Source organism: Podarcis gaigeae (assembly GCF_964106915.1).
Source record: "Podarcis gaigeae genome assembly, chromosome: 15".
NCBI classification, from domain to species: domain Eukaryota; kingdom Metazoa; phylum Chordata; class Lepidosauria; order Squamata; family Lacertidae; genus Podarcis; species Podarcis gaigeae.
Window position 1 is genome coordinate 29,614,715 of NC_139692.1, and position 114,056 is coordinate 29,728,770.

General features: G+C 47.7%; 4 protein-coding genes and 1 long non-coding RNA gene across 7 annotated transcripts; 4 read left to right on the forward strand and 1 right to left on the reverse strand.

Moving 5' to 3' along the window:
- The first annotated feature begins 409 nt into the window (after positions 1 to 409).
- LOC310832988 (C-C motif chemokine 4-like) lies at positions 410 to 3,229 on the forward strand. The gene is made up of 3 exons (XM_083715340.1): positions 410 to 578; positions 2,299 to 2,413; positions 2,796 to 3,229. Exons 1-3 carry the CDS (start codon positions 494 to 496, stop codon positions 2,881 to 2,883), a joined length of 288 nt encoding a protein of 95 aa, XP_083571466.1. The 5' UTR covers positions 410 to 493; the 3' UTR covers positions 2,884 to 3,229.
- Positions 3,230 to 7,693: 4,464 nt separating this feature from the next.
- On the forward strand, positions 7,694 to 11,465 carry LOC310832719 (C-C motif chemokine 4-like). Its single transcript, XM_083714908.1, has 4 exons — positions 7,694 to 7,848; positions 8,857 to 8,913; positions 10,071 to 10,185; positions 11,106 to 11,465. The coding sequence occupies exons 1-4, from the start codon at positions 7,788 to 7,790 to the stop codon at positions 11,239 to 11,241; spliced, it is 369 nt and encodes a 122-aa protein (XP_083571034.1). The 5' UTR covers positions 7,694 to 7,787; the 3' UTR covers positions 11,242 to 11,465.
- An 11,890-nt stretch (positions 11,466 to 23,355) lies between these two features.
- Positions 23,356 to 31,909, forward strand: LOC310832718 (C-C motif chemokine 4-like). The gene is made up of 4 exons (XM_083714907.1): positions 23,356 to 23,478; positions 24,501 to 24,557; positions 30,466 to 30,580; positions 31,189 to 31,909. The coding sequence occupies exons 1-4, from the start codon at positions 23,418 to 23,420 to the stop codon at positions 31,322 to 31,324; spliced, it is 369 nt and encodes a 122-aa protein (XP_083571033.1). The 5' UTR covers positions 23,356 to 23,417; the 3' UTR covers positions 31,325 to 31,909.
- On the reverse strand, positions 26,141 to 31,857 carry LOC310832737. The gene is made up of 3 exons (XR_014558386.1): positions 31,717 to 31,857; positions 30,448 to 30,617; positions 26,141 to 26,230 (listed from the first exon to the last, which is right to left on the reverse strand). It is a non-coding gene; the product is annotated as an uncharacterized lncRNA (long non-coding RNA).
- Positions 31,910 to 47,237: 15,328 nt separating the features above from the next.
- On the forward strand, positions 47,238 to 112,869 carry HIP1 (huntingtin interacting protein 1). Of its 3 annotated transcripts, none has more exons than XM_083714390.1 (31): positions 47,238 to 47,446; positions 85,706 to 85,769; positions 86,019 to 86,161; positions 87,668 to 87,724; positions 89,352 to 89,432; positions 91,458 to 91,534; positions 91,848 to 91,909; positions 92,975 to 93,115; positions 94,138 to 94,195; positions 94,517 to 94,592; positions 94,797 to 94,931; positions 98,143 to 98,240; positions 98,514 to 98,586; positions 99,439 to 99,622; positions 101,028 to 101,116; positions 101,728 to 101,844; positions 101,963 to 102,064; positions 102,482 to 102,676; positions 102,838 to 102,985; positions 103,746 to 103,832; positions 104,101 to 104,208; positions 104,311 to 104,447; positions 105,179 to 105,289; positions 105,522 to 105,580; positions 106,014 to 106,107; positions 107,433 to 107,533; positions 107,687 to 107,792; positions 108,606 to 108,729; positions 109,527 to 109,588; positions 109,701 to 109,812; positions 110,449 to 112,869. In XM_083714390.1, exons 1-31 carry the CDS (start codon positions 47,396 to 47,398, stop codon positions 110,466 to 110,468), a joined length of 3,072 nt encoding a protein of 1,023 aa, XP_083570516.1. In that variant the 5' UTR covers positions 47,238 to 47,395; the 3' UTR covers positions 110,469 to 112,869. The 3 variants fall into 3 exon arrangements, with proteins under 3 accessions (XP_083570516.1, XP_083570518.1, XP_083570517.1); XM_083714392.1 differs by having other exon boundaries at positions 47,266 to 47,442; XM_083714391.1 differs by lacking the exon at positions 47,238 to 47,446 and adding an exon at positions 73,486 to 73,840.
- Positions 112,870 to 114,056: the final 1,187 nt, after the last annotated feature.

The window sequence follows — 114,056 nt, forward strand, 5'->3', positions numbered from 1 at the left end:
TTGGGGGGCGCTTGCTCAGGGTGGGGCCGCTTCTCCCCCCGGATTGCACAAGTTTTTCTTTTCCCTTTGCATCTGGTGCCCGAAAGAGCTGACGCGGCACATTCTCCAGCAAAGGGAGAGTGGAGTGGGGTGTCCATCTTCCCTTCTTTCTATCCACCGCCCTACCCACCCACCCCACTCCGGTTTCACCAGCTCTTCTTCCTTCCTCTCGTGACCCCATGTGGGTGAAGCAATTTTTAAGTCACTTGAGCGGGGCGGCGCAGATGTAATACATCTTCTTCAGAAACTTCCCCTGCTTTTTTGGCCTCCGCGATGGAGGTTCCCGCACCGCTTCGGGGTGACATCACCGCCGACGGGAAATTCCGCCGGCGATTCTCCCCCCCCCCCCCCCAGATCTATAAAAGGAGGCAGGCTTCATGGAGGGAGCACCAGAGACGGCAAGACCTTCCAGGAGAACCTCAACCAAGATCAGCCACTCCAGCCTCTCAGCAAAATGAATGCTTCTCAATCTCCACGTGCCTGGGCTGTGGCCGCCCTCCTGGTACTGGCCCTCTGCCTCTCGGCCAGCGCTGCTCCAGGTCAGTCTCAAGGCTCAGCATGGGGAGCGGAGGGGCATTTGCGGGCAAAGTGGGGGTCCTTCCCCCGGGGTGGGGTTTTGGGGGCCCGGGAGAAATGCACGCTCATCACTGTGGCCGCTGCTTAGGAAGCCTTCTCTGCTCTGGCTGGCGGTGGCTCTCTAGGGCAGGTATCCCCAAACTCAGCCCTCCAGCCTTTTGCGAATTACAGTTCCCATCATCCCTGACCACTGGTCCTGTTAGCTAGGGATGATGGGAGTTGTAGTCCCAAAACAACTGGAGGGTCGAGTTTGGGGGTGCCTGCTTTAGGGTTTCTGGGAGAGAGAGCCCTACCTGGAGATACCAAGGGGGGTGAACTGGGAGCCAAGCAGCTGCTCTGCACCTCAGCTACAGCCCTTTCCAAATAGGAAGCTGCCCTATCAGACCACTGGTCCATCAAGCTCAGTGTTGTCTACACTGACTGGCAGCAGCTCTCCGGGGTTTCGGGCAGGGGGCAGCATGCACAGGATTGCAGCCTCAGTCCAGGATTCTTGTCCTCTCCGCTTCCCAATCCTGCACCACATGAGCTCCTTCCAAAGGCAGGCTTCAGTTGCTTGGATTTCCATCCATGCAGGGAGGGTGGTGTGGCAGGGGAGATGTCCTCTCTGCGCCCTTTGAACTCGCCCCTCTTGTTTTTATAAGGAATTTTATCCGATTCCACATGGGCTGTTGGAGCTCAGCCACCATGTGCACAGCAGGGCGGACGGGGGCTTAACCCCACGACCCCATGACAGGGGGAGGGATAGGTTAGAATAGCCTGTCGGCTTTGGGGGACATGTGCAGAGCTCATCCTCCTCATCACCACTGGATAACCTCCGCTTAAGGTGCTTCTTTAGGGACGCAGGTGGCACTGTAGGTTAAACCACAGAGCCTAGGACTTGCCGATTAGAAGGTCAGCGGTTCAAATCCCCACGATGGGGTGAGCTCCCGTTGTTCGGTTCCTGCTCCTGCAAACCTAGCAGTTAAAAAGCACGTCAAAGTGCAAGTAGATAAATAGGTACCGCTCCGGCGGGAAGGTAAACGGTGTTTCCGTGCGCTGCTCTGGTTCGCCAGAAGTGGCTTAGTCATGCTGGCCACATGACCTGGAAGCTGTATGCTGGCTCCCTCGGCCAATAAAGCGAGATGAGCGCTGCAACCCCAGAGTCGGCCACAACTGGACCTAATGGTCAGGGGTCCCTTTACCTTTACCTTTAAGGTGCTTCTGCTTTGCATGCAGAAGGTCCCAGGTTCTATCCCCAAGGGCATTTCCGGGTACGGAGCTGGGGAGAAGACACGCCGTCTGAAATCCTGGAAAGCTGCTGCCAGCTAGTCTAAGCAGACTTGAGCTAAAGGGAGACAGAACATAAGAAGAGCCTGCTGGATCAGGACAGTAGACCATCTAGTCCAGCATCCTTTATTAACAGCGGCCAATCAGATGTATCTTCTGAGAATCCAGCAAGCAGGACCTGAGGACAAAAGCCTTCTCCTCCTCCATGAATTGGTCCAGTCCTCTCTTAAAGCCACCCTACTTAGTAGCCATCACCGCCTCCTAAGGGTGCACGTTCCCTAGTTCCACCTGATGCTTGCACCTTCCTATGTACATGCTGGACTCAAGAGGATAGAGGCAGGAAACGGAATTCCTGGCCAACGACTTTGCAGCAGAGTTTTGCTGGTTGCACTCAACGCCTTTTCCTTTCTCTTCCAGTGGGGTCCGACCCTCCAACTTCCTGCTGCTTCACCTACACGGCGAAGAAGATCCCCCGGAACTACATAGCTGACTATTATGAAACAAACAGCAGGTGCTCTCAGCCAGGTGTTGTGTAAGTATAAAAATAATTCTGCTCTGTTTGCAGCCTCCAGGCATGGGAAAGGGTTGGGGTGTCCAGCTGTCATAATAATAATAATAATAATAATAATAATAATAATAATAAAAAATTTTATTTATTAATAAATATACCAACCCCGCTCACTTTCTGCCATCCATCAGGAGTCTAGCTGAGCCATCCAAGCCCACCCAAAAAATCATAGAATTGTACAGTTGGAAGGGGCCGCCAGGGGTCCCGCCTGCAATGCAGAAATCACAACTAAAGAATCCCTGACTATGATTTTATGATCCTACCTCAAAGGCAAGAGAGGGCTTGACAGGAAGGCAGAGAAAGCCAGATGGGAGGCTGATTGTGTCTCTCCTTTGATTCCCTCCAGGTTCATCACAAAGAAGGGCCGGGAGATCTGTGCCAACCCAACAGAGAAATGGGTCCAAGAATACATGGACCACTTCGAGCTGAACTGAGCATCAGTCCTGGAGCAACAGAAGCCGGCATCCTTGGCTGGGTCGATGGGCATCCCAGGCCTGGCACCATTTCCTGCCAAGGGCATCTCAAGAACACCACACGGCTGGTGGCTTTTGTCGTCGCCTTGAAGTCAAAACCTCAGGGACTTTCTATGATAATTTAAATTTATTTAAGGCTATTTTATTTTCCCCAAAACCTAAGGGTCCGCCCCTGCTAATTATTTTATTTATGTAACTTTGGAGGGAACACAAAGCAATCAACCTCTTTGCTATTTTTATACGTATGACTGTTTTAATATTACCACAGAATAAGAATTTCCCCAATAAATGTTTTTTTTTTCTACAAGTTCTGTTGTAAGCTGAGTGTTTCTTCCTACCCACCTGTTTGCAATCTGTGGTGTAAAAGAGGGTCCTGAGATGGGGAACCAAATACATACGGCCCTCAATACCTCCCTCTTTGGCCCTCAGAACTCCCCACAGGCTGCCCCCACCTTCCACTAGCCCAGTTTCAAGTTCTCATTGGGTGTTTTTGCCTGGCCTGCAAATGTTTCCTTGAACGCTGATGATGCTTAGTTGTACATCTGTGCAAAAAAAAAAGAAAGATTGCAGATAAATAGCAAAGGTAACATTGTTGGTTCATAAGGGGGCGGGGACTGATCCACAGATGGGAATCCCTTTAATATCACCAAGGGTGATCTTTTGGATCAGCAACTGGTTACATAACAGGAAGCAAAGAGAAGGAATAAATGGACAGCTTTCTGAATGCAAAGAGGCAGAAAGTGGAGTCCTCCAAGGAGCAGTATTGGGACCTGTCCTTTTTAACCTTAGGGGTGAGCAGTGAGGGGACCAGGTTTCCTGTTGATGCCAAATTGTTCAAGGGGGTTGAAACAAAAAACTGGTGGGTCCTTCTTCTGCCACTTGGACAGCATCGCCTGATGCTCCTCCCTCCGCTTCCATTGCCCTCACAGCAAGAAGCTCTTTCACCAAAGGGTCGTCTAGCACAAGCTCCTGCATCCTTTTCAGAACAGGTGGGGGGTTGTGCAGTCCTGGCACCCAGTGAAATGTGGGCGTGTTCAGTGTAAGTGAGGCTGAGCCAGTGCAATGAGAAACTGAACCAGAAGAGCAAACGGTCTCTTGTGGAGTACGGATTCCTGAGGGGTTATTTCCATTGTTAAGGGAGAGGTTTTTCCCTTAGGCTCAGTCTGCTATTGGGTACTGTTGTGATCCTCCAGAAGATTTCTGAGATAATAATGGCACACTCCCTGGCACACCCCTGCCATGTCCAAACATGACCCCTTCACAGAGTTGGGCAAAACAGAAATCTCCCTGGGACCTTGGTGACTCTAGATAAGCCTGCTCCTAAGAAGGACATAAGAAAAGCCTCCTGGATCAGGCCAATGGTCCATGTAGCCTAGCAGGCTGTTCCCACAGTGGGTGCTTTTCTTCAAAGCATGGAGCTGCAGCAGTCTTGGCACAAATGGTCTCTTATCGACAAAGAAGATGCCACAGATTGCCTGCGTGTTTAGATGTGCCCATATCCTGCCTCGGTATCTTGGGCATCTGGTCCTCCTTATCAGAAGATTGCAAACTGCTTTCCCTCTTGCAATCTCCTGAAGTTTCATTACGTCCCCTCTGCATTCTGGAGGCTGCAGACACAAGACAGACCCATGTCTTTGTTGACCCTGCGCAAAACCACCCCCTGCGTGATTCCAAAAGGCATATTTAGTTGGTGTCAAACCAGGCTTGGTTCTGTGCATGAATCTAAACCCATGGAGATTGGTATTTTGCTTTTTAACTTATTCATAAACAATCTGGATTCACAGGAGAGCAGTGAGGTGGCCAAATTTGTTGTTGATGTGGAATTGTTCAGGGAGGTTGAAACTGTTCCAAGCCACCTCATTCTCCAAGGAGAGAGAGACTGCAGGGGTCCCAGGAACTTCCCCAGGTTTAGATTCCTTGGAATGAGGGTCAGCAGAGACTGTGGTATCTTTGGGGCATATGGTTTTATTTACACATAGATACAAGCCAAGTATAAGATGTGGGGGGCTCACAGCATCAGCACCCCAACAGATCTTGCTTCTCCACCAGTTACAGCTTCAGATCCAGCACAAAGCTACCTGTCTCTGCGGCCTCCAGCTTCCAGCCTGCTTCCAGCCCAGCTCACTTTGTTCTCCTATCCAGCAGCTAGATTGGAGAAGGTGGATGGGGCATTTGGTCCTCTCTGGTCTTCTCCACACATCTTCTTGTCCTGCTGCTTTTCCCTGGAGAAACCTGGTATTTAGTCTTCAATTGATGCAAATTGTAGGGATGTGTATAGAAACTGAGATAGGATATATTAGCTTCAGTAGATATTATCCTTCCTGACACATGTTTGTGAGTGTAGCAAAGTATACCCCTTTTGCGTCAAAATTAAGAAGCTGTTGATTGAGCTGGTTACAGTCTTTTTGATGAAGCATTCCAGGATGCCTTGGTGCAGACAGGATTTCCCTGGTATTTCCTCCTTTTATCACCCTTAAAACAATATATATGGATGATGGAGTCTGAGTCTTTTGACCTCAGACTCAACAAGTTGCTACGTCTCTGTAGAGATGCAGATGTAGAAGATTCATGACAATGGCAAGTTAGCAAGACGGAAGGGAGTGAAAGAGAGAGATGAGGACGTGACCAGCCTTTTTATATAAATTGCACCCATCTCTCCCTGGCCACACCCAAGGGGAAGTGGCTCCCACAGCATTGACAGGAAGTCCTCCGTATTGGATCCACATTCTTCTGAGTGCCCATTTTAGTAAACAGAAATGTTGGACTTAGCTGCCCTTTCTGGATACCCCACACAAATGGCAATTTGGGTTTTCTCCAGATGGACATTTGCCCTGATTTAGAGCTAAAGAGCAGGTTTTTGCATATTCCACATGAGAAACACCTACCCAAACCCTCCCAGCTGCATCCTGGACCAGCTGATGTTTCTGCAGCCCCTTCAAAGGTAGCCTCACATGGATCACATTGCAACAGCACAAACAAGGGCCTCATCTGGACCAAGTCTGGCTTGCCCAGGACCTGGTGCTGTTAGCAAACCAGAAAATACTGAGCAAAGCCCCTTGACCCCAGGCAGACCTGCTGAGTCCTGAACTATGAACCACTAAGAAAGTTCCACCACTCCCTTGGACATGTATAGAGTTCCTCTTCAGGTCCTGCAACATGGAATGGGATCACCACCACAGGGCCAGTTCACTATTCTCTCCAAGGAGGCTTCTTGTCCACTCTGCTTGAAGCTGCTTCATTTTATCAAACTTCTGGTTCTGCAGTTGCCCCAGTTTGTCAGGCAGCTGGCCTCACTGCCACTCCACTTTCTCCAGTTCTGCCGGTCTACCTGTTGCTGGATTTGCTTCTGGAGCATCAACTTGAACTGCTCAAGGAGGGCTGCTGCTTCTCCCACCATCTTGGCCCAGCCGCACCTCGCTCACAGGTCCTCCTCCAGGAAACCCAAATCCCACTTCTGACACCACCAGTCTCTAGGGATTCCAGATGCAGACCCTCCAAGTGTCCCTATTTCCCAGGGCAGTCCTGGATGTACAGAAGCCATCCCAGTTTCTGATTTAATCCCAGAATGTCCTGCTTTTCCTTAGGACATTCCCATTTGCATTGGTGAAATGTAGGAGGGTATGGAGTTATGTGACCCCAGAGCCCAGGAGATAACTACACAACCTTTAGAAGACTTCTATTTGGAAGTTTTTAATGTTCAATGTTTTATTTTATTTTATATATGTTGGAAGCCACCTAGAGTGGCTGGGGCAACCCAGTCAGATTGGCGGGGTATAAATATTATTATTATTATTATTATTATTATTATTATTATTATTATTTAGTACACCCCTATTTTCATTACAGAAATGTTGGAAGGAATACAGGTGCTTACCACCAGAGCCAGTTCACAATAGGGTGCTACTCTAATCCTTCAGAGAAAAGTGATGGGGGTCATGGCATGCACTCAGGTATTTCCTCAGCTGGTGGGAACTTCATAGGATCAGTTCCACTTCGGCAGGGAGAGTGCAAAGCCAGGCGTGGAAAACAAAGCGGCAAAAATGTAGGTGCAGGTGGGCCTTTGGTGGATCTAGAAGACAGGAGCCTGCCTGGAGTCCCTCTGAAAGCAGTGACGGTTGGGTATCTCCACATTGGATATGGAGTACTATTAGAAAGCTCCCCCCAAAAAACCCAGCCCCTGGGGTCATGTCACTCTCCCTTATGTGTAGCCAGGTTGCCACACTTCCATGTCCCTAACATGGCCTGATCCTTCTCTGGACCTTGTTCCAACTGTCCTATTTTTGCCCTCACAGGGCCTCAGCCCTCCCCTGATGCTTTGGAAGCATCTGAGCTGTTTACCTAAAAATGGGCTTGGCCCAATAAAGGCGTCTTATTGCCCCCCCTTATCAATCAAAAGATCCCATGGATGATGGGCATTGTGATACGTCCACATCCTGCCTTGGTATCTTGGGCGTCAACCACTCACTATCTCCCTTGCTTTTGGGTGGAGCGGAAACTGTCTAGAAACATCTCCTATAGACAAGAGACCAGGAGGAGCGTCAGCGGCCAAGGAAGGAGTCTGAAAGGGCAATGAGTCCTCTATCCATCTTATCAATCGAAAGATGCCACAGATGATGGGCCTCAGACATGTTCACATCCTGCCTCTGTATCTTGGACATCAGCCTCTTGCTATCTCTATCGCTTTCAGGGGTGGGGGAACTTTTCTGAAGCTATCTGTCCTGTGACATCCTCTCCAGATGTTGTAATTGCAATTGTTTTGTGGCTAGAATCACCTATAAGAAGAGACCAGGGGAGCTTCAGGGTACTGAGCGTCAAGGCATCCAAGGAAGGACAGACCCCAGACCGTCTCTCCATCTCCACCTGCCATGAAGCTGTCTCTGGTTGCCCTCCCCTTTCTCCTTCTGGCTCTGGCTGCTGCTAGCCCACGTGAGTCTGCCCTTCTCATATGTGGGTTTTTTTTATTTAGGAGATTTATACCCACTTTTGTCTGATTTTCACAACAATGATGTAATGACTATTATTATTATTATTATTATTATTACAGGTGGCACTGTGGTCTAAACCACTGAGCCTCTTGGGCTTGCCGATCGGAAGGTCGGCGGTTCTAATCCCTGCGACAGGGTGAGCTCCCGTTGCTCTGTCCCAGCTCCTGCCAACCTAGCGGCTCGAAAGCACTCCACTGCAAGTACAGTGGTACCTTGGGTTACGAACTTAATTCATTCTGGAGGTCCGTTCTTAACCAGAAACTGTTCTTAACCTGAGGCGCACTTTTGCTCATGGGGCCTCCTGCTGCCAGCGTGACGCCGGCACATGATTTCCGTTCTCATCCTGGGGCAAAGTTCTCAACCTGAGGTACTACTTCCAGGTTAGCAGAGTTTGTAACCGAAGTGTTTGTAACCCAAGGTACTACTGTAGATAAATAGGTACTGCTGCAGCGGGAAGGTAAACAGTGTTTCCTTGCGCTCTGGCACTCGTCACGGTGTCCCGTTATGCCAAAAGTGGTTTAGTCATGCCAACCACATGATTCGGAAAGCTGTCTGTGGAGAAATGCAGGCTCCCTCAGCCTGAAAGCGGGATGAGTGCCGCAACCCCATAGTTGCCTTTGACTGGACTTAACCGTCCAGGGGTCCTTTACCATTGTTGTTGTTGTTGTTGCTGCTGCTGCTGTTTTCTTACATTTCTTAGTCGCTTTATACAAAAAAAAAAAGTCTTACAGCAACTTAACAATATAAAATGAAGCCCGATAAGATCAGATGAAACCAGTTAAAAATTAGGGTGGGGGACCATAGAAAAGTATAATATTTGGAAATTGCATAGTCATTTATTTAAAACACAGCATGGAGAACCTTCCGTCTTCTGGTGGATGGAGACAGAGGGGGCTTCCTTTTGGCTCTGCAGACAAGCCAATACTCTCCATTCCTTTCTCCCTTTCAGGTGAATATGATGAGGAGTTTGGGATCCGTGATAAGTCTATTCCCAGTGCTGGTCTTGGTAAGTCCTCCTTTCAGGGTGTCCACAATAGTCAAGCAAGCCAAGTGGTACCAGCCTCATGTGGGTGGTTGCTTTGGTGCCTAATCCAAAAGGCAGCAGAGGTTATCCCATGAGGACTACAGTGGCACAGCTCTCTCAAGCAGATTGTCAGGCAACTTGCAAATCTACACCTACAAAAGAAATCTGAAATCCACACCATCTTGCCTCTTTGCCCAAACCTGGAAGATATTCTCCCTAATCTCAGATGCAAGAGGCTGATTGTGATTGCTCCCTGGTGTGAGGTACTCTACACATGATCAGAGGTTGTTACTTCACACTTGCAGGATTGAACCATCCATTGAAAATATGTTCTGATGTGCCCTGGCTCAAATGAAACAATCATTTTTTTATCTATCCATTGGAATCATGGGTTTAAATCTAGAGGGGAAAGGTGTTGCAGATAACGAAAAGCTGCTTTTTGTTGAGGGGGGACTGCATGCAGATGGAAGCAAATATTCCATGGTGGGGGTTTTTCCCCCTTGTATTTTTGAAGCGTTGTGTGTTTGTTTAATTGTTCTCTCTGTTTTATACACAAAATGGGGGGGAAAAACATTTTCCTGGTAAGTCTTCCTTGTCTCCCTCTCCTCAACCATTTTTTATCTATCAGTTGGAAATATTGGTTTTCATTTAGAGGGGAAAGGTGTTGCAGATAATGAAAAGCTGGTTTTCATTGGTGGGGGCATGGTGGGGGGGTTTCCTTGTATTTTTTAAGCATTGTGTGTTTGTTTCATTTTTGGGCAAGGGGTGTGGAGGCACAATCAGGACTTGACTAGGTTTCTAAACACACTTGCATGTACATACACATACGCACACACAGGTTCTCTCTACCCAGAAATGAAGGTGCACGTTACAGACAGGTTCCTCCACTTGAGCAGCAGGGAGGGGACACAGAGTGGTCTTGGTGAAGCGGGGGGATCTTGGCTGCCCTGGGGGGAATCTTGAGGGCTAGATCAAAAGCCCTGGGGACCACATTCAGAGTTCCTCCATGCTTGCTTCTAAACGCAAGGGCCTCCACACAGAGACAAGGATGCGTATGTTTGATGTGAAAAATTTAAAAAAATCATTGCTAATAAATTGAGTCAATTAACAACAGTACTTACTTATAGCACTTCTTACAATTGGGCTGGATCCCTCGTCTCCCTGCTGTGAAAACTATTCCAAGAAGGAATTCCCAAAGAATGTCGTGAAGGACTATTTCTACACCAGCGGCAACTGTCGTCTGTTTTCTGTAGTGTAAGTTTCCACATCAGGGCAAAAACCAAGAGGCCAGCTGGGTAACATGTTTCAAAGGGTAGAAGGTGAAGTGAGGCTTAAGCACTTGAGGGACAGATAGAGAAAATCATGAGAGTAGATCACAGAAAAATGGAGAAATTGTCACCCAGGAGCAAAGATTGGGTGTGACTATTTTCCAGTCTTAAATTAAGTTCAGCATTTCAGCAGAGGCTTGCAAAAATAATAATAATTAACATTGCATAAAAATTTGTAGACATTGTTGTGCATTTTGCTCCTAATCTATGCATTTTTGAAAGCAAATCCCACCACCAACACCACCGCCAACAGGTTGCAGTTTTGGACTCCAAAATGCAGAGAAGGGTAGGTTTTGAGGGCGAGCTGTGTTTCAGTGGGCATCAGAGGCACCAAGTTACTTCCGAAGAGTGAGGGAGCCTGTTGCATACTTGGGACATCATGTGCTTGACATGTCACATTGCATCGTCGGGAGTAGGCTTAACACAGAGCCCAGCATGGCGCAGTTTCAATGGCTGGCAGTTCCTCCTCTCTTGCACTCAGAAGGAGCCAGCCACTGAAGCCGTGCCACGCTCAGTCCCGTGCTCAGCCTCCTCCTCAGCCCCCTGCCAACAGATATTGAACAGGGCAAAGACAGCTCGGCCCCACAGAACCAGCACCCCAGTGGGCCTATTCATTTGGGAAGCATGGATTTGATGGGATCACATTAAGACTGCGCTCAGAAGCTATTTTTTTTCCATCTCTATACCCTTCTGAGGGCACAAGGTCCAAACCAAGGTTGAACCTGGTGCCCTTTGACATGGAAGGTGGGCTGCCTGCCTTTTTCTCCAGACGCAAGAGAAGTGGGGTCCTCAGGCTAGTGGAGAATTCAGTGACACATGGTGAATGTCTGTTTCTTTCTTTAACAGGTTTGTATTCAAGAATGGAGATTTAGGCTGTGCTGACCCAAATGCCCAGTGGGCCAAGGATCTTATGGAATACATTGACAGCATTAAGCATTCCCCCAGCTCAAGACCCACAACTGTGCCTATCCCCAGCGCCTAGCCCACATTAGGAAAAGGCACTGGAAACCACAGCAACCGCCTCACCTCCTCGCTGAACCTCGTCCCTCTCTCCCTCCCTTTCTCCCCGCTCATATTCAGGCCCCTTCATGGCTGAAGAGAGTCTTCAGTCAAGGGACTCTGTGGTTATCAAGGCATCAATCTAGGAGCAGCCGGCCGGCCTTGTGGGAAAGGGTCTACCAGAAAGTAGTTCCTGAAGTCAGCAGCACACAGGTTTCTGCTTCTGCTGTTCTTAAGTGTTGCTTATCGGAGTATGTTTGCAAATGGGCCAGTCTGCAGTTCTGCTGTTGGCTTCTGAAAATAAAGATGCAGTTTGAGTTCCTCTCTGTCTTTTGCGAGTCCTTCTTCTCTCCAGGGGGGGAGGGGGGTGAAGCAGATCCAGGCAGTATGAGAACAGCTTCAGAAGGCGATGGAGATGACAGGCATTTGTGCAACCTCAGCCCGCAGGGAACAAGGTGGTCACGATTCCCAAGGCTGTCCCTGCTGCCTCCCTTGGCTCAGCTGGTTGGGTGGCCATATCCGGGATTTAGCCTTGATTCAAGGAGATGGCAAGGGAGGAAGACCCGCTCCAGTTCCCCTTTTTGTAGAGTCATCATCAAGAATGATGGGGTCTCAAATTTCAGCAGTCCTCTGTGCAACACCAAAAATTCAGCACCCCACCCCACCTCTCACCTTCCATTCTACATCATAGTTATGGCGCCCTCTTCTCTGCACCCAGTGTGACCAAACCAGTTGCATTCCCCTAAATCCGCCTCTGCTCCACCATCTCTTTGGATTCCCACCAAGAGCCAGCCAAGCCTTATCTGGGATTTAGCCTTGATTCAAGTAAATGACAAGGGAGGAAAATCTGCTCCAGTTCTCCTTTTTGTCACGTCATCATCAAGAATGATGGGGGCATCTGTGCTGTCCCCAATGCACAATGGGTCCAGGATCACATCCACCTTCTCCCCGTACCCAGTGGCGAACCTTGGGGTCTCAAATTTCAGCAGACCTTGTGCAACACCAAATTTTCAGTTCCCCACCTCTCACCTTCCATTCTACATCATAGTTACGGCGCCCTCTGCTCTGCACCCAGTGTGACCAAACCAGTTGCATTCCCCTAAATCCGCCTCTGCTCCACCATCTCTTTGGATTCCCACCAAGAGCCAGCCACGCCTCTGCCTCTCTCTCAGCCTCAATTCCAGACAAGCCCACTCTAAACAATACTTTGGAGCTCCTTGACAGTATCAAGGAGAATGTGGGCAGGGGGGTAAACTAGACAGTATCTATTAAGTCATTCATAAAGCCTTTCATAGCCCCTCCACAAGTAAGTAAGCCCAGAGAATCATGGGATAAGAAGGCAGGTCCTCTTGCGGATCGGTAACAGGTGAAGAATCAGGAAGGAGAAAGTGGGAAGGAATGAAGAGTCCTCCCAGTGAAGGGATGGAGAAAGTGGGCTACCCAGAGGACCAGGATTGGGCCCTGTGCTTAACTCAAATGAACATGGATCCCTGTTGATAAGGAAAACATCTTGGGGTGTGGATTTACTCTGCTGCCCAGCTCATTGGGGTGCCACTCCCTGCAGGTCTCTCCAGTCAGCAAAAGAAGGAGTCTCCAGCAAAGTTAAAGAAGCAAAGCAGCGGTCAGTGGACCTGATCTTTATTTGTTGCAACAAGGTTCAAGCACATAAAGAGTAGGAACCCCCGAGCATGAGGTCGCGTGAACTTTTAAGACATCTCCCCATTTCCCATAATACATTTTTCAACAGCTTCATCGATGCATCACAGATATGACACAAAGTAGGAGAGTTTCGGATGTAGAAACATGAGCCCATCACTCACCTTGGTCAATAACCAGGTTTTTAATATTAATTATGCACTTCTCCAAAGAACAATAAAAGTATTTGCACATCCCCCAAGCTACAAGGCTTTCCTGAGCTTCTCCTTTGAAAGTATCAGGATTCAACCACCATCCCAATGGATTTCTGTCTGGGTTATGTGCTGCCTTTGATCGCCTCCTGCCTCCTATTGTGAGGCTAAGTTCTCATCTTATGGAGGGGCAAGGAGTACGTGGCCTTATGCTCAAGGGATTATGGAGGCAGGGTGGGCTCTAGATTCCCATCGTCCAGAGGAGTCATTACCATTGGAACCAAGGAAATCGGTCAAACCCTTGACGTTTGGTGATTATTTGTGAAGTGTCTACAGTTTTCTCTATGGGATAGTCAGAGGAAACAGTGCAATACATGGTATCTGCTTATTGCTCCAAGTTTATAGACGGCTTTTCTGAGCCTCTTTTTTGTTGCGTATGTATGGTGCTTGTGTAAATGGTCCCGGTCCTGGCCTTAGTTCGAGGCTGTGGTGGGGACTTGGGATTTTTTGGGGGGGGGTCATTTAACTGCCCCCATCCCTGGTTTTAACACTGTGCACAGCTTCTATGCACTAAGCTAGTCAAGCAGCAAAATTCCTTAACAGACTTCCTCACACAACTTGCCCAGGGTGGGCAAAATGGAGATCCAGGTGGGCCTTGGGTGGATCCAGAAGACAAGAGCTTGCCTGGAGTCCCTATGGGGGTGGGTAGGTAGGTGGGAGTCTCCGCAAGGGACACAGAGGGCTCTTGGGTGCTATCAGAACCCATCCAAGAAAAGGAGTCCTTAAGTCATGGCACCCTCCACTGCACCCACAGCCCAGCTGCTACCCATCCTTCACCCTAAAATGGCCTGATCCTTCCCTGGACCTCATTCCAGCTGCTTTACATTTGTGCTCACAAGGCCTCAACCCTCCCCTGAGACCGTGGAAGCACCCAGGCTGTTTACACAGAAATGGACGTGTCGCACGAAAGGCTCTTATCAACCCCCTTATCAATCAAATATGCCACAGGTGATGGGCCTCCTGAGACGTCCACATCCTGCCTCCGTATCTTGGGCATCAACCCCTCACTATCTCCCTTGATTGGGGTGGAGTGGAAACTTTTCAGAAGTCAATCTAGAAACATCATCTATAAAGAAGAGACTAGGGCGTACTGAGTGCCAAAGCAGTCAAGGAAAGAGACTGGAAGGGCCCAATCCTCTCTTCATCTCTGCCTGTCATGAATCTCTCTCCCGCTGCCCTCGTCTTCCTCCTCTTCATGGCCACTTTTGCCCTGGTCACTGCTTGCCCACGTGAGTTTATTATCCTTCTTTTCTCCGATCTATCTTTTTATTTGGGATATATAGAGGCTTTCAATTGATTTTTAAGACAGCAATAGGACCGGCTGACCCATGAAGCAGGGTGAAGCAACCACCTTGGGTTGCAGGATCGACTGGGGCAGCAGATCTGCCCTCCAAGGAATGCATTGTCCTCTAGCTCTGCTGCTGCCACCACCGAAGTGGCAGCAAAAGCTGCGGCTTGCTCTTTAGAGGCCAGATTTGCCACGTCGTTGCCACGTCTCTCTGCCCTGTGCCACTGCTGCTGCAGCCTCTTGGAGGGGACCAGAGGCAAGATCACAGAGATTCCCAGGTGTAGAGCGGCAGCTGCAGTCGTGGCCCATGAAGAGGCACTTGGCTTACCCATGAAACGGTGCCACAGATGAGCCTCACGTGGAAACCAGACCTTTGTCTTGCTCAGTGAAAAATCCACCCCAAAGGATGCCTCCCCCAAACCATAGGCTAGCAACACAGGTTTCATGGGTCAAGATTCCCATATCCATGGCTGTGGGAGGCGGACAGTTCACAGGGATGCAAACCCATAATGGCCCTCCATTCCTTTCTCCCTTTCAGGTGTAGAATCCAAGAAGACACAAGGTGAGAAAACATATCCTCGTAAGTCTTCCTTGTCTCCCTCTCCTCTACCTTACTCAAAGAGGTCAATAATCTGTACTCATTCTATGTGCATTTTTATAATTTTGCTTTTCAGCCATTATTTTTCACCTGTTACTATAATTGTTCTCTCTGTTTTATGCACAAAATGGAAAAAAACATTCTCCTGGTATGTCTTCCTTGTCTCCCTTTCCTCAACCATTTCTTATCTATCAGTTGGAAATATTGGTTTTCATTTAGAGGGGAAAGGTGTTGCAGATAATGAAAAGCTGGTTTTCCTTGGGGGGGCATGGTGGGGGGTTTCCTTGTATTTTTAAAGCATTGTGTGTTTGTTTAATTTTTGGGCAAGGGGTGTGGAGGCGCAATCAGGACTTGACTACATCCTAGTCATGCAAAATTCAGAGGTTTCTAAACACCCTTGCATGTACATACACATAGGCACACACAGGCTCTCTCTACCCAGAAATGAAGGTGCACATTCCAGGCAGCTTAAGCCACTTGAGCAGCGGGGAGGGGGCACAGAGTGGCCTTGGGGGCAGGAGGATCTTGGCAGCCCTGAGGGGAATCTTGAGGGCTAGATCAAAAGCCCTGGGGACCACATTGAGAGTTCCTCCATTCTTGCTTTTAAATGCAAGGGCCTCCACACAGAGACAGGGATGTGTATGTTTGGATGTTTGATGTGAAAATTTTAAAACCACCATTGCTAATAAATTGAGTCAATTAACAACAGTACTTACTTATACCACTTCTTACAGTTTGGCTGGATCCCTCGTCTCCCTCCAAAAAGACAAAAGATGAGGGAAAAGGTCCTCGTAAGTCTTCTTTGTCTCTCTCTCCTCTACCTTACTCAAAGAGGTCAATAATCTGATAATAGTGAAATGCTTTACTTGGGATTCTTTATTTTAACCCACTTGCAACTGTACTCATGCTATGTGCCTTTTCATCGTTTTGCTTTTCAGCCATTGTTTTTCACCTGTTGCTATAATTGTTCTCTCTGTTTTATAAGCAAAATGGAAAAAAGCTTTACCAAAATTGTAACAAGCCTTACCTAAAGGGGGAGCTGGTGCCAGACTCACATGGATGCTTCCTTCCCTACTCTCTGTCCTGAAGACGCTGTTCACACAAGCCTTTCAGCAAAGGTGGCCACAGTTCTCAAGGTCTTGTGTGAAAACCAGTCCTTTGTGTTGTTAACCAAATTGAGTCCGTCTGCCCAGACTGGTTAGTGGATCTCCGCAAACAGGAGAAGAAGGGGACTGGAGGCAAACCTATTGGCATTTCCTCTTCTTATTTTTTGTAATAAGATTTTTGTAATGCTGCCCCAGGAGCTGGACCAAGCAGGAGAGGGCTATCAATGGCCACAAGCCCAGCCAATTGGTGCAAAGGGAGGATAGAACTTTTTTTATGTATGCCACAACAGCAGCAAGAATACTCATCGCAAGGTATTGGAAGACACAAGAATTACCCACCCGAGAAGAATGGCAGACGAAAGTGATGGACTATATGGAATTGGCTGAGATGACTGGCAGAATCCGGGACCAAGGGGAAGAGTCGGTGGAAGAAGATTGGAAAAAATTTAAAGTATATCTTCAAAAATATTGTAAAATTAAGGAATGTTAGAAAGATGTTGGAAAAAGAAAGTTAGGTGGTTTTGGTAGAAATGATATAAAGGATTAAGTAAAAATGATTTGATGAAATTGACGAAAGAGAAGACGTTAAAACATAATATATTAAATTAAATTACTTAAAGGAAAATTAGGTTGGAAGAACTTGCTGAAACAACGATTTGAACTAGAATTCAAAACTGGGAGGTGTGAGGAGGTCAAGGAAAGAAGTAAAGGAAGAAAGTCATATAAAGGTTTAAAATTGTTTTTTTTTTTAAGAGAATGTATGTTTATCTTTTATTTTTTCTTTGTTGTTGCTGTTGTACTCTTTTTTGTATTTGGTATTGTTTTTCCTTCTTTTTGTAACTTTTAAACTTTGAATAAATATTATTTAAAAAAAAAATCAATGGCCACAAGCCATGGTGGCAACACTCTGCCTCCGTGCTTGGAGACAGAAGCACTTCTGAAGACAAGTTGGAACCCACAAGAAGGGAGTGTGCTCAGGTCCTGTTTGTGGGCTTCCCATTGGGAGCATCTGCTTGGCCATTGTGAGAAGAGGATGCTGGACTAGATGGGCGACTAGCCTGAAGCAGCAAGGCACTTCTGATGTTCTTATGGAACTCCTTCCCACTGGAGGCAATGATGGCCACCAAAACGGAGGACATTAAAAGAGCATTAGATAGGATAGTATGGCTCCTCTTATATTCTTTAGGGGGAGCACAGTGAAGGAGGGATGGTCCCCTCCTAAAGGGTTTGCTTGGGAGGAGAGCAGGGCCGCACTGCAACTCTCCCCAAGGCACCTCTGTTGGCCAGAGAGAGAGTCCCAGGTTCACTCCCCAGCATCTCCAGGTAGGGCTGGGAATGCCCCACATCTGACACCACACTGAGCCACTGCCAGTCATAGCAAACCATAGTAAACTAGATGGGCTGACTTGCTGAAAGGTAGCTTCTTATGTGCCTATGAAATTAGCCCTCTAAGATTTCAGCACTCATCACTGTGGATAGTTTTAGGGAAAGGGCAGTAACTCAATGACAGAGCATCCGCTTTGAATGCAGGTCTTGTGTTCAATCGCCAGCCGCATCTCTAGGTGAGAAACCAACAGGCAGGACCTGAGCACAAAAAAAGCCCTCTCCCCTCCAGTGGTTTGCAGCAACTGCTGTTCAAAAGCATTGCTGCCTCCAGCTGTGGAGGCAGAGCATAGCCATCCTGGCTAGTAGCCATCAATAGCCCTCTCCTCCTCCATGAATTGGTCCAGTCCTCTCTTAAAGCCACCCTACTTAGTAGCCATCACCGCCTCCTAAGGGTGCACGTTCACGAGTTCCACCTGATGCTTGCACCTTCCTATGTACATGCTGGACTCAAGAGGATAGAGGCAGGAAACGGAATTCCTGGCCAACGACTTTGCAGCAGAGTTTTGCTGGTTGCACTCAACCCATTTTGCTTTCTCTTCCAGGGGGGTCCGACCCTCCAACTTCCTGCTGCTTCACCTACATGGCGAAGAAGATCCCCCGGAACTACATAGCTGACTTTTACAAAACAAACAGCAGGTGCTTTCAGCCAGGTGTTGTGTAAGTATAAAAATAATTCTGCTCTGTTTGCAGCCTCCAGGCATGGGAAAGGGTTGGGGTGTCCAGATGTCCCAAAAATAATTATTATTATTGTTATAATAATAATAAATTTGATTTATTAATAAATATACCAACCCCGCTCGCTTCTGCCATCCGTCAGGAGTCTAGCTGAGCCATCCAAGCCCCCCCCCAAAAAAAATCATAGAATTGTACAGTTGGAAGGGGCTGCCAGGGGTTCCCCCTGCAATGCAGAAATCACAACTAAAGAATCCCTGACAGACTATGATTTTATGACCCTACCTCAAGGGCAAGAGAGGGCTTGACAGGAAGGCAGAGAAAGCCAGATGGGAGGCTGATTGTGTCTCTCCTTTGATTCCCTCCAGGTTCATCACAAAGAAGGGCCGGGAGATCTGTGCCAACCCCACAGAGAAATGGGTCCAAGAATACATGGACCACTTCGAGCTGAACTGAGCATCAGTCCTGGAGCAACAGAAGCCGTCATCCTTGACTGGGTCGATGGGCATCCCAGGCCTGGCACCATTTCCTGCCAAGGGCATCTCAAGAACACCACTCGGCTGGTATGGTTTATACATATGACTGTTTTAATATTACCACAGAATAAGAATTTCCCCAATAAATGTTTTTTTTCCTACAAGTTCTGTTGTAAGCTGAGTGTTTCTTCCTACCCACCTGTTTGCAATCTGTGGTGTAAAAGAGGGTCCTGAGATGGGGAACCAAATACATACGGCCCTCAATACCTCCCTCTTTGGCCCTCAGAACTCCCCACAGGCTGCCCCCACCTTCCACTAGCCCAGTTTCAAGTTCTCATTGGGTGTTTTTGCCTGGCCTGCAAATGTTTCCTTGAACGCTGATGATGCTTAGTTGTGCATCTGTACAAAAAGAAAAAGAAAAAGAAGGATTAGATTGCAGATAAATAGCAAAGGTAACATTGTTGGTCCATAAGGGGGGGACGGATCCACAGATGGGAATCCTTTTATTATCACCAAGGGTGATCTTTTGGATCAGCAACTGGTTACATAACAGGAAGCAAAGAGAAGGAATAAATGGACAGCTTTCTGAATGCAAAGAGGCAGAAAGTGGAGTCCTCCAAGGAGCAGTATTGGGACCTGTCCTTTTTAACCTTAGGGGTGAGCAGTGAGGGGACCAGGTTTCCTGTTGATGCCAAATTGTTCAAGGGGGTTGAAACAAAAAACTGGTGGGTCCTTCTTCTGCCACTTGGACAGCATCGCCTGATGCTCCTCCCTCCGCTTCCATTGCCCTCACAGCATGAAGCTCTTTCACCAAAGGGTCGTCTAGCACAAGCTCCTGCATCCTTTTCAGAACAGGTGGGGGGTTGTGCAGTCCTGGCACCCAGTGAAATGTGGGCGTGTTCAGTGTAAGTGAGGCTGAGCCAGTGCAATGAGAAACTGAACCAGAAGAGCAAACGGTCTCTTGTGGAGTACGGATTCCTGAGGGGTTATTTCCATTGTTAAGGGAGAGGTTTTTCCCTTGGGCTCAGTCTGCTCTTGGGTACTGTTGTGATCCTCCAGAAGATTTCTGAGATAATAAGGGCACACTCCCTGGCACACTCCCTGCCATGTCCAAACATGACCCCTTCACAGAGTTGGGCAAAACAGAAATCTCCCTGGGACCTTGGTGACTCTAGATAAGCCTGCTCCTAAGAAGGACATAAGAAAAGCCTCCTGGATCAGGCCAATGGTCCATGTAGCCTAGCAGGCTGTTCCCACAGTGGGTGCTTTTCTTCAAAGCATGGAGCTGCAGCAGTCTTGGCACAAATGGTCTCTTATCGACAAAGAAGATGCCACAGATTGCCTGCGTGTTTAGATGTGCCCATATCCTGCCTCGGTATCTTGGGCATCTGGTCCTCCTTATCAGAAGATTGCAAACTGCTTTCCCTCTTGCAATCTCCTGAAGTTTCATTACGTCCCCTCTGCATTCTGGAGGCTGCAGACACAAGACAGACCCATGTCTTTGTTGACCCTGCGCAAAACCACCCCCTGCGTGATTCCAAAAGGCATATTTAGTTGGTGTCAAACCAGGCTTGGTTCTGTGCATGAATCTAAACCCATGGAGATTGGTATTTTGCTTTTTAACTTATTCATAAACAATCTGGATTCACAGGAGAGCAGTGAGGTGGCCAAATTTGTTGTTGATGTGGAATTGTTCAGGGAGGTTGAAACTGTTCCAAGCCACCTCATTCTCCAAGGAGAGAGAGACTGCAGGGGTCCCAGGAACTTCCCCAGGTTTAGATTCCTTGGAATGAGGGTCAGCAGAGACTGTGGTATCTTTGGGGCATATGGTTTTATTTACACATAGATACAAGCCAAGTATAAGATGTGGGGGGCTCACAGCATCAGCACCCCAACAGATCTTGCTTCTCCACCAGTCACAGCTTCAGATCCAGCACAGAGCTACCTGTCTCTGCGGCCTCCAGCTTCCAGCCTGCTTCCAGCCCAGCTCACTTTGTTCTCCTATGCAGCAGCTAGATTGGAGAAGGTGGATGGGGCATTTGGTCCTCTCTGGTCTTCTCCACACATCTTCTTGTCCTGCTGCTTTTCCCTGGAGAAACCTGGTATTTAGTCTTCAATTGATGCAAATTGTAGGGATGTGTATAGAAACTGAGATAGGATATATTAGCTTCAGTAGATATTATCCTTCCTGACACATGTTTGTGAGTGTAGCAAAGTATACCCCTTTTGCGTCAAAATTAAGAAGCTGTTGATTGAGCTGGTTACAGTCTTTTTGATGAAGCATTCCAGGATGCCTTGGTGCAGACAGGATTTCCCTGGTATTTCCTCCTTTTATCACCCTTAAAACAATATATATGGATGATGGAGTCTGAGTCTTTTGACCTCAGACTCAACAAGTTGCTACGTCTCTGTAGAGATGCAGATGTAGAAGATTCATGACAATGGCAAGTTAGCAAGACGGAAGGGAGTGAAAGAGAGAGATGAGGACGTGACCAGCCTTTTTATATAAATTGCACCCATCTCTCCCTGGCCACACCCAAGGGGAAGTGGCTCCCACAGCATTGACAGGAAGTCCTCCGTATTGGATCCACATTCTTCTGAGTGCCCATTTTAGTAAACAGAAATGTTGGACTCAGCTGCTCTTTCTGGATACCCCACACAAATGACAATTTGGGTTTTCTCCAGATGGACATTTGCCCTGATTTAGAGCTAAAGAGCAGGTTTTTGCATATTCCACATGAGAAACACCTACCCAAACCCTCCCAGCTGCATCCTGGACCAGGTGATGTTTCTGCAGCCCCTTCAAAGGTAGCCTCACATGGATCACATTGCAACAGCACAAACAAGGGCCTCATCTGGGCCAAGTCTGGCTTGCCCAGGACCTGGTGCTGTTAGCAAACCAGAAAATACTGAGCAAAGCCCCTTGACCCCAGGCAGACCTGCTGAGTCCTGAACTATGAACCACTAAGAAAGTTCCACCACTCCCTTGGACATGTATAGAGTTCCTCTTCAGGTCCTGCAACATGGAATGGGATCACCACCACAGGGCCAGTTCACTATTCTCTCCAAGGAGGCTTCTTGTCCACTCTGCTTGAAGCTGCTTCATTTTATCAAACTTCTGGTTCTGCAGTTGCCCCAGTTTGTCAGGCAGCTGGCCTCACTGCCACTCCACTTTCTCCAGTTCTGCCGGTCTACCTGTTGCTGGATTTGCTTCTGGAGCATCAACTTGAACTGCTCAAGGAGGGCTGCTGCTTCTCCCACCATCTTGGCCCAGCCGCACCTCGCTCACAGGTCCTCCTCCAGGAAACCCAAATCCCACTTCTGACACCACCAGTCTCTAGGGATTCCAGATGCAGACCCTCCAAGTGTCCCTATTTCCCAGGGCAGTCCTGGATGTACAGAAGCCATCCCAGTTTCTGATTTAATCCCAGAATGTCCTGCTTTTCCTTAGGACATTCCCATTTGCATTGGTGAAATGTAGGAGGGTATGGAGTTATGTGACCCCAGAGCCCAGGAGATAACTACACAACCTTTAGAAGACTTCTATTTGGAAGTTTTTAATGTTCAATGTTTTATTTTATTTTATATATGTTGGAAGCCACCTAGAGTGGCTGGGTCAACCCAGTCAGATTGGCGGGGTATAAATATTATTATTATTATTATTATTATTATTATTATTATTATTATTTAGTACACCCCTATTTTCATTACAGAAATGTTGGAAGGAATACAGGTGCTTACCACCAGAGCCAGTTCACAATAGGGTGCTACTCTAATCCTTCAGAGAAAAGTGATGGGGGTCATGGCATGCACTCAGGTATTTCCTCAGCTGGTGGGGACTTCATAGGATCAGTTCCACTTCGGCAGGGAGAGTGCAAAGCCAGGCGTGGAAAACAAAGCGGCAGAAATGTAGGTGCAGGTGGGCCTTTGGTGGATCTAGAAGACAGGAGCCTGCCTGGAGTCCCTCTGAAAGCAGTGACGGTTGGGTATCTCCACATCGGATATGGAGTACTATTAGAAAGCTCCCCCCAAAAAACCCAGCCCCTGGGGTCATGTCACTCTCCCTTGTGTGTAGCCAGGTTGCCACACTTCCATGTCCCTAACATGGCCTGATCCTTCTCTGGACCTTGTTCCAACTGTCCTATTTTTGCCCTCACAGGGCCTCAGCTCTCCCCTGATGCTTTGGAAGCATCTGAGCTGTTTACCTAGAAATGGGCTTGGCCCAATAAAGGCGTCTTATTGCCCCCCCCCCTTATCAATCAAAAGATCCCATGGATGATGGGCCTTGTGATACGTCCACATCCTGCCTTGGTATCTTGGGCGTCAACCACTCACTATCTCCCTTGCTTTTGGGTGGAGCGGAAACTGTCTAGAAACATCTCCTATAGACAAGAGACCAGGAGGAGCATCAGCGGCCAAGGAAGAAGTCTGAAAGGGCAATGAGTCCTCTTTCCATCTTATCAATCGAAAGATGCCACAGATGATGGGCCTCAGACATGTTCACATCCTGCCTCTGTATCTTGGACATCAGCCTCTTGCTATCTCTATCGCTTTCAGGGGTGGGGGAACTTTTCTGAAGCTATCTGTCCTGTGACGTCCTCTCCAGATGTTGTAATCGCAATTGTTTTGTGGCTAGAATCACCTATAAGAAGAGACCAGGGGAGCTTCAGGATACTGAGCGTCAAGGCATCCAAGACCCCAGACCGTCTCTCCATCTCCACCTGCCATGAAGCTGTCTCTGGTTGCCCTCCCCTTTCTCCTTCTGGCTCTGGCTGCTGCTAGCCCACGTGAGTCTGCCCTTCTCATATGTGGGTTTTTTTTATTTAGGAGATTTATACCCACTTTTGTCTGATTTTCACAACAATGATGTAATGACTATTATTATTATTATTATTATTATTATTATTATTATTATTACAGGTGGCACTGTGGTCTAAACCACTGAGCCTCTTGGGCTTGCCGATCGGAAGGTCGGCGGTTCTAATCCCTGCGACAGGGTGAGCTCCCGTTGCTCTGTCCCAGCTCCTGCCAACCTAGCGGCTCGAAAGCACTCCACTGCAAGTACAGTGGTACCTTGGGTTACGAACTTAATTCATTCTGGAGGTCCGTTCTTAACCAGAAACTGTTCTTAACCTGAGGCGCACTTTTGCTCATGGGGCCTCCTGCTGCCAGCGTGACGCCGGCACATGATTTCCGTTCTCATCCTGGGGCAAAGTTCTCAACCTGAGGTACTACTTCCAGGTTAGCAGAGTTTGTAACCGAAGTGTTTGTAACCCAAGGTACTACTGTAGATAAATAGGTACTGCTGCAGCGGGAAGGTAAACAGTGTTTCCTTGCGCTCTGGCACTCGTCACGGTGTCCCGTTATGCCAAAAGTGGTTTAGTCATGCCAACCACATGATTCGGAAAGCTGTCTGTGGAGAAATGCAGGCTCCCTCAGCCTGAAAGCGGGATGAATGCCGCAACCCCATAGTTGCCTTTGACTGGACTTAACCGTCCAGGGGTCCTTTACCATTGTTGTTGTTGTTGTTGCTGCTGCTGCTGTTTTCTTACATTTCTTAGTCGCTTTATACAAAAAAAAAAGTCTTACAGCAACTTAACAATATAAAATGAAGCCCGATAAGATCAGATGAAACCAGTTAAAAATTAGGGTGGGGGACCATAGAAAAGTATAATATTTGGAAATTGCATAGTCATTTATTTAAAACACAGCATGGAGAACCTTCCGTCTTCTGGTGGATGGAGACAGAGGGGGCTTCCTTTTGGCTCTGCAGACAAGCCAATACTCTCCATTCCTTTCTCCCTTTCAGGTGAATATGATGAGGAGTTTGGGATCCGTGATAAGTCTATTCCCAGTGCTGGTCTTGGTAAGCCCTCCTTTCAGGGTGTCCACAATAGTCAAGCAAGCCAAGTGGTACCAGCCTCATGTGGGTGGTTGCTTTGGTGCCTAATCCAAAAGGAAGCAGAGGTTATCCCATGAGGACTACAGTGGCACAGCTCTCTCAAGCAGATTGTCAGGCAACTTGCAAATCTACACCTACAAAAGAAATCTGAAATCCACACCATCTTGCCTCTTTGCCCAAACCTGGAAGATATTCCAAGAAGGAATTCCCAAAGAATGTCGTGAAGGACTATTTCTACACCAGCGGCAACTGTCGTCTGTTTTCTGTAGTGTAAGTTTCCACATCAGGGCAAAAACCAAGAGGCCAGCTGGGTAACATGTTTCAAAGGGTAGAAGGTGAAGTGAGGCTTAAGCACTTGAGGGACAGATAGAGAAAATCATGAAAGTAGATCACAGAAAAATGGAGAAATTGTCACCCAGGAGCAGAGATTGGGTGTGACTATTTTCCAGTCTTAAATTAAGTTCAGCATTTCAGCAGAGGCTTGCAAAAATAATAATAATTAACATTGCATAAAAATTTGTAGACATTGTTGTGCATTTTGCTCCTAATCTATGCATTTTTGAAAGCAAATCCCACCACCAACACCACCGCCAACAGGTTGCAGTTTTGGACTCCAAAATGCAGAGAAGGGTAGGTTTTGAGGGCAAGCTGTGTTTCAGTGGGCATCAGAGGCACCAAGTTACTTCCGAAGAGTGAGGGAGCCTGTTGCATACTTGGGACATCATGTGCTTGACATGTCACATTGCATCGTCGGGAGTAGGCTTAACACAGAGCCCAGCATGGCGCAGTTTCAATGGCTCGCAGTTCCTCCTCTCTTGCACTCAGAAGGAGCCAGCCACTGAAGCCGTGCCACGCTCAGTCCCGTGCTCAGCCTCCTCCTCAGCCCCCTGCCAACAGATATTGAACAGGGCAAAGACAGCTCGGCCCCACAGAACCAGCACCCCAGTGGGCCTATTCATTTGGGAAGCATGGATTTGATGGGATCACATTAAGACTGCGCTCAGAAGCTATTTCTTTTCCATCTCTATACCCTTCTGAGGGCACAAGGTCCAAACCAAGGTTGAACCTGGTGCCCTTTGACATGGAAGGTGGGCTGCCTGCCTTTTTCTCCAGACGCAAGAGAAGTGGGGTCCTCAGGCTAGTGGAGAATTCAGTGACACATGGTGAATGTCTGTTTCTTTCTTTAACAGGTTTGTATTCAAGAATGGAGATTTAGGCTGTGCTGACCCAAATGCCCAGTGGGCCAAGGATCTTATGGAATACATTGACAGCATTAAGCATTCCCCCAGCTCAAGACCCACAACTGTGCCTATCCCCAGCGCCTAGCCCACATTAGGAAAAGGCACTGGAAACCACAGCAACCGCCTCACCTCCTCGCTGAACCTCGTCCCTCTCTCCCTCCCTTTCTCCCCGCTCATATTCAGGCCCCTTCATGGCTGAAGAGAGTCTTCAGTCAAGGGACTCTGTGGTTATCAAGGCATCAATCTAGGAGCAGCCGGCCGGCCTTGTGGGAAAGGGTCTACCAGAAAGTAGTTCCTGAAGTCAGCAGCACACAGGTTTCTGCTTCTGCTGTTCTTAAGTGTTGCTTATCGGAGTATGTTTGCAAATGGGCCAGTCTGCAGTTCTGCTGTTGGCTTCTGAAAATAAAGATGCAGTTTGAGTTCCTCTCTGTCTTTTGCGAGTCCTTCTTCTCTCCAGGGGGGGAGGGGGGTGAAGCAGATCCAGGCAGTATGAGAACAGCTTCAGAAGGCGATGGAGATGACAGGCATTTGTGCAACCTCAGCCCGCAGGGAACAAGGTGGTCACGATTCCCAAGGCTGTCCCTGCTGCCTCCCTTGGCTCAGCTGGTTGGGTGGCCATATCCGGGATTTAGCCTTGATTCAAGGAGATGGCAAGGGAGGAAGACCCGCTCCAGTTCCCCTTTTTGTAGAGTCATCATCAAGAATGATGGGGTCTCAAATTTCAGCAGTCCTCTGTGCAACACCAAAAATTCAGCACCCCACCCCACCTCTCACCTTCCATTCTACATCATAGTTATGGCGCCCTCTTCTCTGCACCCAGTGTGACCAAACCAGTTGCATTCCCCTAAATCCGCCTCTGCTCCACCATCTCTTTGGATTCCCACCAAGAGCCAGCCAAGCCTTATCTGGGATTTAGCCTTGATTCAAGTAAATGACAAGGGAGGAAAATCTGCTCCAGTTCCCCTTTTTGTCACGTCATCATCAAGAATGATGGGGGCATCTGTGCTGTCCCCAATGCACAATGGGTCCAGGATCACATCCACCTTCTCCCCGTACCCAGTGGCGAACCTTGGGGTCTCAAATTTCAGCAGACCTTGTGCAACACCAAATTTTCAGTTCCCCACCTCTCACCTTCCATTCTACATCATAGTTACGGCGCCCTCTGCTCTGCACCCAGTGTGACCAAACCAGTTGCATTCCCCTAAATCCGCCTCTGCTCCACCATCTCTTTGGATTCCCACCAAGAGCCAGCCACGCCTCTGCCTCTCTCTCAGCCTCAATTCCAGACAAGCCCACTCTAAACAATACTTTGGAGCTCCTTGACAGTATCAAGGAGAATGTGGGCAGGGGGGTAAACTAGACAGTATCTATTAAGTCATTCATAAAGCCTTTCATAGCCCCTCCACAAGTAAGTAAGCCCAGAGAATCATGGGATAAGAAGGCAGGTCCTCTTGCGGATCGGTAACAGGTGAAGAATCAGGAAGGAGAAAGTGGGAAGGAATGAAGAGTCCTCCCAGTGAAGGGATGGAGAAAGTGGGCTACCCAGAGGACCAGGATTGGGCCCTGTGCTTAACTCAAATGAACATGGATCCCTGTTGATAAGGAAAACATCTTGGGGTGTGGATTTACTCTGCTGCCCAGCTCATTGGGGTGCCACTCCCTGCAGGTCTCTCCAGTCAGCAAAAGAAGGAGTCTCCAGCAAAGTTAAAGAAGCAAAGCAGCGGTCAGTGGACCTGATCTTTATTTGTTGCAACAAGGTTCAAGCACATAAAGAGTAGGAACCCCCGAGCATGAGGTCGCGTGAACTTTTAAGACATCTCCCCATTTCCCATAATACATTTTTCAACAGCTTCATCGATGCATCACAGATATGACACAAAGTAGGAGAGTTTCGGATGTAGAAACATGAGCCCATCACTCACCTTGGTCAATAACCAGGTTTTTAATATTAATTATGCACTTCTCCAAAGAACAATAAAAGTATTTGCACATCCCCCAAGCTACAAGGCTTTCCTGAGCTTCTCCTTTGAAAGTATCAGGATTCAACCACCATCCCAATGGATTTCTGTCTGGGTTATGTGCTGCCTTTGATCGCCTCCTGCCTCCTATTGTGAGGCTAAGTTCTCATCTTATGGAGGGGCAAGGAGTACATGGCCTTATGCTCAAGGGATTATGGAGGCAGGGTGGGCTCTAGATTCCCATCGTCCAGAGGAGTCATTACCATTGGAACCAAGGAAATCGGTCAAATCATTGACGTTTGGTGATAATTTGTGAAGTGTCTACAGTTTTCTCTATGGGATAGTCAGAGGAAACAGTACAATACATGGTATCTGCTTATTGCTCCAAGTTTATAGACGGCTTTTCTGAGCCTCTTTTTTGTTGCGTATGTATGGTGCTTGTGTAAATGGTCCCGGTCCTGGCCTTAGTTCGAGGCTGTGGTGGGGACTTGGGATTTTTTGGGGGGGGGTCATTTAACTGCCCCCATCCCTGGTTTTAACACTGTGCACAGCTTCTATGCACTAAGCTAGTCAAGCAGCAAAATTCCTTAACAGACTTCCTCACACAACTTGCCCAGGGTGGGCAAAATAGAGATCCAGGTGGGCCTTGGGTGGATCCAGAAGACAAGAGCTTGCCTGGAGTCCCTATGGGGGTGGGTACGTAGGTGGGAGTCTCCGCAAGGGACACAGAGGGCTCTTGGGTGCTCTCAGAACCCATCCAAGAAAAGGAGTCCTTAAGTCATGGCACCCTCCATTGCACCCACAGCCCAGCTGCTACCCATCCTTCACCCTAAAATGGCCTGAGCCTTCCCTGGACCTCGTTCCAGCTGCTTTACATTTGTGCTCACAAGGCCTCAACCCTCCCCTGAGACCGTGGAAGCACCCAGGCTGTTTACACAGAAATGGACGTGTCACACGAAAGGCTCTTATCAACCCCCTTATCAATCAAATATGCCACAGGTGATGGGCCTCCTGAGACGTCCACATCCTGCCTCCGTATCTTGGGCATCAACCCCTCACTATCTCCCTTGATTAGGGTGGAGTGGAAACTTTTCAGAAGTCAATCTAGAAACATCGTCTATAAAGAAGAGACTAGGGCGTACTGAGTGCCAAAGCAGTCAAGGAAAGAGACTGGAAGGGCCCAATCCTCTCTTCATCTCTGCCTGTCATGAATCTCTCTCCCGCTGCCCTCGTCTTCCTCCTCTTCATGGCCACTTTTGCCCTGGCCACTGCTTGCCCACGTGAGTTTATTATCCTTCTTTTCTCCGATGTATTTTTTTATTTGGGATATATAGAGGCTTTCAATTGATTTTTAAGACAGCAATAAGGCCAGCTGACCCATGAAGCAGGGTGAGGCAACCACCTTGGGTTGCAGGATTGACTGGGGCAGCAGATCTGCCCTCCAAGGAATGCATTGTCCTCTAGCTCTGCTGCTGCCACCACCGAAGTGGCAGCAAAAGCTGCGGCTTGCTCTTTAGAGGCCAGATTTGCCACGTCTTTGCCACGTCTCTCTGCCCTGTGCCACTGCTGCTGCAGCCTCTTGGAGGGGACCAGAGGCAAGATCACAGAGATTCCCAGGTGTAGAGCGGCAGCTGCAGTCGTGGCCCATGAAGAGGCACTTGGCTTACCCATGAAACGGTGCCACGGATGAGCCTCACGTGGATACCAGACCTTTGTCTTGCTCTGTGACAAATCCACCCCAAAGTATGCCTCCCCCAAACCATAGGCTAGCAACACAGGTTTCATGGGTCAAGATTCCCATATCCATGGCTGTGGGAGGCGGACAATTCACAGGGATGCAAACCGATAATGGCCCTCCATTCCTTTCTCCCTTTCAGGTGTAGAATCCAAGAAGACACAAGGTGAGAAAACGTATCCTCGTAAGTCTTCCTTGTCTCTCTCTCCTCTACCTTACTCAAAGAGGTCAATAATCTGTACTCATTCTATGTGCCTTTTTATAATTTTGCTTTTCAGCCGTTATTTTTCACCTGTTACTATAATTGTTCTCTCTGTTTTATACACAAAATGGAAAAAAACATTCTCCTGGTATGTCTTCCTTGTCTCCCTTTCCTCAACCATTTCTTATCTATCAGTTGGAAATATTGGTTTTCATTTAGAGGGAAAAGGAGTTGCAGATAATGAAATGCTGGTTTTCCTTGGTGGGAGGGCATGTGGGGGGGGGTTCCTTGTATTTTTAAAGGATTGTGTGTTTGTTTAATTTTTGGGCAAGGGGTGTGGAGACGCAATCAGGACTTGACTACATCCCAGTCATGCAAATTTCAGAGGTTTCTAAACACTTGCATGTACATACACATAGGCACACACAGGCTCTCTCTACCCAGAAATGAAGGTGCACATTCCAGGCAGCTTAAGCCACTTGAGCAGCGGGGAGGGGGCACAAAGTGGTCTTGATTGAGGGAGGATCTTGGCAGCCCTGAGGGGAATCTTGAGGGCTAGATCAAAAGCCCTGGGGACCACATTCAGAGTTCCTCCATGCTTGCTTTTAAATGCAAGGGCCTCCACACAGAGACAGGGATGTGTATGTTTGGATGTTTGATGTGAAAAATGTAAAACAACCATTGCTAATAAATTGAGTCAATTAACAACAGTACCTACTTATATCACTTCTTACAGTTGGGCTGGATCCCTCGTCTCCCTGCTGTGAAAATTATTCCAAGAAGAAATTCCCAAAGAAGTTCGTGAAGGATTATTTCTACACCAGCGGCAACTGTCGTCTCTCTTCTGTAGTGTAAGTTTCCACATCAGGGCAAAAACCAAGAGGCCAGCTGGGTAACATGTTTCAAAGGGGAGAAGGTGAAGTGAGGCTTAAGCACTTGGGGGACAGATTGAGAAAATCATGAGAGTAGATCCCAGAAAAATGGAGAAATTGTCACTCGGGAGCAGAGATAGGCTGTGACTATTTTCCAGTTTTAAATTCAGTTCCTCCTCTTTAAATTTAAGTTCCTCCTCTCTTGCACTCAGAAGGAGCCAGCCACTGAAGCCGTGCCACGCTCAGTCCCGTGCTCAGCCTCCTCCTCTGCCCCCTGCCAACAGATATTGAATAGGGCAAAGACAGCACCCCACAGAGTCAGCACCCCAGTGGGCCTATTCATTTGGGAAGCATGGATTTGATGGGATCACATTAAGACTGCACTCAGAAGCTATTTATTTTCCATCTCTATACCCTTCTGAGGGCACAAGGTCCAAACCAAGGTTGAACCTGGTGCCTTTTGACATGGAAGGTGGGCTGCCTGCCTTTTTCTCTAGACCCAAGAGAAGTGGGGTCCTCACGCTAGTGGAGAATTAAAAGGGCACATTCAGTGACACATGGTGAATGTCTGTTTCTTTCTCTGACAGGTTTGTATTCAAGACTGGAAGATTAGGCTGTGCTGACCCAAATGCCCAGTGGGCCAAGGATCTTATGGAATACATTGACAGCATTAAGCATTCCCCCAGCTCAAGACCCACAACTGTGCCTTCCCCCAGCGCATAGCCCACATTAGGAAAAGGCCCTGGGAACCATAGCACCCACCTCGCCTCCTCGCCTCCTCGCTGAACCTCATCCCTCTCTCCCTCCCTTTCTCCCTGCTCATATTCTGGCCCCTTCATGGCTGAAGAGAGTCTTCATTCAAGGGACTCTGTGGTTATCAAGGCAGCATTCTAGGAGCAGCCAGCCTGCCTTGTGGGAAAAGGTCTCCCAGAAAATGGCTCCTGAAGTTGGCATGTGCCCCTTTCATAGCTAAGTCAATCAACACTGTTTGGCAGGTTCTGTTCAAGCAACCAAGCATCTGTTTCCAAGCAGCTTTGCAAAATGTTGATTTCCAGTGTGCAGGTGCGGGATGAATCCATTTTAAGGAAATTCCCACAGCATGATTTAAATCTCACCTTGGGTATCTGCCTTGAGAATCCCCACAGCAAATGTTTCTGAATTCCTTGCTCTCTGCTTGAGAGGCAACTTTAAGCAATCTGATTTCTGTTTGTGTTGTTGTTAAGTGTTGCTTATCAGACTATGTCTTCAAATGGGCCAGTCTGCAGTTCTGCTGTTGGCTTCTGAAAATAAAGATGCAGTTTGAGTTCCTCTCTGTCTTTTGCGAGTCCTTCTTCTCTCCCCTCAAGGGGGGAGGGGGGTGAAGCAGATCCAGGCAGTATGAGATCAGCTTCGGAAGGGGACGGAGATGACAGGCATTTGTGCAACCTCAGCCCGCAGGGAACAAGGTGGTCACGATTCCCAAGGCTGCCGCTGCTGCCTCCCTTTGCTAAGCTGGTTGGGTGGCAATATCTGGGATTTAGCCTTGATTCAAGTAAATGGCAAGGTAGGAAAATTTGCTCCAGTTCCCCTTTTTGCTGAGTCATCATCAAGAATGATGGGGACATCTATGTGGACCCCAATGAACAATGGGTCCAGGATCGCATCCGCCTTCTCCCCACACCCAGTGGCGAACCTTGGGGTCTCAAATTTCAGCAACGCCCTGTGCAACATCAAAAATACAGCACCCCACCCCTCACCTTCCATTCTCCATCATAGTTGTGGTGCCCCCTGCTCTGCACCCAGTGCGACCAAAGTGATTGCATTCCCCTAAATCCGACTCTGCTCCACCATCTCTTTGGATTCCCACCAAGGGCCAGCCAGGCCTCTGCCTCTCGCTCAGCCTCAATTCCAGACAAGCCCACTCTAAACGATCCTTGACAGTATCAAGGAGGATTGTGGGCCGGGGGGGCCACTAGACAGTGCCTATGAAGACCCTCATAAAGCCTTTCATGGTAACTCCACAGGCTTCCGAGTAAGCCCAGAGAGTCATGGGATAAGAAGACAGGTCCTTTTGCGGATTGATAACAGGTGAAGAATCAGGAAGCAGAAAGTGGGAATGAATGAAGAGTCCTCCCAGTGGAGGGATGGAGAAAGTGGGCTACCCTGAGGACCAGGATTGGGCCCTGTGCTTAACTCAGATGAACATGGATCCCTGTTGATAAGGAAAACATCCTGGGGTGTGGATTTACTCTGCTGCCCAGCTCATTGGGGTGCCACTCTCTGCAGGTCTCTCCGGTCAGAAAAGAAGGAGTCCCCAGCCAAGTTAAAGAAGCAAAGCAGCGGTCAGTGGACCTGATCTTTATTTGTTGCAACAAGGTCAAAGTACATAAAGAGTAGGAACCCCGAGCATGGGGTTGCATGAACTTTTAAGACCTCTCTCCATTTCCCATAATACATTTTTCAACTGCTTCATTGATGCATCACAGATATGACAAAAAGTAGGAGAGTTTCGGATGTAGACCATCAGTCATAGCAGACCATAGTAAACTAGATGGATTGACTTGCTGAAAGGTAGCTTCTTATGTGCCTATTAAATTAGCCCACAAGATTTCAGCACTCATCACTGTGGATAGTTTTAGGGAAAGGGCAGTAACTCAATGACAGAGCATCTGCTTTGAATGCAGGTCTTGTGTTCAATCGCCAGCCGCATCTCTAGGTGAGAAACCAACAGGCAGGACCTGAGCACAAAAAAGCCCTCTCCCCTCCCGCGGTTTGCAGCAACTGCTGTTCAGAAGCATTGCTGCCTCCAGCTGTGGAGGCATAGCATAGCCATCCTGGCTAGTAGCCATCAATAGCCCTCTCCTCCTCCATGAATTGGTCCAGTCCTCTCTTAAAGCCACCCTACTTAGTAGCCATCACTGCCTCCTAAGGGTGCACGTTCCCTAGTTCCACCTGATGCTTACACCTTCCTATGTACATGCTGGACTCAAGAGGATAGAGGCAGGAAACGGAATTCCTGGCCAACGACTTTGCAGCAGAGTTTTGCTGGTTGCACTCAACGCCTTTTCCTTTCTCTGCCAGTGGGGTCCGACCCTCCAACTTCCTGCTGCTTCACCTACACGGCGAAGAAGATCCCCTGGAACTACATAGCTGACTATTATGAAACAAACAGCAGGTGCTTTCAGCCAGGTGTTGTGTAAGTATAAAAATAATTCTGCTCTGTTTGCAGCCTCCAGGCATGGGAAAGGGTTGGGGTGTCCAGCTGTCCCAAATGTAACAAATAATAATAAATATACCAACCCCACTCTCTTTCTGCACATCTGTCAGAAGTCTAGCTGACAGATTTCATGAAATACCCTGCATGAAATCCTGAACAGCTGCTGCTGCCAGTCTGTGTAGACAATATTGGCTTAGTTGGACCAATGGTCTGCCTCGATACAAGGTAGCTTCCTATATTTAATAAGAGTCCTTGATTCAGAATCCTTGGGACTAGAATCTTACTTTGGGGGAAGAAGCTCAATGACAGAGCAACTGCCTTGAATGCAGAAGGTCTCAGGTCCAATCCCCTGTGGAGTCAAATCAAGACTGCAGGAAGCAGAAGTCATTTGTTCACTCCCTTCCGCTCCTCTCTCCCACAGACTCAGGCTACTGCTGTAACAAATACGTTATGAGACCCATACTACTCAGACTCCTGGTGTCCTATGACTATGCAAGCAGCAAGTGCTCCCTGCCAGCTGTCGTGTAAGTATGAAAAACTTGGAAAATAATTCATGGGTGATCAGCCAAGCTACAAACTATTAGCAATAGCTGCAGAGGCCAAAGCCCCTTTGCAATTCCATACCAGATCAAGGGGCTTCAGGGAATCGCCTCTCTGTCCTGGAAGTGACCTTAGGGAAGCCTCAGCCCCTGACCCCAACTCTGATGAGATGCAGGTGGGAGAGCGAGTCAACAGCTTTCCAGGGAAGGGAGAGGCTCTGGAGGGTGAATGCCAGGGGTGCCCTCCTCTTCCCCACCCCCAGGCCAAAGCCGGGATGCCTTTCTCCATGTAGCTCTGGGACAGAGCACCTGTTTGTCTGAAGATGGTCCCAGGTACAGTCCCAGGTGGGGCTGGGATATAGTCGTTCCCGAAACTTCAGAGAGCCACTGCTGCCAGTCAGTGTAGACAGTGCAGAGCTAGATGAACCAATTGGTCTGATTCAGTATCTGTCAGCTTCTGACGCTCTGGCTGGCTGGGCACTAAACAGGCATTTCTCCCTTTGCAGATTTACCACGAAAGCGAATAGGCGGCAGTGTGCAGACCCGAGTGCCGCATGGACCCAGGAACGTATCCAAAGTCTCTCCCAAACATTGACAACACCCAGCAAGGAATGAGAAAACCAAGTGCCTGAAAGCCTTGCCGTGTGCAGAACATGCACAGCCACCCACACCCACCCATGTGACAGTTGCACTTTATTATAATGTATTTTAATTTATTTATGTCAGCATATTTTAAGCAGTTGTGTGTTTTTGTATTATTGTTTTCCACAAGGGAAGTGAGATAGCCCAGAGGTTCTTTCTGTAAAGCATCGCCACAAAGACCTTTCATGTGAATAAATATCAGGGCAAAAATGGAATCCTTCTGGGCCTCAGACTGGTTCATTCTGCTTCGTCCCTCCCCCCCCCCATCCCGCTCTCAAGGGTTCAGCTTCGTTCTGTAGCTTAATTGGGGAGAGGGGAGGAGGCAAGAAAAAGCGGCTCATTGTGTTCCTCTGAGTTTCTTATTCTTTCCAACTTGGAAGTTCCATTTTCCACATTTCTGCATCAATTTTTCTTTTAAAAACCTGTGCAAAAACCCACATGAATCTCCACATACAGTGGTACCTCGGGTTACGTTACCTTTGAGTAACGTAATTTCGAGTTTCGAATGGAGCAAACCCAGAATTGTATACCTCCTGGTTTCACCGTGCGTGCATGACCAGAAGCACTCTATCACACCATGTGCGTGCGCAGAAGCGATGCCTCTAGATGCAAACTTTTTGGGGTAAATATGGACCCCCAGTATGAATTAAGTTCATATCCAGAGGGTCCACTGTATATTTCCCCTGGTGTATTCACATTTGTACACAATTTTGCCAAATACCGGTATATACATTTTGGGCAAGGAATTTCCCCCAATATAATTTTATATTGTGACATGCACCCCAATTTCTGAGCAGTGAGAGACTCCAGGGTTTCCTGCACTTTCCTGGGGTTCAGCACTTCACCTGCCGAAAACCCTCCAATGCCGCCATTAAGAAGCAGAGGTTCTCCTGTTAATTAGAGCTTAATTGGACTAAAGTACAGGCGCATGCTAGAAGAGATGAGAGCACAAACTGCGGAACAAACCAACTGCAAGGACTGTAAAGTTTGTACTTGAGATAAGACTTCATTCAGTTCAAAAGACGTTTCTTTATTTGAAGTTTTCTTCTCTACATTTATGATTCGGCAACCCTCCTCTGAATGTTAGTTCAGATTATATTTGTGCAAGTGAGGATGGGAAAAAATTGGATTATAAATATGTAATATAACATCAAATGGAACTGAGTGTGTAAAAAAGGGGGAAAGGGAGGGTACGTTATTCTTAGTGTTAGGTGTATTTATTTATTTCTGCACACTTTGGAGCTGGAAAACAACACCACAAATTCAGAGGAAAGGTACTTCCAAATGAGAGCAGCATTTCAGTTCACATCTTGTGTTTCAGGGAGGATAAATGAATGAGATTCAGGCACACAGAGCCAATTCCTCCCCAGTCTGTCTCTAATGGAGGTTGGGTGGCCCTCTTCCAGCAGGTCTCTAAGTGATTTGGCACATTGAGTACTCTTGGGTGCTCCCAGAACCCATCCAAGAAAAGGAGTCCTTAAGTCATGGCACCCTCCATTGCACCCACAGCCCAGTTGCTACCCATCCTTCACCCTAAAATGGCCTGATCCTTCCCTGGACCTCGTTCCAGCTGCTTTACATTTGTGCTCACAAGGCCTCAACCCTCCCCTGAGACCGTGGAAGCACCCAGGCTGTTTACACAGAAATGGACGTGTCGCACGAAAGGCTCTTATCAACCCCCTTATCAATCAAAATATGCCACAGGTGATGGCCCCTCTTGATACGTCCACATCCTGCCTCCGTATCTTGGGCATCAACCCCTCACTATCTCTCTTGATTTGGGTGGAGTGGAAACTTTTCTAAAGTCATTCTGGAAACATCACCTCTTAAGAAGAGACTAGGAGGAGCTTCAGAATTTGGCGCCCCCAAATGGATCTTCTCAAGTATGGATCTACTCAATTTTGCACCCTTCAGCTTGGCGCCCTGTGCGGGGAGAACCGCCTGCGGTGATTTGAACCCTGATCTCCTGGGTCCTAGAGGGTGACTGTCAATATAAGCCTTCAGCACTACCCCAGCCCCAAACTAGGCCAAGCCCAAGGCAGAGAATGACCTTTTTCCAGGTATATGATAGAGTTGGCCCTAAGCAGATATCATCTCTTCTTCTGCAGATTCATCATAAAGAATAACAGAAGGGTCTGTGCTAATCCCAGTTCTATATGGGTCATGTCTCACATCCATCATCTCTCCCCACCAAAGAAGCAATGCCCCTCCCTCTTCTTCTCCACAGGGCTCAAGCTACTTTGAATGCCAGGAAATCAGACCTGCAAAAAGTGAGGCAATATGAATAAAGGGAGTGATGGTGAGCACGTGCAGAGTACCTCTCATTCATAACCACATGAGAGTGTAGGCTCCTGGCCCATTTATCCTGGACAAAGGCAGAGGTGGAGAGCAGGGCTGGTGGGGGTGGCCCTTAGCATTTGTGGTTCAGGCAGCCTCAAGGAGAGAAGCTCCACCATCTGGAAGCCCATCCTCAGCACACTCCATTTGAAAGGCACCAGATATTTCAGGTTTTTGCATGAAATTAGATCTGAGCTGGAAGGAGCAAAAACTTTTGTAGCTGCTGCTTCTCGATGGGTGCGTCACTCTACCTTTTTATCAGCAGCACTGCTCCCCCAAACTGTCAACCACAGCCATGATGTTACTCATTTAATGAAAACACTGAAAGATGGGAACAGGCTTGTTTCTCACAAAGTGATTGGATAGCACCTAGGCCCCTAGCTAGCAAGGCCAGAGCTCAGGGATGATGGGAGTTGTAGTCCAACAACATCTGGGGACCCACAGGTTGAGAAAGGCTGACCTAGGCATTTTGAAGAGGGGTAGCCAACAGAATGCCCTCTGGATGCTGTTGGACTACAGCTCCCTTCATCCCCTCTGAGTGTTGAGCATGCTTGCTGGGGCTGATGGGAATTGTAGTCCAACACTGGAGACTGTGGTGTCTTTATGATCTATGGTTTATTTACACATATTTACACACCTGACAGACCATTCAAGTGTCCCTATTTTCCAGGGACAGTCCCAGATTTATAGAAGCCATCCCAGTTTCTGATTTGAACCCAGAATGTCCCGCTTTTCCTTAGGGTGTCCCTATTTTAATCAGAGAAATGTTGGCGGGTGTGGAGTTATGCAACAACAACAACACCACTCCAAGCCAAGGAGATATGTAACTATACAACCTTTAGAAGACATCTGAAGGCAGCCCTGTATAGGGAAGTGTTTTTAATGTTTAAGAGTTTGCTATGTTTTTATACATGTTGGAAGCAGCCCAGAGTGGGCAACCCAGTAAGATGCCTGGGGTATAAATAATAAAATTATTATTATTATGGAATAGGACATCCCTATTTTCATCAGAGAAATGACCTGAGCCTAAGATGGAGGGGCTCACAACATCATCACCCAAAATGGTTTTGCTTCTCCCATAGTCATAGCCTTGGATTCCAGCAGAAATCAAGCATGGCTCTGTCTCTCTAGCTGCTGCCTGCTCTTATCTTTCACATGCTCTGGCTTTTGCCCCTCTCACTACCAGCCACGTGAGGCAGAGAGGGCAGCCATTTGCCCAGAGAGCACCATCACTACTTTTGGAAGCCCTGAAGGCAGCCCTGTTTAGGGAAGTTTTTAATGACTGGTGTTTTAATAAAATAAAATATTTTTAAAATTCCTTCCAGTAGCACCTTGTTGTTGTTGTTTAGTCGTTTAGTCATGTCCGACTCTTCATGACCCCATGGACCAGAGCACGCCAGGCACTCCTCTCTTCCGCTGCCTCCCGCAGTTTGGTCAAACTCATGCTGGTAGCTTCGAGAACACTATCCAACCATCTCGTCCTCTGTCGTCCCCTTCTCCTTGTGCCCTCCATCTTTCCCAACATCAGGGTCTTTTCCAGGGATCTTCTCTTCTCATGAGGTGGCTAAAGTATTGGAGCCTCAGCTTCAGGATCTGTCCTTCCAGTGGGCACTCAGGGCTGATTTCCTTAAGAATGGATAGGTTTGATCTTCTTGCACTCCATGGGACTCTCAAGAGTCTCCTCCAGCACCATATTTCAAAAGCATCAATTCTTCGGTGATCAGCCTTCTTTATGGTCCAGCTCTCACTTCCATACATCACTACTGGGAAAACCATAGCTTTAACTATATGGACCTTTGTTGGCAAGGTGATGTCTCTGCTTTTTAAGATGCTGTCTAGGTTTGTCATTGCTTTTCTCCCAAGAAGCAGGTGTCTTTTAATTTCGTGGCTGTTAGTTTGTTATTGGTATGAGCTTTCATACCAACTAAGGGGTTAGAGACCAGCTAAGTTTGTTATTGGTATGAGCTTTCATGTGCATGCACACATTCTTCAGATGTTTTAATGTATTTTTAATCTTTTGTTGTAAGCTGCCCAGAGGGAAACCCAGCCAGATGGGTGGGGTAGAAATAAATAATTATTATTATTATTATTATTATTATTATTATTATTATTCACTAATGGCAGTGCTCAGTTGGCAACTATGGCCATTCTCTCACAAAGAAACTTGCCAGACTAGTTCAACAATGGGATCCTCAATTAGATGTTAACCCCTGCTGGACCAAGGATCCCTGGATTTAGAAGGGACTCAGGCATGATACAGACTAAACCCCCTCTCCAACTTACAACAGTTGTTTTGTCTAGAGCCAGTGTGGTGTAGTGGTTAAGAGTCACGTAATCTGGGGAACCGGGTTCGCGTCTCCGCTCCTCCACATGCAGCTGCTGGGTGACCTTGGGCCAGTCACACTTCTTTGAAGTCTCTCAGCCCCACTCACCTCACAGAGTGTTTGTTGTGGGGGAGGAAGGGAAAGGAGATTGTTAGCCGCTTTGAGACTCCTGAAGGGGAGTGAAAGGCGGGATATCAAATCCAAACTCTTCTTCTTCTTCTTCTTCTTAAACTATCCCACAGGAGGAGGCAACAGCCACCAACCTTGTTGACTTTAAAAGGCAATTGGCCAGATTCATGGAGGAGAGGGCTATTGGTGGCTACTGGCCATGATGGCTCTGCTCTGCCTCCATGGTTGGAGCCAGCAATGTTTCTGAATATAAGTTGCTGGAAACCACAGGAGGGGAGAGGGCTCTTGTGCTGGAATCCTGTCTGTGGGTTTCCCACAATGGGCATCGTGGTCAGCCACCGTGAGGTCAGGATGCTGATCTAGAACAGCTGTTGGCCTGATCCAGTGACACAGCTCTTCTTATGTTTGTATTTGATGTCCCTATGGAAGCAGCTCTGGCCGATCCACTTTGTCACAGAGGAAAGGGCTGGCTTGGTGTTAACTCCTGCCCTTGTCTCCACCTCTGGGTTGCCACAACACTTCCTCAGTCAGTCCCATGCTGCCCTCCTCAACTTTCCCCCATTACCCCCAGAGCCACCTCAGCTTCGCAAGAGGTGAGGGCAACATGAATCATTTGGAGAAGGAATGGGTGATTTGCGTCTCTTGAAAGAGATGCTACTTCCTTCCTAGGAAATGGCGTGTGCATCCTCTCTCCTTTTCTTCTTCTTCTTTTTAAGAGAACATTTGCGGTCTGACACAGCATTACAGGGACAGCGTCCAGGCTTCAGGAACAGGTTAAGGGAAGGGGAGATTTTTTTCAGTAGGTCAGTTTCAGTGAGTAGTAAGCCAGGGGGAGGTTTTGTTTAGCACAGTGGTTCCCAAAGTGGATGGTACCTTCTCCTGGGGAGGGCAGCGCTAGGAGGCAAGGGGTGGCAGAGGCTGAATGTGGACATGAATATCAGACTTTGCAAGGCTGGTATCAGTGGGTCAAGTTCATCCAATTAAAATAAATGTGCAATTAATTGTTATCTACTTGAATTTTAGGGTATTATTATCTTCCTTATTGGGTCATGCAAACCTTGGTTCTAAATAATGCTTTTTATAGAGAAGAAACATCATGGTGCATCTGCAGCAGCAAAACTGGATGCCTCCATCTGCCCCAGCTGCAACAAAACATGTCTCTCAAGTGCTTTTTTAAATTATTATTAGAGAAAACGGTATTGTACTCACCACGAAGTTGTTATAGTAAGTGCCACACTTTTAACATTTGGGGGGAAAGATACTGTGTACCATTGAGTACCCCCAGGAAAAAACCACAGTGTCTCTCCCATATCAGGTTGTACAGCCACAGCAGGTGCTGCAATCTTCCAACAGCTTGACCTAATGCCCAAAGGCACACTCCTCCATTCTCTCCCAAGACAGACAGATGCCAATCACCATAGGGTAGGGTGGGGGGCACCAGGGATGACTTCATGGAATCAAGGGGGCAGTGGCCCAAAGAAGTTTGGGAACCATTGGGAATCCAGTTCATATTTTCGGCATGTTCCAGTTCACTAGGGTCAGGGGTCCAGCTTGGTGTCTTCAAGTCCTTGGTTCAAGTCCTGCTGGGTGTGTTTCTCCATCTCACCTTGTGTGGATGGCCAGGACCAGAGCTTTAGATATCAGTTTTGAAAAAGAGTTTCCTCCCAACAGCTGATTAATACAGTGACGAGGATGTGAATTACTTTGAAGCCAGAATCTCTGATTCTGAATGTCCAGAGGGAAAGGCCCAACTAGAGATGGTGGAATAATAAGTGATTATTGGGGTTTCATGCCCTGCCACTTGTAGGGGGGACTGACAGAATTATAGAGTTGGAAGAGAAGCCAGGGGATTATGGATTTTGTGGTTTTATATTTTGATTTTATTCTGTAACCGCCCTGAGACCTGCGGGTATAGGGCGGTATATAAATTCAATAAATCATCATCATCTAGTCCAACTGCCTACAATGCAGGAATCTCAATACACAATCCAAAACACATCCAATTTGAAACCATACCGGACCCTGCTTAGCTTTGCAAAATGTGCCAGCAGTTTTGTTGCTGCTTCAAAGCTGATAGGAGGACCTGTTCAGAAAGGATAAGGTTATCAATGGCTAGTCATCATTAATATGCTCTCCTTTCTTTATTGGGAGAGGTATGGTTGTAAATTACAGTTTATAGCCTGAAAATATATGAAGCGCAAAAATAAGGGAGTTTCTTAAGTCCTTAAGAGCACAGGCTGTTGACAAAGATTGGCTTCTGGGCAAATAAAGATAGCTGGTGGCTTTGCAGGGTGCCCAGTATTTGAAAGAAGGTGCTGTGTGGGTCTAAACATAACCCCCTTCCTGACCCCAACCACACACTCCAGGGTCTGACAGAAGATGAGCAACCTTAGGCAGTTCATTCATGAGGCTGCTGCTCCCCCTGGTGGAAGAAACACACCCACAGCTCCCTCCCTTGTTATAAAAGGCTCTATCCACACTATAGATTTAAATCAGTATCATAGCACTTTAAACAGCCATGAAATATCCCAAAGACTCATGAGAAGTTTAATTTATTTAGTATGTAGAGAGTTCTTAGGAGACCCCCTACTCCTCTCCCAGAGCTACAATTCTCAGAGTGGTTTCGCAATCAATCCCCTTTCCCAGGGAACTCTGAGAACCATAGTTATGGGTAGGGAATAAGGGGGAGGGCGGCTGGAGCTTCTTTCTCCAGTGTGGTGTAATGGTTAAGAGCGGTGGACTCGTAATCTGGGGAACTGGGTTTGATTCCTCGCTCCTCCACATGCAGCTGCTGGGTGACCTTGGGCTAGTCACACTTCTCTGAAGTCTCTCAGCCCCACTCACCTCACAGAGTGTTTGTTGTGGGGGAGGAAGGGAAAGGAGAATGTGAGCCGCTTTGAGACTCCTTAGGGTAATGATAAAGCAGGATATCAAATCCAAACTCTTCTTCTTCTTGGAACAAAAGGTTAAGCAGAGCCCCATCTGCCCTTCCTTCTGCAAACTCATCCACCCAAAATCCCCTCCAGTCTCTCATTCCTCAGGATTGCGTGTGAGAATTGGAGACATTGGGGGGGGGGGGGCAGTTTCCAACATGGCAACAAAAATCAAAAGGAAGTAGAAAAGCAAAACCAGAACATGGTATATTTCATATGAAAAGGATACACTATATACACACTAAAGATCACTGTTTGGCCTCGCCTTCATCGTTATCACACGAGTGCAATGAAGAGAGATGTTTCCATTTCCCATCCACTTCATAAACTCGAAGGTTATTTCAAAGCCATCCAAGTGCATAGCCATTGCCGCCTCCAGTGGCAGGGAGTTCCGTAAGAACAAAAGAAAAGCCCAGGTGCTGGATCATCCTGTTCTCACAGGGGACAGCCAGGTGCCCCCACTGGGAAGCCCATAAGCAGGTCTCAGGCACAAAAGCGCTATCCCCTCCTGTAGTTTCCAACAGCTGGTATTCAGAAGCATTGCTCCCTCCATCTGACTAGTGGCTAGTAGCCATCAATAGCCCTCTCCCCCATGGATTTGTCTAATCCCATTTTGAAGCCACCTTAGCTGGTGGCCATCATTGCAGAGGGAGGTGAGAAGGGAAAGCCTGATGGGAAAGGGGCCCAAGTGGGTTGATGCCAGGTAGACCTACCCATGGCATTTTGCCAGGGGTCCATTGAACCTGGGACCAGGTCTGGACTTGACAAGGCAAGGGCGGGGAGATGTCACTCAAATGAAATTTTAAAAATGAGGTCTTTAAAATTTGCGTCCTGCCAGGGGAGGTAATGAGTGGCTGCTTCCAAGCCCACCCTTGGGTTTGACTAGGTAGCTAAGTAAGACACAGACTTGTGCTTCCATCCTCAATTGGCAATCTCAGAGTCTTCCTATGTTTGGAACACAGGGCCCTCCTTCACAACCTGGACGCCAGATGGCAGCAGAAACAAGGTTGTGCCCACAGACCTCCTCCCTTCATTTCACTCTCTCCTCCTCCACCTCCCAGAATTAATAAATGTTCTGTGATTTCAGAGAATTGGAAAACTCTGTGAGTTGCAGGGGCAAACTGTAGCCTGCAGGGACTGCTTGTGTCTCCTTCTGCCACCCCCCCTTCCCTGAGTTTGCCTGTGAAATTAAATCTATTCCATTTAATTTATTTACTTACAACGGCTATAATCTCCTTTTTTCCTGCAAAGGGTTCAAGTTCATCATCATTGTTTACTTAAATAAACAACATAGTTTTATTTGGGTTTTGAATAAACGTGCACTTAATTGTTAACTTTTTTGCATTTTATTGTGTTATTATCTGCTGCAAACTGCTATTCTGAATAATGTTTTTTATACAGTAGGGGCACTGGAAATGAGTTCATGGAATCAAGGGTCCAGAAGAAGGTTGGGAATCATCATTGCTTTTTGTGGGCTTCAGCGACATATAATTTGTCCTTTTAAAAAGTTTTCTGATTGAGCTGTGTTTCAAACCTCTGCACAAGAAGGCGGTTGGAGGATGGATGGCGGCTAACAGATTGAGGTTGAATCCTGACAAGACAGAAGGGCGGGCGGGTGTGGTGGACTCCCCTGTCCTGAATGGGGCAACTGTGCCTCTGAAGGACCAGGTGTGCAGTCTGGGAGTCATTTTAGACTCACAGCTGTCCATGGAGGCACAGGTCAATTCTGTGTCCACGGCAGCTTTCTAACAGCTCCATCTGGTACGCAGGCTGAGACCCTACCTACCTGCAGACTGTCTTGCAAGAGTGGTGCATGCTCAAGTTATCTCCCGCTTGGGCTACTGCAATGCGCTTTACATGGGGCTATCTTTGAAGGTGACCCAGAAACTACAACTAATCCAGAAAGTGGCAGCTAGACTGATGACTGGGAGCGGCCGCCAAGACCACATAACCCCGGTCTTGAAAAACCTACATTGGCTCCCAGTATGTTTCCGAGCACAATTCATAGTGTTGGTGCTGACCTTTAAAGCCCTAAACGGCCTTGGTCCAGTATACCTGAAGGAGCATCTCCACCTCCATCGTTCAGCCCGGACACTGACATCCAGTGCCGAGGGCCTTCTGGCGGCTCCCTCACTGCAAGAGGACAAGTTACAGGGAACCAGGCAGAGGGCCTTCTCGGTAGTAGCACCCACCCTGTGGAACGCCCTCCCATCAGATGTCAAGGAAATAAACAACTATCTGATGTTTAGAAGTCATCCTTCTTTAGGGAAGATTTTAATGACTGATGTTTTAATCTATTTTTAATCTTTTGTTGGAAGCCACCCAGAGTGGAAACCCAGCCAGATGGGCTGAGTATAAATAAATTGTTGTTGTTGTTGTTGTCGTCATCACCCACTTCATCAATGTGTTTTGGGGAGATGTTGCATGGGGTTGGACTAGATCACTCATTTGGTCCCTCCCAGCCCTACAGTTCTATGAGGTTGGAAGGATTGTGCGGATAGGGTGGCCCTCCAAAGGTGTCCCATCTAGAACAGGTAGAGTTGTCCTATGCCAGGACTTATGGGGCCTACCATTCTGAGTGTGCCCACCTCCCCCATTCCTCTGGGGGCTTGCAACAGTTCAATTATTCATCCTTTGCTTTGTGGAGAGCCAGCTATGGCTGCATCAAGTCCATTAGCCCCATCTGGACCCCGAATGAAGGGGGGGCAGCTTTCCAGACAGTGAATTAGAGAAGGGCGAGGTGACGAGGCAGCAAAGTGGCAGCAGGGAAGGGGGTAAGGCACCACCCTTGGGGGGTTCTCATCAGATGCTTCTGTGCTAACTGGAGATAGATAGAGCTTGCAGCAATTAGGGAGGGGGAGGGAGCGGAAGGCAGCATCACTTCCAGCTTCACCTCATGCCACGCACTGCGTCTCCACCAGGCAGGTTGAGGGTTAAGCTTTGGTGGGCCTGCACACCAGGAATGGTGTTGCAGCATTAACAGAAAGGCGTCAGCTGTGCTGGGACAAGCCAGCTCCATCGGACCTCAACTGCCAGTGGGGGCAGCTATGCCATGAGAGGGAGAGATGGGAAGCAGGAGGCTTGGTTCCATCACCTTTGCCAAAAGCCCAGCTCCATCAGGCATCTCCTGCCCCTGCCAGCTGCTCAGTGTAAGAACAGCTCTTTTAAGAATTGGTGCCTGAGTTTCATTCCTCCCCCTGCTTCCTTCCTTGTCCTTGTGCTTTTTTAGATTGTGAGGGCAGAGCCAGCCTTGTTTTAATTGATTGCATGTAAACTATTCTGGGAGCCTTCTGGTTGAAGAGTGGGATGCAAATGCAGTACTCTAAATAAATAAATGATAAATTTGTTTTATTTATTTATTATTTCCGAAAATCTGTACACTGCTTGATTGCAAAAAGCCTTAGGAGCTGCCAGTCAGTACTTATTTCTATTTTTTTCTATTTGTAAAGCAGCCAACTGTACTATAATGCACACACACACAATAATAATAATAATAATAATGCTAGTGTGTGTGTTGTGGGAGCCTTCTAAGCTCTCTCTGTTTTCTTTCTTTTTTGGGGGGGTGAGATATGGGACAAAATCTCTCCCCGCCCCCCAATATTTCTTATTTCCACAATCATTTCTTTTGGTGCTGTTGCTTTTAAATGCATCTTCTCAGTAAGTATAAATATAGTTTTATTCCTATTATTATTACTTTGTGCCCCCACGTCTCTGTGCTGGGGGGGGGGCGGAATTGCCCACACTGCCCTAAATCTGGTGCTGCTGCTGCTGTGTTTTTAGTTTATTGTGGTTTTAATTTTCTGACTGTTTTAACTGATTTTACTAATAAATCTAATTTTTTGTAAACCCCTTTTTTGCAGTTAAATTTCATAAAAGAAATACAACATATTTTCATATTATAGCATTCATATTTATTTGAATTTCCCTGCACTGACTCATTTTGGAAGCCAGTCACATCTTAAAAAGAGGATTGCGAATTAACACAGTATTATTAATAATGATTATGGGATTAATAACGATTATGGGATTATAATAATTAACACGGCCGAGACGCGCCACCTGTCGTAGCTCCACAGATGTTTCTGGACTCCACAGCTCCCCTCATCACCATCCCTAACCACTGAGGGGAGTTGGAGCCCAGCAACAATCTCTGGAGGTCCGCACGCTCCCCACCCCTGCATGGAGGCAACCAGCCGCCTTCCAGATGTTTTGGACTACAACTCCCATCAGCCCCAGCGAGTGCGGTGGGGGGGAACTGCAGCTGTGGCCGATGGGAGTCGCAGTCCTGGCTGTTCGGAAGGCCCCAAACTTTGTGGAAGGGCGGTGGCCGGCGCACGTGGAGGAAACGGGCGGAGCCTAGAGCAGCATCCAATCGCAGAGGCATTTTCTTGAATTCTCCCTCCTTTAGGCGGGGCTGCCGCGGAGACGCCCGGGGGATGCTCCCTTTCCGTCTGCGAGAGAAGGAAACGGGCGGGAAAGAAAGCCCCTCCCCTTTCGTCGCGGAGGCCCAATCGCGGCGCCTCGGGAGGTGAGTGGCAGCCGCCGCGGACCAACGGGCGGGGCGAGTGGCGTTCTTGTCAGAAGGGCGGCCGGGGCCTCTTTCGCTTCTTTCCAGGCCGCCGCGGGGCGCTCGGGGGGCTCCTTCAGGCGCGTCGCCCGCCCGCTTCCCGAGGCCCCCCGGAGTTATCGGCGGGATGGTGGACGCCGCCGTGGCCGCCGAGCGGGACGCCTTCGAGAGGGGGCAGGTACCCTCCCGTGGGGCAGGGCGGGCGGAGAGGGGCAGTGGAGGAGGGGGCGGTGGTCGTTGTCGCCCCAGGAGCACCCCTGGCGAATACCCAGCCCTTCTCAGGCTCAGGCTTTTATGTTGCTGGTGTGTGTATTGGCCTTTTTTTTTTTTCTTACCGAGGTGACTCGAAGCTTAAAACCTTTAACGCTGGAACTGGTGGGCATCCAGTGAAGCTGAAATGTGGGGAGGATTCGGGGCACAGAAAAGTCATTTCCACAGTGCCGCGTTAAACTCTGGAACTCTCTTCCACAGGAGGCAGTGACTGGCCAGCTTTAAAAAGAAGTTCGGCAAGTTCATGGAAGAAAGGTCTTGCCAAAGGCTACTAGCCACAATGCCCAGGCTCTGCCTCCACAGCAGAAGCAGTAGTTGTTATTAATGTTACGAGTATTAGCTGCTTTTCGTTTTACCAAAGTAACACAAAGTGACCTTCGGTTTTTTTATTGTTTTTATCACCTGCACTCCTCCACACCCAGAGGTCCCAGTGTGGGTTACAGCAATTGAAATGCATTCCTAAAAACTGTTGAAAAGAAGTTAAAATTACAGCAGTTGGGTAGGTCCTTAAAATATACACCGTAAGTGTCAGAAACCGGGGCAAAGAAGTGCAAATTTGGCATCCTCTAGAATTTATGTAATGAACATATAAACAAACAAACATATGCATTAGAATCAGCATAAAATAAAATAAAAACAACCCATATATATATATATATGACATATAATATATGTCATATATATGTCATATATATATATGACATATAACATGACTTCATATACACTTACTTCCCCCTCCCCGTAAGTGCTGTTGGAAAGCAAATAAATAATCAGGCATGTAGAGCTTTTTAATAGTCATAGTAGGAAAAAGAAATGGAACAGTAACCCTAATCCACCCATTAAGAACACACGTACAAAAAAATCCAAACTAAAACTGATAGCAGAAGAGAAAGGGGAGAGGAGGAAGTAAGCTCTAACAATATCTTGTTAGGGTTCAGCCCCCTGTCTAAGAGCCCTGCAACTGGATCAGACAAAAGGATCTAGCATCCTTTTCTCACAGAGGCGAACCAGGTGTTCAATGCAAAGCCCACAAGCAGGAACTGAGTGTAACAACACTTTCCTCACTTCTGAATCACAGCAACTAGCATTCAGAAGCATATTGGTAGTTTCCTTTAGCAGAGATAGAAAATAGCCATTGTTGCCAGTAGCTGTTGATAGGCTTCCTCTCCATTAACATATCTAATCCTCTTTTTAAAAGTCATCCAAGTGGGTGGCTATCGCTGTGTCTTGTGGGAGCAAATTCCATAAAGATGTTTTCACTCCTCTGCAAACAACCACAGAGATCCCATGATGGACCACACCACGTGCAACACCCATCATCCCTGTCCTCTGGCTATGCTGCCTGGGATAATGGTGGTTAGGAGTTGGCTGGAATAGACAACATTTTGCATTTAAAACTAAGTTAAAACTATAGGCGTGTCCATAAGGAAGAAGATGGTCCTTCAGGTAATTTGGTCCCAAACCATTGGGACCTGAATTGTGAAACCAGTACTTTATATGGAGCCCTGAAATCACTATAGACCAGTATGGGCATTTAAAATCCAATGCTTATACAGTGGTACCTCAGGTTAAGTACTTAATTTGTTCCAGAGGTCCGTTCTTAACCTGAAACTGTTCTTAACCTGAAGCACCACTTTAACTAATGGGGCCCCCCGCTGCTGCCGCGCCACCGGAGAACGATTTCTGTTCTCATCCTGAACCAAAGTTCTTAACCTGAAGCACTATTTCTGGGTTAGCAAAGTCTGTAACCTGAAGTGTATGTAACCTGAAGTGTATGTAACCCGAGGTACCACTGTACAGTATAATTAGACTAACAGCTTTCTGACAGAGATTTTGCTGTGCTGTATAAAAAACCAATAGGAGTTCAGAATGTCACTTGCTCTCTACTTCTCTAGGTTGTGGATGGGTACTGTGCATTGTTTCTTGGTTTGGCAGAGAGCTGAGAGCAGTTCTTTGCTGTGTCACTTGGGCTCTCATGACATGGCAAAGTGAACCAGAGGCTAATCAGTTTCCTTGTAGCTGCATCTTGCAGCTGCTGTTGCACTAAGAATGATCTGTTTTACTACATGTTTGCCCTGAGCAGCCTAATCTGAACAAGATAAGATCAATAAATTTTAAAAACGCCAAACCAAAAGGAGAAGAGAAAGGGATAGAAGGGTAATTCATTTGTATGGAGACATGTCCTTTCAGCAAAACCGTAAGGCACCCTATGATACTTGAACTCAACACTATCTGTCTGAATAGATTATACAAGCATCTAAACTGCAATGTGTGCCCCATTTAACTTGAAATTATCCAGTATGTGAGTTTAGCACCCTTAAAATTCAAACAGGCTGCCCCCCCAAAGGAGGCAATACTAGCAGGAACCAAATTTTCTTCTGAGCAATAAGCTGTTCTGATATTGATTTGTTTTGTTAGATTATTTGGGTTTGCTTTGCAAAATAACACCATAAATGTTAAATGGAGTGCAAACAAAGAGTCTTGTGAGGACCTGGAAAAAGTGTTCTGGATGTGAGATGGCAGGGTTGGATAGGGTTTTTTTAATTCCTAGATAACATGATCAAACTTCTACAAGGCATATCAAATTGTCTGCTCTTTTCAGCTGCGTCAGTCTCAGCTCTGTAGATGAAGGTGTGAGATGGAAGTGAAAGGTTTGAGAGAACAAATAGCTTGACTACTGTGAAAACAGGATGCTGCGCTAGCTGGGCCACTGGCCTAAATCAGCTGCAGGGCTATTCTTAGGTTCAGGAAGGGAAGCCTGGGTGCTGAAATACGGTACTTACGGTACTGTTGTGCTGTTTGGATATCTCAAGGAGAGAGCCCTCCCAACACAAGGAAGGGATGGAGATGGGTAAAGGTAAAGGTAAAGGTACCCCTGCCCGTACAGGCCAGTCTTGACAGACTCTGGGGTTGTGCGCCCATCTCACTCAAGAGGCCAGGGGCCAGCGCTGTCCGGAGACACTACTGTATCTTATTAAATTAATGTTTTCATTATAAAACACAGCAGCCCAGTGAAATAGAAACTGCAGCTCCATCTGTGTGAAGTTCTGCATATCACTTTGTAATTAACCTCAAAGAGTATCCAAAGTTACGGTGAGAACACATGTTGGACTAGATGAGCATTTAGTCTGATCCAGCAAGGATCTTTCTTGCGGGAGCAGGGGACAAATCTGGGAGACTTTTTGTTTGTGATACGACTCGTTTTCCTGAGCACTTTGGTGTATGATATGCTTTCGTTGCAATATGTTTGAGGTTAAACACATTTCTGAGCCATCTTGACTAGTCTAAAAAAAGAAAGAAAGAAAAGGGGAAGACTTTTTAGGGCTTCCTAGCAAAAGAAAGAAAACACCTTTAAAACCCTTGCTTTCTGGCCTCCTACAAGGTTGAAAAGAAAGGAAATTCACAGTAAGTCCAACTTCCCATTTATACAGTCTGGGGATTTGACATTTTCCACAAGGGAAGTGCATATATTTGTTGCATTGCTTATTGCACTTTGCTTTATATCTTTATTTAGTGTTCTGTGTCAGCAGCAGGCAAATGCTTACAGAGCAAATAAATAATGGTTGTGGGGAGGTAGATAAAGGAAGACAGCTTCAGTCCACAGATGGCCTCCAGCTAAAGGTGACAAACTAACAGAGACTAGAGAGAAGACAGCAGCAAAGCAGAAAATTGAAAGTGACCTTGCTGCTTCCCAGTGGAAAGTGAAAGGTTATTAGGCTGTGGTGTGAAGGTGAGGGAAAGGGCTTTGTGTAGTTGCTATTCTTTTCCTTTCTTTAGGTAAGAGAGTATTTGGAGTTATCTCCTGAAAAGACTATAATAGTTATAGTTACAGATAGGTAACCGTGTTGGTCTGCCATAGTCAAAACAAAAAAAATTCCTTCCAGTAGCACCTTAAAGACCAACTAAGTTAGTTCTTGGTATGAGCTTTCGTGTGCATGCACACTTCTTCAGATACACTTCTTCGTGTATCTGAAGAAGTGTGCATGCACACGAAAGCTCATACCAAGAACTAACTTAGTTGGTCTTTAAGGTGCTACTGGAAGGAATTTTTTTATAATAGTTATGAAATCCATATTGCCCTTTTTCAGACAGATCTCTTCTCCCCCCGCCCCCTCCAATTCTGGGTGGTATGCCAAGTCCTAATGGGCTTTCTGTTAAATGAAAGAGGCTCAGCCAAAAGAGATGCAACTGTGTGGCTTGCTTTTCTTCCTTTGCACAGCTTCAGATTCCATCTTTAGTTATCACGTGGAGGAAATCAGCTACGGAAAACTGCAGAAACTGCCTGCCTTCCTAGAACACTGCACCTGCAAATAAGAGGCTGACCAAAGTTATTGTAAGGTGTATCAGTAGGTTCTTGTTCATTTGCTGTTTCTTCATTTTCTGTTTTCTGACACTTGGTTCCTATAGCTAGACAGCAGTATATTTATAATACTGAGTGAAGTGGTGATTGGGAAGGAGAGTTAGCTGGAAGTCCCACATAGTCAAGGCACGTGCCCTGCAGCATGTGATTAATCCTGACACCTGCAAAACATTCTCCTTTTTTACCAGGGTGCCTGCCAATTGGTAGATGTAGATAGACCATGCAGCCCTTGGAAGGTTAAATAACAGGCAGGGCAAAGTGCCCAGCTTGGCTTCTGTGTCCTGATTTTGTCCAGCTCACCTACCACATCTGCCCATAGGAAGCAATGAGTAGTGCAATGCCGGTGAACCAGTGAATGATCCATGCCATGGGACAACTGAATTTCTACCTAGCATGGCAGGAACTGTATATGAAACGCTGAGGACGAGAAACAAGGTGACAGGAAGATGGAACAGGATTGCAAAGGACATGTGGGGATGGGGGTAGATGCAAAGCACAAGCAGTGAAGAGACTCCCTAAATGCTAGGAAATCTGTTCACTAGTGAGAATGGATAAATGCACCCGGGAGACCAGTGCTTAGAGATACAAAGGCAGATGTGGCTTTTATCCAGAAAATGTCACATTAGCTTATCTGAAACTCCCTGTTTCAGGTGTAAAAGCATTGCATGCCCCTTCCTATCCAGCTAATGAAAGGACTTGATGAAATATTAAATACTGTTCTCTTTCAGGAAACACATGGCATATAGAAGGAAAGAGCCAATTGTGCACACATGTGAACTAAAAGACCCATGAGTAACCTGCTTCTTCATTGTCTGGATACACTGCTTTGAAACTTTGGTGATTAGGCTGTTAAAAAATAGCTGAAAGAAATAAACAAGACTTCTATTTTATTAAGAAATTTGTATACCACCCTTTGCCAAAAGGTCACAGGGTAGTTTTCAACCTAATAAAACAAGAACTTCAAACAATTATTTAAATAAAGCTCATAATAAAAACAGCAGTGTCAAACTATTTATAAGTTACGTCCGGCACTGCTCCCCTCACCCAAAAGCCTGCTAGAAAAGTAGGCCATGGTAATGGTGGTGGTGGCACACCTAACAGGCATTTGCATCACCATCACTCTGACTAAAAGGTATATTAGTGAAGACAAGACATGGGTTATGGCAAGTTTGGCTCTTCTGGAAATGGACAGAAAATTGACTGGTCTTGAGCAATGGCTGTTGATTCCAAGTAACTCAGGTGAAGGGAACTTAACAGTAGATTTGCTCAGTGTGCCCTACAGTTGACATGCTGTTGTGTGGCTGCTGTCACTCAGACTTTACCGAGGCAAGGCAACTCTCTTAGGAATAGTCTGGCAATTGGAATGTTGTTGCTGGGGATGGTTGTGCTGCTTTTGTGTATGTCTGTGTCATTTGGCTGCCCAGATGTAGCATCCTTGCTGAAGGTAGTGTATAATAAACCACTGAGCAGGCAGACATGTAGAGTTCCCATCCACAAACTGACACTTGTCATATGTGAGATAATTGGTAGGGGAAAGGCTTGAGGACAAGGTGGCTTGCTTGTGGATGCTTGAGGCACATCATTTCATGCTGACCCCTGGGAAACCTGGAAAGGTGATGGAAAACTGGTTCTCTTTAGAAGGTGCTATAATGTATATTTTTAAAAGAAGAAGAAGAAGTTGTTTGCCAGGATTTGAAGAGATGTACTAGGAGAAGGAAAGGATTTTAAATACAAATGGAAATTAAAAGCACAGCAAGTTATTGGGCATCATATCTGTTTTAAGTCATTCTGCAAAGACCATAGCACTTGTGTGATATCAGTGTGGGGTGGGACAGACACTATATGGAAGAAGGAAAAGCCCACACATACAAACAAGGCAAACTGAACGAAAGAATCTTTCCTGCCCTGTTGTATCACAATAGAAATCAAAATGCCTAAGTAAGTTTGCTTTCCACAGGTAACATGAGCAAAGCTGAATGGTAATGGAAAATGTTCATTTTCCTTCAGACACAGTGCATTGTATCAGACGAAATTCTACTCTGAGTAGGTCTAATTTAGTGGACCAAATTTAGTCATGTCCATTCATTTCAGTAGGTCTTAGAACTTAGTAGGTTGCACCCAATATATACTTCTAATAATGTCCTGGAGAGCTGGTTGTTCGTTGCTTCTTATTTGCTCTTACGCGCATTATTCCTGGCTCGTGCCTTGTATGAGCCCCTTGCCAATTCAGCACTGCAAAGGCCATGCATGGATTAAACAGGATTTGTTAGTTTTATCTAAATACTGACTTACTAATAAAAGCATTAAAACCCGAAACCACCTGCTCTTTACTCCTTTTTGAAATTTGAGCCATCCACCAGTTTTGCTAAGAAGTTAAATTTGTACACAGAAAACTGGGTTCTCTGAAATTGCCGCAGTGTTGCTATATATAAAAATATATCACTGTTCTGAACAGCTATTTAAAGAATTGACATCAGTACAGACACACCAAAAAAAGCAAGTGCTTTTGTCATTGGCAGGTGATAACATGGGAAGAAGCCAGAAGCATGCCCATTTTTTCAGTTTGGCTACTGCGGGATTAGTTTATCAGTCTTTACCATCTTAAACTGGTGTGGGGAGCCTTTTTTAACCTGTGGGCCACTTTTCCTTCTGGCCACATGCCAGTGGTGGGTGGGGCCAGAGGCAAATGAATGTAAAAGTTCCCTTTATACAGTAATCTAGCTTCTACACACATCCCTCTGTATTCTCCTTCTAGGCAAGCAAGGGGCACTATCAGAATTCAGTGACACATTCCACCCAGACAAAATCACTTGGTGTGAAGTGTGACCATTGGCAAGTTCTGAGGGCCAGATAGAGGGGGTCTGAAGGACTGCATTTGGCTCCTAGTCTTGAGGTTCCCCACCCTTGCTGTAAAGATCTGTGTGGATCTGGCATAAGGTGCTAAATACCTATGCTTAATTTCATGGGAAGAGTTTCCCCCACAAATCTGACTATTCATGCAAGTGCTGGGCCAGGCCAAGCAATTTGATCTATGAGATTATGGACCATAAAAATTGCCCTGCAGGCTCAGATCAGGTATCCATCCAGCTGTGCATTGTGTATTTTATTTGTAACCAGTTAGATGCTTGGTGGAAGCTCACAAAGAGGGTGACATTCTCTCTTGATGTGGAGGATGCACTTTGGCTGTCATATCTTGACACCATTAGAAGCCTTCCCCTTTGTACATGCATACTTTTGTAAAAGCACTTCATTGTAATATCCTTCAGGGTATGTTCAGTACCGGTAAATTGAGACTGTTTCCTAAGCCTGTGAAGCCCTGTTCCTTAATCTCAGGATATGCATGCTTTCCTGTTTTTCATTGCACAAATTGGTGTTGAAGAAATATGGTGAATGAAGCAGGATGCATTTAATGGATCAAATATGTCACCTTGCAGTATCTTAGGGAATTGGGAGCCACAGGTCCCAAGAACTTCATTGTTCACTCGGTATTAAAGTGTGGAATTAATCTATTTAGTTACTGGAGTACTCCCTGTTCTACTTCCAGTACTGGGTACTGTCTTCAGAGATTGGAGGATGGTAGGAACTGGTCATGTTTGGGTACTTGATTATCATCTTCCAAAGCAACTACTCTATTCTGAACTTAAAAATGAAAAGCATAATGCTGGTGGTCAACAAAAGAGGTAAGGCAGATCTTTAAAAATGTGGTATAAACACTGATAATTGGGAAACACTGGCTTGCTAGTGCTCCAGTTGGAGAACAACCTTTACCAAAGGTGTCATGGACTTTGAAGGTGCTCAAACTGAGGACAAAAGGGAGAAACATGCTAAGAGGAAGGCATGCTTGGCAAACCCTCACCATGATCAACTCCCGCCCAGAAACGTGTCCCCACTGTGGAAGGATGTGTGGATCCAGAATTGGCCTCCACAGTCACTTACAGACTCACTGTTAAGACCGTGTTCATGGAAGACAATCTTACTCGGCTCCGAGTGATCGCCAAAGAAGAAGACAACATTGGTTGACAGAGGTGCAAGCAGACATCCTCTGAAAAAAGATGCATTGTGAGGGGGACTCTACATAATAGTCAATTTCTTATCCTGACTTTTGCTGGACTGTGTATTTTTAGTGCTCTTCTCACAGCAGTTTGCGAATAGTTTAGCTTTGAGTTCAGCATTCCTTTCCACACATTTCAAGCCCCGAGTACCCAGCAAAGGAACCGTTACAGTACTTTGAAATGTTCTTAATTTGGTGGCTGAAGGACAGAGCCACAGATGAATGACAAGAGTAAGATGTTTGAGGGGAAGGCTTCAGAACAAGGGTGAGGGAGGGAGTTGAGCTTGAAGCTCCGATTCCTCCAAAGGTGAAAGAGGGAAGACATGAATGTGGTCTTCATTAGTGGGCTAGTCAGAAGCCTAGTTTGACTGCAGGAGGGAGCCTTCCTTTAGGTTGTAGTTTTGAGCAACTGCAGTATATGTGATACTGCTTGCATTGGCCACCGACCCCAGTGAACAACAGAAGGTCTGAGGTGATTCAGTAGAGCAAGTCTTTTCATCTTGCCTCTTCCACAAATGTGCCCTGTCAGAAGGTGGGCCACAAAAGGCCAACACTTGCTTCTGCTTAGGTATACAAAATATGAATTTGTTAGGCTGTCTACAAAGGGAAAGAGAGGATTTTGGTGCAGAAAACAGTTTGGGGTAAGGAAATAAGAGCTAGCTCGGTTGTTTGGATAGATTCTGAGTGATGCTGTCTGATTGTGCAGGCGTGTTAAGACTTCAGTGGAAAGGCAGCTGAGATGAACCTTAAGCATGGAGGGTCAGCAGTACCAACCCCACAGTGCCATTCTCATTTCCTGTCCCTCAGGGTCCCTTCCCAGCATGCCGATTTCACAGCCTGGTGCTTGCTTTTGCAGGATGACCTAATTCCTTTGTAGTGAAGAGGCTGCATCCCCTGAAAGACCAAGCTGTAAGCTGCTCTGCGAATAGCTCCATTATTCTGGCAGCTGGTGTAGGCAGCTATCAATTCCTGCACGGCAGAAGATGGCATATTAAATATTTACCATACAGAAATGACGCAACTGGCAACAAACAAAGGATCTATTAGGGGGTTGGGAATTTGCTCTGGGGCTTGGGAGAGCAACTTCCTCTCATTTAAAAAGTGTTTGCACTGCAGTTGTGAGCAACTCTGTGCTCTCAAAAGAAAGCGCAACATTTATCTGGTTTTTACCTATTCAGAGTGGCTTGAAAACAGTGAGACTTGTAAAATTTCAGTTCTGGAAAAGCTGATTAGCTGCACCTAAAAGGCAGCCTGGACCTTGGCCACTAGCAGCTCACACTCTTTGCCTTGAGAGGGTTCATTGCTTAATGGCCATGATGGCCTCAGGGCATGAGTAGCTGTGGGTTACTGGCACATCATCTAGATGGCTGTATATTAGAAGTTTACCGTACTCAGGATACACGCAAAGGCTTAAGCTGTGGCTCAGGGTAGTTGTGTCCGTTGGGAGTAGTGATTGGACTTGCTTTCCTTACCGCTTCATTTAATGTTGAAAGGATTTTATTTTTTTTCTCTTGTGACTCCGTATATTGGTGTTTTGTGGTTAATGTGACTGCTTGGAACAGGTGTCGCTGCAGCCAACTTGATAATTGCACACAGACAATTTATAGGCCATGTGTGAGGGGTGCATAAGACAAATCTTTCTCTTTCTTTCCTTGTAGCATCTGAATGTTTCCTTTATGTTTTAGAGGATTGGCTGGTGAGGATCATAGTATGAGTTCTTAAGCTAGCAGTTCTAAATTTAGGCACTTTGTTTTTTCCCAGTCTGCCCACAGCCCAAATCCATGATGTTGCCTGCGACATGGAGCCAAAACTGGCAATACCTCTGCCAAAAATTGTGGTGGGCTGCTGGGAATTTGAAAAACATATGGCTCTGAATCATATGGGAAATGTCTTTGTCCAAGATAGTGGAACTGTTAAACCTTGGCCCTTGTCAGAGGATCTCCCTCCTTAAGAAGCTGTTCATACCCTTGGAGGTGAGAGTGGGTGGTGGGAGCTATCCAGAGGAGTCTTTCTGTGACATTGGCCTACCAGAAGTCACTTGTACCACAGGAGGCTTCACTGATGGCATCCTTTGCTCTTTCATAATTAGACTTTGTTAAGGACCTTTTCCCTCCCTTGAACATGCTACAGAACATGGTACTTCTTTACTGAATGGCTGTTAATGGGTCATGATGATTTGAGTAAGCCCCTGTGCAAGTGTTGCAATCATCTTCTCTTCCATCCACAAACTTCCTCTTATTTATTTGTGCCATTCTGCTTTTCACCAGTAGAAGGCAATAAGTGATTGCTGCTGATGATCCCAGGTTGAGGAGGGTCAGATCATCCTGAACTCTGGGGTTTTCTGGAATGGCAACAGAACATACAGAATTTAGGCTCAAAAGTAGTAAGTTGAGAGCAACTGGTAATCCTGAAACTCATGAAGACACATAGGATGCCATTGGGGGGGGCAGGAAAGCTCCTGGTGGGCTTGGTATGAAACCTCTTCCTTACACTGTCCAGCTTCCCCAGCCTGTGATTCACTGTGTTCATATTAGTTTAGATTTCCTTTTTTTGCTGTACTGTCCAGAAGGGCTCCTAGCACTTGTATGGTAGCTGTGCTTCTTGAAAGCAGAAATGAGCGCTAGGGAAGGGGAATCATGCAAATTGAACATGTAAATACTATTAAATGATAACTAGTTTGTTATTAAATAAAGTGGATATGAGTACATATTAGCCCATCCTTGTATTTAATTACTTGCATGGCAGCCACAGGCAACAATGAATTGCATGCAGGCTGGCTGAGGAAGGAGGGACCCAGCATAGAAACCCAAAATATTCACAGTGCGCACTGAAGAGAAATACTGTAGTTGTTTTTCAGGGATTCACTGGTGACTTACGATTTACATCTTCAGGGTGAAGCCTCTGTCTAGAGTCTTTGGGGGGTTCCAGAGGCAAGCCTAGCAGAGTCCCTTCTGGATTTCCACTGCTGTTTGAGAGTAAATATTGATCAGGCTCACTCTGAAAACAGCTTTGTCAAACACCTGTGCTCTGCAGAGTGCTGTTGGGTTAGCTGCCCTGAGAGAGGTGGTTGTTGTGGCATCACCCTAGATAAGTGCTTCACAAACATTTTGAAGTGGAACCTACCTGCAGACTTACTGAACCTTTCAGGGCCCACTTGTAAACCATCAACTCCTTTCATCAATGCCTTTCAAGCCTTCTACAAGCCTTTCTTTTAAAAGGGTCTCAACAGTAATGGCGTGCTAGTGGTCAAAGCCCCTGGAACAAAAGCCCCTCATTATGCAATCCACCCAGGAAGATGTTGGGACTTTCACATTAAGAAGCACTGCCCTGAACTCCCAGCGCAACGGATGGGAAGATAGTATGTTAACCTACTTCTACACAGATGCATCCTAATTCACAGTAATCCGTTCCTCATACCAGTTGTGTTGGCTTGTTATCCTGCCAGAGAGGTTGTGTTCGGAGACTCCTATCAGCAGTTGTGCAGTTAAACTGCTGTCCAGCTGAATACAGACCACTGTCCATGTACAGAAGCCTGCCAGGGATTACTAACCTGCCTGAGATGAACAATGCGGGGGGGGGGGTGTTAGCACCAGTTGTTGCCGCTGATAACAAAATGTCCCTTCACTGGCCTTTCACAGCAGTTTTGGGGGTTTTCAACCTCTGGATTCATGTGCTTGTGGCATGCTCAGACTTGTGTGGTTTTAAGCAGCTGTTCTTTCAGAATGGTGTTAGTCTTCTGCAACAGTAGCCCTGTAGTGCGGAGCACTTCTGTTCAGAGTTCCAGAGAATCCATACTCCTCCCCCAAACTTGGTTTCCCCTTTTTTTTCACCTCCTAATGCTCAGCCAGCCATCCGTCTCCACTGAGCATGTCTAGCCCTCATTGAGCACCTTTTGTTTTTCCTCTCCCTACCTTGGTCTCCGTTTTGGATGGAGGTGAACAACACTCTTGGGCCCAGTCCTGTCTACATTGAAATCTTTCATTTCTCTATTGTTTTCTGTGTGCAGCTCACTTCCTTGGGTACATGTTATAGTAGTTTTTTTAGTATGATTCAGAAAAGGACCTGTTCAGACAATGTGATGGTTGTTTCTGCGATTTTTAGATGTCTGTGCCTCTTCCTCTCTTTCCAGCAACGCCCTTCCATTCCCCCTCCCACCTGGCTGTCAGTTTTCTTTCCCACTCAGCCGGTCAACATTCCATGCTCTTTAATTCTTATTGGACTATATCTGAGGTTTTCCTTCTTAGAGTTTTTATCCCTACAAGGGTTTTTGAGTAACTGCCAATCTTCAGTTTGCCAATCCTTCCCTCTTGTGTGTTCTGGGGTGCCATTTTCGTCTACAGCACAACATAGACTTGAATCAGAAATTAGAGATCCACTTTTGATGGTGCTAATGCTGATCAGGTTTGCAAACAATTCTCTGTCTGCTGGTCACTACTCATTTAGTGATCTCTCAAGGATGGAAGAATGCATCTTGTTACTCTTTGGACCTGTGGTTTTTAAAAGTCATGTTTATTGCCATCGCTGAAAAACTGGCTCATAAGTTATGTTCTGCCAGGGGCTATGTAGACCCCTCTAACTTTGCTTCTGTTTGGGATCTGTTTGTGATTTATATGATCAAACAATCTCATGGCTGGCACAATCCTGCTAAATATGGTTTTATTTGGCAACATGTATGAATTCTTGACATATTTTGCATTAATATGATCCTTGTTTCCAACCATGGAATATATTTTGTGCTATTCAGGCTTTTTAAGTTTTATTTTTTTATTATCTTGTATTTTTACTCTTGCCTTTATGATGGTTTCTGTTATGTATTTTAGGTTGGTGTCTTGTTTGTCATACTGTATTTGATAATCTCATTAAAAATTTATGTAAAAGAAACAAAATAGAGCTAATGATGTACTTGGAGAGGATCCATATTGGGTAAATTTGCCAGTACTGAGAAGCAAAGGGCGTGACTGACTGCATGTTTCTTCCATAAGCTGCTGTCCGATGACTTCCTGTTTTTGTTATTCGTAAGCAGAACTGTGCCCCTTCTGTACATTTTGGACTAGGTAGTTTTAAATCTAAGAAAAAGGTTGGATGACAGGAAGAGGGTGCTGCAGCCACTGGTAAGAGGAGGGAGGTTGCTCTTGGCAATTCAGTGCTTGGATGCTGTCAAATGGGCAGCCGCAGAGGTTGCAAGAACAAAGTTTCCTTTATAAGCTGATCTCTGCCTCTTGCTTCCTCAGATGACCTAGTGCTCCTTCAGAACATCTCCTCCTCGCCAGCTGAGAGGAGGTCTGCTTTTTCCTTACTCAAGGTGTGTCTTGAGAAAAAAATGCAACACAGAGGCGTCTGTAGAGAAAAGTTGGGCAGCCTCCAGCTTTGCTTCCTTCATTTTTGCAAAGATTTATGACAGATAAAACATCTCAAGTGTAGTCTTTCTGAAAAATGGTAAAGGAAAAGCTTCAGCTGTGAAGTTTGGAGTATGCAAAACTTATGCTCTGCACACTCAAACATAGAGGGGCGAGGAAGTTTTCTCTTGTGCTGTGCACACATGCAATATCCTATTTGAAGCTTCCTTGAGCTTTGGCTGTGTGAATCTGCTTGGCAAAAGCCCACCCTTCTTTATTGTCCATCTCTTCATTGGTCTTTCCCAAGGGGAGCAGTCATGAGCAAAATGAGCTGGCCTTCTGAAAGAGGCTCACTAATGATGGGGAAGGTCAAAACCCTTGCCATGTGGTAGCTTCCCAAGAAACCTGCACAGGATCATGGAAGGGCAGGGGGCCTACAGCATGCTTCGGTGTGCATCAAAGCAGTGACTACTTTTTTATGTTCTGTATAAATATCTCAAAACTTTTAAACTTGTCAAATACAGTTAACTTCAATGTTAGTTAAACTGATGTGTTTGATTGGAAATTGGAAATGTCACATTTAGTTCTAGATCCAGTGTGGTGCAGTGGTTAGAGACCAGGGTTGAAATCACCGCTGGGCCATGAAGCTGCCTGGGTGACCTTGGGCCAGTCACTGTCTTCTTTTGGCCTAACCTACCTCACAGAGTTGTCATGGACTTTAATTGAGGAGAGGAAGGACCACCTTGAGCTCCTTGGACAAAAGGGCAGGATATAAACGCAATTAATAATGATTCATAAACAATAAATTGAATATAGCACACTTACAGTGCAATGTAATGCATGTTTACTCAGAAATGCATTTCCTTAGTACAGTGGTACCTTGGGTTACATACGCTTCAGGTTACAGACTCCGCTAACCCAGAAATAGTACCTCGGGCTAAGAACTTTGCTTCAGGATGAGAACAGAAATCGTGCTCTGGCGGCATGGCGGCAGCAGGAGGCCCCATTAGCTAAAGTGGTGCTTCAGATTAAGAACACTTTTAGGTAAAGAACGGACCTCCGGAACGAATTAAGTACTTAACCCGAGGTACCACTGTAAATGTCTTTAGCATTGGTGTCATTCCATGTCAAGTGATTCAGGGACTTTTATCTTACCATTTTATATTGCTTTCCGTTCCAGTTTCCTAAAAGTAGTATAATAGAAGGTCTCATATCTTAGTTTTAAATTTTTTATCTCCCATTTTTGAGTTATGAAGGTTTTAAAATTTTAAAAAAAAAATGTGTCAATTTTGGTCTTGTCAGACTACACAGAGACCTAAACACAGCCCAGAATTGAGATATTCCAAAACTAAAAATACCAATCTCTTCAGAACTTCATGAGCTTTAATATGATACGGCACATGATGGACTTTTAGATTTAAACTTTTAGATTAGATTTGTTCTGATCATTTAACAAGTGTACAGAATTTTAAGAAAATTGGACGACATGTAGTAAAAAAAGTAAATCAAAAATTGTACCACTTGATATGGAACGACCCATTGCAGCCTTAAATTGTTACATGCAAAAATATTCAAAGCTTTACTTAAAAATTATTTTTATTGCAATTCTTGTGCTGTATATGATTCTACCATTCATTGTCAGCCTTCTTCAAACTGGTGCCCTCCAGATGTTTCAGATTACAACTCCTATCAGCCTCAGCCAGCTCTGCTTTGGGTGGGAATGGGTTTAGGAAATTACAAGTTCAAATTGCATTCATTCCACCCTTGCTTCAGTTTCCTGTGAATTTGTTTTCGTTGTTTCTCAGACATGTTATATGTTGTTAACCCTGGGTAATGGTCAGTGAGGTCCTGCCTCAAGATCTACGCATGCACAGTGGTGTTAGGAGGTTTTTATGCTGCATATGTTGTGACATATTTTAATGAAATGTTGTATCCCACTGTGAGAACCTTCAGGTTGAAGGTGGGTTATAAATAGCACTATGACTATATAGCCCAGTAAGCTGTGACATGCACCTTCTTCAGGAGAGTCGAGAAATATTCCTGATTCCAGAACTGGAACTCCTTGGCCTCCCTTCCTGTGAAGAATTGCTTCTGCCTAGCTGCATTGCCCAGTTGAAATCTGCATGAATCAGCTAACAGAGGAAACACTATCCTGAGGCCATTAGTATGTTGCTTATTTCTTAGAAATGCAGTGCCTGTTTGTTCTCAATAAGTACATCGTCCTCCAAAGAGCACTCAGTATATTGCCATGGCTTCCTAGTGATGAGTGTACTCTCCTTGGCCTGGGTGCCCCAGTCCAGCCTGTTGCCTCTAGCGGTATCCTGTGCTTCCGGAGACAGCTAAGCTCCCCTTAAGTTTCAGGGATTTCATGAATATTAATAAAGACATTTGCTCTAATCCTATTAGGGAAAGAAGAGGAATGGCAACAAATTGATCTCAGAGGGACAGAATGGTGAATTCATGCTAAGCTCTTGTCCCAGTTGGGGAGGGATGCCAAATTAATATGCCATCCTGTAATGATGCATTGTGAAATGTAAAGGCTCATCATGACAGCTCCCATAGGCACACCCCCAAAGACAGTAAAAAGATGCAGGCAGCTATGTTGATCTGTTTACCGTATTTTTTGCACCATAACACTCCCTTTTTTCCTCTTAGAAAGTAAGAGGAAATGTCTTTGAGTGTTATGGAGGGAATGCCTACGGGTGGCATGCCTACGGATTTTCCTCCTCTAAAAACTACATGCGTGTTATGGTCGGGTGCGTGTTATAGAGCAAAAAATACGGTATTTTATATTACACACCAACAGCATTACACAGCATAATACGCAATGTGCTTGGATCAACTGACAGTGATCAAATAGTAAACTGGCAAAGTAGTAGTTAGCATGTTGGGTGTTGGCTGGGAAGCACCGGATTCGCAGCCCTGATTAGCTAGCTTTGGACCAGGCTCTGAGTCCACACATGTTCCAGGTCAAACCCTGGCAGGGTCCCCAAACAGCCTGCCTTCCACCAATACAGCAGCCTCTTGTGCATTCACACAAGTCCTCTAACCACCCTGCGGTAGCTGGAAGGGCACATACTTCCACCCACCCACTTCCCTTTTCTGATAGCGGGCCTCAAATCTGTTTCAGATGCCTCTAGCCCACATCTCCCATATTGTGTATCAACTAGGAATGTGCTTGCAGGTTGGCTGGAAAAACATATCCAAACATCTCAGGCCTTCTTTCCTCATAGCTAAGTAACCACATTTGTACTCTGGGGCCATTTTTGAGGCTAGCTTGAGTTCTAGAATCTCGTTTTGGTGCAGAAAGCATTGGACCAGTGCCTGGCGCCAAAGAAAGTGTGTTGCAAGGAGCACTAGCTAGACCAGCCATCTCCTGCTAGTGGAATGGAAGGTTTCAGAATAAATCTTCCTGGCTGCCCTACTTAACACAAATCACTGGCTCACACTATGACCCCACCCCCACCTCCCCATGTCTCTTGCTTGACTCTGTATCAGCCAATCTAGAGGGGGAAACTGGTGCTCTGCTTATACATCTGAAGCAGTGAAATGGTGTGGAGGAAGAGGAGTACCAGCATTTGCCTACGATTTCTTTGCTTTCTGAGGCCTCTTCACTTAATATTTTCCAAAGAAATTGTCCAAGCGAGCATCTGGATTAGGCATTGCCGTCTTTCCAATGATCCTGTGCAAAGCTTGCCTCGTGGCTGCTTGACAAGAACAGGCTGGGCAAACGGAGACTAAAAATAGTCAGATCAATAGTTACAGCATGAGACCTCTGCCTCCATTTCTCCTTCCTTGGGGAAAAAAAAGAGGCAATATGTATATTTGACAGAGCAAGTGAGGCAGATTCCTGTAATGCTCTCCTAACCTAAGGCTGGGCTCATTGCCCACACTCCCTGGCACAGAGAGAAGGGCACCCAGTGCTCTTCATCCTGGGTTGCACAAATTGATTCTAGGCCCCAGTGATTTACCCCTATCAAGTATTTTCAGCAGTACATATGGCAACCTGCCTCCAAACCCAAGATTCCACTGTTGTGCACATCTGTAAAGCAAGTGAGACTCTCTGCTAGGTCCCATTATTGCCATAGAGTTTTGGGGGGGAGGCTTGTACGCTATGTAGTCCAACCCGCTGCATGATGCAGGAAGCTGCCTAGCCTCTACTTCCATGTGAACTCTCTTAAAGTATTTGAAGAGTGCTATCATATTCTGCCCCCATCTTCTCCAGGATAAACATTAAAGGTAAAGGTACCCCTGCCCGTTCGGGCCAGTCTTGACAGACTCTGGGGTTGTGCGCCCATCTCACTCAAGAGGCCAGGGGCCAGCGCTGTCCGGAGACACTTCCGGGTCACGTGGCCAGCGTGACATCGCTGCTCTGGCGAGCCAGAACCGCACACGGAAACGCCGTTTACCTTCCCGCTGGTAAGCGGTCCCTATTTATCTACTTGCACCTAGAGGTGCTTTCGAACTGCTAGGTTGGCAGGCGCTGGGACCGAGCAGCGGGAGCGCACCCCGCCGCAGGGATTCGAACCACCGACCTTTCGATCGGCAAGTCCTAGGCGCTGAGGCTTTAACCCACAGCGCCACCTGCGTCCCTTAGGATAAACATTACCAGTCCCTTAATTGCAGATAGCATCATCCTTCGACTTATTGTTTATTTGGACAGCACCCTCAGTGTCTAAAAGCGGTTATTGTGAAAATGGGAGGTTGGGGAAAGAGCTATACCTGATCTGGTCACATCCAGACTACTGCAATGTGCTTAGAATCGGACTGCCAGCTTGTCTGCATCTGTATTGGAATTGTTTTCATATAAATTGTTTTATCACTTGTGGGTTTGCCATGCTGAGCTCTTTTGGAATGAAGGGCAGGATATAAATAGTAGTAGTAGTAGTAATAAATAACATCAGCAACAGCAAGTGGTACAGAATGCAGCAGACTATTTGCTTGTGGGGGCCAGGCAATTGGGGCATATAACATGAACTGTGTATTGGCAGTACAGGTTGCCCATTTACTTCAAAGCTCAGTTTAATGTACTAGATATTTTAATCTCCTCAAGGCTGCTCAATCAGGTTATTTTCAGGGTCACCTACATCTGTATCAAAACTGCCTTAAGATCAGCCTCAAAGGCCCTGCTGGTGGGCTTGCCATCAGGAACTGTTGGATCGATGGGTGTTAAAGATGGTGGATCCTTGCTTTCGTCACCCTTTCCCTCAGTAGGTGCATGTGGCCTGACACTGATGACTTTTAAATGGGCCCAGAATACCGTTTTTCTCCTAAGCTGATTTTACTTGATTCCTTGGCAGTTTTACATTTAACAGCTGATTTTTAAAAACTATTTAATGGTTTTCTGCTTGTTTTCCTATTTTTTTATATTGATACTGCTTTACTATTGCTTTTAGAAACATCTCTAGATGTCTGATATATTGTGGTTTTATGGTTTACAATTAGGCTATGAATTAAATTTTATGTTTTTAATGTGTTGTGAGCTGCCTTGGGAAGGTTTATCCCATAAAGGTGACCTTTAAATATCAGAATGAATTGAGAGACTGCATATTGTGAGTTGAGATGCAGAAGCCAAGGGTTAGACGAGCAGGCCCATTGAAATGAATGAACCCAACTTAGTAATGTCCATTATTTTTGATGAGTCTATTCTGAGTAGGACTAGCATGGGATGCAACCCCAAGTGCTAAATGAGCAAAGCCGATGAGTGGAGGCTTCTCTACTTTCTCCAACTCACCCACTAGTTATTTGTGTGCTTGGCATGAGTTCCTCCTAGGAAGCCTTGACCGTGATGTGTAGGGTGCTGTCCTTTTTCTTTACCAAAGAGTTGGTATCCCATCTGTCCTGAGAATGATGCAGTGGACTTCAATTGCTGGAGAGAACAGATGTGCTGAAGGAGGAGCAGCTGCTTGGGGAAGGGCTGTGAGGGGAAAGGGAGGACTGGCAGCTCTTCACTGAGTTGTTGTTGTGCAGCTGCTGCTTCTCTTTGTCATCTGAGCCAGGATAGAATTGCTTGAGGGCAGAGGGCACTTCCTTGCCTCCACAGTTGATCCAAACCTTGCTCACCCACCTCCACTCCCAAGGCTGTATGGTGGCAGGAGAAAGCTGTGAGGCAGCTGCAGAAAGTGAGTTAGTGTGGTCATGGGGCTTAAAGTAGTTGCCCCTTCTCTGTTCAAGCATGAAAGTGTGAGCCTGCAGGGACCTCTCCTCTCTGTTCCTCTTGTGACCCTTTCACCACTTCTCTGACTGACTACTTCCTCTCCCTACGTTCATCTTTTTCATGACTTTTTCCATTTCCCTAGCTCAGAAAAACCTGGATCTTGGTGTTTGGTCCTCCCCCTCTTGTTCCTCAGATCTCTGCATGTGGCCTCTCAGAGCTGCCAGAGAGTGTCCAGCCAGAACATTTTCCCTTTTGAAATATGGTAGAGCCCTCCTTTGTTGCCACCTAAAAACAGAGGTCTTGGGGAAAAAAGCAATTGACACAGAAGAGGCTTTCCATAGTATTTTGGGAAAGTGCCTGTGTCTTCACTAATAAGTGTACTGCTCAATATTATTTGTTTGTTCCTTCTTAGTGAGACTGAGTCCACCAGACATGGATGCTGTCCCAGGTAATAGTAAAGGTAAAGGTAAAGGTACCCCTGCCCGTACGGGCCAGTCTTGACAGACTCTGGGGTTGTGTGCCCATCTCACTTAAGAGGCCAGGGGCCAGCACTGTCCGGAGACACTTCCGGGTCACGTGGCCAGCGTGACAAAGCTGCATCTGGCGAGCCAGAGCCGCACACGGAAACGCCGTTTACCTTCCCGCTGGTAAGCGGTCCCTATTTATCTACTTGCACCCGGAGGTGCTTTCGAACTGCTAGGTTGGCAGGCGCTGGGACCGAGCAGCGGGAGCGCACCCCGCCGCAGGGATTCGAACCGCCGACCTTTCGATCGGCAAGTCCTAGGCGCTGAGGCTTTAACCCACAGCGCCACCTGTGTAGTACAAGGTGTTAATGCAGCATACTATCAACAGACTAGTAAAGTAATCAGCCCCTGTCCCAACCCACCCACCCACCCACTCCCCACTCCATACAAAGATTGCTGGATACTCCATTGCCTGTAGTAGCCACTCCAGCCCAAATCTATCAGCAGTGTTGGATAACACTTTAATGGTTGCTTATATCTCCAATGGGAATGCTAAAGAGTAGCCTTTATCCACCACTACAGCTTTGATGCTCCTCTCAGGGTGGATTTTTCCTTTGAAGGGGCTGTGCTGAGCTCCATGTGTGTGACCTCAAAGGAAAAGAACTGGTTTCTTTCCTATAACTGTAATTATTTGCATGGTCATCTGTGTAATCTCACAATCCACCCTCCATCCCCGCTGTGCTTGCTACCTTAGCCTGCTCTTGGTCAAAGCTTCGTATTTACACGCCTACCGGGTAATCATAGGTGACAAGTAATTCCATGTAGGCAAGTGAGTGAGCTGGCGGAAGGCAGCAGAGCGTTTAGTCCTTCCTCTGTCCCCAGTACAGAAACCTGAGTGGCTTTGCCAGAAAAAGTGAAGGCCCTTCCTTTGCACCCAGAATAGGAATGCAGTAGGATGCTAGGAGAGGAACGGAGTCCCCTATCCTCCTCTGCCAGTGCTCCTCCTCTGCCAGTGCTCCAGCAGGCTAGTAGGCATTTTTGCAGGCTAGTAACTTTTGTGGGCTTATTGACAAGGGTACTTTTTACATAGCTGCTGCATGTGGTTTCAGAGGCAGCAGACATGCCCCCTTGAGAATAAACATGGAGGGTGGGGGAGAGTGGCCCACCAAAATGCTGGTCCAGCTCCAGAAGGTTCCAAAACAATACCTATGCAGCAGATGCAGGAGCTATATGTATGGCTGCAAAGACAACCACAATTCATGCACCTCAATGACAGGTGAGCCACCTGTTTTTCCTCAGAGAAGCTGGCATGTGATCTCCAGGCAGCTGCTAGAAGCAACCCTGCCTAGCCAGAAGTCAAATGGTATCCTGTGTCTTCAAACAATTCTCCTGACGCAGATACCTTGAAATCTAGAAACGTTACACGGCCCATCTACAAGGTTGGCCCCTGGGAATGAGAAATGTTTCCCCCACCTCCCAAGCCTAGTGGCAAGGTGCAGGGGTGCTTCACCACTGTGGCTGTTAATGAGGATGTTTTCCATCACTGTTGGGTATGGGAGCCAGGTTGTGCAGCTCCATAGGCTGCTTGAGCAAAATTGGGGAGGGGCCTCTGTCTTCTAAAACAAGCCTCCTACACAGTCTTGCCCAAGGCTGCACTTTATTTATTTTTTGCACCGCCTGCTTGGGGAGAAGCTGGCTGTTGGCCCACTTGGGATTTCACAGCAAAGGAAACTGCATTTCCACCCAAACCCTCATTTAGCCCAGCTTGGCGTGGGAGCTTTTGCTCTTGTTCTGTGCTACTTGGACAATTTGTTCCTGTTAGCTGGAAGCCACAATAAGCAGTAGCAGCACTGCTTTTTCTTAAGATGCTTGAGGCAGCGGGTGTTGCTGAGCATCCCCCAATACTTCAGTTGCAATAATGAAGCAGAAGCTGTCTGACGCCTCTTTTTACATGGGAAAAAAAAACACCCCACACAATTCAGCTGGTTGATTCTAAAGCTGCTGGAGCTGCCTTTTGCTCTGCTCTCAGCTTGAGGAATTGTAGAGTTTACATCCCTCCTGAGGCAAACTTCCACTTTTCTTGCCTAACCTATGATTCATATGTTTCTGAATGTGAACTGCAAGTAGATTAGGGGACCCAGGTTCACATTTGGAAATCTAAGAAGTTACACAGTTCCTATTTGACAGAAGGAAAAACTAGCAATGCTCAGAAACACCCCCCCCCAAAAAAAAAGAAATGTAAAACATGAGAATGGGCCTTTTATATAGTGCCCCATCTGTGGAATGCTCTTCCAAGGGAAATAAACCTGATGCCACCCTCAGGTTTGGGACAGCAGGCTAGGACACTTTTTTTAACTCAGGCCTTTGGTAGCTAAGCTGGGCCTCTGCAGGGGTGCTAACCCCAACCATCCCCCTTATTGACTTTCATTAATTGGATATAGCCAGGTATTGGTGGCTGTCACCTTGCTTGCGCTGGCTTCCTGGTTCCGCTCCTGTTCTTGGAAGGCAGTGTCCCATCAGTTTTTATAACTGACTGAAGTGTGTGCTGTGCTGCCTCCAAGAACCTAAAAGGCAAATCATGATATTAAATTCCTTTTTAAAACTTCAATCTGTCATCTTTAAGTGGCTTTGTTCTTGACTGCACGTATGAAATTCCAAAGGTTTGCAGCCTGTTGGGTGGGAGAAAAAACTCCTGTAGATTTCATTGCCACAGTACATTGTGATAGCTTTCAAAGAACAGTAAGAAACATTAATAGACATTATGACTCTATTGTTGGCCATAATAGCTCAGAGCAAAGCCTCTTTATTTAGAATCGGGATAGCTTCAATTATGGGGTATTGGAAACCAAATGGGTTCTTGCCCATCTTGCCCTGCCTATGTGAGCTTTTCTGTAGCTCCTGATGGGCCACAGTTGGATGCAGAGGGCTGGAGTCAACCAATTCTTTGGCTGACACTGTGTGGCAAGTTATCATGTTTTTAACAATCACATGCCACTCAAAAACGAGTTAGGCGAAAATATCAATTAAAGGTCCAAGTATTTAAGTGTATGGACTGCACTGATTCTGCTATCCTGCTATGCAAAAAGGAGCTGTTATCCTTCTTAGGCTTTGTGTCCTTTCCTGTCACTTCCAGGTCTCTCAGAGGGGAAATGACTTAGCACTTGGGGTGGGAAACACAAAGAGAACCGAAAATCAGCAATGTGCCGTTTTGCAGGACTGCATTTTGCAATCAGATGGGCGGTGTGTGCACTGGGAGAGTGTGGTGGGCAAGTGACTGCAGTGTTGAGCTTGTCATTACAGTGCTCATGTAGGCTTCTGTGGGATAGAAAGAGAAGACCTTGAGGTACCAAGTCCCTGGGAGTCTCCTTACAGTGCAGACTGTGTAGGGCCACCAACCTAGATGGCTGTGAATGAGGATTAGACAAATTCATGGAGGAAATGGCTATCAATGGCTAACTAGCTACAGTAGCTATGCTGTGCCATTGTGGAAGCAATAATGCTTTTGAACACCCATTGCTGGAAACATATGAGGGTTCTTGTTGTGCTCAGGCCCTGCTTGTGGGTTTCCCCAACTGGGCATCTGGTTGGCCACTGTGAGAAGAGGAAGCTGGGCCACAAGGGCCACTGGCCTGGTCCAGCAGGACTCTTCCTATTTTCATACACAGTCACTGTGTCAAGGCTTGCTTCTTCCATTCAGGTGACTTCTGCCCTCAATTCTACTTTTGACCCCACCTCAGCTTGCCTGCACTTCAGATCTCATCCTGCAACTTGGTGTGTGTTTTAAGACCAGTTTCTAAGTTTCCAGTTTCCAAGTTGCCTTACAATTAAATCCACATAAAGGTGTAATATGATAAAGACTAATGCTGGTGGGCTGTTGTGGGACAAGCCCCGCGGGTTCCTTTGTTTCTGTTCAGTGGTGATATGGTCCAGGCTTTCCAGAGGAAGGGGCCAGAAGGCTCTTGTAGTCCCCTTCCACAAAATTTTAAAGGGGAGGCAAGGAGGAAAAGGCCAAAGGTCAAGTTTATGGAAGCTTTTGCTTTTGAATGCAGGTTGTGAGGGAAAGGAGCATGTGAAGAGTGCCAGAGTTCACGGAAACAAAACCAGCCCTGCTTTCTTTATCAAAAATTTTCTATCCCATCTTTCTACATCATTCTTTCAGAAGCTACTCTGACAATGTGGTCTTATTGTTATAGGGAGTGTTGTGCTGGGCCATCTTTTGTTCTTTGTGGTGGCTTCAGTGCAGATATGGTTTCAGTCGAGCTACTAGCACCGCAAAGGGCCTCAGAGGCAGGATGAACACCTTTGTCTTCTTTTCCATCCAACACTTGTGAGGAGCAATAGGAGGTGCTGCTAGGGGAACATTAATCTGAGAGGGGTTAATGAGAGAAGAGTGCCTGCTTTGTCCACAGAAGGGCCCAGGCTCAATCCTCAGCAAAGGTCCCTGCTGAAAACCCTGGTTAGAGCTGTTGCCAGCCAGTAGTGAGCTATATGGACCCAGGGGCCTGGCAGCCCACACCTGGAATACCATGTTCAATTCTGGATGCCACAGTTTAAGAAGGATGTTGACAATCTGGAGCATGTACAGTGGAGAGCAACCAAGATGATCAAGGGTCTGGAAACCAAGCTTTAGGAGGAATGGCTGAAGGAGCTGGGTATGTTTAGCCTGGAGAAGAAGAGACTGAGAGGAGATATGATAGCCATATCTCAAGGGCTGTCACATGGACAGTGGAACAGCCTCCCATGAGAGGTGATGGCCTCTCCTTCACTGGAGGTTTTTAAGCAGAGGTTGAATGGCCATCTGCCATGGATGCTTTAGCTGAGATTCCTGCATTGCAAGGGGTTGGACTAGATGACCCTCAGGGTCCCTTCGAACTCTACAATTGTATGATTCTATTTCCCCAGATGAAATTATTATTATTATTATTATTATTATTATTATTATTATTATTTATATCCCACCCATCTGGCTGGTCCCCAGCCACTCTGGGCGGCTCCCAGCAGGACACTAAAAACAGAATAAAACTTCAAACATTAAAAACTTCCCTAAACAGGGCTGCCTATAAGAACTGAGTAAGCAATTGATGGGCAGCCTAAAGATTCTCTAAGCCAACCATGACATGCGGAGAGTGATGGAGTTGGGGGATGAGAGACGGTGGTGGATAGAGGACTGGTGCGAATGTGGGTTGGGGGCTGGTCCTCCCATCATCCCAATCCTCCTAACCTCAGGCTATCCTTTCCAGGCAATCCTGGGGGGGGGGGGGGGACTGCTGCTTGGGAGTTTCGCTCCTCTCCTCGCCATCTCTAGGCTAAGTGGCAATCCTCCGGGGGGCGGTGAAGCTGCCTGGCCGGCGCTCTGGTGACCCCTCCAGGCAGCAGGAGGGTCTCTACCCGCGTGGGCGCTGCCGCGCAAACTCCTCCTTCCCGCCGCCTTGGCTGGGTCTGTGCCGGGCCTGGCCCGGCGGGCGGCCGCTGCTTCTGCACGGTGTCTTCCTTTGTGCCGCCTGAGCCGGGGGGGTGGGGTGGGAGAAGCCCTGCCTGCCTGCTTCCCTCCTGCTGCCCTTCCGGGGAGGGGAGGGGAGAGCTGGGCGGGCGCGAGCGAGCGAGCGCCGGCGGCGGCCTTTTGTCATTCCGAGCACACACGCAGACGCGTCCGCGCTCGCTCGCTCGCTTGCTCGCTCACTCCGGCGCTGCGCCTGGGCGCGGCGGGCGGCGCAATCCCACCGCCGGGGAGGGGCGGCCGTGGGGTCGCCACCATCGCCGCCGCCCCCTCGTCTGGTCCTCTCTCTTGGAAGGAGCGCCGCCCTGGGCATGGGCATCTCACCGTAGCTGGAGCAGGGAGGAGAGGAGGGCGGGAGAGACCCGCCCCGTCGCCGCCACCGGCGGCGGCCCCAGCAGCAGTAGCAGCAGCCTCCGACCATGGAGGTGGGCAAGATGGTAAGGGCAGGGCACCAGGAACCCAGGCGGACGGGAGCCGCGGAGGGCAGATGGCGCCCGGCTTTGTGAGAGGGGCGGCGCCCGGGATGCTCCCCGGCAGGAGGCAGGCGGGATGGGGGCGCGGATACTCTCTCTCTCCGGGGTTGCCGGGATTGTCACCAGCTCCGGGTGGGGTTTCAAGAAGGGAGAGGAGCGGCTGGCCGGGCGGTAATCCAGCGCATTGTGTGCCCAGCCGCCGCTTGCCGGAGACTTGGCACTGGAGGAGGTCCAGCGCCGGAGGACGGGGTGGTCCTCCCCCTCTCCAAGCCTTGGACACCGGCTTGCTCGAGGTGGGGCTCGCCTTCTCTCCCTCCTCCCATTTCCTCGAGAGGAGAGTTGGAGGGAGGCGCTTGTTGCTGCCTCCGTTGTCCCCGGTTGCCTCCATCTATCGAGCCTTGCAGGGCTCGGGAGCCTCCACCCGCTTTCCCCATCTCGGGAGTCTCCGTGCGGCGTCTACCCAGCCTGGGTTAGGACATACCTAGCGGGGAAGCGCGCAGAGCCAGGCTCTGCTTTGTTGCAGTAGGGAGAGAGCCGCCGCCACCTGTCTCCGACTGAGCGAAACACTCGCAGCCGGCATTGTGGGCGCGTCCAGGACCACCATCCCTCCCTTCCTCCTTTTGCGGGTGGATCTGGGCCGAAGGGGGCAGGGCGCGACCTCGAAAAGGGTCAAGTTGGTTCTGTGCAACAGAGAGTTCCCCAGGGCTGCCTTTCGGAAGCAGCAGGAAAGGCTTTGAAGGACGCCCGCCGGAGGGGGGGGGGGGCGTGTTGGTGTTTGCCTCCTGCAGTCACAGCAGTTGAACCCTACAGAGCCGGGAAAAGGAGCTGTTTTCAAGCAGCAAAAAGGGGCAGGCTTTGGTGGGGGGAGTTAGCCCACCTCGTGGGGGGGGGTTGCGAGCTACTGATTGGCTGCCAGTGACATCATGCTACCTAGACAATTCCCCCTCCATCCCTAATTCGTGCTTTAAGAGTAGCGGGTTTCTGGAGCATGGTGATAATGCCTTGAGGGGAGCCAAACTAAGGGGTACTTGCTGGACCAGCAACCACAGGTAGTCAGGAAAGTGGCAGGTGGTTGGAGAGGAGGCAAGAGCTAAGAAGGAGCCCAACACTTAAATGATCTGATATAAGGAATGCAGCTCAAAGTAATAGTCATGATTCCACCAGTGTGCTTAACCCCAGCTGCTTAAACAAAAAGATTGCAAGGTATAAGATGGTTGCGCAAGGGGGGAAGGGAGTAATACATTCAAGAGGAGGCATTGCATTTTTCATTCCTTCCTGTCTGAATTTGACACACTGAAGGGCATGGGGGCTGCTGTAGTTCAGTGGCAGAACAACTGTGTTGCCTGCTGAAGGTGCCACCCCTGATGGCATCTCCAGGTAGGGCTGGGAGAGACCCTGGAGAACTGCTCCCAGTCAGTGCAGACAGTCCTGAACTAGACCACTATATCTCTTGGTATAAAGCTTCTTCCTACATTCCTAGAGGCAAGAGGGTGTGTGTGAGCTGTTGACTTGAGAGTGACATGAGGGAGAAAGCACACACACACACACACACACAAGTATTCAGGGCTTCCTAGCTCCAGTCCAGGACTTCCACTCTGAGAGAGGGGCAACTCATCACAGTCTGAAGGGCTGCTGGGAGCAGCATCTTCTGAGCTGTCAGAGAGGGCAGATGCACCTGGAGTGCAGGGCTAAATACTTTCATGGCTCAATCTAGGAACAGCAAGCTTTGAGGGGTAGAATAATGAGGTTGATGCTGACCTATTGGCAGGGAAGCCACCCTTGAGATATGCTGCAGCAGCCTCTGAAAGAAGCTGAGGGTGAGCTACCGATTTAAAATGATGGGTTACCCCCTCAAATAAGAGAAATCGATCACTCCAAATGTTAACTGATGGTGGAAGGGTAAGTGTATTCAGATTATTAAGGGATGTTTCAATTACACACACACATCCTCTTGTAAATGACCTGCCTCTTCCTTGTTTGGGGCAAGTGAAATCTGCCTCTTGAGGAACCTGGAAGGGAACAGTCAATCTCCTTTCTGCTTCTTTTCTGCCATCAAAGAACCCTATTGCTCTTCATTTCAGTGCCTGAATTGCCTTCATGGTAAGGGGGAGTGTCCCTGTCTCAAAGTCACTGTGTGCTTAGAGCTTGCTTGAATTCTGTCTGGGAGACTAGAAAGGTGTGGCATTCCCACTCCAAATGGGAATGGGAGAGGTAGTGCTGTTGTTTTGTACAGAGGGGTGGGGGTGGTCTTTGGGTTATCCAAATGAGCCCGTAGAAGTGCTTTAGGTTTACTAGCACTGATTTGAATGCTTCTGAGAATATTGTCTCCCAGTTAGTTTGGTGTGACGGTTCTTGAGATGGAACAGTGGGTTTGGGCTTACATTTGGATACTGTTGGATTCCATTTTGAATCAGGAGAAGCACAGCCTAGTTCTTCAGGATAGACTTTTGATGCAGCTGTTGGCTTGCACCAGCAGAGGTCACCCCCCCCCCAACCTGGTGCAAAATTTGTAATGCAAAACATAATTGTGGGAGATAACAAGGCTGATATGCCTGATTGAAAATTGGAATCCTGTGTGTGCAGATGCCAGCCTTTGATAAACACCTTTGCTACTTTTCTGTGCTTCCTCTTGTAGAAAGAGCCATGCCACTCTGGTGCTTAGCAGGCTGTTGCCGCCACTGTCATCCCTCCTTGCACTGGGCCTTGTTACATTTTCCTCACAGGACTCTTTTTGATCCGGCAGATGCTGTCTCTGCTTTGAGGAGGGCCCCTTAGCATAAGAGAGTTGTTGTGGTGTAGTGGTTAGAATGTCAGAGTTGGACCTGGGGGACCTGGGTTCAAATCCACATTCAGCCACAGAAGCTCACTTGAGCAGGGAACCAGGAAGGAGAAAATGAGCATAAGAGCCTAATTTTACAGATGTTTATCATGTCTGCTCTTACTTGCTTTTTCTCTAAATGAAAAAGTCCCAAATTGTGCAAATCTTTCTTCATAGGGGAGTCTCTCTTGCCACTACGGAAATTCTGGGGCTCCTCACCCTGTTTCCTGGGGCAACACAGCCCTCCTGCCCTGGACCTGACAAGCCTTGTTTTCGCTTCTCTTTCCAAGCCGCTGTGAGGCTGTCTGGAATGGGGAAGTAAAGCAAGCAGTTCTTTGGAAAGGAAGCTTGTGGTGGCTCCTGTAAGCCAACCTACCCAGTGGCTGCTTGAGCTCCTTGATCACTCTCCCTCCAGAACATTTCCTAGACTCTTCTGCAACATGTTTTACACATGACGGCGTAAACCAACAAGCCCCTTGAAGTTCTAACTGCAAAAATAAAGTTAATGGTTGATTTCAAAATGATTCTAGGTTAATGGGTAGGAGGTTATCCATGCTAGTCTTCCTCAGAGTAGACCCATTGAAGTTGATGAACATGACTAACAGGTTTATTATTTTCAGCAGGCCTACTCTGAATGGGACTTAGTTGAATAAAAATTGGCATTGTATTCCGAATAAAATAGTATGTCACAGACGCTATTAGATCCCACTATGTTAACTTAAATCCTTCACTTGGCTTTTGGGAAGCTCTGGAGAAGAAAACAGAAGATGCAGAGGTGAAATACCAGGCTCTGAGCAAATATTTATTTATCAAATTTATATCCCATCCTTCCCCAAGATGTCCCAGGCACCAAATGAGTGTATCATTTAAAACAAAAACAAAGCAATTTTTTTAAAGCAGTAAAACATTTTTTAAAAATTACAGTTAAACACAACTGAAATAAGTTACATTAAAAAAAATCTAAAAGTTATAAACATTTTTCAATCTGTTGATCTTATGGTTGCCTAGAACAGTATTCTTCAGCCACCAAACATCTGGATAAATAGGAATGTTTTCAAATACCTCCTGCAACGTAATAAAGATGGAAACAAGTGCACCTCATTAGGAAGTCCGTTCCACTACTAGGGAGCGACTACTGAAAAGGCCCTGTCTCATGAGTCAGTGCAAAACGGGTGACACCTAGTAGTAACATCACCACCAAAGCCTCACTTTCTGATTGTAGTGGAGGCAGATCCAATGTACCCCAACAGCTTAATAGGGTTCGAAAGAAAGAGAACATACATGTCTGAAATCTGTGTTTCAAGGTTGCACTATGAGTGTAAATTCCAGTGTGTAGGTGAAGCCAATAGAGCTCAGAATTTAGGATGAAATTTAATCCCTTGGACTCATGAACCACTGGGGTGAAGTCTTATCTGGGGAGGGGAAGAGAAAGACAAGAATTTATTGGTGGGGGTGGAGAATGATAAAAACGGGGGGGGGTCACTACATGTCCTTGGAGTTATATAACCACAAACAATGGAATTCATGATACAGGCAAAATGCTAAATTGTTTTCATATCCTGTTTTGAGAAGTTGGGATAGAAAGTAGCTGAGGTGTTGAGCCGTTTCACTGGGTAAATCAGACATCTGATTGCTTACCGAACTAAATGTACTGTATATGTATTTTAAGAGGCAAATGGAAGGAGGTGAAAAGAAACCTCACGTGACTGTGGACTCTGTAGTTGTTGGAGCGTGAAGTGGTTTAGGCTCACTCTAAAGAAATAACGAAATTCCCAGATATTTCAAGCAGCTGTTACTGGGGACCCCAGCAACCCCATTGGCCCTAGAGTGTGAAGAAGGTGCCAGTGCTCAGACCTTGCGTGTGACTGAGCATTGGGGGGGGGGGGCGCTGTGTAAACAGAGAGCACATTATTTGTAAAGCTTCCTTCCTGTGGCTATTCTACATATTCCTCAAGTCCTGCTTTGTCACCATTTAAATGGTATGCATTCATTTGAATGCAGCATTAGGGTTTTTCTACAGATCTCTTGAAAAAGAGGATCTCCCCTGGAAATCTTATTCTGGGATAGATGTGCAGTGGATGTGCTGGACCCAGTAATGGGCTGGATGAGAGCCAATAAACTGAAGCTCAATTCAGATAAGAATGAGGCACTGTTAGTGGGTGGTTCCCTAGACTAGGTGGATTGGAGGTTGCCTGCTCTTGATGGGGTTCCACTCCCTCTGAAGGAGCAGGTACGTATTTTGATGGGATTCGGGATCCTTTGCTGTCACTTGAGGCTCAGGTGGCCTTGGTGGCTTGGAGTGTCGTCCATCAGCTTTGGCTAGCGGCCCAGCTGCACCCCTATCTGGACAGGGATAGCCTAACTACTGTAGTCTGTGCTCTGGTATCCTCTACATTAGATTATTGCAATGCGTTATACTTGGGGCTGCCTCTGAAGGCGTTCGGAAACTTCAGCTGGTGCAGAATTCATTGACCAGGTTGCTCACTGGGGCAAGATGGTTTGAGCATATAACGCCAATCCCAGCCCAACTGTGTTGGCTGCCAATTAGTTTCCAGGCCAAATTCAAAGTGCTGGTTTTGCCCTATAAAGCCTCAGATGGTTCAAGAGACCTTAAGGGCCGGCTCTCCCCATATTAACTGACCTGGACTCCTCCACAAGAGGTCCAGAGAGTGGCAACACAAGAACAGGCCTTTTCTGCAGTGCTCTCCATCTGTGGAATTCTCTCCCCAGGGAGTTTCACCTGGCGCCATTGTTATATCTTTAGGCACCAGGCAAAAACTTTCCTCTACAACCAGGTTGGTCATAAATCACTTTGGGTTGCCCTGGGCAAGATAAAACGATGAACAAATTCAATAAATAAGAAAAATGATGATGATGATGATGATGACATGTTTCAAATCAGTTTGCTTATTCTGTCTTCCACAGTAACATAGGAAACTGCCTTATACCAAGTCAGACCATTGGTCCATCTCAGTACAGTGGTACCTCGGGTTAAGTACTTAATTCGTTCCGGAGGTCCGTACTAAGCCTGAAACTGTTCTTAACCTGAAGCACCACTTTAAGCTAATGGGGCCTCCTGCTGCTGTTGCTGCACCGCCGGAGCACAATTTCTGTTCTCATCCTGAAGCAAAGTTCTTAACCTGAAGCACTATTTCTGGGTTAGCGGAGTTTGTAACCTGAAGCATATGTAACCCAAGGTACCACTGTATTGTCTACACTGACTGGTAGCAGCTCTCGAGGATTTCATGCAGGAGTCCCTCTTACTCCTACCTGGAGATGCCAGGGATTGAACCTGAGACCTTCTGCTTGCAAGGCAGAGCAGAAACTCTGCCACTGAGCTGTGACCCCTCCCCAAAACTCTAGGAAGGCCTGTCTGTAAGGGGGGGGGGAGCATCTTCAAAGGCTCTTTACTGCTAAAAGCCCTTGACAGAGCACACTGGTAAACTGATGCTTGGCCAGCTTCCTGTGCCATGTCATAACTCTGGGAGGGAGGGAAAGGCCCAGGGCAGTCCTCCCTCTTGCAGGGCTTGGAAACTGCCACTTGCTTCTTGGATTCAGGGCAGTTTGTAGTTCCAGTTTCCTATAAGGGCAGTTGCAGGGCAGACAGGAAAGACCTGGATTTTGTTGAGAAAAAGTAGGGCTAAGGTAGGTCTGCCTTCATTTTCAGTGGGCTTTGTGCCAGAGGCTCACTTCAAAGGCCAGAGCTGTGCATGATGCATGTGACCTGTGGCCTTAACATTTGAGCTGCAGGTCTCCCCCCGCCCTCCTGATCTCAGAGCCCCAAAGCACCCTCGGCAGATGCTGCTTTTTTTTTTTTTTGTATAATTTTTTATTGTTTTTTTCAACACAGATTTAAAAACAAAACAACACACAATACATAAACAAACAAAACATATAAACATGTATAATTTCAAACCTCTTTTTCATAAACCTTACTTCTCAGACTTCCCCTTACCTCCCCTTTTCTGCATCCCTGTTTTGAAATTTTTTCAACAACTCCTCACACCAATTGTCTAATTACTTATTTTCTTTTTTAGCTTCTTCTCATACTTAATCAATTACAGCTATAATTCAATATTTTCTTTTCCCTTGACATTTTAGCACTCTTCAATTTTACAACAATTCTTAAGATATACTTTAAATTTCTTCCAATCTTCTTCCACCGTCTCTTTTTCTTGGTCACGGATTCTGCCTGTCATCTCCGCAAGTCCCATATAGTCAATCACCTTCGTCTGCCATTCTTCCAATGTGGGTAGTTCTTGTGTCTTCCAATACTTTGCTAAAAGAATCCTTGCTGCTGTGGTGGAATACATAAAAAACGTCCTGCCCTTCTTAGACACCAGTTGGCCGACTATGCCCAGGAGAAATGCCTCTGGTTTCTTATGAAAAGTACATTTAAGCACCTTCTTAATTTCATTATAAATCATTTCCCAGAAGGCCTTAATCCTCGGGCAAGTCCACCAGAGGTGGTAGAAGGTACCTTCAGTCTCATTACATTTCCAACATTTATTATTGGGCAGATGATAATTTTTTGCAAGCTTGACTGGGGTCATGTACCACCTGTAAATCATTTTCATAATATTTTCTCTTAAGGCAGATGCTGCTGGCCTGCCCAGAGTGGCCTCCTCCTAGCTTTCAGCTTTGCCCAGAATAATCACTGGTGGGTTTGCTGCAGTGCTGAGGTTCCCATAGGGCCAGCAGTGGACATTCCACCCTTCTCCTGGCAGGTCCTAGCTCAATTTGTCACCTGACACCAACTTTGAGGTCATCAGTGAAGCACTCAGAGACAAGAGGGAAGCCCTGGATTCAGGGGAGACGGGGATGGTCCAGGTATTCAGAATTCCCCAGGAGCATTTTGCTACTGACATGGGTCTAGTTACCCCTGTGTGTGTTTCTTCTTGCATACTGGGACAAATGAATTTTTGTAAGAACAAGTTACAGTCAAGCAATGTAGTTGAGATCATACAATTGTGGAATTGGAAGGTACCCCAAGGGTCATCTCGTCCAATCCCCTGGCAAATAGATTTTCCGTTGTGGTGACCAAAACCTAGATCCATGGTGCGCCTAGCTTATATATGAGTTTCTAACACTGGGATTGGTGTTCTCTTGAGGGCAGGGTTTGGTGGCGCATCTTACGCACCACATCTGCAAATCAATTACCAAAGCACCAAACATGAACCCAATTTGAGGGATGGGGACTGCTTTGAAGAAGCCATTATCCTTGTTTAGACCTTACCAGACAAAAACAGTTTAATATCCACAAATTGCTATGATAAGGAAGAGTTGGGTTTCTGGGATTTCCATGGATAATTTTGGACCAGGAGCTCATTAGTGCTGTGGCTTCTTTCTTGATCTCATGCCAGTTGTGATATCAGCTGGGGAGTAGCAGTGAGCCCATCTGGTGCCTCTCCTGCCTTGGCTGTAGCTTCCTGTTGCTATGCATGGGGCGGGCGGGTGTGGAATGAAGCTGGCATTTTCCTGCACGTTGCCTTTACAGAACTTGCTGCATACAGAGCTGCTGGAGCAGGAAGTGCTAGACAATGCCACCCTTTCAGCTGAGCCTTGACCATTTCCCTCTGTGGGTCCAGGAAACCCTCAGCCCTGAGGGTTTTGATTCCAGTGTATAAACCTTCCAGGAAAGGGATGGTGAGCTGATGCAAAGGGGAAGAGACAGGGCCCCAGAATGTTGCCTTGCACCTTCCTAGCCGTTTCCCCCACCCCCCACCCCAAACTCAGCCAGAGAAGCCTCATTCATGATTCTGCAGCTGGGCCTGGAATCCCTCCTGGGTGAAGCCTTTTCAGAGTGACACTGCAGCTGTCAGCTCAGCGGGAGTGCAAGGCTTCCTTTTCTCCCCACCCCCAGATGATGAAATTATTTTGTGGGAGGAGAGGGGGTGCATAAACACCTCACAGAAAGTCATGAGATCCCTGTGGTTTTGAAGAGAGAACAGTGACTCTCCACAAAATGTTCAGTACACATTTGAATCTAGCGCTCCAGATTGCATGTTTGGGGGAATCCTTGGAGGCAGACTCCACTTCTCAGGGGCAAGGCACTGCACAGCCCCGAAGGAGTGACAGATTTCAAGAGAAAAGCATCAATGTTTTGATGCCTGCCTAGAAGTTTTCTGACCTCCCAAGAAGGTTTATATGCAGTCTTAGAAGGACCTTCCTAAAATGTTGGGTCTTTCCCTGCATCCTGTGGCGTGTCCTCATGGTTACAGGTGACTCAGAGTTGGGTGGACTTCTACAGAAGTTTGCTTTGGGGAGATCTGACTGAACTGATTGGAGTTGTAACAGGATGAGCCCCATCCCAAGTTAAGCTGTTGGGGGACCGTGGTATGTTATGGTGGTGTTGTATGTTCCGTTTGCTTGACTGGCTACTGATTTTAACACCTGCCTTGCACCAAGAGACACCAGGGGCATGGCATGCCTTGATCTGCTTTTGGTACTCGAGTGTTGATTCCCTTCAGAGCATCCAAAGGTAGAAAGGCCCACTTTCAGTTCCTGGACTTGGAAGGCCTTGATCCAGCCCTTTGTAGCTTGAATTGATATTGGGGTGGGTGGTAGGTTTTGCTCTAGTTTAGCAGAGGCAAATACTGAGGCTAGTGAGCTTCTGTGCAGCCCTAAATTACGTTGCATGACGAAGCAACATCACAGCTTTTTGGAGGGATCTTTAAGACGGGACTAGTGAGTCCTGGCAGAGGGCAAGAGCAAATCTTGATTTACCTTTAAGATATCCAAATATGGAGCTTGATGATGGGCAGTGCTGAGTCACTCTGTAAGATTTCCTCAGTTTACTCAGTCAGGATGAGAAGCGCAGGCAGTGAAATGTGAGGCTGCTTCCGTGCTGAGCTTCTGACACTTGTTTATCTCATCTAGAGCAGACCACAGATGGGAAAGTTGTGCCACTCTGTCCTTGTACTCCTCTGGGTGACCACTTTATTAATCTTTCATCCTGATCTACTTCTACAAAGCTTATGCGGGGGCCAGACTATGTCCAGTCATTGCTGAGCATTTGTTCTTATTTGTTTGTGGGTTACATGCCTTCCAGTTAATTATTTGTTTATCACACACCTTTCAGTGCATTTCCCCATTACTTTCCTAACCTCAAAAGTCCATCATCTTCTTTAGGTGGATTTGTCACTATAGAACACTCTCATTCACTTTAATTGTACAAACCTCCAGTGTGTACTTTAAACCCTCTCTAGGGGCTGTGCTAGGAAATGTTCTCTATATATCAGAATTTTCCTGAGTAGTGCGCTGTGCTGTACATGGAATAGCTATGATTGTGACACCCTTTGCAGCTCTCTAAAAGCTATTTCATGTTTCATGTAAGTTATCTTTTGTTATGGTTATAAGCCCCATTGAAAAAATACAGATTGTGGATAACAGTATACTAAATATTTCATTTCTATCGAACAGAGCTTTCCAAACTTTTCATGTTGGTGACACAGTTTTTAGACATGCATCATTTTGTGACAGAGTAATTCAACTTTACTAGCACACCGGAGGTTAAACTAACTCCTTTCCAGCCCTGAGAGGAGCGCGGGGAGCGGTCACACAACATACACCCTGCAGCCGACACACTTCTAACATGTCACGACGCATAGTTTGGAAAGCTCTGCTATAGAACATTAGAGATCCACTTCACATCACTTCACTGTAAAGTGAGATAGTGTTGGTAGGAGGATCAGACCTAGTCAGGTCTTCTGCAGGTGGCTTTTTAATGAGGGTAACTGCTAGACCAGCAGTTCTGAAAGTGGGTGGTACTGCCCCCCCGGGGGGGGGGTTTACTGGGGGAGTAAATGACTATCAGACTTTGAAAAGCTGGTATCACTGGGTCAAGTTCATCAGCTTTGTGGAATTGAACTAAATAGTTTTAATTGGGTTTTGAATAAATGTGCATTTAATTGTTACCGTTCTGAATATTACAGTATTGTGTTATTATATTTCTTAGTGGCTCATGCAAACCGCTATTGTGAATAATACATTTTATAGGGTAGGATAGCAAGCACTGGGGTTGAGTTTATGGGACCAAAGGGACAGTGGCCTGAAAACTACTATGCTAGAGGATAACTAGGGATCTGTCAGGATAAGGGTTTTTTTCCCCTCAAGGGCAGCCCAGATCTTAGCCTCACCACTTTGTCCCCTCCCTCAACCACCACTGGTGATTTGTCTGCAAGCAAGACAGACACATCCTCTATCACATCCAGACATACACTGATTTCTTGCTGAAGTGCATCATTGCCCATAGAGAAAGCTGTAGGTAGGCTCTCCCTGTAGACTTCGGCAGACAGCCAGGCTGGTGCAGCCTCCCATCTAACTGTGCCATTGCCAGAACTGGTGCCTGCAAGTCATGGATGCTTGAGCTGAGGTTCCTGCATTGCAGGGGGTTGAGCTCCCTTCCAACGCTACAGTTCTATGATTCTAAGTCTTTCGCTGTCAGGCCATGATGCCCAACTGCAGGCCTGCTTCCAAGAACTGTGTCCCCGTGGGGGGTGGGGGACCATCTTGGGAGTCAGGTGCTGCTGTGCTTTGTCCCACTAAGGGCTTCTTCAGAGGCACAGGAGTTTTTTATTCAAGCTAATGGACCCGTGGAATGAGGAGTAGTGAGTGGAAAATTGGAGGGGGTCTGAGAAGTTTGCCCTGAATTGTTGCGCCTGGAGGAGGATGTTCAGAGGCTTCCAGGTTCCTTCAGGGTTTGTACATTCCAGCCTCCACTGGGCGAAGACTCTGCCTCTGAATTATTGCAGCCAATCCGCAGCCAGCCTATGTTCAGGACAGTTTCAACATCCCTTGGCCCATCTCATTGGCCTCACTACTGTGCCAAGGGGGGCAATTCTTGGCAACTGCTGAGTGTGAGAGACCCATCAGAATCTTCTCAGAGATGGGTGTGGGGATTGACAGATTGGGAGGAGACACGACACAGTTGGTGCTAGCAGCGTTGTGGGAAGGGGGATTACCTTTCGCTGCAATTGCAACCTACTAATGCTTCCCCCCTTCTTTTTTAGACTGTCAGCATCAACAAGGCCATTAATGCTCAGGAAGTTGCCGTCAAAGAGAAACACGCCAGAAATATCCTTTTGGAATTTGGCAGCTTTGGGGGAAGGTGGAGGCAGAGGCTGCGTCTGCCTTGCTGGGGCAAAATGCCCATCGTGGCCTGGCCAAGCTGAGCTGGAACAAAGCACCTGTGTTAGGATTGTGTGTGTGTGTGTTCCGTGTGTGTAGATGCTGGGCTTTGAGCCTGCTTGTTGCCTGAAAGCACTGCCCTATATTCTCCATGCTCCCTTCCTTGGAATTCTTTCCTTAGCCTGCATCTCTCACCATGCATCCTGGGGACGCACCACGAGAAAGGAGCCCACACCTTCTGGGCCGTCGTGAGCCGGCTGCCCCTCTCCAGCAATGCCGTCCTCTGCTGGAAATTTTGCCACGTCTTCCACAAGCTCCTCCGTGATGGACATCCAAATGTAAGGGCAGCAGCCTCTTCTCCCAAAGCCTCTCTCTGCTCTGGAGGTCCTGAACTGACCAGCTTCCTGTTTCTGCTTGTGGAACTCGGGTGTTGGGATGCCGGGCTGGTGATGCCAGTTCCTTTTCCCCTCCTACCTGCTTTGAAATCCACGTTGAGATGGAGCCAATGAAAGGCCTTCATTTAGAGGCTGGGGGCAGGGGAGACAGGATTCCACCTCTTTTCTTTCGGGGGCCGACTAGGACCAATGCCCTCTTTTGATTCATTACTTTTATCCTACTTCTCTGTCCACGGACACACTAAGCAGCTTACAAGGTTTAGAAATGATCAAGGAATTGCTTGTCATTATAAAAACAAATCGTTTAAGGCAGCAGCAGATCAGATTCAATCCAGATCCAGGTTTCAGGAAGCAGAGCAGCTTTAAAAGCCAGCAGCGAAAGGTAACAGCTGAAGACCTAAAGCCTTGTTGAAACCAGTTTTCAGTAGACATTAATAAAGAAATAGCCTGACAGGCCTCCAGGGAACGAGTTCCACAATACTGAAATAGTATAATGTCACTTTTTAAAAATAAAAATAAATCCTTTTTGGTCACCACCAATTTAGTAACATATCTAATGGTGATAACCAGTAAGGAAATCTGAGATAAATATATGCTTAATTATAGCATTATGATAGTGCTCTAGCCCTATATCATTTTTTTTAAGTTGCAAAAGTCTTTGAGATTTATTTAAAGATGAATTTACCCCCCCCCAAAAAAAAGTAGGATCATAAAGCGGTACCCACTGCAAGGGCCACCCCAGGGTTTCCCAGACATCTGAGTTCATTGACCCCTTCAAGGGGGTCCTTAGCACTGGTTCCAGGGGGCCCTGCCTGCTCCTAGACCTGTGGGGTGTCTGGCTCATACCCTGAAAGTCCAGATCTGGTCCCAGGTCAATGCTAGGCATGACAGCTCCCTACCTGCTCCATGTGGTCCTGTTGCTACCCATTGCTGAGATAGGGTCCCGCTTCCCAGTCTACTGCCTTCATCATATTGCTTCCTTGAGCCACCCTTTCTTTTAAACAGCCTCCTGGGCACTCCCTTTCTGATGGCGTCAATTCTCTGCCATCTGCACCATTTTTCTCAAACTTTGTTGTCCACCTCCCCTTCTTTCAGCCTCCAGTTTTAGGGTTCAGTGCCTACCCTGCACCTTTCCTTCAGCTTCCTCGCCTCAGGGCTGCTTTCCCCCCTAAACTTCCCATGTCCCAGGACTCCTTCCTGAGATACTGCTGCCCCTGTGTGAGGTTTTATTCCCAGCCAGACTTCCAGCTGTCCTTTCCCTCACAGAAGTTGGACTGCAAACTGCCTGTAGTTCTCCATGCAGCTGAGTATTCAGTCCCACCTCACCAGCTCAGCCAAGCAGCATGGGAGGCTTTGCCACCACAAGCCCGATACAGGTTATACAGATGTGTCGCTGGCATCCAGTACCTGAAGATTTTATCAAAATCCTTGTCTCCTTTTCTCCGGCAGGTCTTGAAGGACTCTGTGAGGTACAAGAGCGAGCTCAGCGACACCAGCCGTATGTGGGTAAGTGCTGGCTGGGCCTGGAGAGAGTCCCATCATCTGCTGACAAGGTCCTGAGTCAGGGAGCCAGCTAGATGCCTCCCCTTTGGATCAGGAAGGCAGACAAGTGTGGAAGTCCGCTTGGTAATGGCACATGTTTTTTCAGAAGCTCTGAGGCACACATGACTCCCCATTCAATAAACTAAATTTGGATCATACCGCCCCCGCCCGCCCGCCCCGCCCCCCGAGCTCCCTGCCAAATTCCCTATTCCTTGAGCCAGCTGGCCAAGCATGTTCAATTCTGAACAGTCTGCTGGTGTTTCTGTTGTTGCTGATGCTACTCTTATCAGCCCCTTCTCCTTCCCCACCTGTCTGTTGCCCTTCTGAGTTGACCTCAGGGCTCTTGGGAAGGCAAAGGGTTGTGGGTGGATGGGTGTTCCACACACCCACTGGGCATATGCTGCTAATAGTTCTTCACACCCACCAGTCTGCCTTTCCAGACATGCTCCAGTTCAGACTCTTGCTAATTGCCAATCTCTGGAGGGCAGGCACCAGTGGAGAAGGAGATCCAGCCTTTTGAAAGCTGGTCTCCCTGTCCAAAAGTCTCTGAATGAGAATGTGGGCGAGGGAAGGCATTGCGCATCCTGGAAGCTGTAAGTTGGCTTGATACTGGTTGCAAGACAGAGAGCGCGCACTGTGTGAGCCCATCTACTACTCAGCCTGTTCCAAGGTCCTTGTATGAATTTACAAAGACCCAAACGCCTTAGGTCCAGGTACCTGCGGTACCGCTTGAAGCCTGATATCCCAGCTCAGTCAATGACGTCATCTGCAGGAGTTTCATTGGTTGCTCCCTGAGTTGGCAAGGCTCGTTTGACAAAAACAAGGAACCAAGCCTTTAGTGTCATCGGCCCAGCCCTGTGGAACACTATGCCACTAGATATTTGACAGACACATTCTGTGCCAACTTTTAAATGCCAGCTGAAAACTTTTCTATTCCGCCAGGCCTATGCAGGCAATTCAGAATTCATCTTCCCAATAGTTAATGGATGTATGTTTTCAAACATTTTTCAGGTTGTTATTTTATGGCTTTCTGGTTTCATTGCTGCAAACCACTTAGATTTTTTTTTATGATACAGCAAGATACAAATCTTTTTATAAATAAATACATAAATAAATGTATCCTGAATAAATAAAATAGCGCCCAGGCACACACAGGCTCTCCTTCCCTCCCTCCCTCCTTCTCACCCCTGATACTGGCCAGCTCCTGCAAATCTGTGTGCCAGAGCAGCATTAGACTTCTCTTGAGCTTTGGAGATTCTCCGTGTGTGTCTTCAGGGCTGTAGCTTAGCAGGTGCCCCTTATTCTCATAGGAACATAGGAAGCTGCCTTATGCTGAGTCAGACCTTTTGTCCATCTAGCTCCATATTTTCTGCACAGACTGGCAGAGACTCCGTGGCTTCAGGCAGGAGACACTTCCCAGCTCCAACTAGAGATGCTGGACTTGGGGCATGCTTTCTGCATGCCAAGCAGATGCTCTGTCAGTGTCCTTGTAAAAGCTCCCAGTGGAAAATGCTTATTTATTCCCAGGAGGGAGAGAGCTCCTCCTGCCAGCCCTAGCCCTCACTCTCTCCTGCCCCCTTCTCCCCCTTAGGGCCACCTGAGCGAGGGCTACGGGCAGCTGTGCAGCATCTACCTCAAACTGCTGAGAACCAAGATGGAGTTCCACACAAAAGTAAGTGGGGCTGTTTGCCTCTTCCAGTCGTCTGCAAAACACTCTGGGTACCCAAGGGATCTCTGGCTGAGCAGAGGAACAAAAAGGCCAGAGGCGGCGGCAGCAGCCTTCCTCGGGGATGCAGGATTTAGCCCCACCTGGGAACTGGATGCCATCACCGACAGGGCATTGTGGGTCTGAATTCTCATGCAGGTGGGACAACCTGAATTGTTTTGTGGATCTGTGAATCACTCCTTTTAAAATTGACTTAGCAGCTCAGTTGAGTGGAGCATGGTGCCGATAAAAATGGTTACGGGTTTGATCCCTGTATGGGACAGCTGCATATTCCTGCATTGCAGGGGGTAGGACTAGATGATCCTCAGGGTCCCTGCCTATGAATGGTAGCACTGGAACAGAGTAGGCTGCTTATACATAGGCCAACCATCGGTCCATCTAGTTCAGTATTGCCCCAGCTGACGGGCAGTGGCTCTGCTGGGCTTCAGGCATCAGACCCTCTCAGCCCTTCCTGGAGATGTTGCTGGGGAGACCCTGGGACCTTCTGCATGAAAGCTCTACCAATGAGCTACAACCCTCCCCTGATTTATGGGTCCCTGGATTGGACATGCCAAAGGGAAGGACCATCTGGAGCTCCCTCTCCACCCACCACAATACTTCCGGGTGTGTCTGTTTTGCACTGTGGATGGCTCCACCTGACTCTGGCCTTTCCCTCCCTTGTGCTTTAACACAGCCAAAGAATCTGGGAAGGGAGAAGATGGAAGACAGTTTTTGTGCCCTGCTTTTATTCATCGCCAGCCACTCCTTACTGTGGGAACCACCCAGAGAACTACAGGGCAGTATAGTTATGCAGAAGAGAGCCAGAGTGGTGTAGTGGTTAGAATGCTGCCCTAGGACCAGGGACAGACCAGGGTTCAAATCCCTCACTCAGCCAGTCACTGTCTCTCAGCCTAACCTACCTCACAGGGTTGATGTGAGGATGAAATGGAGGAGGGGGAGAATCATGTGCACCACCTTGAGCTCCTTGGAGAAAAAGGTGGGATATAAATTTTAAAAATAAATAAATAAGAGATCTGCCAACTCCTTTTGACATATGAGGGGTCGGGCTAGGTGGCCTCAAGCAGACCGGCAGGATGGTGGCATGTACCTAGGTGTATTCTCTCTCTCTCGCGCGCGCGCTCTCTCTCTCTCACACACACACACACATGTATGCAAATTGCTCCCTGGGGACAAACAGCCTGAGCTTTCTTCCTCCCTGCCTGCCTGCCTGCGCCCTTCCTTGGCTCCCAGAATGTTCCTTTGCAAGCCTCCCTTCCCGCGTTGTGATTGGCTCAAGACAGGCCCATTTGTCTCGCCTGCATCCCGTTTGGGGAGTGGAGCCGGCAGCAGGTATTTATAGAATGGAATCCGGCTGACTGGACCAGGAAGCTTGGCTCAGAACCAGAGTCCTCAGGCAAGCAGGCAGGCGGGGAGGTCTTTGCTTCTGCAAGCCAAGCATGGTCCCCTCTGGTGGCCAGAGGGCGCTTGTGAAAAGGAGCAGTGACGAACGAGGTGGGGCAGGGGATTGCCACTGCTTCTGAAGTGTGGCCAGGCTTCACCACTGTGGCCAGGATTAGCCCAGCCCATTCTTCAGAGATCCTGTGGCCACATTCCCAGGGCTGGTTTCACATCCTCTGTTCACTTTTTCCTTTCTCAGCTGGGGTTTATGATGCAGTTCGCTGTGGTTAAAGGGATGGATGTATTTCCCCTGTGCCACCCTTCCCTGTTCTTCAAAAGGGGTCCCAGAAGAGGCCATGTCTTATTCTGGGGGAGCAGAGGGAGAGAAGTTCAACATCACCTGCCCATTGATGGAGGGGAAGCTGCTGAGGGCCATTGCTGGCTGCAGCCCCACTGCTCTTCCCACTGGGCACTGCCACTCCAGGGAGCTGGAGAGGCAAAAGCCCTGGAAGGGGGTCTGGCAGGAGGAGCCCACTTCACTGGACCTGCCTTGAGCCACAGCTTTGGCCTGACTTTCTGTCTCCCCTCATACAGAACCCCAGGTTCCCAGGAAACCTCCAGATGTCAGATAGGCAGCTTGACGAGACCGGCGAGAATGACGTGAATAACTTGTAAGTGCTGCTTGGCAGGGGGTCGGGGGGGGCATTGGTGGTGGCTGCTTTTCCTTTCTGGGATCAGGGCAATGGTGGTGGGCAAGAGGGTGGGCTACCTGTTTGGTGGTGGCCCCAGGTGGGTGGGTGAGTGGTGGGGGCAGATTTCTTTCAAGCTCACAGGTTGAGGCTTTGTCAAGTCTCTTGGCTCCCCTGCTGCAGATCTCCCTCTGCTATGTGAAGCCATGAGCTGCTTCTGGGACTCCACAAAGTTCAACCTCCACATTCTCAGTGTTGCAGCATCCTCCATTCAGTCTCTCTCTTTCTCACTCAGTTTCCAACTCACTGTGGAGATGTTCGATTACCTGGAGTGTGAGCTGAACCTATTTCAGACAGGTAAGGTTTCACAGTTCAAAGCATGCCAGAAACCTCTGCAAGGCACAATTCAGGGTGGTGTGGTTAATTCATTGGCCGTTTGCCCCACTCTTTATGGATGGCAAGCATGTTTTCCCTTCCCTTAGGAAGAAATTGTTGTCCTTTGGGGCAGAGGGTGTTCCTGGACCCCCAGAAGGCATCTCCCATTGCAAACAAAACAAAAACACCACACACACAAAATGGGAGTTTCAGTTTCAGACTAGAGAGAAGGTTGTAGAGTGGAAGAGAGCTCATCTTCCCCTTGAGGGGCACATGCATTCCAGCGTGTGTTTATCTCTTTTTGTTTCCCTTCTGCTGAGTCCTGCACTGACCTGGTGCAGATTTCCCTTTCTCTCCTATGTATGCACCATTCTTCCACTTCCTTCTGGAATTGTCTACTCCCTGCAAATTCAGCATTATTTGCAGGAAAAGGGCAATTCAGGTCCACATATCTAATAAAGTGTGCCAGGAAACGGGGGCGGGGGATTTGAAGTGAGGCTGTGAAATAACCCAGGTTCAGCTTCTCTTCATTTTAAAACACACAAACAGAGTGGATGAAATTAGCCAGATGCCTGCAGAGCACTAGGTGCCCAGACGCACGTTCGCCCACAAAAAATAAAAAGGCAGCAGCTTTTGCGTTGAAGAAGGCTTGGGTGAAATGAGGATCGGGAAGAGGGACAGCTCAGGATTCCTGGCTAGGCTAGCCACGTGACAGATGGGTTGTATCTCTTAGAAGAGACATGAGGGTCCTCCTGAAAAAAGTGGAGGAGAAGGCTGTGGAGACAATGCTTCATTTTTAACCAATCTCATTTTTGGGAAGTCTCCTCTTGGATACTGTTGGGCTTCCTTAACCATTCTCACTTTCACTGGCATATGCTGCATTTGATACCCACTGTGGTGCCACTTTTGAGTCTGGGGTTGCCTCCCTTGTTAGTTGGCCAGCTATTCTAGGGCACAATCTTTAGAAATGACCCTTTTTTGTTGTGACTGGAACATGTACAGTACTTACCCAACCCTTTCTGCTTTCCTGTGCTCCTTCCCTTCCAGTCTTCAGCTCCTTGGACATGTCTCGCTCTGTGTCGGTCACGGCTTCCGGGCAGTGCCGCTTGGCCCCACTAATCCAGGTCATCCTTGACTGCAGCCACCTCTATGACTACACAGTCAAACTCCTCTTCAAGCTCCACTCCTGTGAGTACAAATCTGACTGTCCCCTTGGGGACTTGGATTCCCTTCCCCCACCTCTCTCATTCATTGTGCTCCAGTTATCACAGCAATGATAGTTGGGGTGGCTGAGACATCCCACACCTCACTCCCTGCTGGAAGGATTGTAGGCACGTAGGAAGCTGTCTTATATGGAGTCAGACCAATGGTCCAGCTAGCTCAGTATTGTCTACACTGACCGGCAGCAGTTCTCCAGGGCTTCAGGCAAGGAGCCTTTTTTCCCAGCCCTCCCTTGAGATGCCATTGGGGATTGAACCTGGCGCCTTCTGCAGACAAAGCAGGTGTTCTCCCACTGAGCTGCAGCCCTTCTCCATCTTTGATGTCAGAGCAGCTGCAAACAGAGTCCTGTTTAATGTTGTAGCAGTTTATAGTGTTTAACTTTTCCTAAATGCCAAGAGTGCTTTACAGATACCTTGGCAGTTCTTTACCATTTCACTATCAGTTCGGCCGATATAACTATTTCCATATTGGAGCAGGGAGAAAGAGGCTTGCATAAGGGCACTTAGTTAAGATCTTGGCCATTGTGATACGCCAGTACCCTGGAATGTGCAAGGTAGAGTAGACAATGAAACTTCTGAGCATGTGCAGAGTAACCTTCCCTCATCACCGAATATTAAACCAGCTTCCACACTTCAGGTTAGGAGCTCAGGGAGGCTTACAAGGCTGTGACCATGCACTTCTGTCACTTAACGGTTTCTGGAGGTGCAACATTGCTTTGCCCAACCTGACAGAATCATAGAATTGCAGAGTTGGAAGGGACCCTTCCAATGCAGGAATCTGCAGCTGTTCTATACAGGGAGCATAGCGCCTGAGGGAGCAGGTGTCGCACATGTGCCTTAGCAGGGCTGACTGCTCAGCTGGTTATCTTGCTGGTGTGCGCACATCTGTCTGTCTCCCTACCTCCACAAACATCACCACCCCCAAAGGCATCGGCTGCATAATCCAGGTTTTCCCTGATCTCACTCCCTTTCTGTGCATCTCTTCTCCAGGTCTCCCAGCTGACACACTCCAAGGCCACAGGGACCGTTTCCTGGAGCAGTTCAAAAAGTAAGTGTGTGAATAGCTCAGTTCCTGGCTGAGAGCTGGTAACAACTCAGAATTTCACATTTATTTGTTGAGAAGATTTTAAAACCGTTAGATCAAAGAGCTCTCCAGGCGAAAATGCGAAAATCCACAAACCAATTTTATACAATTATACAATTTTATACCAATGAATATACAAATGCAATCATAGTTAAAAACACAGATAGGGCCAATAAAGCTTTGCTTCACTCTTGAGGCTGGCAGACTTCCCTCCCCCCAGACTGTCCAGAGGCCCACTCAGGATGTGTTCATGGACTTGATTGCCTTTGCTGTTGTACTCTGCAGGCTGAAGGATCTGTTCTATCGCTCCAGCAACCTTCAGTACTTCAAGCGGCTTATTCAGATCCCACAGCTGCCTGAGGTAAGACCCTTGTGGGCCTTCAACGAATGCTACCCACAGGTTCCCATGTACTAGCATTTAAGTGGAGGGGCTGCTACTGCTGTGCCTTTTGAACTCCCAAGGTGGAAGATGTGCAGGGCAGGATTGCTCCATCCTGTGTCGTGTGCCTCTACACAGTGTTGCAGTTCTCGGGTTTCCCAGCTTCACCCTTCTTTCCATCACCAGAATCCACCCAACTTCCTGCGGGCCTCGGCGCTCTCCGAGCACATCAGCCCTGTGGTTGTCATCCCAGTGGAAGCTTCATCCCCCGACAGTGAGCCCATCATGGACCTTGTGGAGATGGAAACGTCTTCTCAGAAGGTGAGTGGAGGGGCAGAGCTCCTCAAGTGAGAATCTGGTGCTGGCCCACGAGAGGAGGGGAGGGCAGCCGTGTTCTGCTTTCGGGGAATATCTCTCTATGCACCACTCCACAGGCTACTGTTCTGCAGAACATTATTTCAACTAAGCAAACTCCTCACCAGTTTCCAGCCTTGCTGTGTTCTCCTGGACGAGCCTGCTCATACAGTCAGCAGAGCCCAATGCAAAAGGACTTATTCACGTAGAGAGACCGTTGTGTGAACAAAGATGAATAAATAGAGAACCCCTTTTAGAATTTTGTATGGAAAGGAAAATGAATGAATTTGAGACATTTGGGTCTGAAGATTGGGGAAATATTGCTTAGCACAAGGAAGAACAGCTGGTTGTCATCCTCAGAGTGAAAACTTTCAATAATCTACTTGTATGTAACTGAAAGATGGAAAATCAGAAGTTCTTTTTATCTCTTTTTTTCTTCTCTATTTTTATTTCCCTCCTTTTCTCTCTCTTTTCTTCTCTTTGTGTCCTCTACTCTGGGCAGATTCCTCCTTCACAAGCAATACAAAGAACAGCTGTGTTTCTGCAATCTGTTTTCACCAGCGAGCCCCACCCCTGAGGGGCTCCTGGAGATGCCCCAGTGGTTTCCGATAGAGACATTCATCAGCAATGATAGGCGTGCCAACAAACAGTTATTAAGAAAACAGAGGGGAGCAATTTGATGCATGAGGCAGTGTTGATTGGCCGGCACTGGACTTGACACCCACCCTGAGAGTGTGTTTCAAGATGGGGAGAGAAAAGCCATGTATACTGCAGGGACCTCAGTCATGGGCCAATGGCAGTGAGGGAAACACCAAAGGGAATTACCCCTCTGGTAGCTCTCCTTCTGGGTGGATGAAGGAGGTGGGTAGTGGAAGGACCCCGAGAGAGAGGAGGGAAGTGAAGATCTCCCAGGGTGAAAGACAGGGAGAGGAAAGGAAAGGAAAGCTCTCAGGTGAGAGCTGGGAAGGTCTGTCATTTTTTGTGGGGTTTGAGATTAAGAGTTACCTTTGGCTAGAGAGGAGATTCTGCGTTGCACACTGCTTTTGCATTTTAGATACCCTGCTGCTGATTTTAGACAGAAGTTTATTATTTTGAAAGAGCTTTTTCAAATTGTGAACTTTGGTCCAAAAATCTATTCTTTCTATGTAATTTATCATGTAACTGGTGATATTGCAACCAATCAGGAACTTGGCTCCCTAGACTTTCCATTGATTTCAGTTTGGGTCGTGTGTCGTTGTCCCCCCACTGTAAAATCCAGAAGTTCCCTGTAAGTTGCCCATTGTCTGTCCATATTAAATCTCTTAATTGTAATTGCTTCAATGAGTGATAGCCATAAAGGTGTTTTTCTTTCCAGCAGATTTTTATATTTCTCCCTAACTTTATACAGATTCTTCCTAAGAATGTGGTTCATAAAACTCTTACAGATTTTAGCCTTCCCATACCAAAGACATGCATGCCAGCCAAATTCTAAATCGTGACCCTCTAAATCTAGGATGTCTGCATTGTCCATTACAATCCATTCTTTTAACTAACACAAACAAGCTGCCTTATAGTACATTTGCAAGTCTGGCAGAGCAAAGCCTCCTCTTTCTTTTATATCTGTCATGATTTTATGTTTAATTCTTGGCTTTTTCCCCTGCCAGATGAATTTAGAAATATATTTTTCTCATTCTTTGAAGCAGCTTAAATTATTTACAGTTGGGATTGATTGGAATAAAAACAGCATCCTAGGCAATAAATTCATTTTAATGGCTGAAATTCTACCTAACAGGGAGTTTCATCACCCCCATATCTCTTTCTTAACCTCTTTCCACAATTTAATATTATTTTTAAATAGGTTGAGATTTCTTACTGTCAGCCAAATTCCCAAATATCTAACTTTTTTACCTATTTACAAACCAGACATCCTTTCTAAAAAAATATATTAAAAAATTGACTGCTCATCCATGTTTTTGACCAACATTTCGGTTTTATCTGAATTTACTTTAAAACCCACCAGTTCTCCAAACCTTTTAATTTCTTCTAATGCTTTGGGAATGCTCTCCAAAGTGTCAACACCACATCATCAGCAAATGCCCTTGATTTTTTAAACTCTACGTCCCACCTCAATACTTTTAATTTCCCTATTTCTCCTTATATTCTGAAGCAATATTTCTAATGCCATAAACAACAGTGGAGACAGGGACAGCCTTGTCTTGTTCCTTTTTCTATTGAGCATTTGTCTGAAATAATATTATTTATTAATATATTTACGGATTGATCAGTATAGATTGCTTTAATTCCTGCTAGGAAAGAGTTACCTATTTCCATTTTCTCTAAAACCTTGATCACGAATGAACATGAAATTTTATTGAAGGCTTTCTCCGCCTCTAGAAAGATTAGAGCAGCCTGTTTTTCATTTCTTACTTCCAAATACTCTATTAAATTAATTACATTTCTTATATTGTCCTTTTTTTGTGAGCCTGGTAAAAACCCAGCTTGGTCTCTGTGGACTGACTCAGTTAGTGTCCTTTTCAGTCTATTAGCTAAAATTGTAGGAAATAGTTTCTAATCATAGTTCAGTAATAAAATAAATAAATAAAAAACTGAAATAAAAATTGTGCTTGCTGGAGTTTAATCGCTTGAGATATTTCTGGTTTTGCGATTAACTCCTTCTCCTTCTTCAGTAAGGCATCTGATATCTCCTGCTTCTTTTTTCTCCTTTCCCTTTTATGAAAAGCACCTTGCTGAATTAAAAAAACTCTCATCGCTGCCTTGCTGGCATCCCACACTACACTTAAACCTCTTTCTTCACTTAGGCTGAGGTCAAAAAATTCTTGTAGGGAGCGAAGGACCAACAGGGATTTCTCGGCTGCTGGCTGATCCACTAGCTGAGAACCTTTTAGCTCTCATGCCAGTGGCTGGTGGCTCCCAGCTAAATACCTGAGCAGTGGGAGGAGCAAGCAGAAGCTCAGGACACAAGCTGAAGTCTCCCAGGTGTTTCCCTTCCCTTTCGCTCCAGTCTTTTCCTTCAGCAAGCAGCCTCTGCTCTGACAATATAGGAGAGAGGAAGGTCAGAACATGGTTAAAGCTGCATCCTTTCAATATTGCAATTATTGCCGCCTTCTAAGGACCATACCAAAGACTCTCCCTGCTCTTGCATGGAGCTAACAGCTTCCATCTCTTCTTCCTCTTTCAGAGTCTCTTTGACAATAAGTTTGATGACCTCTTTGGCAGTTCATTCAGCAATGATCCGTTCAACTTTAACAGCCAGAATGGGATAACCAAGGATGACAAGTGAGTGAGGGTCCTTCTCGGAATGCCCTTCCTTCCTTTGTTAGAGGCTTTCATCATCATTGCACGCTTTAATTGCATCCAAGGTACACTGTGTTTGTGTGTTAATGGCTTAGATGATCAGTCTGGGGGTTTGGTGGGTCATGGAATGCCCCCATCTCTTCTAGATTTGAGCCTGCTCCCATGGTCCTGAGTGAGGGGCTTTTTAAAATGAATGCTGTCTGTCCTCCTGACAGATTGGAAACACGACACCAACCTATCTCACCCTTTTTCCAGGGACCGGCTAATTGAGCAACTGCACAGGGAGATCAGCACCCTCAAGGATGAGCTGAAGAACTTCAAGGCCGAGGTGAATGAAATGTCCTCATCGCTGTTGGTAACGCATGAAAGGTGCCTTTCAGACTGGCACCTATCTCTGGGGCAGAGCCCAGCTCTCAGGAAGGGAGGTTTGCAGGGCAAAACAGGAGAATCCCAGAAGGTGGGGTAGCACACACAGCCTCCACTGCTTTTAATATCAAGGCAGAAGTTGTAAAGGGTTTCACAAGTCCAAAATGCTGCATCAGCAAGACCTGTGGAAATGACGTCTCTTTTTGCAGACACAAGAGCCAAGCTCCATGTGGCCACCACTACCTCTTTTAGTTCCTGCCTCTCTTCTCTGTCGCTTGTTTGGGTTACCTCAAATAATGGGCAGACAAATCTGCTAAATGTCACTGGGAACAGAGGCAAAACAGCATGCTGGCCTTCCCCAACCTGGTGCCCTCCACCTCAGCTCCTGGAGGGCAGCAGGTTGCAGGGAGTGTCCATCCATCAGCAAATGTTTGGGGGGGAGCGATCAACAGTCAGGATGGTCCAGGCTACTTGACTCTGAAGACAGCACTTGCAGCTCACTGCCCAAGACCAAGAAACAGATGTGTTGTTGGGGGTTGTAGCCATTTAACATTGTAAACACACACATGTGTGTACACACGCACCTCAGCTCATCACAATTATAGGGGAGGCATTTTCTGAATGTGGAGGTGTCCCAAACTCAGGGGTGCCCCTTCTGTCTGATGTGCAGTCCTTGTTTAATTTGTTTTGGGGGTGCTCTGTGACATGCTTCACTTGGCCTCCCCAGCCAAGACTGTGTATCCACTCCTGACCCCCCACAAATCTTGTCAGTGGGTCCCCTAATCCCCTCCCCTCTCCATTGTGGGCCCTGCAGAGCCACCGCCTGGTGCAGCAACTGAAGGGGCGCATCAACGAGCTGGAGGCGGAGCTGGCAGAGCAGCAGCACCTGAAGCAGCAGGCCCTGGATGAGAGCGACTTCCTGCACACAGAGCTGGACGAGTTGAAAAAGCGGCACGAGGACACGGAGAAAGCCCAGCGCAGCCTCACTGAGATAGAGAGTGAGCGGGCAGAGGGCTGAATGGCAGCCCCAGCACCAAGTCTCCCATTTGGGGCAGTGGGGGCTGGTACACCGGGGCAGAGCCCTCCCGCTGAAAATGTCAAGCAGTTTTTTTATTTTAAAAAATCCTGAAAATCTCAAAACCACGCACTCTTTCCTTTCCCACACACATGCTGAACTTAAAGAGACGTTTATGTCAGTCTCCTGTTCTCTGGTCAGTCAGCAATCAGCCAATCCTCACCCAAAAGTTTAACTATGGCAACAAAAAGTCACTCATGTGTGTCTCTTAAGTCAGGGGTTTTCAACCTTTTTGAGTCCACGGCTTCCTTGACCAGCTTTATTCTTTCTGCGGCACCCCTGTGGGGCTCAGGAGCCCAGTTATGTCACCCCTTGCCTGCAAAACTGGCAGCCTCTCACCCTTTTTCGAACAGCTTCCCTTGGAGAGTGTTCCCTCAGCCGCCTCTCCCCTCTCATTGGAAGTCTTCTGGGCAGCCACTGGTCTCTGAGCTGCACCCCCCTCACCTCTAAAGAGAGGTGCCTCCTCACACTGCCCCACAGGGGCCTGTGACTTGTCTGTCCACTCCCAACAACAAGGGCTGGTGGACTGGCTGGGCTCCCATGTCTGCTTGCTTGCTTGCTTGCTTGCTTGCTTGCTTGCTTGCTTACTCTGAGGCCGCCTCATCTCCTGGCAACCAGCACCCCCTGGCCAGCCCCAGAGGCACCATTCTGGATGGCCAGAAAGTCAACCCTAGTAGGTAAGCGCTCACTCCATTTGTTGCTATGAGGCCTGTCCAGCACAGTCACTATAGCAGATATGGAAGGATTGCTTCAAAAACAGCCCTGCTAGCCTAGAGGAACCATACATTCTTTCTGAGCATGTTCAGAGTTATTTTCCTGAAGGCCAAAGGACCAACAGGGAGTGTTTCCTGCTTTAAGGAGCTTTTTTCCTTTCCTTTTTTGGATTTGTATTGTTTCCTTATTTCCTAAATAAGTTCTGTACAAGTCCTATTGTCATAAAAACAGCAAGAATTGCAGCCCTACCAAGTCAAAATGTTACCAGCTGCCACTGGGCAGATGGGTGGCAACTTGATTGCCCGTTTGCTTTGCTTCGGATCCTGAAGGCTCAGGGTGGATAGCAACTTGCAAGCGCAAACACATGGGTGATTAAAATGAGCAAGAATTAACACCACAAGTCAATTAAACCTGTGTCTTCATAACAGCCGTGAAAGAATATGTCGGTACATTTAGCCTAGCTAACCTGGGTTCCAGTTTCTGTCTGTAACAGTTCGAAACTTGTATGAAAATCAAGTGGGCGAATAACATAAGAAATTGATCCCTTCCTGGAAAAATACATGGCTAATTCACCCTAGCCACCAAGTCACCACCCTTGTCTTTTTCTGCTACAGGGAAAGCACAAGCTACAGAGCAGCGATACACAAAGCTGAAGGAAAAGTACAGCGAGCTGGTGCAGAACCACGCAGACCTCCTGCGCAAGGTAACCCTGCGTTGTTCTTCCTTCACTTCTCGGTACTAGAGAGTTGGGGGTGTCACTTCCTCTGACTTCATGCAACAAGATGGGATTGCATCTTGCTGAAGCACCCTAACGATGGCCCTGTTAAGCCAGTTAAGATTCAGTAGCTGTGAACCACTGCCTTCCTTTTGTTAGGATTTCCACACCCTTTCTGGGTCAGCTATCTATGCATTTGCTTAGATTTCCACTTACAGCTTTTATCATTTCTCTTCAGCACTACCTAGGAAACCAGTAGCTAGGGAGAGAGAGAGAGAGCGCACACTTTGGTATGTTTCTGCGTTGCACTGAGCAAAATTCACAGTTTTACCTGGAATTAGAAAGGAATTTGATGAATCTCTCAAAAGTCAGTCAGTGGCTGAGGAGCCAAGTCAGTAGCAGAGCCCTCTCAGCAAAGATGGGGACTGTGCCCGGGGGGGATTTGCTGCAGTGTGCTTCCGCTGCATGACTTGGAGGGAGGGGGCAAGGAAAATTCACTGGTGCCACTGAAGATGGGAGGAAGGACAGTTACTCCCATGAGCCCAAGTGGCTGAACCCACATCCTTCTCTTCCTTTGCCTCCCTCTTCCTGTTCCTTAGAATGCTGAGGTGACCAAGCAGGTGACAGTGGCCAGGCAGGTCCAAGGTGACGTGGAGAGGGATAAGAAAGAGCTGGAGGACTCCTTCCAGCGGCTGAGTGAGCAGGCCCAGCGGAAGGTGAGCAGGGGGGCAGAGGGGGGAGCTTCAGCTGAGGGAGAAGAGAAAGGAGGTTCAGAATGTCTGTTGGAGAAACCTGACGGAAAAGGGCACCAACGTTCTTCTTTTCTTTCCGCAGACTCAGGAGCAGGTGGAAGTCTTGGAAGCATTGAGGAGGGAGCTCATTGTCAGCAAACAGGAACTCCAGACCCTCCGAAGCACCATTGAGTCCAGCACACAGGTGAGACTCTCCAGCCTGGCCTCTTCCTCAGAGGCCCCGGCAAAAGTTGTGTGTGTGTGTGTGTGTGTGTGTGTGTGTGTACACACACACACAACAAGTCTTCTGTATGACTTCTCCTCGCTTTGCCTTAATGGCACAGGGAACACCAGCTGTTGGGGCTGCAGCCACCACAAGCAACAGAAGGGGAAGCAGAAAGGGCGGTCGGAAGAAGGAGGGGAGCAAGAGGCTGGGTTGGCCCAGTTGTGGGTGGAAGGCAGGACTGATACATCCCCTGGGTGCCCTGGGGACGCAGAAGGTTCCTGCAGGACTGGTGCAGTTTAGGCAAAGTTGAGAAGCCCTCACCTCACCTCTCCTTTTCTCTTCCTTTCTTTTTTCTTTACTTTTTTTTTTTTTTTTTTTTGTCTACCTGCTGGCTAGTCCGAAGCAGCACACAGCAGTCAGCTGGCCAGCCTGCAGCTGGAGACAGCCACCCTCAATGAGACTGTGGCCCAGCGTGACCAGCAGCTGACTGATTTGCAGGCCGAAGTGCAGCAGCTGAAGGCCACCCTGCAGAGAGAGAAGGAGGACAGCGGCAAAGCAGTAGAGGAGCTACGGAGCTCTCTGGAGGAAAGGGTAAGAGGTGGATTGGAGGTGAGATGGTGGTGATTAGCCAGGAACAGCCCAAGAGGCTCTTTGTGTGGTAGGGGTTCATGGAGGGCAACCCCAGGCTCTTTTTCCACTGCTCCATGAGTAGACCAAGAGCGGAAGTCTAGCCTCTCTTCCTCTGCCCTCAGGAGAGCAACACACAGGCCCTCCAGCAGCAGCTCCTGAACAAGCAGTTTGCCCTCCTGCAGTGCGCCACAAGGGAAGCTGAGCAGATGGTGCAGGATGCCCTGAACCGAATCGAGGACCCCACACATGTCAGCTGCACGAGCTCCGCAGGTCAGCCAAGCAGGCCTGGGGCCACTCACCCCCTTCCTTCAGCAGAGATTTCTGTGGCCAGAGCCCACTTGCAACCAAAGCATGCTTCTGACCCTCATGCTTCCAGGGGACACCTTAGACTTGCTCAGCAACTTGCAACCGTGTGCAGTTCCTGCTGAAGTTGGATAAGCCATGGCCTCAGTTACCAGTGGGAGAATAATTTCTTGTCACTCTGCACCTCCCTTCAATCAATCAGTCATTAAACTATAGAACTTCCTCCTATGGGAGGCAGTGATGGCCACCTGTTTAGATTACTTTAAAAGATGATTAGACAAATTCAAGGAGGAGGAGGCCATTGATGGCTATTAGGCATGATGGCTATGATCTGCCTGCCCAGTTGGAGGCAGTTATTCTTCTGAATACCAGGTGCTGGAAACCACAAGAGTGGTTGCTTTTGTGCTCAAATCCTGCTTGTGAGTTTCCCAATAGAAGCATCTTGTTGGCCACTGTGAGAACAGGATGCTGGACTAGATGGGCCCACTTTGGTCTTACCCAGCAGACTCTTCTTAAGTTCTTTATTTCTTTTTTTTGGGGGGGGATAATAATTTAAAGGCAGGTTATAAACTAAAATGAATTCTGAAAAGGAGAAGCCCAGGCCAAGGAGGAAGTCAAGACAACCCTCATTGCTGGGTTGTACATAATCAGCTTTTAAGGCCTTCTTCCAGTTGCACTTCCTAATAGAGTTGTACTCAATGCTTCCTTTATTTTGTGTGCTGTGTAGATTACCTTCTATCCAGGACCTCTGCGGCATCCGAGTGTGTAGAGCGGCTGCAGGAGGCATGCACGCAGTACCTCTCCAACCAGTCAGGTAAGAAACTTGGAGCTGTTTCCAGCTGCCCAGGCAACAGGCCCCATGTAGGACAAGCAGCATGGAAGTGGGACACCCTGAGAGCCACCCCCCTCATGTCAGCAGCTGCACCCATTTGTCAGTGGCATTTTCTTTTCCACTCTGCTTTGGAAAAGTAAAAGGTGGGCATTGTGGCAGAAGCACTTGGCGGTATTTCTCTTAGAAGATCTCAATGAGCCTGGGAGGATCACCTGTGCTTGGTCTCATGTGTTCTCTTCTCCCTTCCTAGATGTGAGCAGCTTGTTGTCACACGTAGCTCTCTTTGGCCACCTGGTTGGCGACACCATCGTCCAGGCAAGCGCCACTTCACACATGGCCCCAATGGAGGCTGCAGACAGTGAGTACCTGCCTCTGGCCAGGAAAAGGGTAGGACAGAAACAGGTGCCTTCCTAGGTCATGCAGGGCCTGAGTGGAGCCTTTTCCCTTTGCATGTTTCCAGTGCTGTTGGAAGCCTGCAGGCAGTGTGGCAGTGAGGCCTTGTGCTACTTGGGCACCCTGAAGGACAAAGCCTCTTTGGAGAGTGCCAACTGCGCAGCCGTCAGGAACTGTCTTGGGCGGATCACTGCCATTGGAGAGGTGAGTGGCTGTATGGTTTGGGGAAGGCAAAAGTTTGTTGGTTTGTTGCATTTGTAATCCCACCTTTTTGTCAAGGTGTGGTTCTCTCCCTTATCCTCACAACAACCTGTGAGTTGGGTTAGGCTGGGAGACTGACTTACCCCCAACATCACCCATTGAGCTTTGTGGCCAAGCTGGGATTTGAACCCTGGTCTCCCAGGTTCTAGCCCCAACACTCTTAAGCACTACAGCACATTGGCTGCCATTGGTTGGGGTTGCAAGCCCAGAGTGGATCTCCTCCAAGGAACCTTTTCCTGCATTGCATGGGGTTGAACTGGTTGACCCTTGGGGTCCCTTCCAACTCTGCTCAGTGAGTCCATGTTGCTGGCTCCTCCCAAAGGATAGAACCAGGATAGTGGTGGGGAAACTCTACCCCACAGGCCTCAGTAGGCCTGTCAGACCTCCTCATTTGTCCAGGCCAAGCCACACCCACTTGCCCACATTGTGCAGGGCAGGGAAAGATGCTGCTGGCCTCAAAAGGGGATTGCAGGGATCAACTGACCCTCCACGCAGGCAAAAGCAGCTCATGTGATGCCGCTGGTACCAGGTGACAGAATGCGGTTGACAGAGACAAATGGAAGGATCCTGTTCCCCATACCTAGTGAGCTCCTCTGAAGATGAAGTTGATATGAGGCAGTGGGGGATACAAGAGAAGGCAGCAACTTTGTAGGTCACCCTCTGCTCTGTTGCAGGACCTGCGCCCCAAGGGCCTGGACATCAAGCAGGAGGAACTCGGGGATTTGGTGGACAAGGAGATGGCAGCCACAGCAGCAGCAATTGAGATGGCAGCTTCCAGAATTGAGGTGAGATGAGAGAGAGGAGGATCGGCTTCCTCTTTGCCCAGTGGGATTCCTTCAAAAAGAAAGAGGAATAATGTTTTCTTTTTCAGGGCAGGGGATTAAATTTCAGTTCCAGTTCTGTGCCATGCTAGGGGTGGCTGGTTCTCAGCTTTGCTGTATAAGTGACAGCTAACGCTGTTCATCCTGTAGCTCTGACACCCACCCCACTCTCTCCCCACCACCCTTGTTAACACAGGAGATGCTGAGCAAGTCACGGGCGGGAGACACTGGAGCCAAGCTTGAGGTCAACGAGAGGTTGGTATGGAAGCCTGGCACCAGCTGCCTTTCCCTCCTCCCTGCCTGGATTTTTTTCTGGGCACCATTGGCACACCTCTTCCTCCCCACCCCACTCCGACACACCGTTTTCAGGACAGCATGCTTTAGAGCAGCTGTGGCCAAGCTGGCACCTTCCAGCTGTTTTAGACTACAACTCCCATCAGTCCCAGCCACTACAGCTGCCTGGTGGCACCAGGTTGGCGAAGGCTGTCCTCAAAAGAAAGGGTTAGTCTGCTATCATCTCAGAACCAGAGAAGGGTGCCTGCTCATTCCTTGACTGCTGTGCTTCCTCTACCTGGCAAGTGGTTTTTGCTCAACAATGTGGGGAGGGGGCCTCTGGGACTTTTACAGTGGAGCCCATATGCTTTGGATGTAAGCAGACACTGCACAGACAACCCTTTGTGATTTGCAGGATTCTGGGCTCCTGCACAGGCTTAATGCAGGCCATCCAGGTTCTGGTCAAGGCTTCCAAGGACCTCCAGCGGGAGATTGTGGAGAGTGGAAGGGTGAGTCAGCAGTGCCAGCCTTGCAAGCTGGGAATGTGGGCTTCTCACTCAGCATGCCTTCTTGCTCCTGCTGTGCCCCAGATGCTGTCAGTCTGTGGTGTTGTTTACATAAAACATACTCCTCTCCTTGATTAAAGGTGGGGCAGGAAAGTGCCGTTGTTCCAGTGTGCTCCTGAGTTGTTGGAGGGGTGTGTTGTGCTCATGCTAATAGCACTCCAATCCCTTGGGCAGCTGGGTGGAGGAAGATAAAATGAGATGGCTTTCTGGGACCTAGCTGCAGCCTCTCGCTGTCTTACGTGCCTCTCTTCCAAGTGTTATAGGGGCCTAGGAGACAGATGGATTTTTAGCTCTTAAATAGGATGCTGGAATGGTGAGTGATAGGGGGACCCCCACAGGGGTTCTGTTTTCTCATTGCTATCAATGTATGTGGAGTTAACAAAGGAGTATGAGAATCGGCCCACATGAACACAATTCATACTGCCGGGCGAGTTAAACTAATTTGTTTTATTTAGAGTACTGTGTTGTAATTATTAGATTAAGCCTCTCAAAGCAGTATACATAAAATTTTGAAAACACCAGTCTTTCAAAGGTGCAATGCTGGATAAATAGGGTTCCATAGCAAAAAAACAGAACTAAAACTCAGATGGGACAGGTGTGGCAAGTGGAGCATAGCTGGGCATCCCATGGTCACACTTACAAGAGGGTACATGCAGCTCCCACTTTGCCAATGAAACAGTTTTTTGACATCAGTCAGGGTGCGGTTCCAGATGCTACATCACTTGGTAACTCGTTAGAAGGAGAGTTCATAACTCACATATATTCTTGTCTGTTCATTCTGAGGGAATGTTTGTGTCCAGAGTTCCCTTTGCAGAGCTTTTTACCTAACCTCAGAACATAGGCAAGAGAGAAAGAGGGGAGAGAAGAGTAAAACAGAAAGCGGGTTGTTTGTTCTCCAGTGAACACCACCAGGTTCTGGAATATCTAAAGGTGGTCTGTGAGGTGGCTCTTACCTCTCTGCGCACCCCAGGATAGGCTGTGGCTTAGTGGTGGAGCACCTGATTTGCACGCACAAGATCCTGAGTTCACATGCAGAGCTGGGAAAAACTCCCTGCATGGAAGCCCTGGGCTAACCTGGTATAAGGCAGCTGCCACTCCCCTGTCAGGCTGAAGCTCACAGCCATGGAAGCTAGAAGGCTGCGAATGGAGTGCGTTGCGCTGACCTCTGTGTCCTTGTGGCGGGTGCAGAACTTCTGGTGGCAATTGAGAGAGACAGAATGAACCGCTATTCCTGGCAATGCTTAGATCTCACTCCTCTTCTCATCTAGGGAGCAGCATCCCCCAAGGAGTTTTACGCCAGAAATTCCCGCTGGACGGAGGGGCTGATTTCTGCCTCCAAGGCTGTCGGCTGGGGAGCAACTGTGCTGGTGTAAGTGTTTGGGGAGAAAAGGCAGCAGACACCCCTGGGGTTACTTCATAGTCTACTTTTGGCCTGCAAGCTAGGCAGTGCTGCAATGAGGGGCTGCAGCTTGTAGCCCTGGAGTGTGAGGGGTGGTGCTCTAACATTCGCATCTTTCCCTAGAGATGCTGCTGACCTCGTGGTTCAAGGCAAGGGGAAGTTTGAGGAGCTCATGGTCTGCTCGCATGAAATTGCAGCAAGCACAGCCCAACTAGTTGCCGCTTCAAAGGTAGGGACTGCCTTGTGATACCTCCTTAGAACCATAGAATTGAATGAGGTCCAAAGGGCCATCTAGTCCAACCCCCTGCTGCAGGAATGTTGAGCTGAGTGCCTGAGCAAGTGGCCAACAGCCAGTCATACAAGGAATGAATAAGCTTAATAGGCTTTCCTGGGCAGTCAGGATGCCAACAGCCGTTTGACTGGCAGTGTCCTGCTCCGTTTGCCACCAGCGCTTTCTTTCTCATCTGCTGTCAGTGGCAAAGCAACTGAGCCAGTAGGACCCATTTGTGGCCTGGTGATGTTTCCTCACCAAAATGATCCATGGCTTCCTTCCAGCTTAAGTACAGCTGTAGGTGGAACCCCATCAAAAATCATTCGTTAAAGCTTCCCGCTTTGGGTGCTCCTCCTGCATAGACAATCATCCAAAGCCTTTCTGGAAAAGCCAGTTTAATGTCTCAATATCCCACTTCCATAAGAGTTTCTAAAAGTTTGATCTGTGAAGTGGGGAGAAGAAACTGATAGGGGGCTTTGGGTGGGCAAGAGTGCATTTCATGAATGTTTTGCTCCTGAGGATATAGTCTAGGACCACCCATGGTGCCTGGTGTTTGAGCTTTTCTTCTAGGATGGCATTAGAGTGGCGCTGGGGGCCTTTGCTTGCTCTCTTCCCAACCATCAGGGGATCTGCCCTTTCCTTTTTGTAACATCTGGAGCTCCTCTGGAGCAGCACATTGCAGATCACTTGCTTTGTCCACCACATGTGGCACGTAGAATCCTTTTCTCCCACCTGCAAAGAAGCCACTGATTCTCCTCTTTGATCCCCCAGGTGAAAGCAGATAAGGACAGTGCAAACCTCAGCAAGCTCCAGACCGCCTCCCGGGGAGTCAACCAGGCGACAGCCAGGGTGGTGGCTACCACCAAGTCAGGAATGTCACAAATTCAGGAGACAGGTCAGTTTCTGAATCTGAAGTTGGAGATCCCTTTTCCCTCCTGTTGTTGTTTAGTCATTTACTCATGTCTGACTCTTCTTGACCCCATGGACCAGAGCACGCCAGGCACTCCTGTCTTCCACTGCCTCCCGCAGTTTGGTCAAACTCATGCTGATAGCCTCGAGAACACTGTCCAGCCATCTCGTCCTCTGTCGTCCCCTTCGCCTTGTGCCCTCAAATCTTTCCCAACATCAGGGTCTTTTCCAGGGAGTCTTCTCTTCTCATGAGGTGGTCAAAGTATTGAAGCCTCAGCTTCAGGATCTGTCCTTCCAGTGATCACTCAGAGCTGATTTCCTTAAGAAGGGATAGGTTTGATCTTCTTGCACTCCATGGGACTCTCAAGAGTCTCCTCCAGCACCATATTTCAAAAGCATCAATTCTTCGGCCATCAGCCTTCTTTATGGTCCAGCTCTCACTTCCATACATCACTATTGGGGAAACCATAGCTTTAACTATACAGACCTTTGTCGGCAAGGTGATGTCTCTGTTATTTAAGATGCTGTCTAGGTAGGCATCTCCTGTAGGCACCTGTTTCTCTAAGGCAGAGGGGTAGCGGTCTCTGTTTTTCATTCAGTTCAGTTACAGCCTCTCTCTTTCTTTTTTGACTTTGCTTATTCATCTGACTGCTTGAGTCCCACAGGAAGCACAGCTGGGCTCACCAGCTGTCAGGCAGTTCTCAGCACAATGTGGGAAGGGATGAGTCCTGCACTTCCATGCTTCCATTAATGAGAGTAAACTTATGTGTTCTCCCCCTGCAGACAGCATGGACTTCTCCGCCATAACGCTAACACAGATCAAGCGTCAAGAAATGGATTCCCAGGTATTTGGGAGAGGGAGGGAGAAGAGAGAGTAAAAAATGCTAGGCAGAGCAGAAGGGAGAGGCATTGCAGCCTGGTCACTTGCACTCCAGAAGCCTTTCTCCTCCCTCCCAGGTGCGAGTCCTGGAGCTGGAGAACCAGTTGCAGAAGGAACGCCAGCGCCTGGGAGAGCTGCGGAAGAAGCACTACGAACTGGCAGGGGTGGCTGAGGGCTGGGATGAGAATGGTGAGTCTGGTGGCCTGTTGGCTTCTATGCTGGCCTTTGGGCCATAGCAGGTTCTGGGCTTGCTGGCCTAGCCACAATTCTCCCAGCTTGGGCTTGTAGCCTCCTTCCCGCTAAGACACTGAGGACCAGCAAAGGGAAAGGAACCACAGTTGAAGGCCCTTTCATCTCAATTCCCAACACCTTGAGTTAGTGCTGCAACCACAGAAAGGGCAAAATTTTGTTTGTGGAGCACCCCTGCCAAAAATAATAATAATCTTGGGTCAAGGAAAGCCTTACCTTATAGCAGTGGTAAGGAAATAGCCCACCATCCTCTGATAGGCCACATTTGGAAGGTAAGCGGAGCTGCCTACCTGTCAATCACCTGCCACCAGGTGTCAAACATCAAAGGAAGAAATGGAAGCATGCTCTTGAGTGAGCTCCCAATTATTTTGTTGTTCCTTCCTTTGCAACCCCAGCTGGAGCCATAGCTGAGGTTTGAATCCAGACTGTGCTTGAAAGATTTATTCCAAAAGCAGGTTAGTTATGGGTTGTATTCATACATATACACCAATACCTTGACTTCCCTAGTTGCCTAGACCTGACAAAGGGCTTTCTCTCTCTCCCTCTCTCTCCCTTTCTCTCTCTCTCTCTGCCCAGGTGCTAATCTGGCCCCCTGAGGAGACAGCCGGAGAAGAGGCACCATCCATTGGTGCAGCTCCTTCCGAACACGAATTATAAACTCCTTCGGAACATACCGCAAAGCCTGTGCTCACCACGAAGACATTCCTCTCTCTCTCTCGGGCCAGCAAGGGCGCCCTGCTGGTCAAGAAGGTAGTAGCAGCCATGGCAGAGGGGGCACAAGGAGAGGAGGTGAGGAACCTCCCCAGCACCATAGCAGCAACAGTAGCAGCATCCACTGGCACTGCCTGCCATAGCCCACAAAGCCCACACTGGCCTCATGGGCGTTGTTCCAGCTTTGCAGCCTCTCTGCAAAAGTTGTACTCCATCTCTCTCCTCCACCACCTTCAGTTCACTTCCTTATTTGCACAACCTCCGAGCTGCCAGCCTTGGCCTTCAACCCACACCACGGCCCGTGGTGACATCTCTCTGCTCATGCTGCTTCTCTTTGTCTGCCACCTCTTGCCCTCAGAACCAAGAGGGTGGCAGGACCTGCTGAAACTGTAGTGTGTGTGTGTGTGTGTGTACACTTGACCACCCTGCGATGACAGGGTTGGAGGGCCTTCAGTACAAACAGACCATGGTGGCCATAGAAGGGATGGATTAGGTCCATCCCAGAGATGGGTGGCAGCCATCTTCTCACAGGCCATCCCGTAACAGGCAGGAAACACTTCTTGGCCTCACAGCCCCTCTCTTCTCTGGCTCCGCTGCCCGCTCCAACAAAGCAGGCCTTTCTGCTGCTTCAGAGCAGCCCACTGTGTGTTGAGCCAGCAATAAACAGCTGAGAATCTCAGAGCGGGAAGAGCTGGCGAGGGTCTGATGGGGCCAGAGCAGCTGCTTTCATGTTGGGCTCTGTAAGGGACTCCACCTGCTCATATGTAGACCTGGCCAGTTGCCCTTTTCTCACACGGAGTCCATTAGTACAATCCATCAGCCCTCCCTGGACCGAACGGAGTCTGAAATAGCCAGCAACGCAAGGCGATGTGGATCCTGTTGTAGACTTGGCTTCTCCCCCACCCAACTGATGCTGCCTTCCATGACTGGCTGCCTCAGGCACCTTGTGATCACTGTGAGTCATTAGCCATACAGCAGTGGAAACATCTGGGCAGCAACCCTGCACTGTCCTCGTTCATGATAGAGGTGTGTGTGTGTGCGCACGCTCTCTCTCTCACACACACACATACACACACAAGCATGGATACACCTGTACACCCTAGATTAAAACCTGCCACTGGGGGGCAATCCAATGTGTGCCTGCTCCTCGCTCCAGCTGGGGCAATCACTCGGAAGCAGAGAACCTCCCTGCTGCATCGGGTGGGACTGCGCCTGGTATCTGCCGGCAGGCCAGCCTGATTCATCTTGAGGGCGGGAGGGTTCAAGCTACAATCCAAACAAAGGTGACCATCATGTAACATTCTTCCTGGGTCATCTGAAAAGGCCCCAAGGGCTGCCAAAGAGTCTGGGAACTTTGGAAGCTCTAACAATGGAGTGGGTGATTGGACTGGGCCCAGGATTAGCCTTTGACAAGGCAAAACAGGGAAATTTGTGAGTCTGACTTGTGGTGCTGTGTCCCACAGTGTTCCTGGGCCCGTTCCAGACCTTCCTCCTTGCCCTCAAGTCACTCAAGATCAGTCTGTCTTTCGCACACTGCCATTGGGGTGCAGGGGCTGGAGGGACCCACAGGGGAGCCAGAGTTTCTTGCTCTCCCCGTTGGGAATTACTCCGACTTGCCTACCCCTCTCCAGTTCTTCTGAAGAAGTCGTTGCTTAGACCAACAGCCTCTCCAAGTGGTGCCTGTTAATGCCCCCGGCCTTCCTGCCATCTGGGTGGCAGCAGCCCAAGAACCAAATAGCCCTCTCTTCCCACCGCCAGCTTGAATGAGGCCACTCAGCTGCCTGCCTCTCTCTCTGAAGCAGCAGGAACAGTCTTGCTGCCACAGCACATGATAGGAGAAGGGGCTCCATATGGCACTGAACTACCCTTACGCAACCCCTTCTGCCCTCCGTCCCCTCCCCCCCAACTACCTCAGGTTTTCAGGCTGATGGGCCACCCATTTTGGGGACAAAACAGAAGAAGACTGCCTGCCAGGGTGATGTCTTGAGCCTGGCAGAAAGGCCATTTTGTCTCACTAGTAAAGTGACTTCCTCAGTGCTCACTCTTTCTCCTCTATTTTTAAAACGTTTCCTAAATTGGGGTGAGGGGTGTCAAACAAAAACTTCCATTAGAGCAGTTTCCCTTAAGTGACTAAAATCACTCACCACAGGTCTGGGGCCAGGTTACCAGTTGACCCAGGTGCCAGCTCTCTTTTTAATTATTGTATTAAATACAAGATTCCCCCCCCCCCTTTGTATGATATGTTGAATGTGTGTTTTCAATTTTTAAATAAATATTTCAACCCGGTTCTGTTGGCTTTGTAATTTGTTAGAGAGAGATTCAGGACTCACAGTGTTCCCTTTGGCAGACTTACTTTTCCAGCTTACTCTGTATGTGATCAGGTGAACCCAACAATCTAGCCAGACCAGCACCCAGAGTTGGTTGACCAATAATAATAATAATTTTTATTTATACCCCGCCCTCCCCAGCCAAGGCCGGGCTCAGAGCGGCTTACAAGCAATAATAAAAACAAGTTGAATGATTACAACTTAAAAACAAAATTAAAATACAACATTAAAATATTAAAATGTAGCCTCATCGCAGAAGGAGAAGGAAAAGAAAAAAGAAAGAGAGGGAGGGAATCAAATTGGCTCCAAGCCAAAGGCCAGGTGGAACAACTCTGTCTTAGAGGCCCTGCGAAAAGAAATCGGATCCTGCAGGGCCCTGGTCTCATGAGGCAGAGCGTTCCACCAGGCTGGAACCAGAGTTGAAAAGGCCCTGGCTCTGGTTGAAGCTAATCTAACTTCCTTAGGGCCCGGGACCACTAGGGTGTTGCTATTTATGGACCTTTAGGCTCTCCGTGGGGCATACTGGGAGAGGCGGTCCCATAGGTATGAGGGTTCTAGGCCATGAAGGGCTTTAAAGGTCAAAAGCAGCACCTTAAATCTGACCCTGTACTCCAGCGGGAGCCAGTGCAGCTTGAAAAGCACTGGGTGAATATGCTCCCATGGCAGAGACCCCATGAGGAGCCTCGCTGCAGCATTCTGCACCCGCTGGAATTTCTGGGACAGCTTCAAGGGCAGCCTCGCGTAGAGCAAATTACAGTAGTCAAGCCTGGAGATGACTGTCGCATGGATCACTGTGGCCAGGTCGGGGCGGGAAAGGTAAGGGACCAACTGCTTGATGCGCGAAGGTGGAAAAATGTCGCCTTGGCTGTTGCTGCAACTTGCGCCTCCATGAAAAGGGAGGCGTCAAGGATTACACCCAAACTCTTAACGGAAGGCAATGGCACTAATTGGGTCCCCGCAAGAGAAGGGAGTTGGTCCCTCATCCCCATGCCATCTCAACCCAACCATAGGACCTCTGTCTTCGAAGGATTTAGTTTCAATTGGCTCCCACGAAACCATCCAGCTACAGCTTCCAAGCATCTGGTCAGTGTGTTTGGGGCCGAGTCGGTGTAGCCATCCATCAGCAGATAGAGCTGAGTGTCATCA

What these genes read in the sequence shown, in the direction of transcription:
- LOC310832988 (XM_083715340.1), top strand. Translation starts at nt 494, where the DNA reads ATGAATGCTTCTCAATCTCCACGTGCCTGGGCTGTGGCCGCCCTCCTG. An exon ending in CTCGGCCAGCGCTGCTCCAG is followed by an intron (nt 579 to 2,298) that starts GTCAGTCTCAAG and finishes TTTCTCTTCCAG; the next exon opens with TGGGGTCCGACCCTCCAACT. An exon ending in TGCTCTCAGCCAGGTGTTGT is followed by an intron (nt 2,414 to 2,795) that starts GTAAGTATAAAA and finishes GATTCCCTCCAG; the next exon opens with GTTCATCACAAAGAAGGGCC.
- LOC310832719 (XM_083714908.1), top strand. Translation starts at nt 7,788, where the DNA reads ATGAAGCTGTCTCTGGTTGCCCTCCCCTTTCTCCTTCTGGCTCTGGCT. An exon ending in TATTCCCAGTGCTGGTCTTG is followed by an intron (nt 8,914 to 10,070) that starts GTAAGTCCTCCT and finishes CACTTCTTACAA; the next exon opens with TTGGGCTGGATCCCTCGTCT. An exon ending in TGTCGTCTGTTTTCTGTAGT is followed by an intron (nt 10,186 to 11,105) that starts GTAAGTTTCCAC and finishes TTTCTTTAACAG; the next exon opens with GTTTGTATTCAAGAATGGAG.
- LOC310832718 (XM_083714907.1), top strand. Translation starts at nt 23,418, where the DNA reads ATGAAGCTGTCTCTGGTTGCCCTCCCCTTTCTCCTTCTGGCTCTGGCT. An exon ending in TCTGGCTGCTGCTAGCCCAC is followed by an intron (nt 23,479 to 24,500) that starts GTGAGTCTGCCC and finishes TCTCCCTTTCAG; the next exon opens with GTGAATATGATGAGGAGTTT. An exon ending in TATTCCCAGTGCTGGTCTTG is followed by an intron (nt 24,558 to 30,465) that starts GTAAGCCCTCCT and finishes CACTTCTTACAG; the next exon opens with TTGGGCTGGATCCCTCGTCT.
- HIP1 (XM_083714390.1), top strand. Translation starts at nt 47,396, where the DNA reads ATGGTGGACGCCGCCGTGGCCGCCGAGCGGGACGCCTTCGAGAGGGGG. An exon ending in AGATCCCACAGCTGCCTGAG is followed by an intron (nt 94,593 to 94,796) that starts GTAAGACCCTTG and finishes TTCCATCACCAG; the next exon opens with AATCCACCCAACTTCCTGCG. An exon ending in CCATTGAGTCCAGCACACAG is followed by an intron (nt 102,065 to 102,481) that starts GTGAGACTCTCC and finishes CCTGCTGGCTAG; the next exon opens with TCCGAAGCAGCACACAGCAG.